Source organism: Suncus etruscus, chromosome 4 (genome assembly GCF_024139225.1).
Source record: "Suncus etruscus isolate mSunEtr1 chromosome 4, mSunEtr1.pri.cur, whole genome shotgun sequence".
NCBI lineage: Eukaryota > Metazoa > Chordata > Mammalia > Eulipotyphla > Soricidae > Suncus > Suncus etruscus.
Window position 1 is genome coordinate 76,721,082 of NC_064851.1, and position 143,481 is coordinate 76,864,562.

Here is a 143,481-nt window from a genome sequence, read left to right on the forward strand (position 1 = left end):
TGGGTCACACCCGGCAGTGCTCAGGGGTCACTCCTGACTCTATGTTCAGAAATCGCCCCTGGTAGGCTCAGGGGCCCATACGGGATGCCGGGATTCGAAACACTGACCTTCTGCATGAAAGGCAAACGCCTTACCTCCATGCTATCTCTCCGGCCCCACATATTTTTTTTGTTAATAAGTGAAAAAAATTAAATCTTGGATATAGTTCAGGGGTCAGTGTGCCAAACTGGAATGGCAAGGATTTGAGTCTGATCCCTAGTAATTCTTGACCTCCCTAGCACTTCTGGAGTAACTTTGATAAACCCAGTAACACTAGATCTGAGCAGCATTAATCACTGAGCCAACAGTCAAACAGTTGGTATGGTTGACCAACGTCATTGGGCATGGCCCCCAGATCCCTCTGAACACTGCTTAGAGCCATCTCATAATGTAACATATAAGTCAACCCAGTCCCTTTTCGTTTTTTTCTATTCATTGTTAGAACAATTTATCTAAAGGTTCTGAGTTATTATAAGATAAACACCTCAAAAGATATCCTAGAAATTATAAAATAGCATAGGAAGAGGTAAAAAGGGGGTGTTCATGAACATTTAGACAAGCTTGAATTCATAACTTGCACATAATTACACAAAATATAAAAAAGCTGCCCTCGGGCCCGGAGAGATAGCACAGCGGCATTAACCTTGCAAGCAGCCAATACAGGACCAAAGGTGTTTGGTTCGAATCCCGGTGTCCCATATGGTCCCCCGTGCCTGCCAGGAGCTATTTCTGAGCAGACAGCCAGGAGTAACCCCTGAGCATCGCTGGGTGTGGCCCAAAAACCAAAAAAAAAAAAAAAAAAAGCTGCCCTCGAGGATATTCCAAACCATGTTCTTCTGGACAAATGGCTCCTCTTCATTTTACTAGCATGTTATAATTTTGGTTTATCCTTCAGGCTGGAGTGAAGGAAAACTAAACAAACAAAAAAAAAAAAACACCATTTGAAAGAACTTCTATATCCCCCCAAATAATCTTTCATACTTAAGTACATATTTTAAAACCAAGACTATTTCTTTGTTTTTTGATATTTTGGGTCATTCACTTCATTACTCATTACAGGCATTATCTTATTACCTCTATTTCTTTAAGAGCCTATAATATGGAAACCAGAGAGATAGCACAGTGGTAGGGTATTTGCCTTGGAATGACCTGGGTTTGATTCCCAGCATCCCAAATGGTCCCCTGGGCCTGCCAGGAGCAATTTCTGAGCCAGGTGTGTCCCCAAAACAAAACAAACAAAAATAGAGCCTATAATTCATAACAATATGTGCCCATAAATTGGAGTCATAATTAATATAAATTATAGTCCCTTTTTTTTTTGTGGTTTTTGGGTCACACCCGGCAGTGCTCAGGGGTTACTCCTGGCTCCATGCTCAGAAATTGCTCCTGGCTCCATGCTCAGAAATTGCTCCTGGCAGGCACGGGGGACCATATGGGACGCCGGGATTTGAACCGATGACCTTCTGCATGAAAGGCAAACGCCTTACCTCCATGCTATCGCTCCGGCCCCAAATTATAGTCACTTTAATCTCAGTAAAAAGATTTGAGCAGTATCTTATAATTAGCATAGTGATCTATATTTAATAAATATCAACAGCCAGGCGGTGGCGCTAGAGGTAAGGTGCCTGCCTTGCCTGCGCTAGCCTTGGACAGACCCCGGTTCTATCCCCCGTGTCCCACATGGTCCCCCAAGCCAGGAGCAACTTCTGAGCACATAGTCAGGAGTGACCCCTGAGCGTTACCGGGTGTGGCCCAAAAACCAAAATAAATAAATATCAACAGAGACTGGAGCAATATCACACAGGTAGGGCGTTTGTCTTGCATGAAGCCTACCTGGGTTCAATCCCCGGCACCACATATGATCCATCAAGCCTGCCAGGAACAATTTCTGAGCACAGAGCCAGGTGTAACACCTGAGCACAGCCAGTGTGGTCAAATTCAAACAAAAAAAGAACACAAGATAAAAAAAAATAATAATAAGTATCAACAATTTTGGGCTAGAGTACAGCTAGTATTTGGATATAGCCTGGCCCTCTGATCTCTGAACTATATCCAAGTTCAAAAGAAAGGCATTTGTAGTGCATGCAGCCAACCCAAATTTGATCCTGAGCTGCATATACTTTTCCCAAACCCTGCCAGGGTGACCACTGAGCACCAAACCAGGAATAAGCCCTAAGCACTTTCTGCTGTGGTCCAAAGGCAAACAAAAAAAGTAGCCAACACATTTAGTATATTTACTAGATAGATAGATAGAGAGATAGATAGATGGATGGATGGATGGATAGATAGATAGATAGATAGATAGATAGATAGATAGATAGATAGATAGATAGATAGATAGATAGATAGATAGATAGATAGATAGATAGATAGATAGATAGATAGATAGATATAGAAATGAATCAGCAATTACAAATGTAATTCAAAGAATGAAATAGAAAGATAGTACAGTGGGTTGAGAATTTGCCTTGCATCCATGTGACCCATAGGGTTTGATACCTGGCACTACATATTCAATCGCTGAGCACTACCAAGAATGATCTGAGTGCAGAGATCCAGGAGTAAACCCTAAGCACCTGTGGGCGTAGCCCAAAAACACATTTAAAAAATATCAATATTGGGGCCGGGCGGTGGCGCTAAAGGTAAGGTGCCTGCCTTGCCTGCGCTAACCTTGGACGGACCGCGGTTCGATCCCCCGGTGTCCCATATGGTCCCCCAAGCCAGGAGCAACTTCTGAGCACATAGCCAGGAGTAACCCCTGAGCATTACTGGGTGTGGCCCAAAAACCAAAAAAAATATATATATATATCAATATTAAAAATATCTGTCATAACCAGTTGTTAATATCACCCCATGTGCCATATCTCCAATTCCAGGTGAACAAGTCAAAAGCAGAGTCACTGCACGAAATAATCCAGACCAAGCTGAGGGTGAAATACGTGTAGTCTAGCAATCTCCTACCTCGTATGGAGAGCTAGTTGCCTGCCAGAACAGTCATTTTTATGAATACAGAGACCATCCCGGTGAGGAAGTATGGACAGATATTTCAGGCTTTTAGCTAGTCCAGCCCAGTTTTACATGTTAAACAATCTCTATTTTGTTTTTTTTTGTTTTTTTTTTTTTTTTTTTTTTTTTTTGTTTTTCGGGCCACACCCGTTTGATGCTCAGGGGTTACTCCTGGCTAAGCACTCAGAAATTGCCCCTGGCTTAGGGGGACCATATGGGATGCCGGGGGATCGAACCGCGGTCCTTCCTTGGCTAGCGCTTGCAAGGCAGACACCTTACCTCTAGCGCCACCTCGCCGGCCCCAACAATCTCTATTTTGGTGTAAAACCAGATTGTAACCAAACAGACACAAGGGAAGCAGGGATGATTTTTGTTTTCAGTAAAATAAGGTATAATCTGGGGCCCGGAGAGATAGCACAGCGGTGTTTGCCTTGCAAGCAGCCGATCCAGGACCAAAGGTGGTTGGTTCGAATCCCGGTGTCTGATATGGTGCCCCGTGCCTGCCAGGAGCTATTTCTGAGCAGACAGCCAGGAGTAACCCCTGAGCACTGCCGGGTGTGGCCCAAAAACCAAAAAAAAAAAAGGTGTAATCTAACAGCCAGCAATCTGACTTGGTGAATCAATGATTGAGTAGGCATGCATGTGTGGCCCTAGGGTACAATCTATAGTACCACAAAATTTTTATTGGAGTGTGGGGACAGGTTAGGACATACCTTTGCTCTTGATTCTATACACAAGGATTATTCCTGGCAGGGCTCATGTATAGGTGCCAGGATAGGACCTTCCACTGAGTACTACAAGGCATCTCCCCTATAAAAAGAAGATAAGAAATTCATGTATTTATAAACACATCTTAATTAAATTTCTTTTTTTATACTGGTTTGCAGAATTGCTGATATTACAGTTATTTTTGGCATTCAATAGTTCGACAGCAATCCTACCACTAGTGTAACATTCATCTACCCTCGTCACCCCACTCCCCCAAAGCCTGCCCCTGAGCAGGTATAAATAATTTACCTAAAATTGTTTGGTACAGGGCTGGAGAGATAGCATGGAGGTAGGGAGTTTGCCTTGCATGCCAAAGGACTGTGGTTCAAATCCCCGCATCCTATATGGTTCCCCCGAGCCTGCCAGGAGTGATTTCTGAGCATAGGGCCAGGAGTGACCCCTGAGCACTGCTGGGTGTGACCCCCCCCCAAAAAAAAAGAAATTAAGTTGTTTGGTACAACTAAGTGATGATGGAATTATTTTTAAAAAGTAACCTCATTAAAAGAAAATTTATTGGGCCCGGAGAGATAGCACAGCGGCGTTTGCCTGGCAAGCAGCCGATCCAGGACCAAAGGTGGTTGGTTCGAATCCCGGTGTCCCATATGGTCCCCCGTGCCTGCCAGGAGCTATTTCTGAGCAGACAGCCAGGAGTAACCCCTGAGCATCGCTGGGTGTGGCCCAAAAACAAAAACAAAACAAAAACAAAACAAAAAAAAAAAAGAAAATTTATTGAGGGGCTGGAGTGACAGCACAGCAGGTAGTACATTTGCATGCAGCTGGACCAGGTTCAATCCCTGGCATTCTATATGATCCCCCAAGCCTGCCAGGAGTGATTTCTGAGCTTACATCCAGGAGTAGCCCCTGAGTGGCCTGGATGTGCCCCCCAAAAAAGAAAATTTCTGACAATTATCATATATCATAATATGGTCCTTATGTCATTGTCTAAAGGTTTACTAAGCTGTTTATTGCAGTTGAGCATTCTGTTGTTGGGTTTGTTGAGCTTGTGTGGATTTTATGATAATTTTGCATCTAATTTGGTGTATTCCTATTGAGAAATCAGTATTAAACTTATGGGGTTGTTGCATGGCCATGTAAGCAGCTGCACAGTTCAGGACTTGAGGATCTGTGGAACTGGGCTAATGAGCTCATATAGAGACAGTGGTGGTTCATGGGCATGTATGCTGGGACATCTGGAAGTATAGAGCAGGTTCCCCTGGCTCCAAACTATCCTTGGAGTTGTCAGCCACAAAAATGGCATACCTGGAGTTTTTGGAGGCTGAGTACTTCAGAGATGAATGGAAAAGCAGTGAAGCTGCGGCATTTACATGACAGCAGTTGTCTCTAAACATATTCTTATATTCTGGGCAGGAGAGATAGCATGGAACTAAAGCTTTTGCCTTGCATGCAGAAGGACAGTGGTTCAAATCCCAGCATCCCATATGGTCCCCTGAGCCTGCCAGGATCGATTCTGAGCATAAAGCCAGAAGGAACCCCTAAGTGCTGTGGGGTGTGACCCAAAAACCAACAAATAACACAAAAACAAAAGAAAAATATTCTTAAATTTTATAATTTTGTTTTGCAAACAAAAGTTATATGTATGTCAGAGTTGGGGCTGTGGAGATGGTTCAAAGGGCTGGAGATCATGTTTTTCAGAGACCTGAGTTCAATACCTGTCCTACATTGTTCCCTCATACCACCAAAAGTGTCCTCACAGCATGGACAGAAATCAAGCTCTGTTGATTGAAACGGGAATGTAACCTACTGGATAATCTAACAATCCTTGTGACAGGGGAAGGGAGTCTGAAAAAATTAAGTCATGTATGAATGTATTCATACATAAACCTTGTTAATCTCACAGCAGGTTATTTGGTGGGGGGGGGGGGCGCATATCCGTCAGTGCTCAAGGGTTAATTCTACACTTGATCTTAGCCAAAAGGCCAAGAAACAATCAGGGGTTACTCCTGACTCTTCAGAATTCGCTCCTGGCAGGCTCAGGGGACCATATGGGATGATAGGAATTGAACCTGGGTCTGTGGTGGGTCTGTTGCATGCAAAGCAAACACACTATTGCTCACAGCAGTTTTTTGTTTTTTTTGGGGGGGGGGTTTGGGTGGTTTTTGGGTCACACCCGGCAGTGCTCAGGGGTTTTTCCTGGCTCCGTGCTCAGAAGTTGCTCCTGGCAGGCACGGGGGACCATATGGCATGCTGGGATTCGAACCGATGACCTTCTGCATGAAAGGTAAACGCCTTACCTCTATGCTATCTCTCCAGCCCCTCACAGCAGTTTTTGTACTGATTAGAATTTTGTGTTTGAGGGGCCGGGCGGTGGCGCTGGAGGTAAGGTGCCTGCCTTGCCTGCGCTAGCCTAGGACGGACCGCGGTTCGATCCCCCGGCGTCCCATATGGTCCCCCAAGAAGCCAGGAGCAACTTCTGAGCGCATAGCCAGGAGTAACCCCTGAGCGTCACAGGGTGTGGCCCAAAAAAAAAAAAAAAAAAAAAAAAAGAATTTTGTGTTTGAGGGGCCGGGAAGGTGGCGCTAGAGGTAAGATGTCTGCCTTACAAGCGCTAGCCAAGGAACGAACCTCGGTTCGATCCCCCGGCGTCCCATATGGTCCCCCCAAGCCAGGGGCGATTTCTGAGCACATAGCCAGGAGTAACCCCTGAGTGTCAAACGGGTGTGGCCCAAAAACAAAACAAAAACAAAACAAAAAAAACAAAAAAGAATTTTATGTTTGAGGGCCGGAGAGATAGCATGGAGGTAAGGCATCTGCCTTGCATGCAGAAGGTCGGTGGTTCGAATCCCCGCATCCCATATGGTCCCACGTGCCTGCCAGGAGTAATTTCTGAGCGTAGAGCCAGGAGTAACCCCCGAGTGCTGCCAGGTGTGACCCTAAAACCAAAAAAAAAATATTTTGTGTTTGAAGAGATGTTTTCCAGCAGTACTATGGGATATGGGGAGATGTTCAATGCAGTGTGGGCAGATTTCACCTGGGACATACAACCCATATCCCCAGCCATCTGTTAATCTTTAAGTTACAAGTTAATTTGAGGGGCCCAAGAGATAGTACAGTACTTGCTTTGTATGCAGCCAACCAAGGTTCTATCTGCTAAATCCCCCTTAATCCCTGAAGCTCCACCAGTAATAATACCTGACTGCAGAGCCAGGAGAAATCCCTGAGCATTGTTGGGTGTGCCCCCAAAAACAAAACAAAAAAGAGAACCTTATACATCTAATGAGGTCATTTTCTTTTTTGGGGACCACACACAACAGCACTCAGGAGTTATTCCTGGTTCAGCACTCAGGAATCTTCCTGGCAGGCTGGAAAACCTAGGATGCTGAGGATTGAATTCAGGTCAGCTATGTACATGGCAAAGGCTATACTCTCCGCGCATTCAACCCACCTCTTTGATTTTTAGCATTTTTAGGACTTAACTCTTGAATCTGTGTTCTGGAATTACTCCTGGTGGTACTTAGAGGGGGACTATTTACGATATGAAGGATCCAACCCTGGTCTGCCATTTTGCAGACCTGCTTTCCTGCTGTGCTCTCTCTCCAGTTGTGACCAAGTATTTCTATGTAATCTATATCATTATATTTTCCCCATTCCATAACTAAATACTCAATTCCAATTTTGTTTTGTTTTGTTTTGTTTTGTTTTGGGTCAGACCCAGCAGCGCTCAGGGGTTACTTCTGACTATGCTCAGAAATCGCTCCTGGAAGTTTCGGGAGACCATATGGGATGCCGGGATTCAAACCAATCGTCCTTCTGCTTGCAAGGCAAACGCATACTATCTCTCCGGCCCCTACAATCATATATGTAATGAAGGTGTTTAAATGAAGATAAAAATAAAAGAAAATCGATGATAAACCAAAAAATTTTTTTAAAAAATGCTTTAAAATAGTGAGGGGCTGGAGCCGTAGCACAGTGGTAACCTGGGACAGACCCGGATTCAATCACTGGTATCCTATATGGTCCCTCGAGCTTGCCAGGAGCGATTTCTGAGTGCAGAGCCATGAGTAACCCCTGAGCACCGCAGGGTGTGCCCTCCCCCAAAAATAAAATAAAATAACATACTAAATGAAACTCTCCCTGTGTAAAATGTCAATAGTATAAGCTGACAGAATAGGTGAAATTGTATCATCTCTGCACTGTAAACAATTTGTAACTTTTCTTTTCATAATTTCACAGAAGCAATTGGGAAGCTATAAAAAATTAAAAATATGGGCCCGGAGAGATAGCACAGTGGCGTTTGCCTTGCAAGCAGCCAATCCAGGACCAAAGGTGGTTGGTTCGAATCCCGGTGTCCCATATGGTCCCCCGTGCCTGCCAGGAGCTATTTCTGAGCAGACAGCCAGGAGTAACCCCTGAGCACCGCCGGGTGTGGCCCAAAAACCAAAAAACAAAAACAAAAAAAAATTAAAAATATTTGGGAGATAGAGTTGATGTGAAGAGTGGGGAAAGGAAGCAGTTCCGGAAAACAACCAGAACTCGCCATTTCTAATTGAACAAAGCGTGTATTCCTTTGAGCATTATTGTTAACAGGTATATACTGATCTTCATGAAACAGGTTGTCCCTTTGAAGTTCTTCTTCTAATTGTTTCCCATAGAAAAAAAGACTTTCTAAAATGCTCATTTAAGCAATCCATTTATGTTTGGCTTTTTGTTGTAGGTGTGTGTTTTTCTACCAAATCACCTATGTCAACAAGACAGGTGTGTGTGTGTGTGTGTGTGTGTGTGTATACATATACATATATTTATTTATTGCTTGTAAATGTTCCCAGTTTACAACTGGGAAAAATCATCACAAGGCCTGGTGGCCCGGGAGAAGCCAATGTGCACTCGGGTTCGTCCCGTGGCGCCGACTTCCGGGTTCCGCTGCGACTCTGGGGGTCGCCCCTTAGGCCGCTTCGGTCCCCACGCAGTCCTCCAAGTCACAGAGTCCGGCAGGGGGCGCTGCGGCGCTGCCCGCTAGTCTGTGCCCTCACGTCCCGCTCTCGGTAGGCCGGCGTCCCGGAAGAGGCGGGGCGTAGTGGCCCGGCGGCGGCGGCGGCGGGAGGGCAGTAGGAGGCGCGGCCTCGACGTCCAGGTAATCGCACCCTCCTTCGCGGCGCCCCTCGGTTGCTTGGCGGGGCGCGTTTGGAGCTGGGGTTGGGGCAAGCCCTTGGGCGGTGCTCGGTCTCCCTGAGAGTCCTTGTGTATGGTCCCAACCTCGTTGACCTCGGGAGGACCCAGGGCCTCGGGGGCCGTGCCGCCCGCGCTCCGACTGCTTGCTCCGAGAGCCGGAGCCAGCACCCAGGTCGCCAGTTCCCACCCCTGACCTTGAGCTTGAGGATCCGGGCAATCGCGCCGCCCCTGGGCTGGGGAGGGATGACGGGAGCCGGACCCCAGCTTGGAAGACGTCAGAGAAGGGAAAGACTTGTTCCTGGGAATCCTTCGACTTGGCTGCTGATGACCCAGCAGGAGACAGTAGTGATAAGGTGATAAGCACCGGAGGGCAAGGACTGATGGCATTGGCCTCTGTACCCCAGAGTTGTTTTTCTTTTCTTTTTTTAATATTTAAATGGATATATTCAGTTCATTAACTTGAATTTATTTATTCTCTATTATTATCTTCTTCCAGGTCCCCTCTTAGAACCTGATTTCTCTTTCTAGGTTCTAAATCTTTCTGTTTTTTAATATCTTTATTTAAGCACCATGATTACAGACATGTTTGTAGTTGGGTTTCAGTTATTAAAAAAAAGAAAAGAAAGAAAGAACATTCCCCTTCACCAGTGCAGCCTGGTGAAGATGCCCCCCATCTCCCTCCTGCCCCATCCCCTGCCTGTGTTTGAGATAGGCATTTTATTTCATTCACTATAATTATCATGATAGTTGTCAGTGTAGTTATTTCTATAACTGCACGCACCACTCTTTGTGAATATTGTGGCTGGTCCTTCCAGCCCTCCTCCCTATGGTCTCTGTATTTTCCAAACTTGTTTTTCTTACCGCTGTCAGTTTAGAAATTGCACGTCTATCACCAAGACCTCTCCTGAAACGTCCTGCTCTCGAATCTCTTCCTGACCTTAGAGCTGTCTTAACTCAGATCCCTTACTCCCTGGGTCATATAAGTAGGAACGCGGATGGATGCACAAGGCTTTTCAAAGTTCTCTGCCAGGTGCTTGTCCATCCTGCCCAGCCGCATTTTTGAGTGCGGGTTCCTGCCCAACGCTCCAGTTCTCCTTCCATCTGTTTTCATTCCACTCTAGTTATTAAGGTTAGACCCTAACCCTCTTTATTCTAGCAGAAGGAAAGAAAACCTAATCAAGTAGATAATATGATAGATGATAAAAGTGTGGTGTGGGTGAGGAAGGTCTTAAGTAGTTGACATTTGAGTTGTGAGCTTAAGAAAATGCATTGTCCATGGAGATATAACTGTCTGAGAGTGTTTTACGTACAGATGGCAGGAAGCACCCTACTCAGAAACGATCACATTCTGGAAGATCAGTCTTGTGACTGAAGCTGGATACTTGAACAAAAGAAAGTCGCCAATGAGGTCAGAGAGGCAAGGTAGTTGGTGCTACTGTAAATACCTTTTCAGAAATGTCATTCTTCTCCGGAGAACAGATGCTAAGTTTTTGCAGCTCTGGTGCTAGGTAATGAGAATCTGAGTCTGTGGGAATCCTTGGGGAAGTCAAGTTTTAATCAAAAGCCAACACTTTCATGGAACAGTTGACACGGAGGTGAGGAAAAAGGCACATAGGTGCAATGGAATTGTTTTCCTTTCTCATGGAAGTTAGTGTTAACTGAGATGGGAAGATTCAGCAGTGTTAGGAGTAGAGATATAGCTGTTGTTTGGAAAATTTAAATTTGAGGTGGTACCTAATCTGGGCCCCAAGTGAAAGAGCTACTAGGTAGTTTGGTTTGGTTTTATGCCAAGATGCCAAGGATGGATAGTATAATGGTAAAGAACTTAGAGCTAGGGAGCCTGGGTTTGGATCAGCTCTCTCCTCTCTCTCTCTCTGTCTCTCTGTCTCTCTGTCTCTGTCTCTCTGTCTCTCTCTCTCTCTCTGTCTCTCTCTCTCTCTCTCTCTCTCTCTCTCTCTCTCTCTCCCTCTCCCTCTCCCTCTCCCTCTCCCTCTCCCTCCCTTTCCCTCTCCCTCTCCCTCTCCCTCTCCCTCTCCCTCTCCCTCTCCCTCTCCCTCTCCCTCTCCCTCTCCCTCTCCCTCTCTCTCTCTCACACACACACACACACACACACATTTTCATAATGGACAGTATAAGGATAAAGAACTTAGACCTAGAGAGCTAGGGAGCCTGGGTTTGGACCAGCTCTCTCACGTTCTCTCTCTCCCCATCTTTCCCCCTCTCCCCCCCCACATTTTCATATTTTGGGGAGTGTCCTCACCCATTGATGCTCAGGACTTAATGCTGGCTCACATGGGGTGCCAGAGTTTGAACCAGGGTCATTTGTAGATTCCCTACCTGTTGTATGTGTTATTGTTCTGGCTCCCCAACCCCCCCCCCCTTTTTTTTTTGGCCATACCCAGTGCGCTCAGAAATCACTCCTGGCAGGCTCAGGAGACCTTATGGGATGCTGGGGATTGAATCTGGGTGCACCCCGTGTCAGTAGCATGCAAGGCAGACTCCCTACTGCTGTGCTATCACTCTACTGCTGTGCTATCGCATGTGGAGGGGGGGATTCCGTGGAGCTATTCTCCTTTTTGTAAAGTAAATTAAGGTAGTGATACAACAGTTGCTAAGACAAAATGTCTTACTTTGCAGTATAAAAAGAAAAATTACCTTCCCTTGGGTAACTAAAAATTTTCAGATTAGAGAGAGAGCTCAACAGGCTGACCTACTTTATCCTACTTGGTCCCAGGACTGCATGTTCCCTAAGCACTAAATCAGGAGTAGCCCCTGAGCACCACCAGATGGCCCCAAAACTAAATTAAACATTTCTTTTATTGTAATGATCTATGAAATCTGAAATATAGGAACTGCTGATGACATTTTCTTCTTTCATCCCTTATTATATTCTTGGCGAAGCATTTATTTCATTGAGTTTTGTCACTGTGTCCCGCCACTGCCTTCTGGCCTTGAGTGTTTCTGGTGACAGGTCTGCTGTAAATTTCAAGGATGCTCCCTGGAATGTAATTTCCCTCTGTGATCTTGCTGCTTGCAGTATTCTATCTCTATCTGTGGGATTCATCATTGTGACTAGGATGTGTCTTGGGGTGTTTCTCCTGGGGTCTTTTTTAGCTGGTACTCTTCGGACATGCAGGATTTGGTCACATGTTTTCTTTAGCTCTGGTAGTTTCTCTGTGATGATGTTCTTGACTGTTGATTCTTCCTGGAGATTTTCTTCTTGGGTCTCTGGGATTCCAATGATTCTAAAGTTGTTTCTGTTGAGCTTATCGAAGACTTCTATTTTCATCTGCTCATATTCTTTGAGTAATTTTTCCATTGTCTGATCATTTGATTTAAGGCTTTTTTCCCATCTCTTCTGCTGTGTAAAGTTGTTATGCATCGCATCTTCCAGCACACTAATTCTATTCTCAGCTGCTTTTAACCTGTTGGAAAGCTCATCCATTATGTTCTTCAATTCGTCTGAGTTTTTCAGACCTGTTATTTGACCTGATATTTCAATTTGGAGTTTTCTGATTTCTATCTTCATGTTCTCTTGATTTTTACTAGTGTTCTGATCTATACTTTCTTTGAGTTCTGTGAGCATCCTCCATATTTCTTCTCTAAACTCCATTTCTGAAAGACTGCTTAGGTGGTTGGCCATTGTTGGGTCATCAGAGTTTCCATCTTCATTCTCTATGGCTGATGTTGGTCTGCATAGTTTCCCCATTGTCACGCTTCTGCTGTGAGTTTTTCTACGTGTTGTGGTGGTATTCATTGGCTAGGTGGAGTGCGAGGCAACGAAGCGAAGCATCCTCTGCTTCGACCCCTTATAGGTGGGCTTAAGGGGGCCAGCAGAGTCAGCTTTATCCGCAACAACGGCCTGGAAAGACTCACCTCAGCCAATGCAAGCCGACAGGGGATGAATGCCAGAGAAGATCAAAGTTCCCAGGTTGAAGCAAGCCAGGGGAAGCCCCAAAATGTCTGCCGAGCTTAAGGGGCCCAGCAGAGTCTGTCTTATCCACAACTCCAGCCCAGAAAAACCATCCCTTATTATATAAAATTAAAAATTCTTTTGTTGTTTTATATTTTGTGCCACGCCCAGTGGCGCTCAGGGTTTACTCCTGGCTCTGTGCTCAGAAATTGGTCCTGGCGGGCTCCAGGACCATATGGAATGCCAGGAATCAAACCCGGGTCCATCTCAAGTCAGCTGCATGCAAAGCAAGTGCCCTACCATTGTGCTATTGCTCAGGCCCCTATAATTAAAATTTTTTTTTTTTTTTTTTTTTTTTTTTGGTTTTTGGGCCATACCCGGCGGAACTCAGGGGTTACTCCTGGCTGTCTGCTCAGAAATAGCTCCTGGCAGGCACGGGGGACCATATGGGAAGCCGGGATTCGAACCAACCACCTCTGTTCCTGGGTCAGCTGCTTGCAAGGCAAACGCCACTGTGCTATCTCTCCGGCCCCAATTTAAATTTCTTAATATAAATGAGTATTCAGGGTGGGGGTTTTTGTTTGTTTGTTTGTTTTTCGGGCCACACCCGTTTGATGCTCAGGGGTTACTCCTGGCTAAGCGCTCAGAAATTGCCCCTGGCTTGGGGGACCATATGGGACGCCAGGGATTGAACCGTGGTCCTGATCCTTGGCTAGCACTTGCAAGGCAGACACCTTACCTCTAGCGCCACCTCACCGGCCCCCAGGGTGTTTTTTAATTATATAGGATATATATTAAATCATTTTTTGCAGTTTGGTGGGGGTGGCTCTTGGGCCACACCTGTTGGAGCTAGGAATTGAACTCAGAGTCTCACACAAACAAGTGCTTTATTTCTGAGCCACACATCCCCAGCCCTTGCAATATTTCTTTGAAGATGCTCCAGCTGTTTCTAGTAAGTTTTTCTCTTGTTGTTGTTGTTGTTGTTGTTGTTTTGGTTTTTTTTTTTTTTTTTTGGAGGGGGCACACCTGTTTGACACTCAGGAGTTACTCCTGGCTATGCGCTCAGAAACTGCCCCTGGCTAATGAGATGCAGGGGGTTCTAACCACAGTCCCTCCTAGGCTAGGGCTTGCAAGGCAGATGCCTTACCTCTAGTGCCACCTCTCCGGCCTCTGTTTCTAGTAAGTTTTATTTGTTGCTTATAGGTGAAGCCAGTCAGGTGCTCCACCATAGTTCTCCCTGAAGTCCACATGCACATGTGCTTGGACAGGGGGTAATTTTCATTCCTGCCTTGATGCTCACATAGCTTATTAGTTATGATTGCATAGAAATTGTTACAGTGTTAGGGATTACAGATAGAAGAGCAGGTAGGATCATTGCACATGGAGACATCACCAGGATTGAATTTGTGGCTTCACAAGGCACTTTGATTTTGTTTATCGGACCACACCTAGTAGTTCTTAGGGATTATTTCTCCTAAATAGGTACCTGCTGGCATTGTTAGAAGGCCCATGTAGTTCCAGGGGCTGAACCTAGCTAAGATCTTGTGCTCAGCCTGTTGAGCTCGCTCTCTCTCTCTCTCTCTCTCTCTCTCTCTCTCTCTCTCTCTCTCTCTCTCTCTCTCTCTCTCTCTCTCTCTCTCCCTCTCTCTCTCTCTCTCCCTCTCTCCCTCTCTCCCTCTCTCTCTCTCTCTCTCTCTCCCTCTCTCCCTCTCTCCCTCTCTCCCTCTCCCTCTCCCTCTCTCTCCCTCTCCCTCTCCCTCTCCTGTTGAGCTCTCTTATTTAACCCTGTGGACAGTCACTTTAGCCAGCAAGCTACGCTCTGGCTTCTTGTCACCATCTGAGTATTATATGAACGGTATAGCATCTAAATATTAGTTTAAATTGTAAATGTATTGAAAATCAGCCCTTAGGGCCTGGAGCAGGGGTCCTCAAACTTTTTAAACAGGGAGCCAGTTCACTGTCCTTTAGACTGTTGGAGGGCCAGATTATAGTAAAAACAAAAATTATGAACAAATTTCTATGCACACTGCATATATCTTATTTAGAAGTGAAGAAACAAAATGAGAATAAATATAATATGTGGCCTGCGAGCTGTAGTTTGAGGACCATTGACCTGGAGGAATAGCAATGTGGCTAAAGGGCCTACCTTAAAAACATGATAAAAAGCCCCAGTGTCCCTCTTGCCTTAAGCTTAATCCTGGCATTTCTGTGTCCTTGATTTTTGGCACCTCTGCAGTTTACAGCCACAATTGTGTATAAGCATTACAGAAAAGGGCAGAGTACATAACTTGTACGTGGAGGATCTGGGTTCAGTCCCTCGTGCAACACACACATGCAAAAGTACGTATACACACACACACACAGCACCAGAGAAAAGACACCTTTTGTGCCAACACAACTGAAAAGATCTAAGGGGCATTTTAGCCCTGCCACCTCAGCCACCAGTACAGACCCTGGTAAGCACTGTTGCAGTTGTATCTACAAAGCCTGATGTGCAGCCCAGGCAAACACCACAGCTAAAAAATAAGTGCAGACACCAATGTTCTTGGTCATTACAATGGAACAGGAATAGGAAGGAAAAGGCAAAGTAAAGAAAGTTAGCAAAGAAAAATGCAAGTAACCCTGTGTTTGTTTTGTTTGTTTGTCTGGGGCCTGCCAAGTACATTCAGTCCTGAGGGCCCCTCCTGGTCATTCTCAGCCCTCTAGGGCCTAAGGTTGTAGTGCAACTGGGACCTCATATTACCAGGGATTCCACAGGGGTCAGCCATAGCCAACGCCAGCACCTTGCTGTTTCTCTGCCTGTGTGTTTTTTAGGGGACTTTAGTAGAGATAATTGCTTCTGGCCAGGGATGTTCCCAGCAAGGAGTACCTTGTTTGTTCCTTCCTCAACACCAAAAGGAAAAAAAAAAAGATAATTGCTCTTGTCAGCTTTATAATGAATAAAAAGTAGGAAGAAGGAAAAATCATGAAAATTGTTATCAAACAAATCACTTCCTAAATATAACTTTGGCATGGAGTAAGTCATTCATAGACTTGAAGTACAAGTTGACTGACCATATGGCAGCCCTCTTGGATGACCAGATCCTGATAAACAAAGCCACTTTGAGCAGGCTCAGGGAGACAGCTCAGAAGGCTGGCGCTCATACTAGTATGTGAATCCCCAAGTCCACCCCTGATCCCTGCAACATTGGCATGTATGGCCCTAGTGGCTACTAGCACTGCTAGGACACCAGCACCAATATAGCTTCCAACCCCAACACTGCCTATCACCCCCTGAACACTGGCAGGTATGGCCCTTAAACAAAAATAAATGAGTAAAATAAACCATTGAGGGGCCGGAGAGATAGCATGGAGGTAAAGTGTTTGCCTTTCATGCAGAAGGACGGTGGTTCGAATCCCGGCATCCCATATGGTGCCCCGTGCCTGCCAGGGGCGATTTCTGAGCATAGAGCCAGGAATAACCCCTGAGCGTTGCCCGGTGTGACCCAAAAACCAAAAACAAAGAATAAACCATTGAGGGCTCTGGTGTGTTACAGTGGTAAGATATATACAAAGCTTGCAGGTAGAGGATCTGGGGTCAGTTCTTGGCTTTCAAAAAATCACTGATGGAGAAAGAAGATTATTCAAAGGGCTGCAGCACATGCTTCGCATTCCGGAGCCCTGGGTTCATTTCCCAGATCACATAGGCCTTCCTAAGTACCACACCAGGAATAGCTTTTGAACATCACTGAGTATGGCCCATAAAAAAAAAACCAACAAATAAAGTAAATCATTGGAGCTATTGGTAATTTTTTTCAGCAGCAGTTAGTTTCTAGATTTATTAGGGAAGAGAAGAAGTGGTGACTTGCACATCCAATTATCTAGTTCTACCTACCTTCATAGCCACTGTGACGGAAGCACTCAAATTTCATCTTACATAATCTTACCAAGAAGACTCACCAAACCACAGTTCTTTGCCCTTAATACAGGGAGGTAGATCTGGTCTTTTATAGGAAAGCATTGATATGGGTAAAGAACACCCTTTAAAACAGTGGTCTCAAACTCGCGGCAGCCTGCGGACCATTTGTGGCCCTCCAATACAACATTTTGTGGCCTGCGGCCGGCCTTCAAATATCGCAGTATTCGTGATTATTCGCTTACCGAATAATCGCAATAAAAATTGCATTAGTAAGAAAAAAATCACATTAAACATTCACATACCCTGAGCAGTTCCGTTCAGGGTATGTGAATGTTTAATGCGATTTTTTGCGATTTTTTTCTTACTAATGCGATTTTTTTTTTATTGCAAATAGTCGGTAAGTGAATAATCGTGAATACTTTGTGCCTAGCGCAGACATCATTTTCGCTGCTCCTGCCCGCTGTCCCTTGCATTATCAGAGGCCTAAGGGAGAGAAGTTTATTACAGAATTAGATTTTGTCATACCTTCATCATGACTTCATCAAAGCCTGCAGTGAAGAGAAAGATTGATGACAAGCACAGACAATTTCAGGAAAAGTGGGAGACGCAGTATTTCTTTGTTGAGCACAGGGGCATCCCCACATGTCTTATTTGCTCAGAGAAAGTTGCAGTGCACAAGGAATACAACTTGAAATGCCATTATTCAACTAAACATGCTAAGGAATGTACAAAATATCAAGGAAATGAGAGAGCCAAGCAGGTTGCCAGTCTTAAAGCATGTCTAATGAGGCAACAAGATTTCTCAGCCAAAGAGAATGTTGCATCAGTCGAAGCTAGTTACATGGTTAGTGAGATGATTGCTAAGGCAGAGAAACCATTCACAGAAGGAGAATTTGTTAAAAAAAAAAAATGCATGTTACAGATTGCAAGTATTATCTGTCCAGAACAGAAAGGTCAGTTTAGCAAAATCAGCCTTTCTGCCAACACCAACACTGGCAGAGCACATTTCTGACATGTCAAGTGACATTTATCATCAACTGTGTGAGAAAGCCAAATGTTTTGATGCATACTCAAGTTGCTCTTGATGAGGGCACAGATATAACAGACACTGTGCAGCTCAATTTATGTCCATGGTGTTGATTGCAATTTTGAATTGACAGAGGAGCTGCTCACAATAATTCCAATGCATGGCCAGATCACCGCTAATGAGATATTTCGGCATCTGTGTGATGCCATTGAGAATGCAGGTTTGCCATGGAAGAGGTTTGTTGGAATAATCACCGATGGAGTGCCATCGATGACAGGGAGGAAAAATGGACTGGTGGCACATGTTCAAAAAAAAACTTGAAGAGGAGGGTGTAGAGAAGGCCATTGCTTTTCACTGCATTATCCATCAGCAGGCCCTTTGCAGTAAATGCCTGCCGTGTGACAATATGATGTCTGTTGTTGTGAAATGAATCAACCAAATCAGATCCAGGGGCTTAAAGCACAGGAGGTTCCGTGCTTTTTTAGAGGAAATGGAGTCAGAATATGGAGATGTGCTCTATTTCACCGAGGTACGTTGGCTTAGCAGGAGAAATGTCCTGAAAAGATTTTTTGAGTTGAGAGAAGAAGTGAAAGCCTTCATGGAGAATGATGGGAATGCTGTTTCTGAGTTGAGTGATCACAAATGGCTCATGGATTTAACTTTTCTTGTTGACATCACAAATAAGCTGAATGTACTAAACAAGATGTTACAAGGCCTGGGGCAGCTTATCAGTGCTGCATATGACAACTGTAAGAGCATTCTCCACAAAACTTGTGTTATGGGCCCGGAGAGATAGCACAGCGGTATTTGCCTTGCAAGCAGCCCATCCAGGACCAAAGGTAGTTGGTTCGAATCCCGGTGTCCCATATGGTCCCCCGTGCCTGCCAGGAGCTATTTCTGAGCAGACAGCCAGGAGTAACTCCTGAGCACAGCCGGGTGTGACCCAAAAACCAAAAAAAAAAAAAAAAAAAAAAAAACTTGTGTTATGGAAATCCCAGTTCTCTCAGACAAACCTTTGCCATTTCCCAGCATGCAAGGAACTTGTGGATGCAGGCATACTATTCAGTGGTGAGAAATATGTTGATGCAATTTTTAAGCTAGAGAAGGAATTTGATCACAGATTTGCAGACTTCAAAAAGCACAGAGCCACTTTCCAAATTTTTTTGTTGTTTCTTTTGTTTGTTTGTTTGTTTGTTTGTTTTTGGGTCACACCCATTTGACGCTCAGGGGTTACTCCTGGCTATGTGCTCAGAAATCGCCCCTGGCTTGGGGGGACCATATGGGACGCTGGGGGATCGAACCGCAGTCCGTTCCTTGGGACCATATGGGACACCGGGATTCAAACCAACCACCTTAGGTCCTGGATCGGCTGCTTGCAAGGCAAACGCCGCTGTGCTATCTCTCCGGGCCCCACTTTCCAAATTTTTGTGGACCCCTTTTCCTTTGATGGGCAAGATGCCCCTCCTGTGCTTCAAATGAAGCTCATTGACCTGCAGTGCAACTCTGATCTCAAAGCCAAATTCAGGGAGATTAGTGGAAAAGCAGACATGCATGGGCAATTTTTGAGAGAATTGCCCCCCAGCTTTCCTGAGCTTTCCCGAATGTTCAAGCACACCATGTGTGCTTTTTGGGAGCACATATTTGTGTGAAAAGTTATTCTCCACATTGAACTTCAATAAATCAAAGTACAGGTCTAGACTTAATGATGATCATCTTCAAGCCATACTGAGGGTCTCACTGCTTCCTCTCTAAAGCCAAATGTGGTTCAGATTTGCGAGAAGAAGCGCTGCCAAATCTCTGGCAGCAAAAGATGCCATATTCAGAAGTGTTCATGATCTTCACTCAATGTTCTATTCATGTTCAGAAGAAATAATTAAAACTGTTAATAATGACGTTTGAGGACTTTTTTTGTGAAATTCCTTATGCGGCCCTACCTCAGCCCGACTTTGCCTCCTGCGGCCCCCATGTAAATTGAGTTTGAAACCCCTGCTTTTTTTTTTGTTTGTTTGTTTTTTGGTGCTCAGGGGTCACTCCTGGCTAAGCGCTCAGAAATTGCCCCTAGCTTGGGGGACCATATGGGACGCCGGGGGATCGAACTGTGGTCCTTCCTTGGCTAGCGCTTGCAAGGCAGACACCTTACCTCTAGTGCCACCTCGCCGGCCCCCTGAGACCCCTGCTTTAAAGTATGTTGAGCATCATATAATTTCATTACAGTGGGAACATAATCTTTTTTTGTGTTGTTATGGTTTCGTTTGGTTTGGTTTTGAGTCACACCCAGCAGTGCTCAGGGATTACTCCTGGCTCTACACTCAGAAATCACCCCTGGGGGACCATATGGGATGCCAGGGTTTGAACCACTGCCCTTCTACCTGGAAGGCAAACACCTTACCTCCATGCTATCTCACCGGCCCTGAGAACATAATATTGATTGTTCAAGGACCTGCTTTTTTTGTTGTCCCTTAAAGTTCTGTTTTCAAGAATATTCGCAAGGGCCTGAATGATAGCACAGCAGTAGGGCATTTGCCTTACACACGGACGACCTGGGACAGACCTGGGTTCAATCCCCAGCATCCCTGAGCTTGCCAGGAGCAATTTCTGAGCACAAAGCCAGGAGTAACCCCTGAACACTGCTGGTGTGTCCCAAAACAACAACAGTAACAAAAGAATATTCACAACATTTTGCTAAAACTTAACTGTCCTAGATAGGAAATGTGCCTGGCATGTGTAGGGTTTCTTTGCCTTTGTTTTGGGGACACACCCAATGGTGCTTAGGGGTTACTCCTGGCCCTGCGCTCAGAAATCACTCCTGGACTATATAAGATACTAGGGATCGAACCCAGATTGACTTCATGCAAGGCAAATGCCCTCCCATTCTACTATCGCTCTGGCCCCCTCCAGAGTGTATGGTTTAAGCTGCAAGGATTCTAGTTCTCTGAACTTGTGAAGTAAAACTAATTTCCTTTCTTACAGGTTGCAGGTGGCATGGCCATGCCTAGCGTCAGGCTGCCTGTGAGTGTTTTAAGAAAGCCAGATACCTGGCTCCGACTGTTTGCGACACCTTCCTCACATACGCTCCACACGCCCTGGAATCGATACTTATATTTCTCTAGTACCAAGTTAAGTGCAAATTACAAAACACTTTTGCATAATGTTTTCTCACTAAGACTCCCTGAACTTTTCATTTCTCCAGAAAATATTTTTCCATTATCCCTAAGACTCAAAAGCAGTATTAGCTCTAAAAAGTCCACTAAAAAAGCTCTGCAAAAAGTAGAAGATGAAGAGGACTCTGACGAAGACATTGATCATGAGCTGAGTGCTCAGGGAGAGGAATTGGAAGAGGACCCCAGTGTGCCCAAGGATTACAAGGACCTGGAAAAGACCGTGCAGTCTTTTCGGTATGATGTGATCATGAAGACAGGCCTGGATGTTGGAAGAAAGTAAGTATGATGTGGTCTTTGGTATAAAATCACTTGTTTGGGGGCTGGAGCTATAATATAATAGGTAGGGCACTTGCCTTTAATACCATGGTCCTTCAAACACCCCAAGAGTCATTTCTTAGTACAGAGCCAGGTGTTACCCCTGAGCATCACAGGGTGTGGTTCAAAAGCCAAAAATAAAATAAATGGGGCTGGAACAATGGTACACCTTGCACATGGCCAACTTGAGTTCAGTTCCCAGCATCTCATATGATCCAGTAACCATAGCCAGGTGCAACCCAAAAATAATTTGAGTTGTACCCTTATTTCATGTACTTGGGTATGCAGATAAAGTTCTTAGACAAATAGAGTTTGCTATTAAAGGTGTAAGAAGCCCTGCCTAAAAGTTCTTGAGGGGGGTGGAAAGATAGCATGGAGGTAAGGAGTTTGCCTTGCATGCAGAAGGATGGCAGTTCAAATCCTGGCATCCCATATGGTCCCCAAAGCCTGCCAGGAGCGATTTCTGAGTGTAGAGCCAGGAGTAACCCCTGAGCACTGCTGGGTGTATCCCCAAAACAAAAACAAACGAGTTCTTGAGGTTATAGCTTCAGAAGAGCGCTTGGGTTCTGAGCCTGGTGTAGCACATTTAGGAGCCAGGGACTTTCTGTTCCTGAATACTCACTGAAGATTTTAAGAAAAGGTTGTGCATTGTCCAAAGAAGCTTTTCTTTAGAATAAACATTAATGACGTTTTCCTCAAATTTGAATAATGGCTTTATTGAATATTTTTGCCTTTTTTTTTTTTTTTAAGCAAAGTGGAAGATGCTTTCTACAAAGGGGAACTCAGGCTCAATGGAGAAAAATTATGGAAGAAGAGCAGAACGGTGAGATGTTAACTCTGTACTGAGAGATACTGTGTGCTTTGTCCCCCCTCACACTCAGGTTCTGCACTTGCAGTTTCCCCTCACGGTGTGTGTGTATATGTGTGGAGAGTAGACAAAGTAAGAGAGGCTTCACAATCTTTTTTTTGGGCGGGGGAGGCTACACTTACAGTGTCAGGGCTTACTGTTGGCTCTGCATTCAAGGATCTGCATTCCTAGCTGGCCTAGGGAACCATATATGGTATCAGGAATTGAGTCCGGGTCAGCTGATTGCAAGACAAGTGCTTTACCTGCTTTGCTATCTCTCTGGCTCTAAACTCCCCCTTTTTCTTAAAACAAAAATTTGAGGGAGGGGCCGGAGAGAGAGTATGGAGGTAGAACGTTTGCCTTACATGCAGAAGGATGGTGGTTTGAATCCCGGCATCCCATATGGTCCCCAGAGCCTGCTGAGAGTGATTTCTGAGCATAGAGCCAGGAATAACCCCTGACTGAGCACTGCTGGATGTGACCCAAAAAACAAAAAAAAATTGGGGGAAAGATAAATTTGACCAGAAAGATAAGCTGGTTGGGAACTTGCCTTGCATGTGGCCAAAATGGTTCCCAAACCTGCCAGGACAGATCCTTGAGTACCACCATATTAGCCTCAAACAAAAACAAATATAAACATTTTTGGGGGTGGTTAGGGAATCTGCAATTCATACCCAGCATTGCTGCCATTTCAGTGGAGCCTTCTCCCAGCACCTGTTGCATGCACCATTCTGAGGGACAGCTATCAACATGTCACTTCCATAAGGTACTTTGGAACATACCCAGTGTGCTTAGGGTACCATGGTGCTGGGGATTGAACCCCAGGACTCCCTCCTACATATGCTCGGTTTTGAGCTATCTCTCCAGTCCAGCCTCTTTTTTCTGAGTTCCATGTTGCTACTGTTAAATGAAAGAAAAAAATCAGTATGGTATTGCCCAGTGTTATAATAAGTCATAATAAATTCTTGGTGGGACATGATGTAGCAGATGTGGGTCCATTCCCAGGATGTGAGAAAAGAATGCTAGTCATGGGTACTGGAGTGATAGCACAGGTAGGTGATAGAGATAGGGCAATTGCCTTGCTCAAGGCCAGCCAGGTTTGATCCCTGGCATCCCAAATGGTCCCTGGAGCACTGCCAGGAATAATTCCTGAGTGCAGAACTAGGAGTAAGATAGATGCACACTCATACGCATTAGACATTTATTTTAGGGGCTGGAGAGATAGTACAGAGGGTAAGGCACTTGTGTTGCATGTACCCAACCCAGATTCAGGCCTGTACCCCATATGGTCCCCTGAGCACATCCCAGAAATCTTTTGTTTTTGTTTTTGGGCCACACCCAGCAGTATTCAGGGATTATTCCTTTTTTGTTTGGTTTTTGGGTCACACATGGCAGTGCTCAGGAGTTACTCCTGACTCTACGCTCAGAAATCACTTCTGGCAGGCTCGGGGGACCATATGGGATGCCGGGATTTGAACCACTGTCCTACTGCATGCAAGGCAAACACCCGACCTCCATGCTATCTCTCCGGCCCCTCATGGGTTATTCCTGACTCAGAAATTACTCTTGATGGTGCTCAGGGAACCATATGGTATGCTGGAGATTGGACCTGGGTTGGCTGCATGTAAGGCAAACATCCTACCCACTATGCTATCACTCTAGCTCGTTTTGTTTTGTTTTGTTTTGGGACCCCACCTAGTGGTTCTCAGGACCCTGTGGGATGCAGAATGGTGCGGGAGGTCAAACCCAGATCAGCTGTATGCAAGGCAAACACGACACCCCCTGTCAGCTATGGTATTGCTCCAACTTAGGAGTAGTTCTTGCGTGCAGAGCCAGGAATAACCTCTGAGCATCACCAACACAACACACACACACACACACACACACACACACACACACACACACATATATATCCAAACATATATATCCAAACATATATACATATATAAGTATATACACATATACACACATATATATATTTTGTATATATATATATATATTAAACATATTGTCTTCATGCTTGTTATTTACTTTTGGGCTTGTGCTTAGGGTTTATAACTGTCTCAGGGATCACTCCTGGCAGGGATCAGAGAACCATATGGGATGCCAGGGATCAAACCTAGTCAGTCTTATGCAAGGCAAGCCCCTACCCACTATACTCCAGGCCCTATTTTATTTATGTATGTGATAGTGGAATCCAGGGTCTCAAACATGCAAAAAATTTTATTTAGGAATTTAGGTCTGACCTAAATTCCCCAGCTATTAATTACTGAAATATTTTTATGAGTGTATTATTTTCCTCATTGGAAAAGATCTAAAAATGGTAAGAACTAACATGACAATATAATAGTATAGGACAAGGGCTGGAAAGATAGTACAGTGAGTTCAGTATTTGCTTTACATATAGCTGACCTATGTTTGATCCCAACACCTCAGGAATACCAGGAATGAGCACAGAGCCAGGAGTTAACCCCTGGAGTATTGCTGGATGTAGTCCAAAACCAAGAAACAAATCCCCAAAAAGGTCTAAGACAAATGCCTTAAAAAGTCGGGGCCGGAGAGATAGCATGGAGGTAAGGTGTTTGCCTTTCATGCAGAAGGTCATCGGTTCGAATCCCGGCGTCCCATATCGGGAGCAATTTCTGAGCATGGAGCCAGGAGTGGCCACTGAGCACTGCCGGGTGTGACCCAAAAACCATAAAAAAAAAAAAAAAAAGTTGAAACGTGGGCCCGGAGAGATAGCACAGCGGCGTTTGCCTTGCAAGCAGCCAATCCAGGACCAAAGGTGATTGGTTCGAATCCTGGTGTCCCATATGGCCCCCACCCCCCACCCCCGTGCCTGCCAGGAGCTGTTTCTGAGCAGACAGTCAGGAGTAACTCCTGAGCACCGCCGGGTATGGCCCAAAAAACAACAACAAAAAAAAAAAGTTGAAACTGGGGCCCGGAGGGATAGCACAGCGGTGTTTGCCTTGCAAGCAGCCGATCCAGGACCAAAGGTGGTTGGTTCAAATCCCGGTGTCCCATATGGTCCCCCATGCCTGCCAGGAGCTATTTCTTTTTTTTTTTTTTTTTTTTTTTTGTGGTTTTTGGGTCACACCCGGCAGTGCTCAGGGGTTATTCCTGGCTCCAGGCTCAGAAATTGCTCCTGGCAGGCACGGGAGGACCATATATGGGACGCCGGGATTCGAACCGATGACCTCCTGCATGAGAGGCAAACGCCTTACCTCCATGCTATCTCTCCGGCCCCCCAGGAGCTATTTCTGAGCAGACAACCAGGAGTAACCCCTGAGCATCGCTGGGTGTGGCCCAAAAACCAAAAAAAAAAAAAAAGTTGAAACTGGAGTGATATAGCACAATGAGTAAGGCATTTGCTTTATATGTGGCTGGCCTGGGTTCTATCCCTAGCATTCCATATGGTCCTCTGAGCCCATCAGGAGTAATTCCTGAGTGCAGAACCAGGAATAAACTCTAAGTATCACCGAGTGTGGCCCAAGCCCCCTCTCCAAAAAAGTTTGGAAGATTCAGAAGGTATTGACAGACATAATTAACTCCTAAGGAAATTATCACAGTAGTTTGGATAAGATTATTTTGATATTTCAGAGCACTGCTAGGGGACCCATCATGTGATACAGTATTGAAGTTCATTCCAATCTGTATGACCCCTGATGGGGGTCAGAGAGATAGTACTGGGGATGCTTTGCCCAGGTTTGATCTCCAGCATCCCATCTTCCTAGGGCACCACTGAAAGGTAGAGCCCCTGAGCACTGCCTGGAGGAGCTGGGTAGTCTTCAGCACTGCAAGGCCCAAGCAGCTTCCCATCCATCCTTGCCCTTCCATTGAATTGCTGAGTAGGCCCTGTTAAGCCACGTATCTCAGGGATGGGTCCCAGAGCTTAAGTTTGTGGAAACCCCCCCACAAAAAATATAAACTAAAACTTGGTTTGGGGCCAGAAAGATAGTTCAACGGTTGAGTGTTTGCCTTGCACACAGACAATTCAGGAAAGACGATTGTTTGAATCCTGGCATCTCATATGATCCCTGCCAGGACTGCCAGGAGCAATTTCTGAGCACAGAACCAGGAGTAATCCCTGAGTGCTGTCGGGTATGACCCAAAAACCAAAAATAAAAACATAAAGGAACCAGAGCCATAGCACAGTGGTGGGCATTTGCCTTGCATGCAGCTGACCCAGGATGGACCTTGGTTCGATCTATGTCCCATATGGTCCCCCAAGCCAGGAGCGATTTCTGAGCGTATAACCAGGAGTAACCCCTGAGCATCACTGGGTGTGGCCCAAAAACAAAAATAATAAAATAAAACGGGTTGATTTGCACGTGTGTGTACATGCAAACACACAGATCCTCACAAAAGAAGTAAACTAAAATGGGTATATGTTGAGTAATTGTTGTAATATTGTTTTTGCCTGTCATCCCACCTGGATCTTCCAGGTGGGGGTGATTAAGGAATGAAATAAAAAGCTTGTTGGGGAGGCATAGGGGGCTCTTTTGCCAGAACTGACGGCTTGTTCGGTTTGCTTTTTGGAGCTGGCTGCAACTGACAAAAGACTTTCTTTGCTGAACCTTTGGTCCCCTAATCTTTTGCATCCGTTGATTATTCACGTCGGATATTAATATCAAAGTCTCCCTCAAAAAGGGGGACGGAAGAATGGGATTCAATTTATCATTCTGGGAGTCATTCTTAGACTTGGAGACCATCAACAAGGGGTTTGACCTCCCCCCACAGGTATACACACACACATCTTGTTGTTGGAGGTCCTGGATATATTAAATGAAACTTGGGTGTACACACAGACACATGCATACATATCTTGCAGTTGGAGGTTCTGGCCAAACCCTGAGGCAGGAGAGCTGTGCTGTCTACCTAGTTCCTAAGAGTCCTGACTCCCACATTCAAGCTGCTCCTTGCAACCTAAAAAGTATAAGAGTGTTCCAGAGCTGTGTCGGCTGCTTAGTCACAGACCCAGGTCCTCGGGACAAGTTCATTGGTCACCCAGGGAGTGCAGAGACAAGCAGGCCTCCTCTTCCCTTCTTTTCTGCATAGTTCCCCTCTCCACAGTGTTCCAATGACACATTCAATTAGGGAGGGTCACCTCTGCCAGGGCCTCATTTACAAATACTAGTGCCCATTTCTCTCTTCTGCTTTCAGATGCTGTTTACTGCAACCTCACTGTTGCAGCCTCCACCTGCCTCGGGTGTTCAGCTGTGGCTTCTAGATTTCTCCCAAAGAGGAGAGGGGGCTTGCAGGAACACTTGAGGCCCTGTTACTGGAGGTCTGGTCACCATAGTAACTTCAGCAGAAAGGGAGATTTGAAATGGAGATAATTAGAAGCACCCTTAATCCCAGCCAGTTTAGCTTTGTGTTTGGTGCTGTCCCCAGGAGAAACACAGGCCTTGTGGGAGAACAAAGCCCTTCTCCCCTTCCGTGGGGGCTATGTCTGGCTATGGGCCTGGGGGGAAGGGGGCAGGTGCCTGGCAGCTGCTGTACCTAAAAATCAACACAAAATTTGCAGTGGGGGGGAGGGGGCTGCCCAACCAGGACAGGCCATGACTGGACATGCTAGTTTTTAAGCATGGCCTCCCTGGAGCAGGTGTGGAGAGAGCCACTAAGGAATGGAGCCCTCCTAAATCTAAAGTCCAAAGGCTCTCTGGGAGAGAATGTTCCCTCCCTGCTTCTGGCCCAGAAGGAGGCCCAAAGGGACCCACTCTCCATCATACTGGCCTGCTCTGCTCTGCTTTTAGAAGGTTAACATCAGCATCTTCCAGTTAAGAGTTGTTTCTCTCTGAATGGCCATTGTACCTTTTCTTTTTTTTTTTTTTTTTTTTTTTGGTTTTTGGGCCACACCCGGCGGTGCTTAGGGGTTACTCCTGGCTGTCTGCTCAGAAATAGCTCCTGGCAGGCACGGGGGACCATATGGGACACCGGGATTCGAACCAACCACCTTAGGTCCTGGATCGGCTGCTTGCAAGGCAAACGCTGCTGTGCTATCTCTCTGGGCCCATTGTACCTTTTCATACTGTGTGTGTGTGTGTGTGTGTGTGTGTGTGTGTGTGTGTGTGTGTGTGTGTATATATATTAGTTTTTAAACTCTGCGTGTTAAAGAAATGTTATGCCAGTAAAGTTTAAGCAGAGTTACTTGAGCCTTGCATTTCTAGGCTTCAGTTTGCTTTTATATTTGGAGTTAGTCTTGAGTACAGGATCAGGAGTAAGATTATGTCCACCCATGGGGGAGGAAGACTGTCCTCGTCCTCCCTCCCTGGGCAGTATGAGATGTTCCCACTCCTGCTCCCGTCATCCCTGGCTTGTGCTCTAGCAGAAGTTCTATAGCTGGAATCACTTTACCTTCTTCCTAAGTAACTGGACAGGCACCTGGAATCCTGGGCTGCCTGAAGCACGTTCTCCAGAAGCTCATCCCAGAATTCCAGAGTGGATTTAACCTCAGCCCCTTGAGTCCACTGTAGCATGGTCCAGTTGGATCCTCTCTCAGTGACATTGCACTTTTCTTTTTTTTCTTTTTTTTTTTTTTTTTTTTTTTTTGGTTTTTCGGGCCACACCCGTTTTATGCTCAGGGGTTATTCCTGGCTATGCGCTCAGAAATTGCCCCTGGCTTGGGGGGACCATATGGGACGCCAGGGGATCGAACCATGGTCCTTCCTTGGCTAGCGCTTGCAAGGCAGACACCTTACCTCGCCGGCCCCAACATTGCACTTTCAAGCCCTCTTCTTGGTGGTGTCATTGTAAAATCACAGCTTTGTTTCTCAGAGGCCTGTTTGTCAGCATCTAAGATGTTGCATCTGCTAGTGTCTAACCAGCTACCCGTGTGTGATTTCCTAACTAGTGGATTGAAATCAATGAGAAATGCTTAACACTACAGTTGTCTTTAGAGTTCAGGGTAATGCTTGGGCATATGCCTTATGATCATGTCCCACTTTGTCTTTTACCAAAATAAGTCCCTTCATTAGAGACCTGAGCGATAGTAGTGTATAGGGAAGGTGCTTGCCTTGTATGCGACTGACCTTGGTTCAGTCCCAACATTCCATATGGTCCCCCACGTAGCAACAGTACAGAGCCTGGAGTAACCGCTGACCATCACCAATTGTGGCCCAAATTTTAAAAAAAGTGCTTCCAGGAGCTAGAGGGATAGCATAGTGGGTTGTCTGTTTGCCTTGCACTTAACTGACCCAGTTTCAATACTTAGCATCCCATAAGGCCACCAGACTGCCAGGAGTAATTCCTGAGCATAAAGTCAAGAGTAGCCCCTGAACATCACGGGGTGTCCCCCAAAAAAACAACAACAACAAAAAAGTGCCTTCATTCAAGTGTTTCTTTTTGTTTTGTTTTGGGGTCACACCCATCAGCACTCAGGGGTTACTCCTGGCTCTGTGCTCAGAAATCGCTCCTGCCAGGCTCAGAGGACCATATGGGATGCCGGGATTCAAACCACCATCCATCCTGTTTCTGATGCATGCAAGGCAAAAGCAAGGCTGTGCTATCTCTCTGGCCCCATCAAATGTTTAACTCACCCAGTCAATAAATACTGGAAACACAGCTCTGAGGCTGTGCACAGCAGCCACTCCTTTAAACTATTATTTCCCTGCTGGAACCCTAGTCTAGCATGTTCCAGTCTCATTGACCCCCTGGGAGAGGGTCCCCATTGGGAAACTGGGGACTGCACAGTGGCCTGCATTACCAACATGGTCAAGCCTTGGGCTGGCGAGGTAGAACATCGAATCTAGCATTTGCTGTGATCAACCTACTAGGAGTGATCAACGAGCAAAAGAGATCCAACCTCTGTGTGCTTTTTCTTCCCAGGTGAAAGTGGGAGATGCACTGGATCTTGTCCTGGAGGAGAATAAAGATGCAGAAACAGAGACTGTAATGCGGGTTCTCCTGAAAAAAGTGTTTGAGGAGAAGACGGAAAGTGACAAGTACCGAGTGGTGCTGCGCCGGTGGAAGAGGCTTCAGCTACCGAGGAAGAGGGCGGCTAAGTGAAAAAGGACAGTGCCCCTTGAGCTTCAGAAGAGGACTTTCCAATAAAATAAAATGCTCTTTTATCTGAGTCTGTTGGGCCATTTTGTGAAAATGGGGCTGCCATCTGTGAGAGACCCTTCCCCTGGCCTGCATTCCCCTCCCGGACATACTGAGCGCACTTATGCTGGATGAACTGAGCCCAGCAGGGCACCTCCAGCCCTTCTGTTTCCACGTGAACTGCCTCACTGTCACTGAAAGAAACGTGTGGGTGTTGCTTAGTGTTTGCATCTAGTCACTGTCAGCCATCTGCTTTCTGTTGAAGCTTAAGGTATAGGCCAGCAATCGAGCAGATTCCCCCCCAGACCTGGGTTCGATCCCTGGCACCCCATATAGTACCACACCAGGAGTAATTCATGAATTAGAGCCTAAAGTAACCCCCAAGCTTCTCCATGTGTGGCCCAAAAACAAAATAATAAAGTCAACTCGGAAAATAAATACACTATGCAGTGTAAACAAGAAAAAAGTTTTAATTTTACCACTTGTTCATTGGGCTCTACTGGGTGATCAGAAACCATAAAATGTTTTTTGGTGTTTTGTTTTTATTTTTTGTTTGTTTTTTTTTTGGGGGGGGGGTCACACTCGGCAGCACTCGGGTTACTCCTGACTATGCTCAGGAATCGCTCCTGGCAGACTCGGAACCATATGAGATGCTGGGATTCGAATCACTGACCTGCATGCAAGGCAAACGCCTTACCTCCATGTTATCTCTCCGGCCCCATAAAATGTTACTCCCAGGGAAATCAAAGCCAGCACCTTCCACTTGTAAGAGTGCACTCAGCTGAGCCACATCCCCACCCCAGCATGTTTCAGTAACTTGTGTATGACAATTGAGAGGATTATAGTGCCTGTTCTATTCTTCATTCTCTTTTTTTTTTGTTGTTTTTTTGGTTTTTGCTTTTTGGGCCACACCCGGCAGTGCTCAGGGGTTACTCCTGGCTAATATGCTCAGAAATAGCTCCTGGCAGGCACGGGGGACCATATGGGATGCCAGGATTTGAACCAACCACCTTGGGTCCTGGGTCGGCTCCTTGCAAGGCAAACACTGCTGTGCTATCTCTCCGGGCCCTTCTCTTATTTATTTTTTTTTTAATTTTTTTTTTTTTTTTGGTTTTTGGGCCACACCCGTTTGACCCTCAGGGGTTACTCCTGGCTATGTGCTCAGAAATCGCCCCTGGCTTGGGGGGACCATATGGGACGCCGGGGGATCGAACCGCGGTCCTTCCTTGGCTAGCGCTTGCAAGGCAGACACCTTACCTCCAGCGCCACCTACCCGGCCCCTGGGCCCTTCTCTTAACTCTAGAAAAGTTGAAGTCTTCAATAGTGGCGGGCTGTGTTCATTCTAACAAGATATGTTGCCTGGCTTTTTTTTTTTTTTTCTTCCCTGTTTGGGAGCCACATGTGGTGGTGCTTTGGACTAACTCCTGATTGCACTCAGGAATCATTTCTGGCAAGTGATTGGGGGATTATATGGGATGCTGGGGATCGAACCCAAGTGCAGTGCAAGGTAAGTGCCCTACCCACTGTATTATAGTTTCAGCCCCACCTGTTTTGTTTCCATTTTACTTTTCACCTCTCCAGATTTCAGCTTTCAGTTTCTCGCGGGGCAAATGGGAATCAGGGTACTACTTACGTTGTCAAGTCTCAGGCTGGAGGTAAGATGAGCTGAGTTACTAGGTCTGATGTGGGTGACATGCTCAACTGCACAAAGTGTTTGTCCTTGTTGCAGATTTATCTTTTTAAAAGTTAAACTAAGTCTATGGCCATACCACCCTGAACGCACCCGATCTCATCTGATCTTGGAAGCTAAGCAGGGTCGGGCCTGGTCAGTACTTGGATGGGAGACCGCCTGGGAATACCGGGTGCTGCAGGCTTAAAAAAAAAAAGTTAAACTAAGGGCCAGGTGATAGCATAGTGGGTAGGGTGTTTGTCTTGGTGATCCAGGCTCTATCCTCAGCATCTCATATGGTCCCCAGAACCTGCCAGGTGTGATTTCTGAGCACAGAACCAGGAGTGAGCCCTGTGCACCACTAGGCGTGGTCCACAAATAAAAAAAAGAATAAATTCGGGGCCGGAGAGATAGCATGGAAGTAAAGCATTTTGCCTTGCATGCAGAAGGATGATGGTTCGAATCCAGGCATCCCATAGGGTCCCCCGAGCCTGCCAGGAGCGATTTCTGAGCGTAGAGCCAGAACTAACCCCTGAGCACTGCCAAGTGTGACCCAAAAACCAAAACAAACAACAACAAAAAAAGAATAAATTAAAAAATAAAAGTCAAACCTCTATCTGCCTTGCAAGCATAAGACTAACTCCAACAGCTCCCCAAATGGTAAAACCAGTCTGAGACTACTGGCAGTGCAACTCAAGTGAGTTCTATGGCCAGTAGTGTGGCCCCTGGTGGCCCCAGACAAGCACTACAAGCTTACTGCATGCCATCAACCAAAAAATCCCTGATCCCTCAGACACATGTGCAAAGAAATTGCAAGCCCTAGACCAGCATTTTTCAACCACTGTGCTGCAGTACTCAAATATGCCGTGAGATATTGTCTGGTGTGATGTGGGAAACAATTCAGCTTTGTGTTCAGCCAAACAGGCCAGGTTTCGCACTGAGTAAGTGAACAGAAATATGAACAATTATAAAAATACTTTTTTTTTTTTTTTTTTGGTTTTTGGGTCATACCCGGTGACGCTCAGGGGTTACTCCTGGCTATGCGCTCAGAAGTCGCTCCTGGCTTGGGGGACCATATGGGACGCCGGGGGATCGAACCGCGGTCCGTCTCCTGGGCTAGCGCAGGTAAGGCAGGCACCTTACCTCGAGCGCCACCGCCCGGCCCCCTATAAAAATACTTTATAAAGTAATTATAAGATAATTTCTTTGTGGGGCCAGAAAGGTAACATGGAGGTAGGGCGTTTGCCTTGCATGCAGAAGAATGGTGCTTAGAATCCTGGCATCCCATATGGTTTCCAAGCCTGCCAGGAGCGAATTCTGAGCTAGAGCCAGGAATAACCCCTGAGCGCTGCCGGGTGTGAATAAATTGTTTTATTAAAAATCTTTAAAATTTTTTTTCTTTGTGTTTATTTGATTCCTACTCAAGAGAATTACTTTATATACAGTCAATATAGGCACAGAGTTAAATTTTTTAACATTTTCTAATGGTGGTGTGCCTCGTGGTTTTTTGTTTTTTCACGAAAAAAGTGTGCCTTTGTAAAAAAAAAAAAAAAAAAAAAAGGTCGAAAAGCACTGCCCTAGACAACAATAAGGGAAAAGAAGAAGGGAGTCATAAAATGAAAATGAAAAGAAAGACACAGCATGTCACACAGCACATGGCCAAAGCCCTTCTTATTCTTGACTACAGTGCAAGAGAATAAGGATGAAGTAAAACGTTTATAAAGACATAAAATTCTGTGAAGCCAAAATTCTTGCCTGTTTATAGGAATTTTTTGTTTGTTTTTGAGTTACACCAGGCGGCACTCAGAGGTTACTCTTGGCTCTGCACTCAGAAATCGCCCCTGGCAGGCACAGGGATCATATGGGATGCCGGGATTCGAACCACCGTCCATCTGCATTAAAGGCAAACACCTTACCTCCATGCTATCTCTCCAGCCCCTAAAGTTTTTTTTAATAAAGATATTATTTACATGGGGCTGGAGAGATAGCTGCCATGGGTGACCCAAAAACCAAAAAATAGATACTATTTACAGTCACGCAGAGGACGTGAAAAATGTTTTCTTTTTCTTAGAGGGCATGACAGAAAATAATTGAGAGGCACTGGTGTAAAGCAAATGCCCTACCACTGTGCTATCTCTCCTGCCCAGGATATTTTGTTTGTTTTGGGTGTTTTTTTGTTTGACAATGCTTAGGGGTTACTCCTGGGAACTGTACTTGGAAATTAGTCCTGGGACAAACCCAGGTCACCCACATGCAAGGAAAGTTCTGTATGGTTTAGCCCATTTGCAGTTAAGGGACACACAATTTGGTGGGGAGAGTGTAAGGGGGAAATACCTGATGATGCTCAGAGTTTACTACTGGCTCTGTGCTCAGGAATCACTCCTAGCAGTGCTCAGGTGACCATATGGGATGTGGAGTCCTAACCAAGTAGGCTGCATGCACGGCAAAGACTACCCACTGTTCCATTGATCTGGCCCCATTAAGTGACTAAGTGTAAATCTTTTTTGGTAAAAATCTATCCAGCTTTTACCAGTAATGATGATTTGGGGGGGTGGGGGGAGAATTAGGCCACACCCAGAAGTATCAGGGTTACTCCTGGCTTTGCACTCAGGAATTACTCCTGGAGTTGCTTGGGTGACCATATGGAATGCCAGGGATCAAACATGGGTTGGGGGCTGGAGCGATAGCAAGGGCAATTTGCCTTGCATGCAGCCAACCCGGGCTCGATACATAGCATCCCTTATGCTCTCTCAAGCCTGCTAGGAGTGATTTCTGAGTGCAGAGCCAGGAGAACCCCTGAGTGCCATGACAATAGTTTGCTTTTAGCATTTGGGGGAGAGAGGGGAAAAACATTTGGGGGGAAAGTTTTTGTTTCTTTGTTTTGGGCCACACCCAGCGGTGTGCCGGAATTCGAACCACCATTGGTCCTGGGCCAGCCCTTGCAAGGCAAACGCCCTCCCACTGAGCTATCTCTCTGGCCCTGGGGGAAAGTTCTTAAAATGATTAGTCAGTAATGATTTGGAAAACAGAGCATATCTTCCATTTTATAAGAAACTGAAAGGAACTCAGTTATATACAAAAAGTTATATACACTGCATGCAGCTTCTTCCTTTAGAAGAGGTCACATCTAGAGGTGGCCAGGAGCTCCTTCCAGCTTAGTGCTCAAGGATCATTACCAGTGATACAAAGGAGACCATGCAGTGCCAGGAATCAAACTCTCACTTATGCAAAGCAGCATGAACCTTTTTATGTTATTTTACTGAGCCCTTTAACCTCTGTACTACTATCTCTCAGACCCCTAGAAACCTTTGTTTTATTTGTTTTTGTTTATTTGGGGGGGGGGGTCACATCCAGTGACTCTCAGGGGTTACTCCTGGCTATGTTCTCAGAAATCGCCCTGGCAAAAACCAAAAAAATAAAAATATTTTTAAAAGTCTTCATTTTAGACACTGGAGTTTACAGAGTTGTTAATAATAGTTATTTCTGGTAGTCAATATTCCACTACAAATATAAAATTCCTTCCAACCTGGTCACAAGTTTCCCAACCTCCCCAAAGCCTGCCCCTGGGCAGGTAGGAATAAGTTGCTCAATATTTTTAGTTGCTTAACTTAATAAGTTAAGCATAGGTTAATAATAAAAGTTAATAATAATAAGTTGCTTAACTACTACTGGCAAATTAGGATTAAAAGTATGGGGTGTCCACAAATTTGAAGATCTGTAGTGCTGGGCTGATGAGCTCATATTATTGTCCTATTCTTTTTTTTTTTTTTTTTTTGGTTTTGGGCCACACCCAGTGATGATCAGAGGTTACTCCTGTCTATGTAATCAGAAATCGCTCATGGCTTGGGGGACCATATGGGTCACCGGGGGATTGAACCGCAGTCCGTCCTAGTCTTACCACTTAAGACACCACTCCAGCTCCTTATTTTCCTATTGTTTGTGGGGGTTTTTATTGTTTGTTTTTGGTTTTTGGTTTTTGGGTCACACCTGGCAGTGCTCAGGGGTTCGTCCTGGCTCTATGCTAGAAATTGCTTCTGGCACACTCAGGGGACTATATTGGATGTCGGGATTCGAACCACCGTCCCTCTGCACCTTACCACTGTGCTATCTCTTTGGCCCCTATTGTCCTATTCTTTCTGTGTGTGTGTGTGTGTGTGTGTGTGTGTGTGTGTGTGTGTGTGTGTGTGTGTATGTGTGTATGTGTGGTTTTTGGGTCAGACCCGGCAGTGCTCGGGGGTTACTCCTAGCTCCATGCTCAGAAATTGCTCCTGGCAGGCATGGGAGACGCCAGGATTCGAACCCATGACCTTCTGCATAAAAGGCAGCCTTACCTCCATGCTCTCTGGCCCCTATTGTCCTCTTCTTAATGTGTATTGTTAACTATGAAAACAAAAAAACTGTATACCTAAACCTACAGAAACCTAACCTTAGCCCTAACCATATTTCCTTTTTCCCTTTTTAACATTTTTTTTTTTTTTTTTTTTTTTTTGGTTTTTGGGTCACACCCGGCAGTGCTCAGGGGTTATTCCTGGCTCCAGGCTCAGAAATTGCTCCTGGCAGGCACAGGGGACCATATGGGACGCCGGGATTCGAACCGATGACCTCCTGCATGAAAGGCAAACGCCTTACCTCCATGCTATCTCTCCGGCCCCCTCCCTTTTTAACATTTTTTCTGGGTCACACTGGCACCGCTCAGGGGTTACTCCTGACTCTGCACTCAGATATCGCTCTTGATAGGCTCGAGGGACCATATGGGATGCCGGGATTCAAACCACTGTCAGTCCTGCATCAGCTGCGTGCAAGGCAAATGCCCTACCCTTGTGCTATCTCTCCACCCCCAACCATATTTCTTTTTTTTTTTTTTCTTTTTTCTTTTTGTTTTTGGGTTACACTTGGCAGTGCTCAGGGATTACTCCTGGCTCCACGCTCAGAAATCGCTCCTGGCAGGCTTGGGGGACCATGGGATACTGGGGACCATGGGATACCGGGATTCGAACCACTGTCCTGCATGCAAAACAAACGCCTCACCTCCATGCTATCTCTCTGGCCCTCTAACCACATTTTTAATCCTAACTTTACCCACATATTATCGCTGATCTAGTCTGTACCTAAAACTGCCAATTAGCCTGAATTTAACAATTGCCCTATACATTAATTTTAACTTAAATACAACCAAACCAAATGCAATCCAAACCCTAACAAGTCTATGATCAAAAACTACCAATAAGTCTAAATTTAACAAATACCCTACAATTAATTTCCCTTTTAACAATAAACATAGAAGAATCTGCCACCTATCTCCTGCAGAAATCTAACCCTAACTCTAGCCTTCAACCTCATCCTAATCAGGGGTGGCGAACAAGTTCGACACAAAGAGCCAAAATTTTAAACTGTGAGAGTCAGAGAGCCACACCATGCAGTGACCTGATAAAACAGACACTCACACAAAAGCATCTAATTTTAATAATAATATATTAGGGGCCAGAGAGATAGCATGGAGGTAAGGCGTTTGCCTTTCATGCAGGAGGTCATCGGTTTAAATCCTGGCGCCCCATATGGTCCCCTGTGCCTGCCAGGAGCAATTTCTGAGCCTGGAGCCAGAAATAACTCCTGAGCACAGCCAGGTGTGACCCAAAAACCAAAAAAAAAAAAAATAATAATAATAATAATATATTAAACACATATTGCATTTTGCCATTTTGAGTGAGGGTAAAAATTCTGTTCGTGGACCCAGAGAGATAGCACAGCAGTGTTTGCCTTGCAAGCAGCCGATCCAGGACCAAAGGTGGTTGGTTCGAATCCCAGTGTTCCATATGGTCCCCCGTGCCTGCCAGGAGCTATTTCTGAGCAGACAGCCAGGAGTAACCCCTGAGCAACGCCGGGTGTGACCCAAAAACCAAAAACCAAAAACCAAAAACCAAAAAAAAAAAAAAAAAACAAAAAACAAAGAAATTGCCCCTGGCAGGCTCCGGATATCATATGGGATACTGAGAATTGAACCGTCATCTCCTGGGTAGGCCACAAATCCCTACCGCTGTGCTATCTCTCTGGTCCCTACTATGCATTTTTTATTTAATATCTTGATGACTAATTGTACGTCACAAAGTGGCTAAAACATACCAGCTAAATTTTTATAATTTCCATGTTAAAATATAAATAATTAGCTGGGTTTTATTTTGTTTTGCTTTGTTTTGTTTTGGCCACAACCGGTGATGCTTAATGGTTACTCCTGGCTATGCAATCAGAAATCACTCCTGGCTTGGGGGACCATATGGGACACCAGGGGATCGAACCATGATCCGTCCTAGGCTAGCGCTTGTAAGGCAGATGCCTTATCTCTAGCACCACTGCTCTGGCCCCAATAATTAGCTGTTTTTAATCAAAAGCACATTTTTATAAATTATTTAATTGAAAATATTTAATTAAATCATCATGAGATAGAGTTACAAAATTGTTTATGATTGAATTTCAGTCATACGATGTATGACTTCTTCAATGCACATTTCCCACTACCAATTGTCCCCGGTTTGCCTCACGCTCTCCTCCCTTGCTCTCTCCTCTGCCTGCCTCAGTTGCATCTCTCTTTCTTTCCTCACATTTTTTCCTTTTAGACATTATGGCTTGCACAATTGCTAATGAAAGGGAACCATGCATATCTCTTTATCTTCTTTCAGCACCCATTTCTTGTCCAGGGTGAACATTTTCAACTATCATTGTCATAGCGGTCCCTTCTCTGCCTTAACTGTAATCTCCTGCTATTTGGAGATGGAACCCAGGTCAGCTGTGTGCAAGGCATACACCCTACCAGCTATTCTATGGCTCTAGCCTCCAAGCAAATTTTTGTTTTGTTTTGTTTTGTGGCCACACACCGTGGTGCTCAGGGATTACTCCCTAGCTCTGCACTCAGAAATCACTCCTGGCAGGCTTGAAAACCATATGGAATGCCAGGTTTCAAATCTGGGTCGGGGGCCGAAGAGATAGCATGGAGGTAGGGCGTTTTGGCCTTGCATGCAGAAGGATAGTGGTTTGAAGCCCGGCATTCCATATGATCCCTCAAGCCTGGCAGGAGTGATTTTTTTGTTTGTTTTTGGGACACACCCGGCATCCCTCAGGGGTTACTCCTGGCTCTATGTTCAGAAATCGCTCCTGGCAGGCTCGGGCACCATATGGGATATCGGGATTCGAACAAATGACCTTCTCATGAAAGGCAAACGCCTTACCCTCCATGCTATCTCTCCGGCCCCTAGGAGTGATTTTTGAGCGCAGAGCCAGTAGTAACCACTGAGCTCTGCTGGGAGTCACCCAAAAACAAAAAACATAAACAAAAACACAAAACAAAACAAAAACCTGGGTCGGCTGCATGCAAGGCAAACATCCTACCCACTGTGTTATCACTCTAGCCTCCAAGCACAGAGTTTTGTTTTTTTATGTTTTGTTTTGTTTTTTGTTTTTTTTTGTTTGTTTGTTTGTTTTTGGGCCACACCCGGCGGTGCTCAGGGATTACTCCTGGCTGTCTGCTCAGAAATAGCTCCTGGCAGGCACGGGGGACCATATGGGACACCGGGATTTGAACCAACCACCTTTGGTCCTAGATCGGCTGCTTGCAAGGCAAACGCCACTGTGCTATCTCTCTGGGCCCCACAGAGTTTTTTTTATATTTTATTTAAACACCTTGATTACATACATGATTGTGTTTGGGTTTCAGTCATGTAGAGAACACCACCCGTCACCAGTGCAACATTCCCATCACCAATGTCCCAAATCTCCCTCCTCCCCACCCAACCCCCGCCTGTACTCTAGACAGGCTTTCTATTTCCCTCATACATTCTCATTATTAGGATAGTTCAAAATGTAGTTATTTCTCTAATTAAACTCATCACTTTTTTTTTTTTTTGGATTTTGGGCCACACCCGGTGAAGTTCAGGAGTTACTCCTGGCTATGTGTTCAGAAATCACTCCTGGCTTGGGGGACCATATGGGACACCGGGGGGATTGAACCCTGGTATGTTCTAGGTCAGACGCATGTAAGGCAAATGCCTTATACTGTACCACTGCTCTGGCCCCAGATTTTTTTTTCCATGTCAGAAGGGTGATGTGCCGACGTCGTAACAAAGTTGAAAGGGAGGCACATATCACACAGGCGTGTGAAAACCTGATCCTCATGCTTATGAACCAGAAAAGGATCGAGTTTTGTTTTGTTTTTTTTTTTTTAATCAATTTACCACCACAGAGGTTCTGGATTTGCCACCTCTATGTCTTTGGTTAATCTTAATTCTGGAAGCACACCTGCCTGTAATTTGAGGGACAAAAATATTTCCCTCTTTGAGATCGGAGAGAACCCAGTGATCTGGAGCATGCACTGTATGTGAGAGGCCTAGTTTAGATCAGTGGCACCATACAGTCTCCTTGGCATCAAAAGGAGTGAATCTTAACACTAAATCAGAGGAAGCTCAACACGGCCAGGTGTGGCCCAAAAGCAAAAAAAAAATAAAATAAAAATAAAATCAACCTCACTTTCTCAGATTTTATGAAACAATGTCACTTACCTGGTTGGTTCTGACTCATTTCAAGTTCTCACAATCCAGGGTCTTTTTAGGAACGACAGATTCTCTGTAATCTAGGTTTAAGATTACTCACACCCAGCTGTCACAGCATGTGCTTCTGAAAGGAGGGTCTGTAGCATTACACATGCTCAAACTCTGTCAAGACAGTCATCTAGGGCCGGAGAGATAGCATGGAGATAAGGTGTTTGCCTTGCATGCAGGACGATGGTTTGAATCCTGGCATCCCATATGGTTCCCCGAGCCTGTCGGAGATGATTTCTGAGTGTAGAGCCAGGAGTAGCCCCTGAGCGCTGCCGGGTGTGACCCCCACCTCCCCCCCCCCCAAAAAAAAGACAGTCATCTAGGATAATAATAAGTCCTAACCCTTTAAAATAGAATCAATTTGGGTTGGAGACAGAGTACAGAGGTTAAGGGGCTTGCCTAGTGTTGTGTATGTAAACATTTCCATGGGATTATTATGTTACTGATCCTACCCTGATCGATGATTGTGCCCTACCTCCCACCCTAGGGTGGTACCTGATTCTGATGTATAAAAGCAATGGTCTGTGGAAGGCAGGGGCTTTTTTTGAGGGCTGATTCTGGGGTTTTTGGCTTCAGCCATGTCCATTGAATAAAGCTGGTATCTTCTGTTTTTCTTTTCTTTTTTTTTTCTTTTTTTGTGGTTTTTGGGTCACACCAGGCAGTGCTCAGGAGAAACTCCTGACTCCATGCTCAGAAATTGCTCCTGGCAGGCACGGGGGACCATATGGGAAGCCAGATTCGAACTGATGCCTTCTGCATGAAAGGCAAATGCCTTACCTCCATGCTATCTCTCCGGCCCCAGCTGATATCTTCTGAAGCCTGACTGCCTGTTGGCTTTCTACCCACCGCATTCACCTCAGAAACGCTGGCTGAATGGGGTGACAGACGCATGCTCTGAGCTGGAGGAGAGACCTCATCCTCCATCCCTCCATCAGTCAGCTCCATCAAGGGCTGATTTGCAACACCTAGCAGTCAGTTGAGCAGTTTGGTCTCCGGCATCATAAAATTTCTCTACTACCAGAAGTAGCCCCAGAATTGGTGAGTGAGACCTAAAAATGCCAACAATAACAAATGAAGAAAGAAATCAAAGGGCCAGAGAAAGAACAGCAGGTAGGACACTTGTCTTGCACGTGACTGACTTGAGTTCTACCTCCTGGCACTGCATATGGTCCCCCCAAGTCCAAAGCTCAACCAGGAGTAATCCCTGAGCACAGACAGAAGTCCTTCGCATTGCTGGTGTGGCCCAAAAATAAAACAAACAAGCAGAATTTGATAAGCAAGACTCCCTCCTACCAAAATATTTAGGCAGAGCCACCACCTGGGCCCTCTATCCACAAAACCTTATCCTGAATCTCTTATAAGCCTGCTTCTTCCATTGACCTAAAAGTGAACATTTTGCTCACCACAATGAGAACTCAACAGGAAACCACCTATTCAGATCAGCACCTGATGAGCAAAATGTCAGCCCTTGCTAAACATGGAGGATGTGTGGTCACTGGAAATTAAGCTAGTCATGCAAAATTGGTAGAAGTCACCCAGATCCACTGAATCAGCCCTGGGGCAGGGATCCCAGACCAGCTGGGACTTGCTCATTGAGGAATAGGCTGGAGAAATGGGCTGCTGGAAGGAAGGGTCTGATCTTCATCCCAGAATTCGTCTTTCTCTTGCAGATCTTAATGACTTTGTGTCAACTGGAACTAATTCTACACAACACACAGTATGGGGTTTCCCAGAGGGTAGGAATGAAGGTAAATTGCTGTGTAAGCCAAGAGCCCTTTCTGCAGCACCTCACATGGAGAACACACTCTATCTCAATCCAAAAAATCTTAATGCCATTGCAGTAATTGCTTTCATAATCATCAGCTTTGGTCCTCACCAGAACACTTGGCACAGTGATTTCAGTGACAGCAGCTCTAAACCTGACACAGCTATGGCTAATCTCAGATGACTGGAGCTGAGAGGATGTGGATGAGAGGAAGACCCCATCTTGCACTTGAATCTTCATGTGGTGGCTGAGGGGGGGGGGGCTTTTGGCTTCTTCTGAGACTTGTGGTGTGATGGAGACAAGTAGGTTCTAATCTTAACACAGTAAGTTGTTCATTGAATAAATTTGGACAAGTAATGTGCTTTTGCTTCCTTACCCCAAGACACAGTGTAGGTATAGTATCTTAAGACCCCAGATTTTTGTGAGAATTAAGCAAGGCAGCATACCTGCCAGAGCAGGCCTCCATTTGCTTCAATTTGGAATAATCATAGAGACTTTTGAGAGGCAAACAAGAGATCATCCAGAATAGCACTGAGCAGTAGGCCAGGCACTGTCTATCATTACAGGCAGAAACAAGCTTAATGCTTCTCCACCAGTCTGGGAAGTCAAGGGTTTATTGTGAAGGTTCCATAAAGAATTCATTGCTTTGCACCGTTCCAAGCCAATTATGAAGATTCATCTGGTGTGAGATTCTTATTTGTGGCTACTAGATTTTACAAGCAAGCACAAACATACTGAATTTTGCTGTGTACCTCATTTTGGTAGATACTTAAAGCCAGATAGGCTTAAAGCACTCAGCCTCCATTCAAGTTTTGCTTAAACTTGCTTGTGGATTTAGTGGTTGGAACTCTAGCCTCTAACCAGCCCTAACCTGATGAGGAAGCTTCAGCATAAATGTGTCAGGCCTCCCACCCAAATAAACATTCATTGCAGGAAAAGGGTGCTATCAGCAGCCACAACTGTGTTTCTTGTGACCCCCTGGGTCACAGAGGTTTCTCTGACATCCTATTTTTCTATCAGGTACATAAAATATTGACTGAGGTAGGGGGGTGACTCAAAGGGCTGAGTGCATGCTTGGCATATGGCAGGCCAGAACAGGCACCACAGGCATGCTCCAAAACTAAACTCAAGCAAAACAGTTGTAAGAAACTAAATGCTGGGCCGGAGAGATAGCATGGAGGTAAGGCATTTGCCTTTCATGCAGAAGGTCATTGGTTCAAATCCCAGCATCCCATATGGTCCCCCGGGCATGCCAGGGGCTATTTCTGAGCAGAGCAGATAGTCAGGAGTAACCCCTGAGCACCTCCAGGTGTGGCCCAAAAACCAAAACCAAAACCAAAAAAAAAAAAAAAAAGAAACTAAATGCTAAGCACAAAAGACCTGGTTAGGACTGACTGGGCAGTAAGGCTGTCCTGGCACTGACCAAAATGTGAGGCAAAGTCAAATGTGCTCCCGTGGCCATGGGGTCAAGAGGAATTAGTATGAGAAATGGGCAAAAATGTATTTGAAGGGGGCCCAAGCGATACCACAGCAGTAGGGCATTTGCCTTGCATGCAATCAACCTGGGGCAGACTGAGTTTGACCCCAGGCATCCCATTTGGTCCCCTGAGCCTGCCAGGGGCAATTTCTGAGTGCAGAGCCAGGAATAACCTCTGAGTGTCACTGGATTTAACTCACCCCCCCCCCAAGAAAAGTTCACAATTGTGAGCAAAATGAAAACTGATATCCTAACTTGGGATCGCCACCCCAAGAAAATAGCCAAGTTCCCCTCCATGTTCACACCTTACTTTGCACTGAAAGATAGACCCATTCTGAGAAATCAAATATGATGCCTGGAGCAATGAGAGTACAGCTTGTAGGGAGCTTGCCTTGTTTGTGACCGACCTGGGCTTAATCCCCAACACCACCTATGATCCCCAGAAACACCAGGAGTAAGCCCAGACTCTGAATGTAGTCTAAAAGCAAATCGGGGGGGAAAAAAGACGCTGACAAAGTCTTTTTTCTATTTTTATACATTTTATATAACTCATAAAACAGTGCTTGTATAAAAATTCACACAAAGTTACTAGAGAGCATACAATTTCCAAAAATGTCCTGGGTTTGCTTTCTTTTGTTGTTTTGTTACATTCAGTTTTCTAAGGATGCACTCCAATCAATGGTAAAATGCAGAAATTATGTGACATTTCATTATCTTTGGTAAAACTATGCTCATTATTTTGTCTCCTCACAGTATTAACTCTGATATCCACTTTGTGCAGGATCTGCTATCACTAGGATGTCAGAAAAATATTAAGGCTGGATCTACATGAGGCAAGTACTTCCAAATGGCAGTCAGTTTTTCAGCCCTCACCCCCACTGCATTTGCATTGTCTGTCCATCCAGCCAGGCAGGGTAATCAGTTGGTGACCTGCCATCAGGGGCATTGAGAACACCTCTCAGCAGGCATGGAGCCCACATGGGAGGTGGAAGAGGTGAAAATTAAGGCCATCCATCTCCACAGGAAATCAAGTGGCCTTGGTGGGCCTCGGATGGCCACTGCCACAGCTCGTCCACGTGCCACAAAGTAGATCCTATTGGTGGATTGATTGCTGCTGTTGTGATGGGACCCCTCCCCCAACTTAAAAAGGGCAATTGGGGCGGACACCGAGGGGAGAGGGCACACACCCATGACACAAGATAGTATTTATTCCCTGTCAAATGTTGGTTGTCATGTAGACACAGCCCAAGTGAACTGAAGCAGGATTCGAACACTGAGTACATTCATGACTATCTTCATACATTCGTTTAAAAGGTTCCTAACAGAAAATGAGGCTTGCTACCACCTATTGTGACTGGCTATTTTACTCATAACAGAAGGTGTGCCAATTCTTCAGTCCTCCCATACAAGGTCAAAACAAACAACAACAACAGGTAAAACAAAAAACAGGTAAAAATTAAAGGCTTTAGAGTGGGAGGGGAAGGAAGTGGGAGTATGTCAAGAGACTTTGAAATTTTTAACATTATGTTTTAGGGGAAAGTGAATATTCTGTAGTTTTATTGCTTTATGTGACCAGCCCCTGCAGTCCACCTGGATGGTTGGGAGGGGGCCTGAGGGCCTGCAGGTGCATCCTAGAGGGACACCAAAGAGACGGGAAAGGCTCCAAAGCATGTCAATCTCTCTTACAGAACAAGAGCAGAACTCTAAGATTTGGGAAAAGGTATTAAGGAAACCACCAAAACAGTATCCACAAACTGAACATATTTTGTTCAGAGGCATATTTTACTCCTATCACAAGGAACCAGCTGACTCTCAAAAATGCTCTAAATACTGGGGTTGGAACCCAGGGAGCTGGTTACAAGGCAAGTGCCCTACCCACTGTACTATAGCTCTGGCTCTAGATATTAATCTTCAAGACATGATTGTGCTTCTGAAGCTACAGGGTGACTTTCCACCCTCTAGAAAGCAGGACAATTTTCACATGGCTTGAAATCCTCTTGGACACTTGCAAGAGACCAGAACAAATTACACGGCCTGTTCCAGTCAGCAGGGCTGTGTGCGAGAGTCCGACACCATCTTTGGGTAGGGCATCATGCGTGTGAGCACTAGTGGGGAGAAACTAAGGCAAAGAGAAAGGCCCAAGTGAGGGGCAAAGGTGAGTCTCCCTGCGCTGGTCCCTTCTTTCTAGGCACAAAGAGGGTGAACTTATGATGGAGGTCCCTTGTTTTCACTCAAGCTTTCTAGGTAAGAAACGTGTTGCCGGTGTGAGCTGGAGGGGCTGTGTGGACCGCTCAGTCCCTGCTTATTTCTAAATTCCAATCACTTAGGCTTCAGTTTCAACAAAAGTCTTACAAAATGACACTAAAAAAGTAAGTGTACTAAAGTTAGGTTGGCAATCTTCCATCACTGAATGCTGTGCCATTCAGATATTACCTACCCTTCCCCACAAAAAAAAAAAAAAAATCACAGACAATCCTGTGACATTCACATATTACCTACAAAAAAAAAAAAAGTTCCCTGGGTGCAGGCAGGCAAAATGATGCCAGACAGTAACTGGAACTGAAGTCTCCTAATTCACACTGTTTCTATTATCTCTACATTTTTAGACTATGCCATTAGATTATTAAATCTGCAACATTCTACATGGGTTTTATGACTTCCCTGTGTGATTGAACTAATTATCTAGGTATCTGGTAAGACACATTCAGTCTGGGTTGAATTGTTTTCTTTTTCCCTTGGCATCTGAACCCCAAAGACAGGTAGGTGGCTGGATCATTTTTAAGGACTCCTGGTGAGAAGGCCACTGGCTAGGAGCAGCCTGCAATTGCTAATGCATGAGGAGAGATATCTGTGCCAGAGGATAAGTGACCAACCAGATGCAGGATAACAGACCTTCTCGGGTGCTCAAAGCAAAAGCACTGAGGGAACCCCAGGATGCGGCTCTGGAGCCCCACTTGAGGTGGCCTGTGTCCTTGCAAAGCCAGGTATCCACAAAAGGGATTGCAGCCTGGCTTGCCCTGAGGACTACAATTGTGCAGACAGGGTGTACTGACCCAGGGCTGGTGAGGCACCTGCCATCGGTCTCTCAGAAAGCACACCCGGGGCAAGTAAACAGTTTTTGGTGGGTCCCAAGGGGCCCGTTGTGAAACCTAACCAGAAGCTCCCCACAACAGTTTCCCAGGAAATGTACGTAATCTTCACTCAGCATCGTCATGCCAAGAGGGAGGAGGCATGGGAGGGCAGAGCTCAGATGAAGACGGTGCACGTGCCTGCACGTCTGTCTACATTCATAGCATCATAGCATCATCCAGTGTTCTCATGAGAGCGTGATCCCACAGTACCCGCCCAGCAATACCTGGTCCAGCCATGCCTGGCCCCTTCCATGCACTGCACAGGAAGGGGGACTATCGTGGGAGGGACCACCCTGCTCTCCCTGCCCTCCTCCGCAGCATCCACAGGGCAGCAGGAGCTTCCAAGATCAGAAGTAAAAAGCAAAGGTCAGTGAGGTGGGTCACCGGAAGCCATGCCCGTGCCAACATACCCTGACATGGCACTTCTGACAATGTCGTACATCAGAAACCATCTTAACAAAAATAGAGCCCAGCAATAGAAATCCTCTTACAGTACTTCATCCCAAATAACTAATATTCTTTTCTAAAACGGCCTTCAAAGAGACCAGTGATTTGAAAAAAAAAAAGGGGGGGATGGGATTCTTTTTAATTAAAAAAAAAAAGGGGGGGTGACAAAAAATGGAAGATGTGAAATGTTGGAAGAAAAACAAAAGAGCTGCTGGATTGGTAATTCAAACGATGAAGGGAATGGTGGACACAGCCAAGAAGAGAGGTCCCCCTAACTCCCAGCCTCTCTGCTCTTACATCTGGGCCCTCCACCACCTCTGGCCACAGCACCTGGGAAGAGAGGACAGAAGTAGGAAGGACAAGAGACCAAACACGAGGCTCGTTTCTGGTGGCCGGGTGGCTGTTTACGTGTGCAAATGGAGAATGCCACTCCCCACGACATTAAGGTGCGTGCTTGTGGACGCTGTACACGTGCTCGGGAGGCACTCGGACCCCCAGGGGTGGTGGGTGGGGGGGGGCTGCCCCTCACTTCACTTCTCCACCTTCTTGGCTTTCTTTAAAATGTCGCATTTCTTCCGGTTGGGGCGCCGGCAGCGCTCGTCGATGCTGGGGATGCATTCGTAGTGCCACACCTCCTCCATCTTCTCCACCGGGTACACGGCCTCCACGTAGTGGCGGATGAGCCGCAGGCGCGTGGGGTCCAGCTGCTTCTTGTTGCACGCCCCGGAGTGGTTGTACTGCAGCCGGAGGTTCTCGGCCGTGAAGAGTTCGGGGAAGAGGCGGACCAGGAGGCGGGCTGCGAAGTTGCCCACCGAGAGGCTCTGCTGCACGATCTCGCGGACCTCCTTGTCGGACAGCAGGTAGAGCGGGGGCACCGGGAAGTCCGGGGTGGGCACCACCAGCTCGTCCAAGGGGATCTTGCAGAAGTCCTTGCTGCTCCTCTCGGGAGGCAGCGGGGGCCCCTCGAATTCCTCCCGGAACCTCTCGGGGTTGAGGGCGAAGCCGGCCAGGTCCCGGCACTCGGGGCTGGGCGCGTGCACCTTGCGCTGCTGCTGGTAGGAGCGCCTCTGCTCCGTGTCCCGGCGGCGGCAGCGCTCGTCCAGCTTGCCCACGAACTCCAGGGTCCACACGCGGTCGTTCTTGGCCCGCGGGTAGAGCAGCTGCACGTAGTGGCGGATGAGCTTGATGCGCGCCGGGTCCAGCTGCTTCTTGCCCAGCGAGCCGCTGCAGTTGTACTGCTTGCGCAGGTTCTCGGGGGTGAAGAGCTCGGGGAAGAGGTGCACCAGCAGGCGCGAGGCGAAGTTGCCGATGGACAGGCTGCTCTCGTAGATGCTGCGCAGCTGCTCCTTGCTCAGCAGGCAGTCGGCGGCGCCCGGCACCTCGAAGTCCGGCGGGGGCACCTCCAGCTTCTCGAAGTCGATGGGCACCAGCCAGATCTTCTTGGAGCGCCGGCCGGGCCGCTCGCCGTCCAGGCTGTCCTCCACCTTGACCACCGACACGTCGTCGGGCAGGCTGGCGGAGTCGTAGCAGTCGTCGCGCGCCGGCTCGCCCTCGCTGCCGCCGCCGTCGGGCCCCAGGCTGTCGAGCTCCTCGTTGAGCCGCTGGATGCACTGCTGCAGCCACGCCTCGTCCTCCTGCATGTCGGGGAAGTAGATCTCCGTGTAGTTGCGGATGATGCGCAGCCGCTGCGGGTCCAGCGGCCGCTTGCCCACGTCCCCGTAGCAGCTATAGAGCGCCGGCTCTCCGGGCTTCGGGGCGCTGAAGATCTCGGGGAAGAGCCGATGGAGCAGGTAGACGGCGAACTCGCCGGGCGTGGACGCCTCGTCCAGGAACTCGGTGAGGTCCTGGATGTCCACCACGTAGTCCGAGGCGATGGTGCTGCTGCGGTCCAGGGACAGGACCTCCTCCTGCTCCTTGGAGTCCAGGAAGTGGCCGGGGTCCACCGGCTCGGCTTCGAAGAAGCTGGGGGGGACCTGGGCGCCCGGCTGGCTGTCCTCCATCTCGCGCTGGGCCCAGAAGCGACTGAAGAAGTCGTTGAGCTGCGGCAAGCACTCGGCCTGCCACACGGCCGTGTCCTTCACCGACGGGTAGTACACCTCCACGTAGTTGCGGATCAGCTGCAGGTGCAGCGACTCCAGCTTGCGCTTGGAGGCGAACCCGCAGGCGCTGCAGCCCCGGGAGAAGTCCAGGTCGTTGAAGAGCTCGGGGAAGAGCTGCACCAGCAGACGGCAGGCCAGGTCGCCCCCCGACATGCTCTGCTCCACCAGCTGCTTGAGCTCGGCGGCCGTGAGTTGGTACTCGGGGGGCGGCTGGAACTTGGCCACCTGCTCGGCGGGGCTCACCTGCTTCTTGATGCGGCTGACCTCCAGCGAGAGGAGGTCCACCTTGCTGTGCAGCTGAGACATGTTGGAGGACAGGGTGTTGAGCATGTAGAACATCTTCTGCAGCAGGAAATAGAGGTTGGGGTCCCCTTCGGCAGGCGTGGTGGGCCCACCTCCACCATCCCGCTTCTGGGATTCATTGAGGAGCCGCAGAGGGGAGGGGCTGTTGCTGGCGTTGGCCTCGTAGGTGCCCAGCACCTCGCCCCCCGAGGGTGGGTTCTTCTTCTCCATGATCTTGTGAGAGATGCCATACAGGGGCTTCTTGTAGGAAGGGGTGGACCCGTCGTTGCAGGTTTCCTCCTCCCCTGGCCACACAGAGCCCGAGTTCCTGCCTCTGCCTGCTGGCTCCCCATTGCCTGGACAGGGTGAGCTGTTCTCCCGGTTCCTCATGCCAGCCAGGAGTGCCTAGAAAACAGACAGTGCGTGAGGAGCCACTCTGACTCAGCGGCCCACACAGCTCTGATGGCCGCTGCAGCCTACAGGCACGCTTCCCTGCCCCTGGGCCCAGGCAGGTGTGCAAATCCGAACACAAACCTTCTGCCTCGCCTCTTCCTTCCTCCAAATCCCTGCTGCACCTCATCACCCAGCTCCCAGTCTGACAAGTCTAAGACGCAGGTGCCCAGGGCAGTTCCAAGAGGCATGGGAGCAGCCACCACCGAGGAGGCTGGCAGCCCTGAAGCAGGGGCTTGGGAAATAGCAGGCCCTGTCTCCTCACTGGCCTTGTATGAAACTGACCCAGTTTCAATTCCAGGTATCCCATATGGGTCCCCAACCCCACTAGGCGTAATTCCCAAATACAGAGTCAGTAGTAAGCCCTGACTACCATCATGTGTAGCCCAAAACAAAAACAAACAAACAAGAAAGAATAGAATCTACTGATTACTAAAAGCGTAAAAAAAAAAAAAGCCCAGACTAAAAGAAAATATTGGTGAATCACTTCTCCGACAGAGGTCTTGAATTCAATATATTTTGGGGTCCTCAAATTTAATAATGCCATAATCCAATTAATGATCTCACAACCACTTCAGAGAAAATATCTAATTGTCAGTTAAGCTCATTAGTCACATGCACATGAAAACCTATAGTGGGCTGTCAACATCGGCTCCAGCATAAATGGGGTACAGTACAAGACAAAATGTCGGGACCATACAAGAAAATTAAAAAGTGGAACATCCAATTTGGAAAACGGTTTTTTGTTTTTGTTTTTGGGCCACACCTGGTGGTGCTCACGGGTTACTCCTGGCTGTCTGCTCAGAAATAGCTCCTGGCAGGCACGGGGGACCATATGGGACACTGGGATTCGAACCAACCACCTTTGGTCCTGGATCGGCTGCTTGCAAGGCAAACACCGCTGTGCTATCTCTCCGGGCCCTGGAAAACGGTTTTTAAGAAAAACTACATGGACCCTATGGCCCAGGTATTTAATTCCTAAATATTAATATTCTCTCTCTCTGTTTCTCTCTGTCTCTCTGTCTCTCTGTCTGTCTGTCTGTCTGTCTGTCTGTCTCTCTCTCTCTCTCTCACACACATACCCAGATGATATGTACCCAGATGTCCACAGCCATTCTATCTGATTGTTTTGTTTTGTTTGGACCACATTCAACTGTGCTCAAGGGTCACTCTGTAGGCGATGGCACATTCTGTGTGGAAGGCAAACTTTACATACCCGCTGTACTACAGGCCCTTTGTCTCCTTATTTAAAAGTGGCCCTACAAATTTTTATTAAATGTATTAAAAAGAAAACTATTACAGTCACAAACAGAACAGTATTAAGTAATAAAAATAATGCATGTAAACAGAGTCAGGAGTAACCCCTCAGCATTGACAGGAGTGGCCCCAAAACAAAACAAACAACAAGAAAAGGAAATAACACATGTGGATGAGAGACAATGCAGAGGTTAAACCTCCTGTTGTGCATGTGGTTGGCTGACCCCAGTTCTAGCCCTAGTACCACATATGCTCTTAGCACCATCAGTAAAGACCCCTGACCACAATGTTGGCTCCACCCTACCCCTAATAAAGAAATAACATATGATACATTTCTAAAATGATTATGGGAACCTTGGGGGACAGTTCAGTGGTCGAGTGCTTACACGCATGAGGCCATGGATCTGAACCTTGGCTCCACTCACACGACAGATCTTGAAGTTCTACTCTTTTGGATCCCCATCCCCCAACCAAAATAATGCAACCAAATGAATGCAAATTGCAGTCTGCATAGCAGATCAGCAATGATCACCAAGGGAGGGGGGAAGTGATTGAATAATCATGGAGTAAAAGAAAGCAGACCAGTAATTGCTCTTATACATTTCCATTCTCATAAAATTTTAGAGAATGTAAACCACTCTGCAGTGGCAAAGAGGAGATTAATGATTGGTTACTAATGTGAGAAGAAGCAACAAAGAAGTGGTGGTGGTGTGTGGGGAGGAGATGTTGCCTACCTAGAATGGAATAGCTTCACTGGTCTACACAATACCGTCCATTGTGTTTCTGTCAGAAATAACGATTTCCTTGAACTTGTCTGAAAACAAATGTTGAACTTAATCCCCAAACTTACTGAAATATGTGTATTTGTTTTCAGGGCCATATCCAGCTGTATTCAAGGCTTAGTCCTGGCTCTGTAATCAGAGGTCACGCCAGAAATACTTGGGAAACCATATGGGGTGCTGAGGATGGAGCCTGGGTTGGCCAATTGAAAGGCAAGTGCCTGCCCACTGTGCTCTCTCTAATCCCCTGCTGAAATATATTATTGATGGTTTGGTTAAGTAAAAGAGGTGATGGAGCCACCGAGATAGCATGGAGGTAAGGCGTTTGCCTTCCATGAAGGACAGTGGCTCGAATCCCAACATCCCATATGGTCCCCCGTGACTGTCAGGGGCAATTTCTGAGCAGATAGACAGGAATAACCCCTGAGCGCCGCCGGGTGTGGCACAAAAACAAAAACAAAAAGACAAACACAGGTGGCTAGTACAGAATTTCTTAACTCCATGGACACACGTAGTGGTGGAGGAAGGGAAATGAGACATGAACTACTGTTGGCTTCATCTAGCCAATGCAATGCTTTGAGCCATATCTGGCAGTGCTCAGAGAGCTATGGAGTGTGGAAGATGGAACTGGGCTCCATCGTGCAAATTATGTGCTCTAGCCTTTCTGGTCCCCAATCCAGTGCTTTTCTCTCTTTAATTCTAACATCCTTTTGTTGTTGCTTGCTGCTTTTTTGTTGGTTTGGTTGTTTGTTGTTAGGTCACACCTAGCAATGCTCAGCAATGCTTCTGGCTCTGCACCCAGGAATCAATCCCGGTAGTACTCAGTGCTTGGGAGTGTATGTGGGATGTCAGGGGTCAAAACCAGGTCAGTCACATGAAAGGCAAAACCGCCTTACCCTCTGTACTATCTCTTCAGCCCAGTTGGTTTTTTCAATCCTGGGCTCAGCTCTAGCATTCTAGCATACAAAGACTCACCTAAAGTCTTATGAGAATAGGCATTTCTCAAAACTGACTGCATTTCTAAAAACCTACCTACTGAGTAACAAGAGTCTGAAAGATAATGTCTGACCTAAGTTTATCTCTTCCATGCAGAACCAGTGTTTCTCCTAAGCTTTCAGATAACTACTGTCAGTAAAAAAAACAAAAAACAAAAAACCCAGTAAATTAAGTGTTCGCTTGCAGTCTGAAAAGTGTTGGAAAAAACGTGAAAAATACAAGTACTTCAAGAAGTTCATTTATTGGGGCAGGCAAGCAGTGAGATGGCAGGCACAGGTAGGACCAGTTTAGAAACAATCAGCAAGGTCACAGGAACACAGAAACCTTCCCTCCTTCTAAACTGTCCATGTTATATTTCACTTAAATTGCTTTCATTCAATTTTATTTATCTCTCGTACCAAAGACTGAATCCAGGGCCAAATATATGGGAAGCATGTGCTCTTTTTTTATTTTTTTAATTTTTTTTGGTTTTTGGGCCACACCCATTTGATGCTCAGGGGTTACTTCTGGTTATGCGCTCAGAAATCGCCCCTGTCGGTCCTATGCTAGTGCTTGCAAGGCAGACACCTTACCTCTAGCGCCACCTTCCTAGCCTCAAAGCATGTGCTCTTATCACTAGGTTTCTTGCTCTACCCCTAGACATCCTCTTTTATTTCCTTTCCCTTTCTTTGCTTTCCATTTTTAGGACCAGACCAGGTAATACTTAGGGGCTATTCCCAATTCAGTGCTCGGAGGTTGCTTCTAGCAGCTTTGTGGGTCACAACGGTGCCAGGGGTCAAACCTGAGCCCTCCCACATGTCCACACTCAGCCCTTTGATCTCTCCACAGCCCAACCTTCTCTTATAGAAAACAAAATTCTCTGACTCAAATTAGGGAAAGGTTAGTATTTTTTTTCCTCCTCTGCTGGTGACAAACATTGCAAAAAAAAAAAAAAAAAAAAAAAGCTGCTTAACTATTAGGAACCTTATGATAAAACCATTCTTGGAGCTGAAGAAATAGCACAGGGCTAAAAAAATTCCTTGCAGGGGGCCAGAGTGATAGTACAGGAGTAGGGGTGTTTGCCCTGCACATGGCCAACCTGGATTGATCCTCAGCATCTCACACAGTCCCCTGAGCCTACAAGAAATAATTCCTGAGCACAATCAGGAGCAAACCCTGTGCACCATCAGGTGCCCCAACTCCCCAAAAACCCAAATAACCCAAAATAATAAATAAAATGGAGCCCATGTCTGTATCATAATGACCACATAAGAAATATTACCGGGGCCAGAGAGATAGCGTGGAGGTAAGGCGTTTGCCTTTCATGCAGAAGGTCAGTGGTTCGAATCCCGGCGTCCCATATGGTCCCCCGTGCCTGCCAGGAGCGATTTCTGAGCGTAGAGCCAGGAGTAATCCCTGAGCACTGCTGGGTGTGACCCAAAAACAAAAAAAAAAAAAAAAAGAAATATTACCGGGGCAGGAGAGATAGCCTGGAGGTAAGGCATCTCACGCTGCCAGGTGTGGCCCAAAAACCAAAAAAAAAAAAAAAAAAAAAAAGGGGCGGTGGCCGAAGAGATAGCATAGCAGTTGGACATTTGCCATGCATGCTGAAGGACGGTGGTTCGAATCCCCAGCATCCTATATGGTCCCCCAACCCTGCCGGGGGGGCAATTTCTGAACACAGAGCTAGGAGTAGCCCTGAGCACTGCCAGGTGTGGCCCAAAAAAACAAACAAACAAAAAAGAAATATTACCATATGGTTCTATTATCTAACTCTGGGCATCTTTATTCTAAACCAGAACAGAAAGTCGTGACTTTCTACAAGAAACAGTCACTCACAGGGTATTGCTGCTCCTAAAGGCTGAAGGCAGGGGAGGAATTCAATACAACTATTGCTTCAAAGGATATTCAAATTGTTTACAGTTCTGTTGATTTATTCTAAGTTAAAAAGTACAGTAGGAGGGGCCGGTGAGGTGGCGCTAGAGGTAAGGTGTCTGCCTTGCAAGCGCTAGCCAAGGAAGGACCACGGTTTGATCCCCCAGCATCCCATATGGTCCCCCCAAGCCAGGGGCAATTTCTGAGCGCTTAGCCAGGAGTAACCCCTAAGCATCAAACAGGTGTGGCCCGAAAAACCAAAAAAAAAAAAAAAAAAAAAAAAAGTACAGTAGGAGAGAAAGGGTAGTTAAAGAGTACACAGTTAAAAAATCTTAATTCCTGGAGCCAGAGATATAGCACAGCAATAGGGCATTTGCCTCCAAGCAGCTGATAAAGAACAGATGGTGATTCAAATCTCAGTGTTCCATATGGTCCCCTGTACCTGCCAGGAGCAATTTCTGAGTGCAGGGCCAGGAGTAAGCCCTGAGTGCTACTGGGTGTGACCCCGCCCCCCCCCCCCAATCTTGAAAATCACTTTGATCCCTATGTTTGGGACTGTGGTTTAAAAATCTAAAGATGAAGTTATATGATAAATGATGGCCAGCACAAGGAGGGATATGCTCACTCCTGCAGCACATATACCAAGGAGTAAAGGAAATACAACTGGTAAAAAAAAAAAAAAAAAGCCAACCCAGAGAGATAGTGCAGGACATAAGGGTAGACTATGATTTATTCATGCACCATTTGAGTGAGGAGACACATAACCTGAGCACCTCTGGATGTGTCCCATAAAACAAACAACTAAATAAAAATATCCTAAGGCTAGAGAGACAGTATAGCAGATAAGGCAATTTCTAACAGAGTATATAACCTGAACACCACCTGTAGTACCCTGAGCACAACCCAAAACCTTCTTGCCCCCCAAAAATACAAAGAAAACCTCTGCCCAGGGGCCAGAGCAGTGGCACAAGCCTTGCCTGCGCTAGCCTAGGACAGACCACAGTTCGATCCCCTGGCGTCCCATATAGTCGCCCAAGCCAGGAGCAATATCTGAGTGCAAAGCCAGGAGTAACCCCTGAGCATCTCCCAGGGGTGGCCCAAAATCCAAAAATCGAAAGAAAAAAAAAAAGAAAAAAGAAAACCTTTGCCCACCAAAAATAGATCAGACTAGGAGTGATTTTAGAAAAGGAGTCTTACTGGACGAGACCCAACCTGCTCCCTGCTCCCTGATAAGCTAATTAACTCATTTTAAAAATGAAAATGGAGCCTGAAGTGATAGTCCAACAGGAAGGCACTTGCCTTCAGTCAGTCACTTGTGGCTGACCTGGATTAGATTCCAGCATCAGATGTTTGCCCCACTAGGAGTAATTCCTGAGTACAGAGCCAAAAGTAACTCCTGACCATTGGCCCCCTCAAAATAATAATAATAATAATAATAATAATAATAATAATAATAATAATAATAAAGGAAAAAAGAAATTATTCCACTAATTTCTTTAAAATAAGATTCTGGACTTGATATAGTTCAATGGACTGAGTACATGAGTCCCTGGTTCTATTACTAATATCAAATAGTCCCCCCAGCAGTGCAGGGAGCTTGAGAACAGAGCTGGAAGCGAACACTGAGCACCTCTGAACAGAAAACAAAGCAAGACAAAACAAAAACATAAAATCACCAACAGCAACAGAGGGACAGAGATAGTTCAGCGGGCAGGGCACATGCCTTGTATGCAGCTGACCAGGTTCTATCCCTGGCATCAAATAAAATCCCCTGAGTACTATCATGAATGAATCCTGAGTGCAAAAAGCCAGGTAACTCCTGGGTGTGGCCTAAGAACAAAAACAAAAAGCCACCACTACAACAACAATGAAAATAAATAAAGAAGATTACAGGCAGAGACCACTGGGAACTCAAATGTCACATATATGGGACCCAGAGTGGAAAATAAGCATAAGGAAAGGTTTCTGAATGAACAGTCAAACTGACAACCAGAAATTGTCCCTCTGTAGGCCAGAGCATAAGAGAACTGGAAATCCTCTCTCTAATTCTCAACACTCAGCCTCATTAATAAGAACACTTCCATTCTACCATGCAGGTTAGAAACACTTCATCAATAGAAACATTTTTGGCTGACACACTTGTATGAAAAATTCAGTGAGAGTCCCAGTAGAGGGCAACATTCCTCCCTTCCAGAGTCTGGGATGCATCAATCAATAGCACACACAGCACAGGTCCCAAGGAGAAGCTTCTTAGTTACCCAGAGGGGTGTCCTATCCTCTTAGGCCTCCCATTAATCCCACAAATGCTGTCAAGGCAGCATGGAGATGCTGGGACTGATGGGCTGCATTTACTGATGCTGATAAGATCTCTGCTCACCCATTAAGGAATCTTTAATTCTGTCCTACTTGGCACAATGTGTTTGGCTGACACCATTCCCAATGCTCTGAGGATCGTCTTCTAACTATATGTGAACTTGACCACGGTGCTGGACTGTGCAATGCCTCCTCAAGCCAGAATAGAATCAGAGCACTGCACTCATCCACTATTGCTTGGCTTAAGCAGAAAGGCTTCCATATCTCACTGGAAGACAGACACTGAGTAAGCAATGGAACTGGCCCATCAGGGAGTGGAAAGCAGACTATAAGGGAGGAAATTCCAGACACAGCTGGCTAATATCCCAGAGACTGGATCACTGTGAGCATGCACATGAAACATCCTCCTGAGACTCTGAATTAATCTAAGAGGAATCACTAAATTTAGTGTCATAGATGATGAGTGGCTGACAGTACTGGAGAGCAGGAGCACCTCACACTCAGCACACATTTAGCATAGCAGAGAGTAGGGAATTCACTAGATTTGAGGGCAGGATGACTGAGATGGCTTCTAAGAAGCCAGGATCATACGCCAACCCCTCCCAAATAATGGAGGTGAGGATAGTGCCTAACCTCCTAACCTATTCACTGCTTTTCATTCATTCATTTTTTTTTTTTTGGATTTTCTTCTTTTGGGCGAAGGCTACAACTGGTGATGTTCACAGCTCAATCCTGACTCTCCTAAAGGCACTTTTGGTGGCACTGGGAATAGGGGCTGTCTGAGGATCACTCTCACGATGGAGTGCCAAGGTCCAGCAGTGAAGCATGGGGAAGGAAGAATGAATGGGGTACCAAGACTTGGACTCAAGACTCACACATCATGCACGTACTCTGCTACTTTGAGGCATATCCACAGGCACTCATTACAACTTTTGACTTCATTATCTACAGACCAGCTTAATTGCCCAGAGAGGTAGTATAGCTTTGCATGTGGCTGTTTCAGTCACAACCACTGTTCAATTCCAAGCACCACATCTCTGTGTATATGATTCCTCCAAGCACCACTAGGAGTGACCTCTGAGTACAGCACCAATAATAATCAAGCTCTGAATTACTATTGAGTGTAGCTTCCCCAACCCCCCACAAAAAGAGAAGATGACCAGCTGTAGGCCTAAAGAGAAAGATTGAGAGATAGCTCAGGGGGCCAGAGTAATGGCACAGCAGGTAAGGCATTTATTTGCCTTGCACACAGCTGACCAGGGTTCGATCTCCGGCATCCCACATGGCCACTGAGTGCCCGGAGTGATTTTTTTGTTGTTGTTGTTGGTTGGTTGGTTTTTTTTTTATTGTCCTGTGAGGCTGCTAGACTTCAATGACCTTTAAGATTGTTCCAACTTGGGGCCGGAGCTGTGGCTCAGCGGTAAGGGCATTTGCCTTGCATGCAGTTTTGTTTTGTTTTGTTTGGTTTGGTTTATGGGTCACACCCGGCAGTGCTCAGGGGTTACTCCTGGCTGTCTGCTCAGAAATAGCTCCTGGCAGGCACGGGGGACCATATGGGGCACCGGGATTTGAACCAACCACCTTTGGTGCTGGATCGGCTGCTTGCAAGGCAAACGCAGCTGTGCTATCTCTCCAGGCCCCCGGAGTGATTTTTGAGCACAGAGCTAAGAGTAACCCCTGAGAGCTGCCAGAGGTGTGTGTGTGTGTGTGTGTGTGTGTGTGTGTGTATAGAAAGAGAGACAGAGAGAGACAGAGAGAGGTGAGAGGAGAAAGGAGAGGAGAGTAAAGAGAAGAAAGGAAGGAAGGAGAGAGAGAGAGAGAGAGAGAGAGAGAGAGAGAGAGAGAGAGAGAGAGAGAGAGAGAGAACGCTCAATGGCTTAGTTTGATCCCTGGCACAACTCTGTCTCCCTACCCTACTATGTACCACCAAAAACAACCACAAGCATCATGTCAAGAGTACTCCCTGAACACTCCCCTAAAAAGCTTAACAGATATAAGACTGGAGATAGAACAGTGGATAGTGCATGCTTTACACATGACAGACCCAGGTTTAAATCCCCAGCACCCCATAGGGTCCTTTGAGCTAGTAAACAAGTATTTCTGGAGCATCTGATAGTCTCTGCATATGGCCCGGGAGGCACAGGGAAATCATTTGATGGAGTAACTGTCCTAGGCTTTGACTCTCTAGGTCACGCCTATACCATGTCAGTGTGCAGTAGGATAAGAATATACTATCATGACTGCAGGATAAGACCCCAAAGCACCTGGAGTGAGAAAGAAAGAGAAGGACCTGGGAGATGGAGCATTATCAGAGCAGTACATAATCCATGGCTCTACTCAACCTCTTGCAATGTCCCTTAGGGCCACCAGTTGAGTTCCAGGTCCAGTCCGGTACTGAACTAACACCTTCAGTTAAAATAGGAATGGCCACATTACATATTTGTTTATTGGGGCCGGCGAGGTGGCGCTAGAGGTAAGGTGTCTGCCTTGCAAGCGCTAGCCAAGGAAAGGACCACGGTTCGATCCCCCGGCGTCCCATATGGTCCCCCCAAGCCAGGGGCAATTTCTGAGCGCGTAGCCAGGAGTAACCCCTGAGCATCTAACGGGTGTGGCCCGAAAAACAAAACAAAAAAAAAAACATATTTGTTTATTGTGAAAATTATTGTAGAAATCTCAAGCTATATCCCAATAACTGATGCCTGGGAGATATTCAGTGTGTTTGCAACAATACAAACAAAATGAGATGATATTTCTGTCCTCCAAATAAAAACAGCATGGCGGGGGTGGGGGGGTGGGGAGGGAGCTAGAGAGATAGCACTGCAGTAGGGAGTTTCCCTTGCACAAAGCCAACCCAAGATGGATCCGGATTCAATTCCCGGCATCCCATTGGTTTTCTGAGCATGCCAGGAGCATGTAAGTAAGTAAGTAAGTAAGAGTAGTAGTTGTTAGGAGTAAGAGTAAGGGTGCAGGAGCCAGGGCCCGGAGAGATAGCACAGCGGTATTTGCCTTGCAAGCAGCCGATCCAGGACCAAAAGTAGTTGGTTCGAATCCCGGTGTTCCATATGGTCCCCCATGCCTGCCAGGAGCTATTTCTGAGCAGACAGCCAGGAATAACCCCTGAGCACCGCCGGGTGTGGTCCAAAAAACCAAAAAAAAAAAAAAAAAAAAAGAGTGCAGGAGCCAGCAGAGCCATGAGTGCTGCTGGGTGTGCCCCCCACCCCCCAAAAAAACAACACAGCACAGGGTCAGGAGCAACGTACAGCAAGTAGGACATTTCCCTTGCATGCATCTGACTGGGATTCAATCTCTATCACCAGTTATGGTCTCCTGAGACCTGCAAGGAGGAATCCCTAAGCACAGAGCCAGGAGTATCACCAGGTGTGACCCAAATTTAAAAAAATAAAATAAGGGCCCGGAGAGATAGCACAGCGGTGTTTGCCTTGCAAGCAGCCGATCCAGGACCAAAGGTGGTTGGTTCGAATCCCGGTGTCCCATATGGTCCCCCGTGCCTGCCAGGAGCTATTTCTGAGCAGACAGCCAGGAATAGCCCCTGAGCACTGCCGGGTGTGACCCAAAAAATAAATAAATAAACAAACAAACAAACAAACAAACAAGTAAATAAATAAATGTTTAAAAAAGGTCTATGGGGGGCCAGAGCGATAGCACAGTGGTAGGACATTTGCCTTGCATGCAGCTGATCCAGGATAGACCTTGGTTCGATCCCCAGCGTCCCATATGGTTCCCCAAGCCAGGAGCAATTTCTGGGTGCATGGCCATGAGTAACTCCTGAGTGTCACCGGGTGTGGCCCAAAAAGGAAAAAAAAAAAAAAAAAAAGAAGTCCATGTAAGAATCAGAGAATATCTAGGAGGAAAATATATAGGTTTTAGGTTTTGGTTCTGAGGCCATATCTAGTTGTACTCCTGGCTAATTCTTGACTCTGTGCTCAAAGATCTCTTCTGGTGGGTCCCAAGGAAACAAATGGACTGTCAGGAATCAAATGTGTCAGTCTGGGCCAGCCTGTGCAAGGCAAGTGTCCTACCACTGTACTATCTCTCTGTCCGGAGAAGGATAAAGGAAGGATATTCCCTACGAGTCAGGATTGGTACTATTTTGAAAAATCATTCAAAAAAAGGGGGTGCTGGAGAGATAGCATGGAGGTAAGGCATTTGCCTTGCATGCAGAAGGTCGGTGGTTCGAATCTCAGCATCCCATATGGTCCCCTGTGCTTGCCAGGGGCGATTTCTGAGCATAGAGCCAGGAGTAACCCCTGAGCACTGCCAGGTGTGACCCAAAACAAAAACAAAAGCAAAAAAAAAAAAAAGAAAGAAAGAAAAATCATCATATACTATAATTTCATAAAATTGCTAAATTGCTTTAATGTCTATTGATTAACTAATGCATTAAATTTCAAAGAAAATCGTGCCTTGAATTCACCCAATGCCTTCCTACAGGAGCTTACAAATTCTGAAAGGGAGTTGGGTTATAGTAAAGGGTAGAAATCTTACTTGCATACAACTGACCAGAGTTCAATCCACAGCATCCCATAGACCCACCGTTTGTCCTGGCTAGCGCCAGCAAGGCAAATACCTTACCACTCTGTGCCACCACTCCAGTCCCTAAACCTGCTAACTCTTAACCTTTTTAAGAATCTATGTAATGTTCTGGTTTCTCTTCAGATCGCATAAATCTTTCGCCTTTTTTTTTTTTTTTTTTTTTTTTAGTTTTTTGGCCACACCCATTTGACGCTCAGGGGTTACTCCTGGCTACGCGCTCAGAAATCACCCCTGGCTTGGGGGACCATATGGGACACCGGGGGATCGAACCGCGGTCCATCCGCTTGCAAGGCAGACACCTAACCTGTAGCGCCACCTTCCCGGTCCCCAATCTTTCGCCTTTTACTAAAGATTTCCGTGGAGAGGAACAATTCTGAGTCGTAACCAATTTTTTGAGGCCTTGCTTCGGTAAGGCTAGTTAAAAAAAAAAAAAAAGGAATCTATGTAAAAGCTTGTACTGTATGAAACATGGTAGCCTTGCCATTAACACATCCTAGGGAGCAAAGCAGCACAATGTCCAAACTTTACAGTAAGCCCAAATATGTACAAGAATTTCAGGTACAGAGAGGCCTTCTTGAAACTTCAGCGGAAGAGCCTTTTGTGAAAGGATTCTCATGGCTGATGGTTTAGCAGCTGCCTGTGACCACAGGAGAGAATGAGCACTGAATTAAAGTGCTGGAGCTCACAGAGCCTGCAGAAAGGCTGGTGCTTACCTCGGGAATCAGCCGCCGCCTCTTCACACTGGGAATAGATTCTGGCTGGCTGTCGCTGCTCAGCTGCTTTCTCTTGCTGGATTCCTGGAGGGCAGTGAAGACAGTGTCCAGAGGATGCTTCTCCAAAGACCTGGAATTCACTGAGCAGTCCAGGGCAGCATCTTCAGCCTCTGTCTCCACTTTCACAGTGTTAATTTTTAGAACTGGCAGAGAAGAAATAGGGCTCAGTGAGAAGACCAATGGGCTCAAAGGATCAGAGCAGTAGGGTAGCTGTAGACACACCCTTACACACAGTGACAATCAAACTCCTCTTTCCAGGCTGACATGATAGTACACTTGCCTTTACAGTCAACTTGGGTTCGATCTCCAACATCCCATATGGTCCTCTGAGCAATGCCAGGAGTGGTCCTGGAGCTCAGACCCAGCACTAGTCTCTGAGCATCACTAAGTGGATCCAACAACAACAACAACAACAACAACAACAACAACAACAAAATACTCCTCTCTCCAACCCAGCCATCTCTATCATCCCACAAGATGGGACTCTTATGATAAAATCCTGCTTCAGGGGCTGGAGAGATAACATGGACGTAGGGTGTTTGCCTAGCATGCAGAAGGACGGTGGTTCGAATCCCGGCATCCCATATGGTCCCCTGAACCTGCCAGGAGCGATTTCTGAGCATAAAGCCAGGAGGAACCCCTGAGCGCTGCCGAGTGTGACCCAACCCCTCCCCCCAAAAAAACCCCAAAAAAGCCCTGCTTCTAACACATTTATTCAAAACTGATTTTTAAAGTTATTTGAGAGGGGAGGGAGTGATAGTACAGTGGGTAGGCTCACTTGCCTTACAGGAGGCCGACCCAGGTTCAATCCGTGGGATTCCATATGGTCTCCAAGTACTGCCAGGAGTAATCCTGAGCACAAAGCCAGAAGCACTGCTGGGAGTGACCCAACCCCTCCCCCTCAAAGTCATTTGAAGGAGTTGGAGAGAAAATCCAGAGCATAAGGTGCTTGCCTTGCACTCTGCTGACCCAAGTTTGATTCTAGGCATTGCATATGGTCCCCTGCACCTTGCCAGGCATGTCCCAAAATTTAAGAAACAAATGTCTTTGGAGGGAGGAGAAATGAAACGAGAAAAACAAATGCAATCTCAGCTTTGAGGAGAAGGTGCTAGGCAAACACTCTCCTCCTGAGCTACATCTCTGGACCCAAAGAGACCTTTTTTTCGTTTTTGGGTCACACCCGGCAATGCTCAGGGGTTACTCCTGGCTGAGCTCAGAAATCACCCCTGGTAGGCTAAGGGAACCATATGGGTTGCTGGGAATTGAACCAGGGTCCATCGAGATTGACCGCATGCAAGACAAATGCCATACCTCTGTGTTATGGCTCCAGTTCCATTATTACAGAGACAATTTCGTTTTGTTTTGTTTTGTTTTTGGGTCACACCCGGCAGCGCTCAGGGGTTATTCTTGGCTCTACGCTCAGAAATCGCTCCTGTCAGGCTCAGGGGACCATGTGGGATACCGGGATTTGAACCACTGTCCTTCTGCATGCAAGGCAAACACCCTATCTCCATGCTATCTCACCGGCCCCTACAGAGACAATTTTTTTTGTGTTGTTTTGTTTTGGGCCACACCCGGTGACGCTCAGGGGTTACTCCTGGCTATGCGCTCAGAAGTCGCTTCTGGCTTGGGGGACCATATGGGATGCCGGGGGATCGAACCACGGTCGGTCCAAGGCTAGCACAGGCAAGGCAGGCACCTTCATGCTCAGAAATCGCTCCTGGCAGGCTCGGGGGACCATATGGGACTCCGGGATTCGAACTGATGACCTTCTGCATGAAAGGCAAACACCTTACCCTCCATGCTATCTCTCCGGCCCCAACATTTTAATTTTGTTTTGTTTTTGTTTTTTTGGGCCACACCCATTTTGTTGTTGTTGTTATTTTTTTGGGGGGGCCACACCCGGAGGTGCTCAGGGGTTACTCCTGGCTGTCTGCTCAGAAATAGCTCCTGGCAGGCACGGGGGACCATATGGGACACCGGGATTCGAACCAACCACCTTTGGTTCTGGATCGGCTGCTTGCAAGGCAAACGCCGCTGTGCTATCTCTCCGGGCCCTCCAACAATTTTTAATAAATAGCTAATACATAGGATACTTACAAAAGGTTTATGGCTAGAAAAGAGATGAAAATTAGAAGTAAAATATATTTTTATTCTTGAAAATGTGAATGTATGATCTAATAAAAAGATCAAATTAACATATTTATTTATCGATTGATCGATTTTTTTGACGTCTTTATATTAGTGTTGAGATTGAAGTTGACGTCTCCAATATTATTTTATTTTATTTTATCTTATCTTTCTCTTTCTTTTTGCACTCCAGCATAAGCTGATTTCAGAACTGAGTCCGTTGTGTGGTGCTCATCTTTATTGCTGTGGTGCTCACAGGGTACTTAATTTGATATTTCTTTTCTGTATTGTGGTGGTGTTTCAATTGCCTTTATCACATCCTCTCTCAAACTGAGGTTGAAATCCTCTGGAAGGACTCCGCCTATTTTCAGCATATTTGACTATTTTTTTCTCTTATTTTGTACCCAAATCTATTGCTTTTCTTTCCTTCAAACAAAGCCACATAACTCGATTTATGTAGCTCCGCTTCTTAAATAGAGGGGAAACAGGGGAGGATACCAGGTCCAAACAGATATATGATCACTAATAGTGAGCTGGATAAAGTGGGGACCACCTACTCTAGCAGTTCGGGGAGTGATGGTGGGGTATATGGGTTGCAGAAGGGGAATTGGGAAGGGGAGAAGACAAATTTGGTGATGGGTATTCCCCCCTGATTCAATGTTGATATGTACCTAAAATACTACTGTGAAAGATATGTAAGTCGTTATGATCAAAATAAAAATTAAAAAAAATCAAATTAGAATATACTTTCCCTTTTTTGAAGTGTTTTTTTTTTTTTTTTTTTTTTTTTTAGCCACACCCGGTGACACTCAGGGGTTACTCCTAGCTATGTGCTCAGAAATGTCTCCTGGCTTGGGGGACCATATAGAAAGCTGGGGATCGAACTCAGGTCCGTCCTGGGTCTGTCAGCAAGGCAAACACCCTACCACTGTGCTATCGCTCCGGCCCCAATATACTTTTCTTTTATAACTCAGAAAAGATTTTATGGGGGCCGGAGAGACAGCAAGTGGCCAACGAGGACCAATGGTGGTTCGAATCCTAGCATCCCATATGGTCCCCCGTGCCTGCCAGGAGTGATTTCTGAGCAGGGTCAGGAGTAACCCCTGAGCGCAGCTAGGTGTGGCCCAAAAAACAAAACAAATAAAAAAAAGAAGCGAAAAATAAAATAATATTTTATGTTAGGGAAGAAGGGCTGGAGCAATAGTGCAGTAGGTAAAGTCCTTGCCTTACATGTGCCTGACACTCCCAGTTCAATCTTAGCGTCCCATATGATTCCCGAGCTTCATCAGGGGCTTCTTGAATGCAGAGCCAGGAATAAGCCCTGAGTATTACTGGGAGTATCCCAAAAACAGAGAGTGGGGGTGGGGGGGAGAAAAGCAAAGAAGCCTCCTATGGGTAGGGCACATCCTAAGCCGTATTCCAAGAAAGGTGGAAACTCTTTTCCTATGCTTTCTTCAGTAGGCTGAGTGACAAGTGGCATTGGGCTCTCTGCTGGTGGTGAGGAAGCTTTGATCTGAGAAGGATATAGGGTCCCTGGGTGGTTTCTGTGCAGTGGGGAGAAGAGTGGTGTGGCTTCCACTGCTGTCCTCTCTACCCACTTGGGAACTATAGATGGATGAGTCTGCTATGAACCCTGGCCAACTACAGACCTCAAGTCTCACTAGCCCACGAGGTGGCCATCAAATTGCACTTGGGTTCCACTGGTTCTGCCCGCTGTGGAAAGTGAGTTCACACCCAATTTCTTGGGGGAAACCAGGATGAAGAGAGGACTAGTACTTTGCAGGGGGAAAAAAATTGATAATGGGCCAGAGTGATAACACAGTGGGTAGGGCGTTTGCCTTACACATGCCCAACCCAGGTTCAATCCCTGCCATCCTATATAGTCCTCAAGTCTGCCAGGAGTGATTTTTGAGCATAAAGCAAGGAGTAACAGCTGAATGCCACCAAGTGTGGCCCAAAACCAAAAACCAAAAAATAACAAACAAAAATTTCAGAAGGACATTAAAATAATGCAAGTTTATGAGAGAGAGTGAGTGAGTGAGTGAGCGAGAGAGAGAGAGATCGATCCACATCGCAGACAGGGATGTGGGCAAAAGCAGCATAAGACAAGAACATTTATATTCCAGGCAGCAGATGTGGACCACAGAGGTCACAAGGTAAGAGAAGGAAAATATTCACATCAAAGGGGAGGGAGATAGGAGCAAATGAGCTACACTTTTTTCACTTGCTTTACGGTTTTTTTTGTTTTTGTTTTTGTTTTGGTTTTTGGGCACCACCTGACAGCACTCCTGGCTCTGTGCTCAGAAATCGCTCCTGGCAGACATGGGGGACCATATGGGATGCTGGGATTCGAACCACCGTCTTACTGCATGCAAGGCAAATGCGCCCTACCTCCATACTATCTCTCCAGCCAAGTATTTTTATTTAGGAAATGTGAAAAAGGACAGGGAGAGAAATGTGAAAAAGGACAGGGAGAGAAAGATGCCCCTGAAGAAAAAGGAAAATGATCATCACACACACACACACACACACACACACATCCCCACAAGCAACTCCAGACATACACACACACACACACACACACACACACACACACACACACACACACACACACACACACACACACACACACACACACACACACACACACACACACCCATCCCCACAAGCAACTCCAGAAAGGACTGGGCTGAGAATTATTTTTTTTTACCTTCTTCTACATCTTCACTGAAATCAGGTGAGTTCATCTTCTATTCCACTACATGAAAAAACAAAGACAAAGGCTTGATTTATTGTCTGATTTCTTGAGTGCTGCTACCCACAAACACCCTCCCCCACATCCACCTTCCTCCTGGCTCAGTAAAGCTGTGTGGCTTCAAGGAGAACTAAACTCTCTAGTTCTTTTTTCACTGCTTGGGACCCACCAGGAGCTGTCTCCAGGATGGTGTGGACATAGTAGGTCTCAGCCTCAACTGAGTGCCTCTGTCAGAGCAAGAATTTACTTTACTTGAGAAAGCCAAGGCCTGCCAAAACCCCAGACGGGATGCTCTCTGCTTAGTTAGTCCTTCCACATTTTAGCCACAAAATGAAAGGACCGACTCACGATGGAGCCTGTGGATTCCAAGGGCCCCAGATGAGGCTTTAGGATTCCCGAGGTCTCAACAGATGTGTGTTGTCCGTGGTAGCAGCCACTAGCCACATGAGGCTGAGGGTGAAGTGCTCACTGAGTTTCAAAGACAAAGCATAGCGACAGAATGTCAAGTAGCTCATTAATGTTCTTGGTGGTACTCGGGGATCATCTCCTATGGTGCCAGGGATTGAACCCAGATATCCTGCATGCAAAGCATGTGCTCCAGCCCCTTGAGCCATTTCTTCAGCCATCATGATCACATTTAAAAAAATATGGCTACTAGAAAATGTAGATTTATAAGAGCCCTTTGAGTTATTTTGTGTATTTTTTGCCACATGTGTATGTTTGTGGTGGGGTGAGGGTTTAAAGGTCTCAGATTCCATTATGGGCTTTTTTTCTTTTAGTTTTTGGGTCACACTCTGCGGCGTTCCGGGGTTACTCCTGGCTTTATGCTCAGAAAACACTCCTGGCAGGTTCAAGGGTCCATATGACGTGCTGGGAATCGAACTCTGTTCTGTCCCAGGTCAGCAGCATGCAAGGCAAATGCCCTACCGCTAGGCTCTCACTTCGGCCCCATCCATCATAAGTTTTGGTACAGAGCTAGCCCCTGACTACAACTGCCCCAGCAAATAAAGCTGACACTATGTCCTGCTGAGAGTCTATAAGGTACAAATGTAAGAGCAACATTTGGAAGAACACTCATGACACCCTTCTCTATGGGTAGTTGGCAGGTGAGGCCCACAAACGACAAAGCTGACTTCCCACTAGTTAAGGATAAGATGAGGAGAAGTACCAGTATCTTTGAAGATATAGCTCTAAATATTTTTGTAGAGATTTTGTAAGATGCCACCTACAAACTTTTGTCTATATTTTAGAACATGTCACTGAGTAGTGGCCAGAAAGATAGCACAGGGGCCGGGTAGGTGGCGCTGGAGGTAAGGTGTCTGCCTTGCAAGCGCTAGCCAAGGATCAGGACCGCGGTTCGATCCCCCGGCGTCCCATATGGTCCCCCCAAGCCAGGGGCGATTTCTGAGCACATAGCCAGGAGTAACCCCTGAGCGTCGAACGGGTGTGGCCCAAAAAAACCCAAAAAAAAAAAAAAAAAAAAAAGAAAGATAGCACAGCGGTAAGGCATTTGCGTTGCACACAGCCGATCCAGGGCAAATGGTGGTTCGAATCCCAGCATCCCACATGGTCCTCTGGCCTGCCAGGAGTGATTTCTGAGCGCAGAGGGGTATGACAACCCCTCACCCCCCTCCCCCAAAATAGATGTCACTGAGTTGTGTGGGCTGGTGTGTTTCACAGTTCTGCTTGTGTTTGGGTCACACCCATCAGTGCTTAGAGGTTCCTCCTGAAAGATCACTTGATCAAATTTAAGTCTCCTGCAAAAAAAGCACGCACACTAGGCCTTTGCCCCATTTCAATTTCCAACTGTGGGGGGCCAAAGAGATAACACTGCGGTAGGGAGTACTGCTTGGATCTGCCTTGCATGCAGATCCAGGACAGACAATGGTTCGAACCCCAGCATCCCATATTGTTCCCCGTGCCTGCCAGGAGTAACCCATGAACGCTGATAGGTGTGACCCAATAAAAACAAAAACAGAAAACAAACAAAAAAAAAAAAGGAGCTTGCCTTGCTTTGCTGTGATCCTGTTGATACAATATACAACATAAAATACCCTGAACACCACCAGGAGTAATCCCAATCTTTGCCAAGTATGGGCTCAAAAGCCAATCACAAAACAAATATAACGGCAACAAGGAATATAATGCTATGCATTTTTCTCAAAGCATCACAGTAACTTTGATTACTAAATTTCAATGGAGTATGCAATTTTATGTTTTATTTAAAACTGAAATCAAGGGGCCGGAGTGACAGCACAGCTGTAAGGCATTTACCTTGCATGAAGCCAATCTGGAATGGACCCTGGTTCTATCTTTGGCATCCCATATACCCCAAGCCTGCCAGGAGCAATTTCTGAGTGCAGAGCTAGAAGTAACCCCTGAGCGCCATCAGGTGTGGCCCAAAAACAAAACAAAACAAACAAACAGGGGGCCGGGAAGGTGGCGCTAGAGGTAAGGTGTCTGCCTTGCAAGCGCTAGCGTAGGTTGGACAGCAGTTCGATCCCCCGGCGTCCCATACGGTCCCCCTAAGCCAGGGGCGATTTCTGAGCACATAGCCAGGAGTAACCCCTGAGCGTCAAACGGGTGTGGCCAAAAAAACAAACAAAAAAAAAAAACAAAACAAACAAACCAAAAAAAACTCAAATCATGCTATAAATAATTCTGGTTTTTTTCCCCTTGGCTTTTGGGTCACACCTGGTGGTGCTCAGGTTACTCCTGGCTCTGCGCTCAGAAACTGCCCCGAGGGCCAGAGTGGTAGTACAGAGGTAGGATGTTTGCCTTAGCATGTGGCTGACCAAGGATGGATGTACATACGATCTCCTGCATCTCATATGGTATCCTGAGCCAGGATCGATTTCTGAGCGCAGAGCCAGGAGTAAACCCTGGGCACTGCTGGGTGTAACCCAAAAACAAAACAAAACAAAAAGAATGTTTACAGGCTGTGTATATCCAATAAGAAAACAGGAGCTGCGGCTGGAGAGATAGCACAGTGGTAAGGCATTTGCCTTAGACGCAGAAGGACGGTGGTTCGAATCCTGGCATCCCATATGGTCCCCCGAGCATGCCAGGGGCGATTTCTGAGCGTAGAGCCAGGAGTAACCCCTGAGCGCTGCCGGTTATGACCCAAAAACCAAAAACCACAAAAAAAAAAGAAAGAGAGAGAGAGAAAAAGAAAAGAAAACAGGAGCTGATAAGAGGACAACAGGGGCAGAAACACAGCAGTCAGGCATGAGGATGGACCATCACCTGCACCTGCACTGTGTCCCTTTCTCACTGCCTAAGATGCATCGTCAGTCAGGAGGCAGCCACTGCTGAGGAATGTGGAATGGTGTGGGACTCAGTAAAGGTACAGAAAGAAGATTCCCTGAGCCCCAGCCCAATGCCATTGCAGCTGGCAGCTTATCACCTAAATCCAAGTCCCACTGTGACTCTTTGATCAGAAAGTGAAAAGGGGGGCCCGGAGAGATAGCACAGCAGCGTTTGCCTTGCAAGCAGCCAATCCAGGACCAAAGGTGGTTGGTTCGAATCCCGGTGTCCCATATGGTCCCCCGTGCCTGCCAGGAGCTATTTCTGAGCAGACAGCCAGGAGTAACCCCTGAGCATCGCCGGTGTGGCCCAAAAACCACAAAAAAAAAAAAGAAAAAAAGAAAAAAAAATGAAAAGGGGAGACCACTTCCCTGCTTGCCCCAAACCCCCAGCTGGATGGAAAGGCAGAGGGGCCACTGGAAAGACTCATACAAGGGAAAATGACATTCAAGATATGGAGCACAGCAGCTCTAGAAAGCATTTGCAAGTTCATGTATAGACTAGGGACATGCAAGGTTAGCAGGAAAAGGAACTGGGGCACAGGGGCAGGCAGAGGCCAATCTAGAGCTCTGCTGACTGGGAAGCTGGTAGTTTCCCAGTGTACAGGACCTATAACCCCAACTTGTGTGGAGATGAGTGGCATTAAGGTCTCCAGGGACACATGCAGTCCCCCATACTGCATGCCAGGCATTGGGCTGACCCTGACAAAAGCTTCTCTCACCCAAGATTTTGTTTGGCTTTGAGGGGGCCACATACAATCAGCTGGGGTCTCACTCCCTCCAATCCAAGATCATGCAGTAGAAAGCAGGGAATGAGCTTCTAGTATGCAGAGCATGCATTCAGCCTGCTGAGTTCTCTCCAGCCTCCAGGCTACTTTCGTCCCAGTTTACCAATAAAGGAAGTCAGGACAGACACTGAGTTACATGCAATTTTTCATTTGTCAAACCTCAGTGAAGCTGGAAAAATGGTTTTTATAACATTTTGGCTAGAGATTTCAACAGGATAAGTGCATGCATCACGTGTGGGAGCCCAGTGTTCAATCCTGTCAGGTTCAAGCTCTGGTACCACATCCCTAAACATCCCCAGGATTAGCCGTTTCCAACATGGCTGAGCGTAGCCCCAAAAAGAAATAAAACAAACAAACAAAACAAAGATTTTGATAGTTAAAATCAACAATAGGAAGAAGGGGAGAAGGGGCAACCAGGTCAGGTAACTTTTCTATCCGTCACATTGAAACTTGGGTTCAAACCAAATCTCCCTCAGGAGAGCAAAACCACAGAATCCTCATTCTTCTCATGGCAATGAAGCCAATTTTTCAAGCTGTGCTCCCACTGCCCAGCACCAAAGCACCCCAATCATCTCTGCGTCTTCACATCTCCTGCAGCAATCAGGAAAACTTGTCTGTTTCATGCTACAATCCAACTCCACCCCAGAGTACCATTTTCTGTACAGGAGGGAAGTGGACACCACTGCCAACATCCCCTAATTAACACTATGCCTGCTGCAGTGCAATTGGTTAGAGAGCAGCTGGGTCTCTGCTGTCATATTGCAGTTCCTGCTCTCTGTCCAGCTGCAGGAAGGTCACCAAGCACCACACAAACTCCAGGCGCCACAGGCACCCTTGCAAATACTCAGCTCCCCACCTTCACCTTCTCCACGTGGTCAGGACCAGGATCTGCAATTGCCTATGATTGTTGACAAAAATTCTCATAAATATTCACCCTTTCTCAAGACCTCATCACCAGCACATCTCAAAAGGTCAGAGCAGGGGCCGGAGTGATAGCACAGCAGTTAAGGTGTTTGCCATGCACATAACTGACCTGGGTTTGATCCCTGGCATGCCATATGGTCCCCCAAGCCTGCCAGGAGTGATTTCTGAGTGCAGAGCCAGGAGTAACCCCTGAATGCTGCTGAATGTGGCCCCAAAACCAAAATAAATAAATAATAAAGTCGGAACAGCTGATTTTATCTAAATATGCCCTCCCTGAGATCAGTTTTATCCCACAGGCGTGGCTGTTCACACATTCTTCAGAGAGCACTAACTCAGCCAAAAGGAAGATTTAAAGGAATGAAGTCAAGGGTGCCAACAAGGTTCACGTAGTACATGGCTGCCTCCAGTAAAAATAACAGATTCTACAACTGATGGCATATCAGAAAATAACTCTCAACACAGACCAATATCCAGTATGGTAAGAGAAAAGGTACTTTTCCTTTCTTTTCTCTTCTAACCAAATAGCCTAGGAGGCCTCAGGCAAAGTCATTGTTACTGGTACAAAGGTTTTGCAATGCTGCAGAGCTTGTCGGAGTACATATTAATTTTATTTAAATGACTACCAGTCTGTCCTGCATCAAGTGAGAGGGCAACTTCCATGTTTCCTGCAGGGCACAAAGTTGTCATCCCGTTGACGGAAAGCACAGAAAGGAGTATCAAGGCAAACTCCCCGTAAAGAACGAGATGTTTTAGCCACTCAGATGTGTCCTGTTACACAATGTCACACTGGGCAGGCCAGGGGGAAGGCGGTATTGCTTAAATGGGCTACATAAAGACAATTAAGTAGCAGGGGGCTTGGAGCAACTCAGTGCACTATGCTGAGATAAACCAAAACTGATTCTGGGACTTCAGTGAAGACCTTGCCAGATAGGAAGGGATATAAAGGAGGGAAAAAAGTGAGAAGGAAGACAAGGGAGAACCGTTCATTGGCATTTAGCACTAACTTTAGGGCCAGTGGTAGAGCATATCTCAGCATAAGTGAGGCCTAGGCTGAGCCTTCCCACACAAGTATGGCTCTGTTGGCCCCTAAGGCTATTTGGTGTGCTTCTCCCACTGAGAGAAAAATAATTTTTGTTTGTGTTTTTTTTTTTGTTTTGATTTTTTGGGCCACACCCGCTGATGCTCAAGAGTTACCGTATTTTCCAGTGTATAAGATGACTTTTGGGGCCGGGAAGGTGGCGCTAGAGGTAAGGTGTCTGCCTTGCAAGCGCTAGCGTAGGATGGACCGCGGTTCGATCCCCCGGCGTCCAATATGGTCCCCCCAAGCCAGGGGCGATTTCTGAACACACAGTAACCCCTGAGCACAGGAGTAACCCCTGAGCATCAAACGAGTGTGCCCAAAAACCAAAAAAAAAAAAAAAAAAAAAATGACTTTTGAAACAAAAAAAAGTCAATCGAAAATCTGGGGTTGTCTTATAAGCTGATTATATCGTTTCAATATGCCGCTAAACGAAAATTATCTGAATATTGCCACGAAACGAATTTTCCAACTCGATCCTGCACCAATCACTGCAAGGCTGCTCGGACCCGCCTTTCTAACTCAGCCAATCCAAGCAGGCTTTTGATGCATGCAAATTAGACAATGTTCTGTACCGAATCTACACTGTCAAAAGCCTGCTCAGATTGGCCAGAGTCAGAGAGGAAGTCTATGACAGTAGAACCTTTGAACCTTTGCTTGTTGTGATGGGCTCACTGTGGTACATGCAGTTGCAGCACAGGAACGTTCTGTCTGATACAGCGAATATAGGCCTAAACCTATGTTTTAACTGCAAAATTAGGGGGTCGTCTTATACGCCGGAAAATACGGTACTCCTGGCTGGGGGGACCATATGGGACACCGGAGATTGAACCCAGGTCCGTCCTGCGTTAGCCACATGCAAGGCAAACACCCTACCACTGTGCTATGGCTCAGATCCCAAGAAAAAATAATTTTAAGAAATGCCACAAAGAAATGGGAGGAGAGATGGCGCCCAGGTTAGGAGCACAGGAAGCCAGGGTTAGGGTTCCATCTCCAGCACCACAAAGCCCCTAACAGGAGCAATGCCTGAGGACAGAGTCAGCAAGGGCTCCAGAGCACCGCTGGATGTCTGTGTGTGCCCTCTCTCCCCATATATACAAAGGTTTTTTTTTTCCCTCTTTCTTTTGACTCGGTAACACTGTGTACATGAAACAAAAGTCAAGGGCCAAGGAGACAGCTTAATGGGCTCAGCACATGCTCTCCATACAGGGGACACAGATTTGATCCCCAACACCCATATGATCCCGAGTCCTTGCAGGATGACTCCAAAAACAAGCCAGGGATCACCCCCTGCACACTCACAAGACACAATTAAAAAAAGAAAAATTCAAAAGGTGTAAAGCAGAGTGAGTGGGCCAGAGATATACTGAATAGGACAGAAATAAGCTGGATGCCTGCATTTAGTCTCTGTTATATTAGGTCCCCTGAACCCTTCCAGGAGTAATCCCTGAGTTCAAAGGCAGCAGTGTTCCTATCAGGTGTGGCCTTAAAACCTAAAGAAAAAAAATAGTAAATTAGGGTTATGGCTTGAATATGTGAAGTCCTAGATTACACCCTGCATCTGGGCATGCATACTCATGCATCTATTTTTGTGTGTTTGTGTGTTTGGGTCACACCTGCAGCGCTCAGCGGTTACTCCTGGCTCTACTCTCAGAAATCACTCCTGGCAGGCATGGGGGACCATATGGGATGCCGGGATTCGAACCACCGACCTTCTGCATGCAAGGCAAATGCATTACCTCCATGCTATCTCTCCGGCCCCACACTCATGCATTTATTTAAGGGCTAGAGTGATAGCACAGTAAGCAGGTAGGTGCTTACCTTGCACATAGGTTCAATTCTCAGCACCCCAAATGATCCTCCAAACACCACCATTCCTGAGAGCAGAGATGTGTTGAGTTACCCCTGAGCACTACCAAAGAATGCCCACCCCCCACTAAAAGTCTATTTAGTTAAAATTTTTGTTGTCCAGACTCTAGTCCTCTGTTCTTGTGACATCTTGTGTGTCCTTTTTTTTTTTTTTTTTTTTGGTTTTTGGGCCACACCCGGTAACGCTCAGGGGTTACTCCTAGCTATGCGCTCAGAAGTCGCTCCTGGCTTGGGGGACCATATGGGACGCCGGGGGATCGAACCGCGGTCCGTCCAAGGCTAGCGCAGGCAAGGCAGGCACCTTACCTCTTCGCCACCACCCGGCCCCTTGTGTGTCCTTTAAGTGGTGGGAATGTTGCACTGGTGAGGGGGGGTGTTCTATTTATGACTGAAACCCAACTACAATCATGCTTGTAATCATGGTGCTTAAATAAAGATTAAAAAAAAGTCTGTCACTGGTTGTGAAACTCATCTTCTGCAGTTCTTCGAATAGACTCCCTAGCTCTAGAATGGTTGTTACGTTGATAACATAAAATTGGCTAAGGAAGAAGTATTTGAACCATGAAAGGGCACACTTGTACAAACTGTGCGTCTTTCTCTGGTAAATTGGCTATTTTATTAGAATCTAAGACACTGTGTTGTGTTTAGGGAAGCAGGGACTGTTGATGAGATCAAAACTATGTTCAAGAGCTATCACCGTTACTGCTATTTCTCTCTCACAGGTGTGCTGGAGTTTGCCAGAGGGTACATCACATATAACAGCCTCAAAGACTGAATACAGAGGCAAAAAAAAAATTCATCTTCGATAGTCATAAGTTAAAGAGAACTGCAAAAATATAAGCCATACCACTTTTTCACTAAGATTATGGGGGGAAGGACTGTTTTCCAAAAGTGCTATTGATGGGGCCAGAGTGTTAGTACAGTGGTTGCCTTGTACATGACTGACCCAGGACAGACCTGAGTTCAATCCCTGGCATCCCATGTAGTCTCCCAAGACTGCCAGGAGCAGTTTCTGAGCTCAGAGCCAGGCATAACCCCTGAGCGCTGCCGAATAGCCCCCCAAAATAACCCCACAAAAGTGCTATTGAGGGACCAGAGCAATAGTACAAATGGGTCGATTGCTTGCCTTGTACACACATGACCGACCCAGGTTCAATCCCCAAGCATGCCATATTGTCCCCCAAGCCTCACCAGGAATGATCTCTGGGCACAGAACTAGGCATAAGCCCCAAGCACTGCCAGGTATGCCCAAAATTCAGGGGTAAAAATCCTGTTTCTTAGGCTAGAGAGATATTACAGAAGTTAAGGTACTTAACTCACCATCATCTAATACCTGCCACTACATATGGTCCCGGGAGCACAAATGGTTGAACCCTGAGTACAAAACTAAAAGGAGCAAGTTTTGATTGACAACTGGTGTGATTCAAAATACTAAAAACAAACAACAAATTTCTGTTTCTGTAGCTGGAGAAATAGTACAGTAAGGTGGCTTGTTTTACAGACCACTGACCCTGGTTCAATCCCCAGCCTCCCATATGGTCCCCTGAGCACTGAATTCCCACAATAGCCTATCATGAAACTTTTGTACAAGGGAGAGTCCCAGGCTCCAGGCAGTGCTATGGTTCAAGCTAGATCTTGCAGGACAGAGGTTCCACAGAGTCAGTGTGTGCAGCTTCTGGGGAGCTACAGTATCCTCATCTAATCCCTAACACTGCCCAGACAAGGCTCACACACGATGCTACCCGCTTACTGGGGGGACTCTGCCAGCTGCTCCAGACCCTTAGTACTATACCCTGAGCCAGAGACACTGTCTTCTCATTTCACAAGTAAGCAGTTGAGGCACAGACTTAGAATCAATAGAGCTCTCAGAGATATTTCATAGGTGTGGGCTAGAGGTTCAGGAAAAGAAACAGGCTCCAATCTTCCAGGCAGAGAGGCAGCCTTGTCTTCCACCCTCAGGCAGTCAGGCATGGTTGGAAAAGCTGGGAGGGTTGAGATCAGCTGACAGGAGAACCTTTCTACAGGGCTCACATCGCACCAGGCAGGGAGCACAGGACAAGCATGAAGATGGAACCTGGGCCCTTTAATTGGAGAGGAGTTTGGGTAAAAACCAGAAGATAAAAGCACCAGGAAGGAAGGAGCAGTCAGACCCCAGGGCTAGAAGATACTAGGGTTTCTATAACAACTATATCAACATCTAAAACAGAGGCCAAATGCCACTGCTGTGGAGATGGGCGCTAATGGTTAGAAATTTGTGATCTTGGGGCTGGAGCGGTGGCACAGGGTGTAAGTTGTCTGCTTTGCTCAAACTCGCCTAGGACGGATCGCAGTTTGATTCCCCCACCATCCCATATGGTCCCCCAAGTCAGGAGGGATTTCTGAGCGCAGAGCCAAGAGTAACCTCTGAGCATCACCAGGTGTGGCCCCCCAAAAACAAAACAAAACAAAAAAAAAAGAAAAAGAAAAGAAATTTGTGATCTGGTGGGGCCAGAGTGATAGTACAGCAAATATAGCATTGCATGTGGCCAAGGGGAGTTTGATCCCTGGTATCCCATATGGTCCCTCAAGCACCACCAGGTTCCTGAGCACAGAGTCAGGAGTAAGCAGTAAGCACTGCCAGATGTGGCCCAAACTGCCCCTACTACCGCCCCCAATTAAATTCGTGATCTGAAAACTAGTGAGTTATGTTTTTTTTGTTTGTTTACTTGTTTTAAGAGAGATTGGCTAGGAAGAGCTCTGAGGAGCACAAACCACCCAAGGGGATCACAGTCTCCAGCATGCAAATAATTCATTCCCCTCAGGTCTATCTCCACCTCTACTTTCAGCTTTGAAAGATTTAAATTAAATCTTTTCAGCCTCTTGCAAAGCCACATACAGCTAAAAATCATAACGAATAGTCATAGCAAAGATCAGAAGGGCAGGGAACCCAGGTCAGATGTTTCACCTGGCAGCTGGTTTTAGATTTAGCACAACCAGGAATTAACTTAGGTTCAGGTGGAAAAAGAAATTCTGGGAAGAAGACTATCTGCAGAGTAAATGCCAGAGACAGTCAATTGAGTAGGATCACTTCTGGCTACTATATGATTCCTCCTAGAGAAAGTTAAGGATCCAAGTCCTAAATATCTTCTTTCTTTTTGTTCTGCTCTGAGGCCAGTGGTACTACCAGTGGTAGTGCTGAGGGCCTACTCCTAGCTCTCAGCTCAGCGACCACAGCGGTGCCTTACCTGCTGTGTTATCTCTCTGAGCCCTCTGAATATTTTTTTAACATAAATGTATGATTTCAAGACCTGTGGACAAAAATAGCTAAGCAGTAATTTACATGTAAAGATTCAGAATCAATTGTTTACTGCAGAGCTAACCAGTTAATAATAACATACTTCAAAATCCATTGGGGATATCACAACTATGTAATTAAAAAATGCTATAAAGCAGTTAGAAGGAAATATGCCAAATTGTTAATTACTTCCAATTAGGATTTAGATGATCTTCCCTTCACAGCGCTCTCTACTTCCCAAACACTCTACAGGGAGCAAGTTGTTGATAAAGAAAAACTCTAAAAGCGTCATCTGTATGGCCCAATAAGGTTATATTCTAAACTTGATGCACGCCTAGTAACAAGCTCTGAGAATATACAGATACTCCTCGCTTAACGACCGAGTTCCATTTCAACCACTTGGTCATTAAGTGAGGAACTACATGTACAGTATACAGTAGTACAGTATATGCATAGTACTTGACAATACAGTATTCTGAATCAGTAAAATAACAAGAAAGATCAAGCTGAACACTTCCACTTGTTTTAATTTGCATAGGTTGTGTAATTTACACACAGTACTGCAATATATTACAGAACATAAAGTTAATAAAGTAGGTACATTAAAGCACCAGAAACCACAGTACTGTACTGTAGAGTGTACAAGATGGAAAAAGGATATTTAAAATAAAATTACGGGGGGCCGGAGAGATAGCATGGAGGTAAGGCGTTTGCCTCTCATGCAGAAGAAGGTCATCGGTTCGAATCCCGGCATCCCATATGGTCCCCCATGCTTGCCAGGAGCGACTTCTGAGCCTGGAGCCAGGAGTAACCCCTGAGCACTGCCGGGTGAGACCCAAAAACAAAAATAAATAAATAAATAAATAAATAAAATAAAATAAAATAAAATTACGGTGAAGAGATGGTCGTAAGTGCGAGCGGTCGCTATACAGGTAGGTAGTTAAGCAAGGAGTTTAATCAAATTACATAATGTTTTAGTACTTAAAATAGCCCAACTATGGGCCCGGAGAGATAGCACAGCGGCGTTTGCCTTGCAAGCAGCCGATCCAGGACCAAAGGTGGTTGGTTCAAATCCCGGTGTCCCATATGGTCCCCCGTGCCTGCCAGGAGCTATTTCTGAGCAGACAGCCAGGAGTAACCCCTGAGCACTGCCGGGTGTGGCCCAAAAACCAAAAAAACAAAAAAAACAAACAAACAAAAAAAAATAGCCCAACTACAACCACGTTTGTAATCATGGTGCCTAAATCTATTATTTTAAAAAAAATAATAAAATAATATTTAAAAAAATCCAAATATTTAAAATATTGGTACTTTTGGGGCTGGAGCAATAGCATAGCAGTAGTAGGTTGCCTTGCACACAACCAGCCCAGGTTCAATCCCTGGTATCCCATTTAGTCCCGAGACTGCCATGATTGATTTCTGAGTGCAGAGCCAGGAGTAACCCGAGTGCCAATGGATGTGGGCCCCAAAAATAAACAACAATATTGATACTTTAAAAAAAACAAAGTAAGGGGGCCGGGCGGTGGCGCAAAGAGGTAAGGTGCCTGCCTTGCCTGCGCTAGCCTTGGACGGACCGCGGTTCGATCCCCCGGCATCCCATATGGTCCCCCAAGCCAGGAGCGACTTCTGAGCGCATAGCCAGGAGTAACCCCTGAGCGTTACCGGGTGTGGCCCAAAAACCAAAAAAAAAAAAAAAAAAACAAAGTAACGGGCTGGAGAGATAGCATGGAGGTAAGGCATTTGTCTTGCATGCAGAAGGTCAGTAGTTCGTATCTAGGCATTCTATATGGTCCCAGAGCCTGCCAGGAGCGATTTCTGAGTGTAATGCCAGGAATAACCCCTGAGAGCTGCTGGGTGTGACCCAAAAACAAACAAACAAAAAAAACAACAATGTAACGACACATCATTGAGGCCTTTGTAGTTCATTTATGCTCCTAAAGTACTCCTGTATGTCATTTAATGAATTACTCCTATACTTCATGAATGCTCCGGAAGAAGGTACTTAGCCGATGGACAAAGCTCAAAGAACTGAAGTGCTATATGTAAGAGGCCAGGGTTCAATCCCTAACACTGCAAGCTTCCACCCTCTGCTCAGAACCTGGTGATGGTGCTACCATCACTGCACACACACCACACACACCAAGCACACACAAGGAGTTAGAGAAACAGCACCAGGGTAAGGTGCTTGCCTTGTACCTGACGAGCCCTGGGGTTCCATCCCTGGCACCAATATGGTGGTGTCCTGAGCGCTTATCAGGGGTTGGCCAAAGATAAAATGACATTTCCTGATGGGCTTAAAGACTCCCTCAGTGTATTTGTCTGATTTCATTTTGCCAAAATAAATCGAATTTCATGGAAGAGAGAAAATCTACATCAAACTTTCTGATCAATGATGCAAGCTGAAGGACCGTTGAAAGCAGCATTTCTCAGTCCTGGGATCTTTGGTACTCAGTGGGGTCCAGGATATTCTAAGGGAGCCATTGGTGAAAATCGAGTGATGAGGGTCCAGGGCAGTTACCATATTTCCTCCCTAGGAAGGAAGTAACTTGGAAGGCAGTTAAGGTGTTAATTGAGTAGGCTGATAAACCCAAGAATCTGCACTGGCTGGGGATAGGGGGGCGGGGGAGGGGGGGCATTCTGTGTCCCAAGACACACTGAGCAGAGGGCTGGAAGGGGCCCTTTCCTGCTTCCCCTAAACTCAAGCCCTTCTCAAGGTTGACCAGCTGCAGAGTGAAGCAGCAGGAGTGCAGGTTAAAGGCCAGTAAGAAGGCTGGGTAGCTGCAGGGAAGAGCAGGCAGGGGAAGAGGTTGTGGGGGCGGGGTCACTACAACAGTAGCCAGAGGTTTCATACAAGGATCTGAGAAAGTCTGTGTTCTGTTTTGTTTTATCTGTTTTGGGCCACACCCTCCGACGCTCAGGAATCATTCCTGGCCAACTCAGAGGGCCATATGGGATGCTGGGAATTGAATCCAGGTTGGCCGTGTGCAAGGCAAATGCCCTACCCATCCAGGTGCTATTGCTCCAGCCCTAGTCTCTGTGTTCTGTGTCAGAGCCAGATGTAAGACAAAACAGCATCTGCCCAGGGCTGCTGTCTGTGACCCTTGGAGATTTCGGATAGATAGTGGCAGTGGCAGAAATAGGAAGTTTTCAGGCTTCCTGAAACCTCAAGGCTCAAATTCCCACAAAACAAAAAATGGACCAAAGGGCTCTGGCACTTGTTCAGTAAGTCCTGCCCCAGCCCCTGCGGGGATGAGCCCAAAAGTCTAGGGAGGTCTGTGGGATCTTCTGGAGAATGGGAGCCCCACAGCTGCCACCCACAAAGAACAAGTTCAAGCCTTCTGAAGGCAGAGCCACCAAGACAAAAGGATTTCAGAAATTTACTCAACCTTACTGTGATGTCACAGCTGCCTCCCCAGGGTAAGATATTAGGCCTGACTTCAACAGGTCACATCAACTTGATTGAGTGGTAAAGGCGCTTTCCAAGCAGTCTTTAAGGAGTTTCCAAACCACCCATTCAGGTAGTTGTTCAATTTCTGGCCCAATGGTACCAGAAACCACTGGAATCAATCCCAGCAGCCCCAAGGGAGTGGGTTTACAGGCAAAGTGATGCTAGGAATCTAACTGCAAAGCAGCATGTGTCCCTGATCGCTGTGCTCTCCCCAGCCCCAAGCCATGCTGATATTTAAAATATGTGACCCAAAACCTAAAACAAAATGATCAGTAGCTTTCATTCTCATGGCACAATCTACTTCTCCCATGTTAACCCACACAAGCCTCATAGCCCTCTTATTCTGAAGGCAGAGAGCCATGGTGTCCTGTAATCTGTGCCTGACAGGATTGAAGGGAGTGGTGCTGAGAGCCAGATGAAGAAAAAGAGTGAACAGGAGCACCAGCCTTATTCCAACATTTCCAGAAGAGCAGAAAATGAGGGCCAGAGAGATAGCTCAGCAAGTTTACATTGCATATGGTGGGCCCAGGTTCAATCCCCAGCATGCCTCCTCAACACTGCCAGGAGTAAATACAAAGTGCAGAGTCAGGAGTAATGAACATTGTTCAGTATGCCCAAAAATCGAAAAACAAAATAAAGAATTAAAAAAAAAAAAAAAAAAGAGGGGCTGGAGAGATGGCATGGAGGTAAGGCACTTGCCTTGTGTGCAGAAGGTTGGCAATTTGAATTCCGGCATCCCATACGGTCCCCTGAGCCTGCCAGGAGCGATTTCTGAGCATAGAGTCAGGAGGAACCCCTGAGCACTGCCAGGTGTGACCCAAAAATCAAAAAAGAAAAAAAAAAGGAGAGCTGGAACTGAAATGCCCAAGGGATTGGCCAAGGCTGACCCAGCTGGCCATCATCATATCTCCCCTCTGCTACCATACATCCACAGTTTACCAGGCTCCAAAGCACAAGCAAGTCACCTAGGCTAGATTGATAGGCTCTAAATCCAGATTTTCCATAGTTTTGTTTTGGGGTTACACCCAGTAATGTTCAGGGGTTACCCTGGCTCTACTCTCAGGAATCCTGGTGAAGTGCAGACCATGTGGGGTTCTGATGATCAAACCCAAGTTGGCTGTGTGCAAATCAAGCATTCTGCCACTATACTATCTCTCTGATCCCTAGCCCCCGTGTTTTTTTGGTTAATTTTGGGGTCATACCCGGCAGCACTAAGGGGTTTTCCTGGCTCTGTGCTCAGAAATCACTCCAGGCACAGGTCCCCAGGCACAGGGACCATATGGGATGCCGAGATTCAAACCAATGTAGGTCCTGGGTCTGCAGCTTGCAAGCAAACACCCTACCGCTGTGCTCTCTCTCTGGCCCCTCCCTAGCCCAGCTTCTTAAACTGGGTGACTAAGTGCTAACTGAAAGTGAGGGTAGCTAAAAAAAAAACCTTACTGATTTGTTTTAAGGGCCAGGGATATAGCTCAGTGATAAAGCACGTGTCTTGAACAAGACCCTGAGCAATATCCATGGTACCATATGTAATGGTATCATGTACGTTTACATGGATGAAATGGAGTGTGTTGTGCTGAACAAAATGTCAGAGGGAGAGAGATAGATACAAAATCTGCATTCTTGGGGATGGATAGATAGCATGGAGGTATGCCTTTCATGCAGAAGGACGGTGGTTTGAATCTGGTATCCCATATGGTCCCCTGAACCTGCCAGGAGCGATTCTGAGCGTAAAGCCAGGAGTAACCCCTGAGCGCTGCCGGGTGTAAACCAAAAAGCCAAAAAGAAATTTTTGCATTCATTTGTGGAATATTAAAAAAAAAATAGTATGGTCATAATATCCAAAGAAAATTGAGACAAGGGCCAGGAAGGACCAGTCCCTGGTAATAAGCTCACCACATATAGTGGGGGAAGAGCACTGAGGGCAGAGAAGGGACCACTATGACGATGATAGATGGAAATGATCACTTTGGACAAAAACTAGGCCTGAAAGGAGATAAAATGATATGCAGGATACTCCTTCACTAACAATATTGCAAACCAGTGTCTAAAATGGAAAAAAAAAAAAAAAAAAAGAGTGAGAAAAGAAAAATGTCTGTTACAGAGGTAGGCAGGAGAGGACAGGGATGAGAGTGGGAAATGTGCGATGGTGAAGGGTGTTGTCATTGTATGGCATTGAAGCTACATCATAAACACCTCTGTAAGTGAAAAACGAAACAACCCAACTGTATTCTAAACAACCTTGTAACCACGTTGTTTAAATAAAATTTAAAAAAAAGATCCCTAGTACCAGAAAAAAATTGTTTTAAATTTTTGTTTGCTTTGGGACACTCCTGGCTTGGTGCTCTATGATCAGTCCTGGAAGTGCTCAGTGGACCATGCTTGAGTAACAGGAATTGAATGATAAGCCCCAACATGCAGAGCATGTGCTTAGTATAATGAATTCTCCATCCAGCCCATTTTAAATTCCTATAAAATGTATTATGAGCAGAGCCAGAAAGACAGCACAGTGGCTAAGATGCTTGTCTTAAGCATGCGGCTGGCCTGGGTTTGATGCCCACATCGAAGATGGTCCCCCAACTACCACCAGAGTGATACCTGAGTGCAGAGCTATACGGAGTAGCCCTTGACCATCACTGGGTGTGGGCCAAAACCCCAACCCCCTGAAAAGCTTATTATGAGCAATATTTAATTTGTATATCTATTTTCTTTTCTTTTCTTTTTTTGTTTGTTTTTGGGCCACACCCAGTGATGCTCAGAGGTTACTCCTGGCTATGTGCTCAGAAATTGCTCCTGGCTTGGGGGACCATATGGGACATGGAGGGGATAGAATCGCGGTCCATCCTAGGTTAGCACGGGCAAGGCAGAAGCCTTACCCCTTGCACCACCACTCCAACCTCTCTGTATATCTATTTTCTAAGGCTCTATACACAGAGGTCACATAAACATTTCTCAAGCAAAAAGGTGTCACAAGGGGCTGGAGAAATAGTATAGCAGGTAAGATACTTGCCAGACGCATGGCTTATACATGTTCCACCCCCAATATCCAAAACCCACCAGAAGTGATCCCTGAGTACAGAGCCTGAGTCCTTAGCACTGCTGAGTGACACACACACACACACACACACACACACACACGGAGCAGGGGCCTGTAGAGATAGCACAATGGTAGGGTGTTTGCCTTATACGAAGCCGATCCAGGATGGACGATAATCACGGCATGCCATATGGTCCCCTGAGCCTGCCAGGAGCGATTTCTGAGCGCAGAGCCAGGAGTAACCCCTAAGCACTGCTGGATGTGACCAAAAAAAGGGGAGGAGGGCACGCTGGTGGAGGGGGATTAAGGAGGTCTCCCTGTAGACTTCAGAGGCAGAGTCCAGGAAGGCCAGGAAAAGCCCTGCTCCAAGTGCATTCTCCTATGCATGGGCAAGTTGCTTCCCCTTCTGATTCTTTCTTTTGTAAAAGGGAGCTGAAAATACTACTCTGCTTCAAGAACTGGTGAAAACGATGGAGAAGAATATGCCGGGCACACAGCACTCAGTATGTTACCTATTATACAGGCAGAGAAAAAACATGCTTAAAGCACTTTTTTTAATTAAAAAAATGCAAAATTAAATAGAATAACCAAAAGCTTGAGAAGCTTAGGAACTTCCCTTCCAGTGTAGAAAACAAAAGAAGTGGAAAGGGACATGAGTGGCATTCCCCCAGGATGGAAGAATGTTCACATGCCAGCCTCTCAGAGGGCCGTGCTCAGCTCCTGAGCCTGGGGGCTCTCAGAAGCCAGCCCTCTTGGCAATAGCACCCTGCCCATGGGACTCTGATGGGCATGTTTGCAATTTGTTTTTATTTTTAGACACATCTGTAAATGCAGTTTGGAAAATAGCAGTTCTCAATAAACCAGGGCAATTTTCTCCCAAGTTTTTCTAAAGCTGTAATTGTCACTGCCTGTCTTATTTGGTCAGAGCACAACCACTGGCTATTCAGGGGGCATCATGACACTGCAGGCAGGCTAGGAGACGACAGACCAGGAATGCAACAGATCCAACCCTCCCAACCCTTCTGGAGGGGCCTTTGTAAATAGGACCAAGGGAAGAATGTCCCCACTGAAGGACTCTGCGCCTGAGTTCTACTCTGTTTTCTGTAGCAAGGCCCAGCAGACCACATGAAGTCTGACCTTGGCAGCCAGACACTCCCTGGATGAAGGGAAGAAAGGAAGGAGAATGGGAAGAAGGAAATTTGGAAGGAGGTAAGGAGGAAAGGGGGGGAAAGGAAAGGGAGAAGGAAGTTGGCAGTGCCCAGTAGCTGCCCCCATGTGACTGCCTGCCTAGGTTTATTGACTAATTTCCCTGGGAGGTATAAGCTGACACTTCCCTGAACTTCCCACTTTTTCAAGTGTAGTCTGGCAGCCACAGGAGTGCATTACAACTGAGCACCCATCCTTTGCTTTATTCACTCCAAGCTCAAACCAGCAGACCAACACAGTAAAAGACCAATGAGTGACTTATTCAATCACACAATCAATGCCCTATGTGTGCTGATAGAAACTTACTGATCAGTGTTGGCTGAAAATTACATGAGGAATTGCTACTAGGTTTTAAATTAAGAGACAACCCCTAGGGGCTGGAGAGATAGCATGGAGGTAAGGCGTTGGCCTTGCAAGCAGAAGGTTGGTGATTCAAATCCCAGCATCCCATATGGTCCCCTGAGCCTTCCAGGAGTAACCCCTGAGTGCTGCGACGTGTGACCCCCCCCAAAAAAACAAAACAAAACAAAAAAAAAGACACCCCCCCAAGCAGCACTAAAGTGGCTGAGGTGCTTCTGGACACCACAGGGCCCTCATAGCACAGCATCTTCAAGCACCAAGGGTGTAGATAACCAAGAATCATAAAGAAAATTTGAGATGGAGCTGGAGAGATAGTACAGATAGTAAGGAGCTTGCCATACACTACAATGACCCAGATTTGATGCCTGGCACTACAACATGAACCACCTGGGGTCACCCCTAAGCACAGAGCAAAGAACATCCCCCAGCACTGTTAGATGGGACTCAATAACCCCACACCTTCATAAAGAAAACAAGAAACAATCAGAAGATAGGTTCACTTACAGAGACAAATAGCCTTCCTTTCTCAGGATTAAGAAGCTAAAGTGAGGGGCCAGAGAGATAGCATGGAGGTAAAGTGTTTGCCTTGCATGCAGTAGGATGGTGGTTCGAATCCTGGCATTCCCACATGGTCCCCCGAGCCTGCCAGGAGCAATTTCTGAGCAGAGAGCCAGGAGTAACCCCTGAGCACTGCCGGGTGTGACCCAAAAACCAAAGAACCAGAGCACCATTCCATGTTAGGAAGCTTGCCACAAATGGCAGAAGAGTGCAGTTAAGGCAGACAATGATGGTTGGTGATGATCACTCTGAACAAGAATGAGTGCTGAAAAGGGATAAAGAGATATGCACGATACCCTTTCATAGTAATATAGTAAGCCAGTGTCTAAAAGAAAAAAAAAAGGAAGCGAGTGAGAAGAAAAAATGTCTGTCAGAGGCAGGTAGGGGGATGACAGAAGGAAAACTGGGGACATTGGTGCCAGGAAATACGCACTGGTGAAGGGATGGGTATTGGACACTGAATGACTTAAACTCCTATTTTGTACTTTGTAACTGTATTTCACAGTGATTCAATAAAATAATTAATTTTAATTAATTAAAATGTAAACATAAAAAGCTTAAAGTAAATCTTATTTGAAAGTAAACAAAGAGTCAGATAGGGGCCAGAGAGATAGCACAGCGGTAGGTCGTTTGCCTTGCACGCAGTTGACCAGGGATGGACCCAGGTTCGATCCCTGGCATCCCATGTGTTCCCCCAAGCCTGCCAGGAGTGATTTCTGAGCACAGAACCAGGAGTAACCCCAGAGCACAGCCGGATGTGGCTCCCCAAAAAAAAACCAAAAAAATAAAGAGCCAGATAGAGAGCACAAGAGCTAAGACAAATACTTGTCTTGCTTGCTTGCTTAAAATGATCCCATTTCAACTCTAACACAACATATAATCAATCTTCCAGCACCCTGAGCAGTCTCTGGAGTAAGCCCAGAGCACTGCCTGTTATGGCCCAAAAGTTAAAAAGGGGCCAGAGGGGCTGGAGCGGTGGCGCCATGGTAGGGCATTTGCCTTACACGCGGCTGACCTAGGATGAACCATGGTTCGATCCCCTGGCATTCCATATGGTCTCCCAAGCCAGGAGCAATTCCTGAGCACGTAGCCAGGAATAACCCCTGAGCATCACTGGGTTTAACAAAAGGGGGGGGGGGCAGCTAGGGTTTTTGCCTTGCACGTGGCCAACCCAGGTTTGATCCCTGGAATCCCATGTGGTCCCTCGAGCACTGCAGGAATGACCCTTAGCTTAGCGCCAAGAGTAACTCTTGAGCACCACCAGGTATGGCCCCAAAACCAAATTAAAAAAGTAAATATAGGGCCGGGCGGTGGCGCTGGAGGTAAGGTGCCTGCCTTGCCTGCGCTAGCCTAGGACGGACCGCGGTTCGATCCCCCGGCGTCCCATATGGTCCCCCAAGAAGCCAGGAGCAACTTCTGAGCACATAGCCAGGAGTAACCCCTGAGCGTCACAGGGTGTGGCCCAAAAACCAAAAAAAAAAAAAAAAGTAAATATATAAATAAGCTTTTCTCTGAAACTCTGATGAGTACAGTAAGTCCTGTACACATGGTAAGGGTATAGTTAGACCCACTAAAAACCTACAGTACTGCACACCACAAGTGTGCCTCACATGCAGGCTCATCCACACATGTGTACACACACACACAGAGTGAGTGGTTTGGGAAAACCTGGCCACTCTATGACTGACCAAGCAGAGGTGAATCACCTCTCCTGTGCTACACCGACAGACTGATGCTTTCGCAGAGCACTCACAATTGGCAGGATCAAGTCACATGCGGCAGGCAGGCAGTCCCAGAAACCATGAGAGCTCTGGGCTGAAATAATGATCTGCAGGAAACAGTGAAGCACCAGGAGGCGGAGAAGCACAGTAGTCCAAGCCAGAGAGGGAAAGAAACAGCAAGAGAGCCAGGTGATGCTCAGAGCACAGGCTTTCCACTCTGGGGATGGGAATTTGGAATGACTAAATTGTATATTTCTTTTTTTTTTTTTTTTTTGGTTTTTGGGCCACACCCGGTGACACTCAGGGGTTACTCCTGGCTATGTGCTCAGAAGTTGCTCCTGGTTTGGGGGACCATATGGGACACCGGGGGATCGAACCGCGGTCCGTCCAAGGCTAGCGCAGGCAAGGCAGGCACCTTACCTTTAGCGCCACCGCCCGGCCCCTAAATTGTATATTTCACTACACAAAATTTAAAATGTGCTCTCTGGGAGGTGGGGTATGCAGTTCAAATACCTATTTCATGGGTGGTTACAACCTTCCCTGTAACCACCATGAAAAAGATACAGGGCCAGGGAGATTCACAAAGTTGACCCCGAACTCGGCCCCAGATGTCCCTACTGCCTAGCACTGCCTAGGTGCTAACCCCCTGAAGCATTCTATCCCTGAGCCATAGCACACAGATCAGTCAGGTGCATGCAGCATAGGGCAGGCCCCTTTTCTAGAGCTCTGCCTGGGAGTCACCCACAAAACACAGGAAAATATGCAAATATCCCTCACCCCAAAGATTGATTCTACAGGAATTTACTTTTCCTAAAAGCATATCCTCCATCAGCGGCACAAATACTCTAACAACTATGGCTCACCTATCCCAAAAGTGCACGCCGAAACAAAACGCTACACCCCAGCCTCCTAAACTCTAACACCACATTATTTTTGTTGGTTAGCCTGCAACCCTATTGATTCCCTTAAATATCATGAGTATCTTAAAGTTTTTCATCACAGGATCAGCATAATTCATACAGTAGGTTTGGGTCATGGTCTGGAATGAGAACAAGGGTTCGGGTACTTGGCTTGAATTGCTACCAAACCTGGTTAAATTCTTCCCTGGCACCGCAAATGTCTCCCCAAAACTTCCTAGAGTGACACTGAGCTCAAAGCCTTTGAATACCAACAGATGTGGTTCTAACATGCCTGTCCCTCAAAAGAAACATAGAGTGGCAAGATAGAGCAAGGTTAATCAGAACATTGCCAAACAGTGTGGTATTGATGCTTTGAATCCAGTAACACATCTAGTCCCCTACCCCACCCTCAGCCCAATGTGAATTCAAGTTCTGGCAGGTGCTGTCACTGAGCAATTGGAGCAAGTCCTTTCCACCACACAAAAGCAAAAACAAGTTTTTTTTGTGTGTGTGTGTGTTTTGTTTTTGTTTTTTCAAAAACAAGTTTTAAAGAAATTTTAAAGTGTTTCCCTTGTTTCAGAAGCTTGCCATCCTTCTCTAAGTTATTCCACGACATCCACACATTAAAAAAAAAAAAAAAAATTAGGGCCGGGAAGATAGCATGGAGGGAAGGAAGGTGGTTCGAATCCCGGCATCCCATATGGCCCCCCCCCCAGCCTGCCAGGAGCTATTTTTGAGCGTAGAGTCAGGAGTAACCCCTGAGTGCAGCCGGGTGTGACCCAAAAAACCAAAAAAAAAAAAAAAAGTAAATAAAAAATATATATATTAAAAAGTTTCTGGAAGAAATGGATTACACTGGAGCAAATTTTTGCATACAGGAGGCTGAAGCAAGGACAGGTTAAATCCAGATATTGCCAATGAACATAGTGTGGTCTCCATTCAAAAAATAAAATATGAGGCCGGAGAGATAGCACAGCAGTAGGGCGTTGCATTGCACGTGGCTGACCCAGGACTGACATCCAAGCATCCCATATGGGCCCTGAGCCTGCCAAAGCAATTGATTTCTGAGCGCAGATCTCGGAGTAACCCCTGAGCGCTGCCCTGGGGTGGTGACCCAAACACCAAAAATAATAATAAATAAAATTAATTCCATGGGCCGGAGCGATAGCACAGTGGTAAGGTGTCTCATCTTGCACACGGCCAACACAGGATGGACCGGGATCGAATCCCGGCAATCCCATATGGTCCCCCGAGCCTGCCAGGAGTGACTTCTGAGCAACAGAACCAGGAGTAACCCCTTGAAAGCGCCAGATGTGATAAAATAAAATAAAATAAAATAAATTCCAGCAGGGAGTTAGGTTTCACTAAAAGCAAGCCCCAGAGCTGGATTTTTCTCTTCCCAGTTTAGTAGACACTGCTTGCTCATGTAGTGGATGTATAGGAACCAAGTACTGATCCAAAGGGTGAGTAACAAGAAAACATTGTCCTTGAACCAGTTTTAACCGGGACGTGGACCTGTGTGTATATGTTCTAACAGGCTGAGTAAGTGCTTTATGGTTGGTGAGGAGTGGAGAGTATCACGACCTGAAGATGAAGGATTTTAGTTTTGTTAAATACTTTAAGGAGGCACCCTCTCCCACATACCTACATCCAAGGGTAAAAATGTCTTCAAAGGTGCTGGTGTCAGTGCAGCATTTCTGGTCAAGAGCCCTGCATACACCAAAAGCCCTGCCACTCCTGGGAAAGGGCTAGCTGCTAGAATCGAGGAGGCTCTACATTCAAGTAAGAAGGATTTACTGAGCACCTACTAAATTAATTATCAGACGCTGAAGGCCCTAAGGATCTAAACTTAGGTGTGCAAAACCTCAGAGCTGAGGCTTAAAGAGAGCCAAAAGAATCCTGCCAAGGGGGCCAGAAACAGCGATGGGAAACCGGAAACTAGGGGTGGCCGGTTTCGAGAAACAAACGAAACCCAGGAGGTGGGGTTGGGGTCTGCATCACAAAAGAATCTCCTCAGGGCCTTCCTTTATCTCTGGGGATCAGCGGACAGCTCACTTCCGAGAGCCTCAGTTTCCTGCACTTCTGGCTCATTGGCCTTTCAGCGCGGGTCGGGCAGCACCTTAGAACTTAAGGGACTTCGTCGAAGAATGCCGAAAACGTTGAGGAGCTGGGGATGGGAGAGGGTGCTTAAATGAAGGCGCTCAGGGCCCGCCCCGGGTTCGAATCCTGGGAATGCATAAAGGTCCCCCAGAGCAGCACCGTGCGTGATCTTTCGCACAGATGTAGATAGGAGTCAGCCCTAAGTCAACCTGTGGAACCCCTTCTCCCAACATGCCCCCAAAAAAAGTCAAGTAGGACTCCCCAATCCCTAACTCTTCGGCCCTTTTCCACGCAGCATGTCTGTTTGGCCTCGGCGTGTTTTCAACCACTTTTAGGCGAGTCCACCTGAGCAGTGGGACTCGATGACCCTCTGCACAAATACATACACCACACCACACCTTGGGAAGGGAAATTCTTCGCGGCACGCAAAGGGGCCCTCGTCGATCGGATGAGAGCAAAAAAACCAAACAAAAAGAAAAAACCAATTTGCCGTGGGAAGAAGTCCCACGTTGACGAGAGGGGAGGCGGGGGAACGGTCACGAGGGGAGCCGGGCACCCAGGTCGCAGCTGCACTTGCAAGCTCGGGGACCCGGCCGGCAAGGCAAGGCAAGGCAAGGCAAGGCCAGGCCCCTCGGCGCCCGGAGCTGCGCTGAGCACAAGCAGCCCCACCCCCGAAGCGCGGGGCCCGCCTCCAGCTCCTGGGCAGCGGGAACCGCGGAACCACGCCGTGGACAGCCGGGCGGTGGGGAGGGCACGCGGCGTCCCCTGGCGGCGGGGCTCGTCCCTGCGCGGAGGCTCCGGGCTGCCGGCCTCGCTCGCTCCTTCTCCCTCCGGGGGCGACGTCCCCTGCGCGCGGCCCTTCGTGCCTCCGGCCTCCGGCTAGCGCCCCAAGCGCCCCGAGCCCCTTTTCGGCGGGCGGGCGGGCGGCTCTGGGGACCCGCCGCGCTCGGCCGAGTCGAGCACCGCGGGTTCCGTGGAGCTTTCCAGCCGCGCCATCGCGGCGCCCGGCACGGGGGTGGCGCGCGCGGCTCGAGTGGTGCGTTGCGCTCCACGCGCTCCCCTTCGGCCCGGCCCCGCGCGGCGCGGCACGGCAAGGCGCGGCGCGCGTGCTCCTGCCCCGGAACGCCATGGGGCGGCCGCGTTCCGAGCGGGCACAAAGGAGCGCGCGGCACAATGGGGGCGGCGAGGCGAGGCGAGGCGCGGCGAGCCCGTGGGTCGGGTCGGGTCGGGTCGGATCCGGTCGGGGAGGCGAGCGCTCGGAGCAGCCTCTCTCGGCGTGGCGTCTCGTGGCACCGCGTCCCCTTCCCACCCGGCACGGATGTGTCCCGCAGCCACTCTTGGGTCCGGCCGGCCCGCCCCGAGCCGCTCCGCGCGCGCTTACCTGGGACGCGGGGTCGTTCGTGCACTTGGCCGAGCGGGCCCGAGCCGAGCCGGGGCGCCACGTGGGGCCGGGGAGCGACTGCGCGGGGGGCCGGGCCGGCCCGGGGAGGTGCTGGGGGCGCCGTGTCTGTGTCTGTGTCTGTGTCTCGCCCTCGCGCTCTCGGCCCCGCTTTGTGTGTGTGTGTGTGTCCGTCCGTGCGCTGCGCTCTCGCGTGACGTGACGGGACTCCGAGTGTGTCATTTCCGCACAAGGACACCGAGAGCCCCCGCGGCAGTGGCACGCGCCCCCCCCGCCCCCACCCCGCCACCCGCCCCGCCCCCGACGAGCCCCGAGCCCGCACCACGCGGGACCCGAAGCGCCGCCGCCAAGATCCGGAGGGCACGTTCGGGCCGCGGCCGGGAGCTTTGGGGCGCGCAGAGCGCTCTAGCGCCGGGGCCGCCGCCTGGCCGCGCGGCTCCACGTGGGCCCGGGCTGGGTTGCGGGGTGGCCGCCACGCACCCCACGGGCGCCGCCGAACATTGTCCCCCGCCCGCGCCACGCGTCGCATCGCTCCCCGTGCGCAACGGGTTCGGGACCCGACTAGTCGCGCCCAAAGCTGCTCCGGACGCTACTTTTTGGTGCTTGCTTTGCTGCTGGTGCTGCTGCTTTCCGCGGGACGGCTGGTTGGCGCGCGTGCGGGGCGCTCCCCTCCCCTCGACTCGCAGCTCCCCCCCCCCAAAAAAAAAAAAAGCATTGGGGGCCAGCCCAGAGCGCACCCGTCCTCCCCACCCCGGAGGGTTTCCCCGCGCCGCCCCTCGGCACAAAAGCCTCCGCAGAGCCCGGCGCCGGGTGGCTCTCTCCGGCCCCGGCATGGAGAACTGCCCCCCAGTACTGGAAAGCGCCGCCGCTGGCCACTCCCCCGGGCCTGGTGGCCGCCCTGCGTGTGTGTGTGTGTGTGTGTGTGTGTGTGTGTGTGTGTGTGTGTGTGTGTGTGTGTGTGTGTGTGTGTGTGTGTGTGTGTGTGTCTGGAGGCTCCAACTCCGTCCGAGTCCGCCGTCCTCCGACTCCCAGCTCAGTTTTTCTGGCCCAGCTCGGAGCTCCGAAGCGCGCGCGCCCTCGCCCCGACCACGCCGGCCAGCCACCACGCCAGAGCCGCCACGGCTCCGGCTCCGGCTCCGGCTCCGGCTCCGCTGCTTTGCTTTGCTTTTTCTTAAGTCCCGATGTCAAAAGTGAGAACTCGGAAATTATTATTATCCCACGAGCTTTTTTTTTTTTCTTTTTTTCCTTCCTCTGAAAACTTCAAGGGGTGTGGTTTGGGAAGGTCAGGGGAGCCCCACCCATCAGGGCCACCCCTCGACTACTTCTTTGTAAAAAAATAAATCCATCAATAAAGTCAAGAAGAGAGGGAGAAAGAAAAAGTTTAATTCCGTTCATTTGCCAATCGCAGAAAGTCTTAAAAAAATAAACAAGGAGAATTGCAAATGCTCCATCTGCTCACAACCGACTTGGCTGCCATGTGGCCCGGGCCCCGCTCGGCCAGAGACTGGGACTAGGTAGGAGAGATTTTTCAAAGGCAGATGCAGCCTGCGCGCAGGCCGGGCGCGGGGAAGGGTTTGAATCAACGTCTAGTGGACGATTACCGTGTCGTGCAGATCACGCCGAGGGGGAATTTCGTCATGCTGCAGGTTCCTCCCCCTTTGGGGCTGGGAACTCAGAAAGACTCCCGAGACCTTGAAGGAACCTTCTGGAAATGCATCTGGAGAGACGGATCTTCAGACTTGATTGCTATGCAAAATGAGCCTTGTGGCCCAGAGAACCCAGCCATACGTGGGGGTGGGGGAGTCTTTTTTTTTTTTTTTTTTTATAAAAGAATACATACGTGCTCGATGTCATTCAAAACAGGATGATGAAAAGAATGGAGCCGAGATAGAAGCCCTTCAAATTCAAAAGACTTGAGGAGCTCTATCTACATTTAAAATAGGGCGTTGAGAGGAAGGGAGGAGAATGGCTCCCGGGGGCTGGGGGGGGGGGGTTGGGGGCGGGAATGGTTCATTTATACATTCCCTGCCAAGAGAATGGAAGCTCTTGGCTTTCTATTAAGAACTTGACATGTCCTTAGGTCACACACTTAAGTTTGAGTCTTACCTTGGATCTAATGAATGTGACCGTTTTAATGTCTAAATTCCATCTATCAGAATTTCCCAGCAGAAGTTAGGAATAATAACAATTCAGCTTTACATTTAAAAAATAAAATACCACACTTATCTGAAGTGGCTAAAACGTGTTAAGTGATCAGTGAGGGTGTTTTTGTTTTGTTTTGTTTTTTTGTTTTGTTTTGTTTTGTTTTTATGAATAGTGGACTAGATGCAAAGTATAAAACAGGTGGCTGTTTAGCCAGTCGAACACAGTATCAACTCAGGGAAAAATTAAATACAAGTGAAATAACAGTAGTAAATCTTTTTTTTTTTTAATTTTAGATACTGTGATTTACAACCAGGAGTCAACATTTCTGCGTTCATTTTGTTTGAAATCAAAATTTTGTCAAACAATTTTATGCATAAGTAAGCACCCCAGGGCCGGGCGGTGGCGCTGGAGGTAAGGTGCCTGCCTTACCTGCGCTAGCCTAGGACAGACCGTGGTTCGATCCCCCGGCTCCCATATGGTCCCCCAAGAAGCCAGGAGCAACTTCTGAGCGCATAGCCAGGAGTAACCCCTGAGCGTCACAGGGTGTGACCCAAAAACCAAAAAAAAAAAAAAAAAAAAAAAAAAAAAAAAAAAAAGTAAGCACCCCAGGCAAGCTGTGTGCTTAACTGACAGAATTTGACTTTTCAAAATATGTCTCAAGAAACTGCAAGCTTTCCTTGAGTGGAACAGTAAATTTTGCGTCTGGATTTGCCCGATTGGTCAATCTACTAGCAAAATAAGATGTTCCAAATATAAGTTATCAGATACAAATGAAAGTCAATGCTGTCTAGGAAAGGAAACTACCTACCTTCAAAGGGTTTTTGAATGTATGTACAAGGTAAGCCTGTAGAAATGATTACCTAAGAATGTGTCAAGATCTGAATTAAACACCTGAGGTCTATTTGGAAATTGTTGTTCTGGGGTCACTACTGTGCTCAGGGCTTAGTCCTTGCTTGATGTTCCAGCAGTGTTCAGGAGATCAGAAGGTGCCAGACAGGGAAGCCCAGACCTCATACTGTTGAGTCTGGAAAAGAGGTGACTTGATATTGGGGTCCAAGCCAGCTTTGGTCAACTTTAACAATAAATACATGCAAGACAAGTGTGTGGAACCACATCCTAATTCCAAATTTCCTGTTTGTTTGTTTTAACATGTAATTTATTTTCTTTTTTGGAGTGGGAAAGCCATGTCTGTTTCAGGGATCACTCTTGGTAGTGCTTGAGAGACTAGATCATGTAATCAGAGTCAACTCTCTCTCTCTTTCTCTCTCTTTTTCTCTCTCTCTCTTATTTTGGGCCACACCGAGAGTTGTTACTCCTGGATCTGCACTCAGAAATTACTCTTAACAGTGTTGGGGATTGAACCCGGGATCGCTGCATGCAAGCCTAGCACCCTACCACTATTCTATCTCTCCAGACTCCAAATTTCTTTTTTTTTTTTCTTTCTTTTTTTGGTGCACCATTCCTGGAAGTACTGCAATACCAGGTCGGTGAGTGGGATAGACGGAGCAAGCTCCTATTCCATTTCCTAGTGCCAAAAATCTATTTAATTTTTGTCTACAGATAAATGACGTATCAGATGTTAAACTGATAAGATCAGATACTACAAAAAAAAATAAATAAAAGAACAGATACTACACTTGATCCTAGCCAAAAGGCTGAGAAGTGATCCGAACTTCTTAATTAAAAGTGCAAGTTTTCAGGGGCCGGAGAGATGGAATGGAGTTAGGGCGTTTGCCTTGCATGCTGAAGGACAGTGGTTCGAATCACAGCATCCCATGTGGTCCCTGAGCCTGCCAGGAGCAGTTTCTGAGCGTAGAGCCAGGAGGAACCCCTGAGCACTGCTGGGTGTGACCCAAAATCCAAAAAAAAAAGTGCAAGTTTTCAAGATTTCAAATTATAGTAGGTGTGCAGGAATCCCATAAAAATCCTAACTATGGGGCCGGGCGGTGGCGCTCGAGGTAAGGTGCCTGCCTTACCTGCGCTAGCCTAGGAGACGGACCGCGGTTCGATCCCCCGGCGTCCCATATGGTCCCCCAAGCCAGGAGCGACTTCTGAGCGCATAGCCAGGAGTAACCCCTGAGCGTCACCGGGTGTGGCCCAAAAACAAAACAAACAAAAAAAAAAATCCTAACTATACTCAAATGGAAAATTACATAGCCATTACTGATCATGATATATCTGAATATTAAATATTCATATATTTAATATCTAAAAATTAGATTTAAAGGCTACTGTTTATTTATTTACTTGGGAGGTGTGCCATACCTGGAGGTGCATAAGGTGCTTCTGTGCTCAGAAGTGACCCCCCCCCAGGGGCTGGAGCAGTGGCACTAGAGGTAAGGCGTCTGCCTTGTAAGTGCTAGCCTAGGACAGACCGCGGTTTGATCCCCCAGCATCCCATATGGTCCCCCCAAGCCAGGAGCGATTTCTGAGCACATAGCCAGGAGTAACCCCTGAGCATCAATAAGTGTGGTGTGGCCCAAAAGCAAAACAAAAAAAAAAAGAAGTGACCCCCAGTGTGCTCAGGTGGCCGTATGTGGGGTTTGAATCACGGTCCCAAATAGTGTGGCTGGATGCAAGACAAGTTCCTTTCCTCTAGCCCACTTTTAAAGTTTTAGTATTTTTGTTTGTTTTTGGGAGACATTGACAATGCTCATGAATTACTCCTGGCAGTCTCAGGGACCATATGGGATGCCAGGGATTGTTCAGGTCAGTAGCCTGCAAAGCAAGCACCTTACCAGCTGTACTACCACTCTGGTATCCAGGGTTTGGTTTGTTTTTTTTTTTTTAATCATAGATAGCTAAAATATATTTATAGTAATCAAGACAATATTTAAGTAGTATCATTTTCCTCAAGTAGTTAAGTCTTAAAATACAACAGATTTCAATGTTACTTGTGAGACATTTCCTCTTTATTTCTTGGCTGCTGGTTGTATAATTTTGCCAAGTTTTCAAATCCAAACAGAAGTAGATGGCAGTTCTAGATGCCATGAATACTCACAACAGAAAAAGGGGGAAAGAGGAGGGCAGTATAGCATGTATTAACTTTATTAAATAGAACTCTCAGAGAAATACATAAACCTTACTAACTACCTTGCAAAACAGCATTTGGTTGGAAAGTTGAATTCTAGGAGTTTAGTTTTAACCCTCGTATATAGGATCTAGGGGATGGGGATGTGAGGACCCGGAGCAGGTAAATGCCGAACACAAGTCAATTGAGGGGCAATGAGGTTCAACATGAAAAACTGCTGAGCCTTTCTGTGGGAAGTTTTTCTTATGTGTAGAAGAACTCATTTAGAGCCGCTTAAGTATCCATTAAGACCTGATTTTATCTGCAGATCTGGCTTGCACAAGAAAATTCTGCAATAAGAAATATTCAGGAGGGAGCTTACAAACTGTTGCAATCCCACTCTCAATTTCCAGTTTTTTACAAAACAAATGCTAAACCAGAGCTCATTCTTGAGTCCCAAGTGCTGGCTGGAGGCACTGTAGCCACCAGGGCCCCCATGCCCAGAGGGGTGCCCTCAGGCCAGTACTCAGGAATCCTTATTGGGCTCAGAACCATAGTGACAGGCAGGAAGCCAAGAGCAAGGGGAAGCTGAGAGAATAGCCTATCAGAGTCCAATGAAGAGAAAAAATAAGAGACATACACTGCTTAAGTAAATGAGCCACAAATTTTAAAACATTATGTATTTACTTAATTTGTCTGTTTGGGGGCAAATGTGACAATGCTTGGGAATTACTCCTGGCTGGCTCTACACTCAGGAATTATTCTTGGCAGTACTTGGAGGATTATATGGAGTGCTGGGGATTGAATTTGGGTTGGCCATGTGGAAGGCAAGTGCCTTACTCACTTTACTTTATCTCCAGGCTCATTTAAAATGTCTTTCAACACTGCCAGGAATGATTACTAAGTGCAGAGCCAGGAATAACTCCTGCGCATCACACCTTGAAGACCACTAGTTTGCCCAAAAAACAAACCAAAAAGAAGCTGTGAATCCAAAAATCTCTATGGGGCCAGGGCGATAGTACAGCATTTGCCTTGCACAAGACCAACCCAGGATGGATACAGGTTTGATTTCCTGGCATCCATCCCATATGGTGGTCCCCTGATTTCACCAGGAGTAATTTCTGAGTGCAGAGCCAGGAGTAACACCTGAGTGCCACTGGGTGTGTGTGGTCCAAAAAACAAAACCAAACAAACAAAAAAACCACATCCTCTAAAGGGCTAGAGCCATAGCACTGAGGGTAGGGTGTTTGCCTTGCATGTGGCTGACCTGAGTTCAATCCAATATGGTCCCCCAAGCCTGCCAGGAGTCATTTTTGAGCACATAGCTAAGAATAACCCCTGAACACCACTAGGTGTGGCCAAAACCAAATAAACAAACAAACAAAAAAAACTTGCCTGGAAAAAAGTTTGATTACCTGAAATCTCTTAATTTTCTCCCATATATTTATTCACCCAAAACTATTACCATTTATCAAAATGGTTCATGACAGTAAAAGAAATTGGAAGAATTTGGAAATAGCTAAATGAATAATATACTATGAAATACTATAGAGGCTTTAGAAAGGAGGAAGATGTGAGGGACTGTGGGTCAATGCTAAGAAGTCTTACCCTAAAATGCCTGAGATCTGAATTTGGTCCCAGGCAACACACACACACACACACACACACACACACACACACACACACACACACACACACTCATCACCATCTAATAGAAGGACCAGAAAGAATTCAATGGGTAGGAGCACATTCTTTGTAGGAAGGAGACCTGAGTTCAATCAAAAACATACCACATGGCCAGCTCCTAGCACTGGCTAAGGTACAGCCAGACTGCTGCCATGCCATGGGTGGCCCCTAAAACCAAAACTAAGTAAAATTGAAGTGTTAGTGGGTATCCTCAGATTCTAGCAGTAAAAACAATGGAAGATACTCTATATAGATACAAAAGAAAGTCTGTGGCAGGATCAAGCAAGATAGCATTACAGATCTGATACACTATAAACCATTTTTACTATTAAATTTATGTATATATACATATGTATATATTACATATATGTTTATATATGCTGGAAAAGTAGTACAGCAGAAAGGGAGCTTGCCTTGCAGACAGTAAACATATGTTTGATCTCTGACACCACATATGGTTCCCCAAATTCCACCAGGAGTGATTTCTGAGCACATCTGGGTGTGGCCAAAGACAGCAACAAAGTGTATGTCAACCTGGATATGAATAGAATAGGTCTGGAAAATGCAGTGGTAAAAGTAGTTACCCCTAAAATATAAGATGTTTTAGGGGCCAGAGAGATAGCATGGAGGTAGGGCATTTGACTTGCATGCAGAAGGACAGTGGTTTAAATCCCGGCATCCCATATGGTCCCCTGAGCCTGCCAGGAGTGATTTCTGAGTGTAGAGCCAGGAGTAATCCTTGAGCGCCACCGGGTGTGACCCAAAAAAAAAAAAAAAAAAAAAAAAAAAAAGATGTGTATCAAAATTTACCACTCCGAAATGCAATACTATTACTAAGGGCCAGAGCAATAGCACAGCAGTTACGGCGTTTTCCTTGACTGCAGCCAACCTGGGTTCAATCCCGGGCATTCTATATGATCCTCCAGAACCCTTAGTAATGATCGCTGAGCGCAGAGCCAAGAGTAACAGCTGAACACTGCTATGTGTTACCCCAAAACAAAACAAAAAATTATTACTAAGAAAAATCATCTTTGGGGTCTGGAGCAATAGCACAATGGATAGGGTGTTTGCTTTGCATGTGGCAATCCAGGTTATATTCCTGGCATCCCATATGGTCCCACAAGCCTGCCAGGAGTCATTTCTGAGCACAGAGCCAGGAGTTACCCCTGAGCACCACCAGGTGTTTCAAAAAAAAAAAAAAAAAAAGGAAAAAATAATAAAAGAAAAATCATCCAAGCATCATCCCCATTGTCCCCAGATTTGATGGCTATCAGTGGTATCTATTAGCAGGATATTAGTAGGAACTAGAAAGATTGCTTAAAATGGTTAGCATGTGCTTTGCATGCAGAAGGCCTGGGTTTGATTGCCAACACCACATGTTTCCCCAAATTTTGTTAAATAGAGACAGGTATGGCCTGTAAGGGCCTTGGAGGTAAGGGCCCTTACCTCCCCTCATCGTTTACCTCTCAACTACCGCAACAACAACTAAAACTGTTAAAGGCCAGGAAGAGACTATACTTGCTTTGCTTATCGTTGACCTCAGTTTAATCACTGCACCACATATGGTCCCGTACACCTCTAAGAATCACTCCTGAGACTTAGTCCTTGAGCACTACTAGACGTGACTCATAAGCAAATAAAAACAGATGGGTGCATGTGTGCTGCCTGTGCTCCAGGACATGTTGTTGCAGCTTCCATTTTGAGATGTGTATTTTCAGGCTTTCATACTTTCACACTGAGTTGTGTATTGCTGCTCTCTCTGCCTTGGAGAATCCCGTGTTCTCTTGAGCGTGTTACTGCCTATCTATTATGCTCTCCCTCTCCTTCCTTAGAACCTCAAAATAAACTCTATTTTTACTTCAAAACAATTATCAGAGGTCTGGGAGGGAGCTTCGAGGGCTGCATACACACAGGGTCCCAGGTTTGATTCCCTGAAACTACAAAGGTATCACCTTTGTATCACCACCAGGTCCCACTTAGCACCGCAGGGGAGCTTTCCAAACATAAGCAAATAAGTAAATAAAAACTTGTTTGCGGGCCCGGAGAGATAGCACAGTGGCGTTTGCCTTGCAAGCAGCCTATCCAGGACCTAAGGTGGTTGGTTCGAATCCCGGTGTCCCATATGGTCCCCCGTGCCTGCCAGGAGCTATTTCTGAGCAGACAGCCAGGAGTAACCCCTGAGCACTGCCGGGTGTGACCCAAAAACCAAAAAAAAAAAAAAAAAAAAAAAAAAAAAAAAAACAACTTGTTTGCGTACTGGGGCCAGAGAGATAGAACAATGGGTAGGGCATTGGCCTAGCATGTGGCCCACTCAGGTTCAATTCCTGGGCCCCATATGGTTTCCCTGAGCCTTGCCAGGAGTGATCCCTGAATGAGCCAGGAGTAAACTCTGATGCTGGGATTCGAACCACCATCCTTCTGCATGCAAGGCAAATGCCCTACCTCCATGCTATCTCTCCGGCTCTGCAACACCGATTCTAATATTGGCACCCACATATGTTCCTCAAGCACTTCCTCCAAGTGATCCCTGAGTGCAGAGCCAGGAGTAAGCCTTGAGAACTGCCAGGCATGACCATCCTCCAAAAATAAATCCAAACAAAAATTTAAGCATCTCTTTTTTGTCCTTGGTCCAGTATCTGACCACCTGATCTTTTCCTTCACTGTCCACTCGCCTCCAGCATACGAGGACCAGATCCTGTTTTTTGCTGCCCTTGATCTATGCACAGCTTTCAAATCTAATGTTTGAAAGGAGATCATGGAACCTGGGTTCCCTAATGGGACCTGCTGCTCTGTCACTAGGACAGACATGGGCTCTGGCCAAGGCCCCATAGCTCAGGGGCTCCCTGTCCCTTCTACTTTTCTGAGTTCATTTTTCTCTTTTTGGTTTATGGTCCACTGGCAGCACTCAGGGGTTACTCCTGGCAAACTCAGTGGGTCACATGGGATGCTGGGGATGGAACCCAGGTTGGCCGCGTGTAAGGCAAATGCCCAACCTGCTGTGCTCTTGCTCCAGCCCCAACTTTCCTGTGTTCTCAGGCCATATGCTTAAAGGGTGAAAGAAGGTGATTTCCTCTTGTCTGTTCAAGGCACTAAAGAAGTGCCTTATGGGGCCCGGAGAGATAGCACAGCGGCGTTTGCCTTGCAAACAGCCGATCCTGGACCAAAGGTGGTTGGTTCGAATCCCGGTGTCCCATATGGTCCCCCGTGCCTGCCAGGAGCTATTTCTGAGCAGACAGCCAGGAGTAACCCCTGAGCACCGCCGGGTGTGGCCCAAAAACAAAAAAAAAAAAAAAAAAAAAAAAAAAAAAAAAAAAAAGAAGTGCCTTATGTAGCTCACTACTTCCCTCCACAGCCTGTTTTATGATCTATTTTGACTAGTTCCACTTCTGCAGTAAAAATTAAAAGGATTTTTTTTAAATTAACTAGTTTACCTGGTACCCCTCTCCATAGTCCCTCTCCCCTAACACTTACTACCAAAGAAATCTTCCATAACAGAACAAGGTAGACCTGGAAAAGTTGAAGTGTTGCTGGTACAATGGGTAGGGAGTTTGTCTTGCATGTGGCTGACCTGGCTTTAATAATCCCTGGCGGGCCCGGAGAGATAGCACAGCGGCGTTTGCCTTGCAAGCAGCCGATCCAGGACCAAAGGTGGTTGGTTCGAATCCCGGTGTCCCATATGGTCCCCCGTGCCTGCCAGGAGCTATTCTGAGCAGACAGCCAGGAGTGACACCTGAGCACCGCCGGGTGTGACCCAAAAACCAAAAAATAAATAAATAAATAAATAAATAAATAAATAAATAAATAATAATCCCTGGCATCCATATAGTCCCCAAAACACTGTCAAGCATAATTCCTGAGTGCAGAGCCAGGAGTAATCCCCAATAATTGCTGGTATGGCCCAAAATTAAGAAGAAAAAAGAGGAGCCGGAGAGATAGCATGGAGGTAAGGCGTTTGCCTTTCATACAAGACGTCATCGGTTAGAATCCCGGAGTCCCATATGGTCCCCCGTGCCTGCCAGGAGCAATTTCTGAGCCTGGAGCCAGGAATAACCCCTGAGCACTGCCGGGTGTGACCCAAAAAAAAACACAAAAAAAAAAAAAAAAAAAGAAGCAGAAGAAGAAAAAAGAAAGAAAAGAAAAAGAAAAGTAAAGAAAAGATGGAGTGGATACTAGACAGGCTATGCTTCAGCTTCAATCATTTAGCAACAGGTCCAAGAATAGTACAGGAGTACTTGGGTTGTATGGGGCTGACCTTGGTTCAAATCCCAGCATCACATATGGTATCTAGAACAGCACTTCTGAACACAGAACCAGGACTAAATCTTAAGCACTTCTATGTGTGGTCCCAAAACCAAAAGCAAACCACAAAATTTGGCACAAAGAGGTATGTTGCAGAGCAAAGCTGCAACCTTGAAGACCTCAGCTGCTCCTGTGGCTCCAAGAGCTGAAATAGTCAATATTTTACGTTTTTCCTTTTGAAACTGGTCCAAAGAAATTGGGAACCACCAAATCCTAGATACCTTGTCTCATCCTTCCCTTCTGTCAAAAGCCTTGCCATTTACCTAGTTTAGGTTTGTGGACAAAATTTGTTGCACCTCGGGACCAGCCCAGGGCATTTTATTATACATTCTGGCATCCACTGCTCTGCAGTTCATTTGTTCTTCCCTCATGAGAACCCCTTTAACTCTTTTTTTTTTCTTTTTTGGTGAGGCATGATAGTTTTTATTAAAACTTATTTAGAAAGCTGTGAGGAAAGAGAAAAAGAAGTATGATTCAAGAGAGAACAAAGGCTTCCCTGTCGAGGGGAATCAGAGACATAAAGCAAGTACATGAGATACATGTTCAAGGGAGAGCGCGGGCTTGCAGAGCTGAAAATCCATACTTGTGATCATAAAGACATAATGTCGTGTCTCAAGACATGAGTAGGCCATCTTCCAATCTGCAAACGTGTGGCCAATAAAGCTCTTTCTCTTCACCCATTGCTGTGTGTCTAATGGAATTGGCCCTTAAATGTAAGTGGAAACAAGTCTTCACAGTTAAACCTTTAACTTTCTCTGTGTCCAAAGAACTTGATATGGTGACCTCTTTGGTCTCCACCAATTGGAAGAAGCATTTACCAAGACTTCCTAAAGTAGCCAAAGACTGAGGAGCTGGGTGGGAGCACAAAGGGATGGAACATATTATTTAGATATGAGAAGTTCCAAATTTCTTACTTATAACTGCATAGTCTCCTGAACATCAGTGACAGTGCCTCAAGTACTGTTCCAGGAGTAGCTATCAGATACCATGAAGTATGGTCCCCCAAGCCCTCAAATTTGATTGGAGTCTGAATCCCTTTTGTCTTTCCTTTTTGTGTCAGTTCTCTGAGCAGTTGTTTTATTGCAGGAAGAGGGTAGTGAAAGGGGCTAGCCACACTTGTGCTCAGGCTTTTACTCTTGACTCTGTGCTCAGGGATAACTCCCAGCAATTCTCAGGTAGTATATGTGGATGACACATAGATTGAAACATAATTGGCTCCACAAAATAAGTACCTTAACGCCTGTACTATGTCTCCAATCACATTTTTAGTTTGTTTTCATTGTTGCTATTGTTGTTGTTTTTGTTTTTGTTTTTTGGCCACACCCAACTTTGCTCAAGGGTTGCTCCTAGCTCTGCACTCAGAAATCACTCCTGGGGGCTGGAGCAGTGATGCAAGCGGTAGGGCCTTGCATGCACTAACCTAGAATGGATTGCGGTTCGATCCCCAGGCATCCCATATAGTGCCCCCAAGCCAGAAGCGATATCTGAGTACATAGCCAGGAGTGACCCCTGAGTATCCCAGGCCAGTCCCAGGTCAGCTGTGTGCAAGGCAAATGCCCTACCACTGTGCTATCACTCTGGCCTCTCCAGTCCCAGTTTTTACTGTCTTGGGCTTTCTAATTTTATAGCCAAGTTTTCTGGACTCTGAGCCAAAGGGTGTATGTATGTATCCACAGAGTGCATGTTCTTGATTCTTAGGGACTCAAGAATAATGTAACCATTCTAGTTGTTGTAGGGGATTTGTGTGAAGTAGGGAGAAGGAGGTAGTAGGCTTGATGGGGGAGTCTACTCTTTCTTCTCTAGCTATCTCGGTTGCCAAGATGGGTCAGGTTTGAGAAAGTCTGCCATAAGCACCCATGTAATGTGGATGCTTAGGTCCCATCAACTCCATTTGGCAATCTTCAAATTCCCCTTGAGTTCCACTTGATCTACACGATGTGGGAGCTAAACTCTGCCACCTGAAAGCTATGGAGCTGGTGCAAGAATTGGTCTTTGCAGGAAATGGGAAATAAGCCCTAATACCTGCCCAGATTCTCTACAAGGTTATTTCCCTTAAAGAAAACAATTTTAGGGGCCGGGAAGGTGGTGCTACAGGTTAGTGGCCTTGCAAGTGGATGGAAGGTTGGATGCTTGGTTAGGTGTCTGCCTTGCAAGTGGATGGACCACGGTTCGAGCCCCATGTCCCATATGGTCCCCCCAAGCCAGGGGTGATTTCTGAGCGCATAGCCAGGAGTAACCCCTGAGCGTCAAAAGGGTGTGGCCCAAAAACAAACAAAAAAAAAAAAAAAAAGAAAAAGAAAACAATTTTAGGGGGCCGGAGAGATAGCATGGAGGTAAGGTGTTTACCTTTCATGCAGAAGGTCATCGGTTCGAATCCCGGCGTCCCATATGGTCCCCCGTGCCTGCCAGGAGCAATTTCTGAGCACGGAGCCAGGAAAAACCCCTGAGCACTGCCGGGTGTGACCCAAAAACCACAAAAAAAAAAAAAAAAAAAAAAAGAAAACAATTTTAGGAGACAACTAAAAAAGTAAAACTTTTTAACTTAGAGTTTATTTCAAGGAAAAAAAGAGAATAGCAGATCCAGAACAATAGCACAGCAGGTAGGGCATTTGCCTTGCACACATCCAACCCGAGTTCAATCCCTGGATTCCCATATGATTCCCCAAGCCCTCCAGGAGTAATTTCTGAGAGCAGAGTCAAGAGTAACCCTTGAGGGCCACTAGGTGTGGCTCAAAGACAAAAGGGAAAAAAAAAGGGAAAAGATTAACACAATCAAGAGAGAAAGAAGAGGGGCAGGAGAAATAGCATGGAGGTAGGGTGTTTGCCTTGCATGCAGAAGGATGGTGCATGTTCAAATCCTGGCATCCCATATGGTCCCCTGAGCCTGCCAGGAGTGGTTTCTGAGCGTAGAGCCAGGAGTAGCCCCTAAGCGCTGCCGGGTGTGACCCCTCCCCCAAAAAAAAGAGAGAAAGAAGAATTCAAAAAACCAGAGAGAAACCAGAATTCAAAGAGCTAAGGTTACTCTATAAAGTAAAAGAAAGGAGTTACAAGGATAGGATGATAGCCACAGGGTTACAAGTGCTTGTAGTTGGGTTGGAACATAGCACAGCAGGCAGAAAGTTTGTCTTGCATACAGTTAACCCTGGGTCTATCCCCAGCATTTCATATGCTCCCCTGAGTCTGCCAGGAGTGAGTTCTGAGTGCAGTCAGGAGTAACACCTGAGTGTCTAGGACAGGAGTCTCAAATTCATTTTACCTGGGGGCCACAGGAGGCAAAGTCGGGTTGAGGCAGGGCCACATAAGGGATTTCACAAAAAAAAAAAAGTCATCAAACGTCATTATTAACAGTTTTAATTATTTCTTCTGAACATGAATAGAACATTGAGTGAAGATCATAAACAGTTCTTCTGAACATGGCATCTTTTACCTATTCCTTGCTGCCGGAGACTTGACAGCGTTTCTTCTCACAAATCTGAACCACATTTGGCTTTAGAGAGGAAGCAGTTGAGACCCTCAGTATGGCTTGAAGATGATCATCATTAAGTCTAGACCTGTACTTTGACTTATTGAAGTTCAATGTGGAGAATAACTTTTCACACAAATATGTGTTCCCAAAAAGGCACATAGTGCGCTTGAACATTCGGGAAAGCTCAGGGAAGCTGGGGGGTAATTCTCTCAAAATTTGCCCATGCATGTCTGCTTTTCCACTAATCGCCATGAACTTGGCTTTGAGATCAGAGTTGCATTGCAGGTCAATGAGCTCCATTTGAAGCACAGGAGGGGTATCTTGCCCATCAAAGGAAAAGGGGTCCACAAAAATTTGGAAAGTGGCTCTGTGCTTTTTGAAGTCTGCAAATCTGTGATCAAATTCCTTCTCTAGCTTAAAAATAGCATCAACATATTTCTCACCACTGAATGGTATGCCTGCATCCACAAGTTCCTTGCATGCTGGGAAATGGCAAAGGTTTGTCTGAGAGAGCTGGGGTTTCCATAACACAAGTTTTGTGGGGAATGCTCTCACGTTGTCATAGGCAGCACTGATAAGCTGCCCCAGGCATCTTGTTTAGTACATTCAACTTATTTGTGATGTCAACAAGAAAAGCTAAGTCCATGAGCCATTTGTGATCACTCAACTCAGAAACAGCATTCCCATCATTCTCCATGAAGGCTTTCACTTCTTCTCTCAACTCAAAAAATCTTTTCAGGACATTTCCCCTGCTGAATCAACTACCTCGGTGAAATAGAGCACATCTCCATATTTTGACTCCATTTCCTCTAAAAAAGCATGGAACCTCCTGTGCTGTAAGCCCCTGGATCTGATTTGGTTGATGCATTTCACAAACAACAGACATCACATTGTCACACGGCAGGCATTTACTGCAAAGGGCCTGCTGATGGATAATGCAGTGAAGAGCAACGGCCTTCTCTACACCCTCCTCTTTAAGTTTTTTTTGAACAAGTGCCACCAGTCCATTTTTCCTCCCTATCATCAATGGCGCTCCACTGGTTATTATTCCAACAAACCTCTTCCATGGCAAACCTGCATTCTCAATGGCATCACACAGATGCCGAAATATGTCATTAGCGGTGGTCTGGCCATGCATTGGAATTATTGTGAGCAGCTCCTCTGTCAATTCAAAATTGCAATCAACACCACGGACATAAATTGAGCTGCTCAGTGTCTGTTATATCTGTGCCCTCGCCAAGAGCAACTTGAGTATGCATCAAAACATTTGGCTTTCTCACACAGTTGATGATAAATGTCACTTGACATGTCAGAAATGCGCTCTGCCGGGGCTGGAGAGATAGCATGGAGGTAAGTCGTTTGCCTTTCATGCAGGAGGTATTCGGTTCGAATCCCAGCATCTCATATGGTCCCCCATGCCTGCCAGGAGCAATTTCTGAGCCTGGAGCCAGGAATAACCCCTGAGAACTGCTGGGTGTGACCCAAAAACCATAAAAAAAAAAAAAAAAGAACTTAAATGACTCATAAATGTTATTCTTCCCCTGAAATAACATTATAAATAAATGTATATAATCATAGAATATAATCTTTAAAAAAAAAAAAAGAAATGCGCTCTGCCACAGTGTTGGCAGAAAGGCTGATTTTGCTAAACTGACCTTTCTTTTCTGGACAGATAATACTTGCAGTCTGTAACATGCATTATTTAACAAACTCTCCTTCTGTGAATGGTTTCCCTGCCTTAGCAATCATCTCACTAACCATGTAACTAGCTTTGACTGATGCAACATTCTCTTTGGTTGCTTTCTTGAAGAAATCTTGTTGTCTCATTAGACATGCTTTAAGACTGGCAACCTGCTTGGCTCTCTCATTTCCTTGATATTTTGCACATTCCTCAGCATGTTTAGTTGAATAATGGCGTTTCAAGTTGTATTCCTTGTGCACTGCAACTTTCTCTGAGCAAATAAAGACATGTGGGGATGCCCCGGTGCTCAACAAAGAAATACTGCGTCTCCCACTTTTCCTGAAATTGTCTGTGCTCGTCATCAATCTTTCTCTTCACTGCAGGCTTTGATGAGGTCATGATGAAGGTATGACAAAATCTAATTCTGTAATAAACTTCTTTCCCTTCTCTCCCTTCTCTTCCTTTGGTCTCCTATAATGCAAGGGACAGTGGGCAGGAGCATCGGAAATGACGTCTGTGCTAGGCACAAAGTATTCGTCATTATTTGCTTACCGAATATTGGCAATAAAAAATCGCATTAGTAAGAAAAAAATCGCATTAAACATTTGCATAAGGGCCCGGAGAGATAGCACAGCGGCGTTTGCCTTGCAAGCAGCCAATCCATAACCTAAGGTGATTGGTTCGAATCCCGGTGTCCCATATGGTCCCCTGTGCCTGCCAGGAGCGATTTCTGAGCAGATAGCCAGGAGTGACCCCTCAGCATCGCCAGGAGTAGCCCAGCCCCCCCCCCCAAAAAAAACATTGCATACCCCGATGGAACTGCTTGGGGTATGCGAATGTTTAATGCGATTTTTTCTTATTAATGCGATTTTTATTGCAATTATTCTGTAAGCAAATAATCGTGAATACTGTGATATTTGAAGGCCGGTCGTGGGCCACAAAATGTTGTATGGAGGGCCGCAAGCGGGCCGCAAGTTTGAGACCGCTGGTCTAGGATATGGCCCCAAAACAAAGTACAAACTGGGGCCGGAGAAATAGCATGGACTTAAGATATTTGCCTTGCATGCAGAAGGACAGTGGTTCGAATCCCCGCATCACATATGGTCCCCGTGCCTTCCAGGAGCGATTTCTGAGCATAGAGCCAGGAGTAACCCCTGAGCGTCGCCGGGTGTGACCCAAAAACCAAACAAAAACAAAACCAAAAACACAATATTTTAAAATAAGAAAATAATAATAATTAAGACTGTTACTTTACCTCCAGTCTCCCCCACCCCACCCCCCAGCTCATCCCTGGGAACCAAGAAGGGTGGAAAAGCTAAAGTTGACTGGCCTGAGGCTTGTAACTGGAGAGTGGGACACCCTCCCTGGAGAAGCCACCCTGTGACATTCTTTTGGCTCTGATTGGACAAAGACAGAAGCTAAAGAATATTTTTCAACTGATAAGGACCAAAAACCCCAGACCTCTGTCACCTTTCTCTTTGTTACCAACTGAATCCTCTCCCCAAGTCCTGAGGAAAGCTCAAAGGACTGAACAGAAGCTTCCATGTTGGAGCCCCAGTCTTGAGGTGCATCCCTGGTACCTCATGATCTCTGAGCTTTGTGCAAGGAGTGAATCCCAAAGCACCACTATGTGAAAAACAAAAAAAAAAACCCTTTTTTTTTTGTTTGCTTGTTTTTTTGTGCCACACCCATTTGACGCTCAAGGGTTACTCCTGCCTATGTGCTCAGAAATCGCTCCTGGCTTGGGGGAGCATATGGGACGCTGGACGATCAAACCTCGGTCTGTCCTAGGCTAGCTCTTGCAAGGTAGACAGACACCTTACCTCTAGTGCCACCACTCCGGGCCCACAAAAAAGTTTTGTTTTTGTTTTTGTTTGGCTTTTGGGTCACACCTGGCAGTGCTCAGGGGTTACTCCTGGCTCTGTACTCAGAAATCACTCCATGCAGGCTTGAGGAACCATATGGGATGTAGGAATTTGAACCACCATCCTTCTGCATGCAAGGCAAATAAAATGCTCTACCTCCCTGCTATCTCTTCGGCTCTACAAAAAACATTTTTAACTTAATAATTAAAAATTTAATAAAACGGGGCCGGAGAGATAGTGTGGAGGTAAGGTGTTTTCCTTGCATGTGGAAGGTCGTTGGTTCGAATCCTGGCATCCCATATGGTCCCCAGTGCCTGCCAGGAGCGATTTCTGAGCGTAGAGCCAGGAGTAACCCCTGAGCGCTGCCGGGTATGACCCAAAAACAAAAAAAGAAAAAACTTTAATGAAATAAGACTAAGTTTACTTAAGTAATTAAAGACTTGATAATAAAAGTACCATGAAGTACATTCAGGTTTTTGTTGTTCTTTTGTTTTGGGGCCACACCCAGTGATGGTCTTGGCTCTGTGCTCTAGAATTACTCCTGGCAGACTTGGGGTACCATATGGGATGGTAGGGATCAAACTGAGACCGGCCACATTTAAGGTAAATATATATCCTACTGGCAGGTACTATCATGGTCTGGCCAAATACATTCAGATTTTTTTATTTTGGGGGCCACACCTGACTTTGTGCTCAAGAATTATTTTGGTGGTGCTAGAGGACCATGTGCATTGCTGGGAATTAAACTGGGGTCAGCTGTGTACAAGGAAGCACCTTAACACCTTCACTACCTCTCCAGCTTCATTAAAATTGTGGGGGGGGGGGGCGGCGGCAGAGTGGTAGCACAGTGGTAGGGCGTCTGCCTGGCATGCAGCTGACCCAGAACAAATGCCAGTTTGATCCCTGGCATCCCATATTGGCTCCCGTACCAGGAGCGATTTCTTTTCTTTTTTTTTTTTTTGATTTTTGGGCCACACCCGGCGTGCTCAAGGGTTACTCCTGGCTGTCTGCTCAGAAATAGCTCCTGGCAGGCACAGGGGACCATATGGGACTCCGGGATTCGAACCAACCACCTTTGGTCCTGGATCGGCTGCTTGCAAGGCAAACGCCGTTGTGCTATCTCTCCGGGCCCACCAGGAGCGATTTCTGATCACAGAGCCAGGAGTAACCCGAGTACTGCCGGGTCTGGCCAAAACGCCCCCTTCAAAAAAGTTTTTTTTTTTATTTGGCCATACCCGGTGGCACTCACGGGTTACTTTTGGCTCTTCACTTAGAAATCGCTCCTGATGGGGCCGGGCGGTGGCGCTAGGGGTAAGGTGCCTGCCTTGCCTGCGCTAGCCTAGGACGGACCGCGGTTCGATCCCCCGGCTCCCCCGGCGTCCCATATGGTCCCCCAAGAAGCCAGGAGCAACTTCTGAGCTCATAGCCAGGAGTAACCCCTGAGTGTCACAGGGTGTGGCCCAAAAACCAAAAAAAAAAAAAAAAAAAAGAAATCGCTCCTGATAGGCTCGGGGGATCATATAGGATCCCAGGAATTGAACCCAGGTCTGTCCCAGGTTGGCCACATGCAAGGCATATGTCCTACCGCTGTGCTATATCACTTTGGCCCCTTCATTAAGTTATTTTTGATATTAAGTATTAAATTCAACTCCTATTTTTGGGGCAACATCTAGAATCACTCACAAGCTTCTCCTAGCAGTACTGTGAGCCCTGTGGTGCCAGAGGCTATCCCTAGGGGTCCTACCTGTGAAGCATGCGTTCAGCCCTGTTGAGCAGTCTGTTCTTTCCAGCCCCGAATTTAATCTCTATTTATTTATTTTGTGTTTTTTTTTTTTCGGCCACACCTGGGTGTGGTGCCCAGGAGTTACTCCTGGCTCTTCACTCAGAAATCAGTCTTGAGGGGCGGTGGCCCTAGCGCTAGCGGTAAGGCATCTGTCTTGCAAGTGCTAACCTAGAACGGACCACGGTTCGATCCCCGGGCATCCCATATGGTCCCCCAAGCCAAAGAGCCATTTCTGAGCGCATAGCCAGGAGTAACCCCTGAGCATCACCGGATATGGCTGAAAAAAAAAAAAAGGAAAAGATAAAAAAAAGAAAAGAAAAGAAATAAATCAGTCTTGCCAGGCTTGGGGATCATATGGGATGCCGAGGAACAAACCCCGCCGCCCTACCTGCTATGTGCTATTGCTCCAGCCCCTAATCAATCTCTATTTATGGGGCTCACACCCCCACAGTGTTCAGGGCTTGTTCCTGGCTCAGAACTCAAGAATTACTCCTGGCAATACTCAGGGGATCATATGGAATGCTGGTGATAAAACCCCAGTTGGCTATGGGCAAGACAAGAATCCTACCCTCTGGACTATGGAGTCAGTCCCCTGAATCCAAGAATCTAATCCTCTGCTCCCTCTTTCTTTTCTGGGTTGTGATGATGGATGTGTAGATATGGCTGTAGTGCTTGTGTAGGTTTAGGTGTGTTGTGTGTCAGGGGTCACATGTTGGGTTACTATGCTTTTTTTTTTTTTTTTTTGGGGGGGTCATATCCGGCGTTGCTCAGGGGTTACTCCTGGCTGTCTGCTCAGAAATAGCTCCTGGCAGGCACGGGGGACCATATGGGACACCGGGATTCGAACCAACCGCCTTTGGTCCTGGATTGGCTACTTGCAAGGCAAACACCGCTGTGCTATCTCTCCGGGCCCGGGTTACTATTCTTGCATGTTGTATGTTGTCTGTGCTGCTCTTTGAGGTTTGCCCTTCTTTAGCCACAGAGCTCATATGTGCTCCCCAACCTGCAGGCTTAGACCACACACACACACACACACACACACACACACACACACACACACACACACACACACACTATGGTTCTCGGTATTGTGCTTCCTGACTGTTGTGTTTGCACATCTTTTTAGCTGTGTTATATATCAAGAGCTCTTACTCCCTTTTAACAGAATCCTTATATTCTGGGTACTCTTACTTACTGAACTCTTCCTTATTTCTGGCTCAGGGGAGGAGCAATTGTACAGCAGGTAGGGCATTTGTCTTGCATGCAGTGGACTCAGGTTTGATTCTCAGCACTCACTGAGCACTACCAGGAGTGATCCCTGAGCTCTGCCAGGTGTGGCCAAAAGAGGAAACAAAACAAAATCCTCATAACTATTTATTTAAAAAAATTTTTTTTTAGTTTTTGGGCTACACCTGATGGCACTTAGGGTTTACTCCTGGCTCTGTGCTCAGAAATTGACCCTGGTAGTCTTGAGAACCATGTGGGATGCTGGGAATCAAACCCAGGGTAATTGCATGCAAGGCAAATGCCCTACCACTACCATTGCACTATCGCTCTGGCTCCTTTTGTACCCATTTTTTTAAAAAATAATTTTTATTTTTATCAAAATAGATTACAAATCTTTCACAGTAATATTTTAGGTGCATAGTGACATTGAATCAGGGGCATTCCCACCACCAATGTTGTCCTCCCTCCACCCCTGTTCCCAGTATGCATCCCATATTCCCCTCCTTAGTCCCCTGGGCTGCTAGTATAAGTGGTCCCCTCTGTGTCTAGCTTGTTGTATATTGGGTATCGATTCTGTTGTCATTGGCTTTGGATTTGGTATTTAAGTATGATCATTTTTTATTTCTACTCAATGTTTATACGACTGTTTGGTCTTGGTACCCTCCTTTATTTTCCCCTCAATTTATGAGGCAGAACAAGATGGTTCAAATTTTGTGGTTCTGTTTGAAGGAAAGAAAATAAAATAAAAGGGGGGGATCAAGTAAGCAAAAAATGGGAGGAGTCCTTCTAGAGGCTATAAATACCAATTTAAGAGAAGAAAGGGAAAAAGGAAGAAAAACATAAGAACAATACAAAAAAAAAAAAGAAATGAAAAGCGCCACAGCAATAAAGACAACAACCAAACAATAACCATGGTCCCAAAATAAAAACAAAACAAAGCAAAAAATACCAGAAAAAACAACAACAATAACAAAACAATTTAATTTGTACTTCTCGAATTTTTTTTGTTTTTTGTTTTGTTTTGTTTTGTTTTTGCATAGGCACAGTAAATATTGGGGAGATTAGAAAGGGAATTCCCTTGGCCTAAGAGATACAAGGCATCTCCATCCTTGAAGTATACTGTTATGGGAATAACTACAGGCTCTGTACATGCTCTTTTATTCTCCCCTAGTTCCTTTTGTGGTGTCTGGAAACTTTCCACTCAGTCGTGGATGATAAAATCAGGCCTCTGTAACTAGAGATCTTGGTATTTGCACGGGTTATAAGATGAAGCTTAGGGTGGAGTCTTTCTTTACGGCTCTAGAAGTTCTGTTCCATCACTGTTGCTTTAATCAGTCTTCTGTAGTTGGTGGTCTTGGTTTTTGAACCGATCCTAGGATGAAACCTAGGATAGAATCTTTCGTTATGTTTCCAGAAGTTCTGCTCAGTTGCAGTTGTCTCAGTTAGACCTCTGGAATTAGAGATCTTGGTTGTTGTACAGATCGTAAGCCAAACCTAGACTAGGGTCTTTTTTATTGGTCCCAGGATAAGTTCTTCCCAGTCATGGTTGTCACAGTCAGTCTTCTGTAGTTAGCAATCTTGGCTTTTGCACAAATCAAAGGATGACATGTCCTCTGATTTCATCTTGTTAGGTGGTGAGATAGGACAACCTGCTCTTAGATCAAGTTGTTGCCATTTCCTCATAGTCAGGATGTCAAATCAAAACTGGCGCATGTTGGTGTCAAAGCAGTATTTCTTATTTTTTTAATTAATTAATTTTTTTTTTGGTCATACCCGGTGACGTTCAGGGGTTACTCCTGTCTATGTGCTCAGAAATCGCTCAACAGATTTTATTTGGAAGTACGGAAGAAGGGGAATGGACCTCTCCCTAAGCAAGAGAGTATACACACCCTAGTGTGTTGGCTTCTCCAACACTGGAGAGAGTACTGGAGAGAGCCTCAGTACACAACCAAGCATGAAAACATGAAAGTCGGGGCCGGGCGGTGGCGCTGGAGGTAGGGTGCCTTGCCTTGCCTGCGCTAGCCTAGGATGGACCGCGGTTCGATCCCCGGCGTCCCATATGGTCCCCCAAGCCAGGAGCGACTTCTGAGCGCATAGCCAGGAGTAACCCCTGAGCGTCAAATGGGTGTGGCCCAAAAACCAAAAAAAAAAAGAAAAGAAAAGAAAAAAGAAAACATGAAAGTCCACACCTCAAGAGGAGAATTATAGGCAACATGTGCTCAGGCGCTCAGAAATCGCTCAACAGATTTTATTTGGAGGTACGGAAGAAGGGGAATGGACCTCTCCCTAAGAAAGAGAATAACACACTCAACTGTGTTGGCTTCTCCAACACTGGAGAGAGTACTGGAGAGAGCCTCAGTATACAACCAAGCATGAAAACATGAAAGTCCACACCTCAAGAGGAGAATTATAGGCAACTTGTGCTCAGGCACCATGAATCCAGGCAACACACGTTCTTCAGGAATTAACTCTTGGCGGTGCTTGGAGGACCAGATGGGGATTGAACTCTTGGCCACATGCAAAGTAACCATTGTATTATGGCTCTGGTCCCTTCTATTCATTTTTTGTTTGTTTGTTTGCTTTTGTTTTGGGGCCACACATAGCAGTGCTCAGGGGTTACTCTTGTCTCTGCCCTCAGAAATTACTCCTGGTAGTACTTGAGGGGACTATATGGGATGCTGGGGATAGAATCTAGGTTGGCTGTATGCAAAACAAACACTCTCCTTTCTATACTATCTCTCTGGTCCCACATATCCTTTTTTTTTTTTCTTTTTTTTTAAATTTTTGGACCATACCTGGTGATGCTCAGAGGTTTGGCTATGAGCTCAGAAATTGCTCCTGGCTTCAGGGACTATATGGGATGCTGGGGGATCAAACTGTGGTCCCCCTAGGCTAGCACACACAAGACAGACACCTTACTGCTTGCGCTACCGCTCTGGCCCCTAAAATAAATATCTTTTTTGTTTTTGTTTTTGGATTTTGGGTCACACTCAACAGTACTCAGGGGTTACTCCTGGCTCTATGCTTAGAAATTGCTTCTGGGGCCCGGAGAGATAGCACAGCAGTGTTTGCCTTGCAAGGCAATCCAGCCGATCCAGGACCAAAGGTGGTTGGTTCGAATCCCGGTGTCCCATATGTTCCCCCGTGCCTGCCCGGAACTATTTCTGAGCAGACAGTCAGGAGTAACCCCTGAGAACCACCGGGTGTGGCCCAAAAACCAAAAAAAAAAAAAAAAAAAAAAAAAAAAATTGCTTCTGGCAGGCTCAGGGAACCATATGGGATGCCAGGATTAGAACTACTGTCCTTCTGCATCCAAAGCAAATGCTTTGCCTCCATGCTATCTTTCTGGCCCAAAATAAATATCTTTTTTTGGTGGTTTTTTTTTGGGGGCCACACTCAGAAGCCCTCCTGGTCTGTGCTCAGAAATCACTCTGGCAAACGTGGAGACCATATGGGATGCCAGGGATCAAACTCAAGTCAGCCATGTGAAAGACCAACATCATACCTGCTGTGCAATTGCTCCTGCCTTTAAAATAAATATTTTTTATACATTTATTGTGGTGCTCCGAACCAAACCTGGGTCTCAAATGCAGGGTATGTGCTGGACTGCTAGGCTATATCTTTGTTCCTTACCTCCCTTTTGGGCCTGCATACACACACCTGCCTGTGGTACTGCCAGAAATCACTTGCCATACTGGGAATCTCAACGGAGCTGCCCAAATCATGAGCAGTACCTATGGGAGGCCAGGATTTAAACTTAGTTTTCAGGGCAGGCAACTATAAGCCACCAAACTATTCCTAAGCCCTCTAAATCCACCCAGCAAATTATTTGGTTTATTTTATTTTTTATTTTGGGGCCACATCCAGCAGCGCTCACAGGTTACTCCTATGCCTGTGCTCATTCCTGGGGGCTCAAGGAATCATATGGGATGCTGGGATCAAACCCAGGTCGGCTGTGTACAAGGTAACTTTTGCAAGGTACTGTTTTGCTATCACTCAGGCACAGATCTTCATTTTTTCCTTTTTAGTAACAAAATGTAATTGAGATTTAATGACAATTTATGTCAAAGGAGCCAAGTACATACAACGAGGAAAAAAGTCTCTTCAAAAAATTTTTGAGGTGGGGCCGGGCGGTGGCGCTAAAGGAAAGGTGCCTGCCTTGCCTGTGCTAGCCTTGGACGGACCGTGGTTCGATCCCCCGGTGTCCCATATGGTCCCCCAAGCCAGGAGCAACTTCTGAGCACATAGCCAGGAGTAACCCCTGAGCGTTACCGGGTGTGGCCCAAAAACCAAAAAAAAAAAAAAAAAAAAAAAAAAAAAAAAATTTTTGAGGGCCCGGAGAGATAGCACAGTGGCGTTTGCCTTGCAAGCAGCCGATCCAGGACCAAAGGTGGTTGGTTCGAATCCCGGTGTCCCATATGTTCCCCCGTGCCTGCCCGGAACTATTTCTGAGCAGACAGTCAGGAGTAACCCCTGAGAACCACCGGGTGTGGCCCAAAAACCAAAAAAAAAAAAAAAAAAAAAAAAAAATTGCTTCTGGCAGGCTCAGGGAACCATATGGGATGCCAGGATTAGAACTACTGTCCTTCTGCATCCAAAGCAAATGCTTTGCCTCCATGCTATCTTTCTGGCCCAAAATAAATATCTTTTTTTGGTGGTTTTTTTTTGGGGGCCACACTCAGAAGCCCTCCTGGTCTGTGCTCAGAAATCACTCTGGCAAACGTGGAGACCATATGGGATGCCAGGGATCAAACTCAAGTCAGCCATGTGAAAGACCAACATCATACCTGCTGTGCAATTGCTCCTGCCTTTAAAATAAATATTTTTTATACATTTATTGTGGTGCTCCGAACCAAACCTGGGTCTCAAATGCAGGGTATGTGCTGGACTGCTAGGCTATATCTTTGTTCCTTACCTCCCTTTTGGGCCTGCATACACACACCTGCCTGTGGTACTGCCAGAAATCACTTGCCATACTGGGAATCTCAACGGAGCTGCCCAAATCATGAGCAGTACCTATGGGAGGCCAGGATTTAAACTTAGTTTTCAGGGCAGGCAACTATAAGCCACCAAACTATTCCTAAGCCCTCTAAATCCACCCAGCAAATTATTTGGTTTATTTTATTTTTTATTTTGGGGCCACATCCAGCAGCGCTCACAGGTTACTCCTATGCCTGTGCTCATTCCTGGGGGGCTCAAGGAATCATATGGGATGCTGGGATCAAACCCAGGTCGGCTGTGTACAAGGTAACTTTTGCAAGGTACTGTTTTGCTATCACTCAGGCACAGATCTTCATTTTTTCCTTTTTAGTAACAAAATGTAATTGAGATTTAATGACAATTTATGTCAAAGGAGCCAAGTACATACAACGAGGAAAAAAGTCTCTTCAAAAAATTTTTGAGGGCCCGGAGAGATAGCACAGTGGCGTTTGCCTTGCAAGCAGCCGATCCAGGACCAAAGGTGGTTGGTTCGAATCCCGGTGTCCCATATGGTCCCCCGTGCTGCCAGGAGCTATTTCTGAGCAGACAGCCAGGAGTGACCCCTGAGCACCGCTGGGTGTGGCCCAAAAACCAAAAAAAAAAAAATTTTTTTTTGATGGGGCCACAGAGATAGCATGGAGGTAAGGCATTTGCCTTGCATGCAGAAGGTCGGTGGTTCGAATCCCAGCATCCCATATCGTCCTCTGTGCCTGCCAGGGGCGATTTCTGAGCATAGAGCCAGGAGAAACCCCTGGGCACTGCCGGGTGTGACCCAAACCCCCCCCCAAAAAAACAATATATATATATATATATATATATATATATACATTTATTTTTGAGAAAATTATACATCATATCTTTATTTTCTAAGCAGCCACTCAAGTAATTTATAGTCTGAAACTATGGCTATGATTTAGTACCACTCACTCAAAAACATAGTAATGGGCCATCTGCAAGGTCACAATATTGGTTTCTGGGCCTGAGCAATAGTACAGGTAAGGTACTTTCCTTGCACGCAGCCAACCTGAGTTAGATCTCCGACACCACACTCCCAAGTTGTGTAAGGACTGGCCCTGGAACACAGAGCCAGGAGTAAGCCCCTAGCATCTCTGGGTGTGGCTCCAAAACAAGCAAACAAAAGAGCTTATTAATTTCTTTATTTTTTATTTTTTCGGGGGTAGGGAGGAGGCATACCCAGTAACAATCAGTGATTATTCCTGGCTCAGAAATTATTCCTGGTGGAGTTTGGTAGACCATAGGGATGTCAGAGATTGAACCCAGATCACCTGTGTGCAAAGCAAATTCCCTATCTGCTGCACTATTGCTCAGGTTCCAAGAGTGGAGTTTTTTTGTTTTTGTTTTTTTTGGCCACACCCAGCAGTGCTCAAGAGTTTTTCCTGGCTCTGTACTCATCTCTCCAACCCAAGAGTGGATTTCCTTCCTCTTCCTCCCTCCCTCCCTCCCTCCCTCCCTCCTCCCTCCCTCCCTCCCTCCCTCCCTCCCTCCCTCCCTCCCTCCCTTCCCTCCCTTCCTCCCTTCCTCCCTTCCTCCCTTCCTCCCTTCCTTCCTTCCTTCCTTCCTTCCTTCCTTCCTTCCTTCCTTCCTTCCTTCCTTCCTTCCTTCCTTCCTTCCTTCCTTCCTTCCTTCCGTGTTGTGCCTGGTAGTAATCAGGTGTACTATCTCTCTAACCCCCAACACAAACATTTAGAAAACTCAAGAGAATACTTAGTGGCCACTAAAACTTAAAAGACATGACTGGCATCACTACAAAAGGCCAGAATTCATGACAGAACTTTAAAAGAAAAAAACATCTAATCCCATCAAAAAATGGGAAGAAGAAATGGACAGACACTTTGACAAAGAAGAAATACAAATGGCCAAAAGACACATGAAAAAATGCTCCACATCACTAATCATCAGGGAGATGCAAATCAAAACAACTATGAGGTACCACCTCACACCCCAGAGATTGGCACACATCACAAAGAATGAGAACAAGCAGTGTTGGCAGGGATGTGGAGAGAAAGGAACTCTTATCCACTGCTGGTGGAAATGCCGTCTAGTTCAACCTTTATGGAAAGCAATATGGAGATTCCCCCCAAAACTGGAAATCTAGCTCCCATACGACCAGCTATACCACTCCTAGGAATATACCCTAGGAACATAAAAATACAATACAACAATCCCTTCCTTACACCTATATTCATTGCAGCACTATTTACCATAGCAAGACTCTGGAAACAGCCAAGATACCCTTCAACAGATGAATGGCTAAAGACACTGTGGTACATATACACAATGGAATATTATGCAGCTGTCAGGAGAGATGAAGTCATGAAATTTTCCTATACATGGATGTACATGGACTCTATTACGTTGAGTGAAATAAGTCAGAGAGAGAGACACACACAGAATGGTCTCACTCATCTATGGGTTTTAAGAAAAATGAAAGACATACTTGCAATAATAATTTTTCGAGACAAAAGAGAGCAGGGCTGGAAGTTACAGCTCACCTTATGAAGCTCACCACAAAGAGGGATGAGTTTAGTTAGAGAAATAATTACATTGTGAACTATCCTAACAATGAGAATGTATGAGGGGAATAGAACGCCTGTCTAGTGTACAGGCGGGGGGTTGGGTGGGGAGGAGGGAGATTTGGGACATTGGTGATGGGAATGTTGCACTGGTGATGGGTGGTGTTCTTTACATGACTGAAACCCAAACATAATCATGTATGTAATCAAGGTGTTTAAATAAAATATATTAAAAAAAAAAACCTAAAAAAAAAAAAAGGCCAGAATTTTTGACAAGGTATTTTTTTGTTTGTTTGTTTTTGTTTTTGTTTTTGGGCCATACCCGGCGGTGCTCAGGGGTTACTCCTGGCTGTCTGCTCAGAAATAGCTCCTGGCAGGCACGGGGGACCATATGGGACACCGGGATTCGAACCAACCACCTTTGGTCCTGGATCGGCCGCTTGCAAGGCAAACGCCGCTGTGCCATCTTTCCGGGCCCTGACAAGGTATTTTTAAGTCTTCAAAAAATTTACTAAACATGATTTTAGGTTTGAAAAAAATTTAGTGATATTTGAAAATTACTTCTTTACTCTCTGCTTTTTAAAAATATCTACTTAGGAACCGGAGCAATAGCACAGTGGCAAGGTGTTAGCCTTCCACGCAGTCAACCCCAGACGAACCCCAGTTAGATTCCCAGTGTCCCATATGGTCCCCAGAGCCTGCCAAAGTGATTTCTGATCGCAGAGCCAGGAGTAACCCTTATGCGCTAGCAGGTATGACCCAAAAAAACAAAAATAAAATAAAATAATCTACTTACAGGGCCAGAGTAATAATACAGTAGTTGAGGCTTTTGCATGCAGAGGATCCAAGTTCAATTCCAGGCATCCCATATGGTGTCGAGTACTTACTAATGGTGCTTCCTGAGTGCAAAGCCAAGAGTTACCCCTGAACACTGCCAGGTGTGACCCAAAAACAAAAAACAAAAGTGAAACAAAAAAAAAATTATCTACTTAATCTTTTCCCAATGAGAAATTTAGATGGAGATCTCTCTAAACTTTGTATAGACACAACAGGGCCGGAGAGATAGCATAGAGGTAGGACATTTGCCTTGCATGCAGAAGGATGGTGGTTTGAATCCCAGTATCCCATATGGTCCCCCGAGCCTGCCAGGAGCGATTTCTTTTCTTTTCTTTTCTTTTCTTTTTCTTTCTTTTTTTTTTTTTTTTTTTGTGGTTTTTGGGTCACACCTGGCAGTGCTCAGGGGTTCCTCCTGGCTTTATGCTCAGAAATCGCTCCCGGCAGGCACGGGGGACCATATGGGATGCCGGGATTTGAACCACGGACCTTCTGCATGAAAGGCAAATGCCTTACCTCCATGCTATCTCTCCGGCCCCACCAGGAGCGATTTCTGAGCGTAGAGTCAGGAGTAACCCCTGAGTGCTTCCAGGTGTGACCCCCCCCCCAAAAAAAAAGATTATATTGAACTATGAAAAATATCTTTCTTTCTGTTTTTGTTTTTACACACCCAGCAGCACTCAGGGGTTTACTCCAGTGCTCAGAAGTCGCTTCTGGCAGGCTTGGGGGCCATATGGAATGCCAGGAATCAAACATGACCTATGGAAAGACCAGAGTCCATTGGTGCCCATTCTAAATATGCCCCCCTAGCAATTGCCACAACTGGAATGTGCCAGCATTGATACAAAGTGTATACAGTCCCACTCAGCACAGCATAACTAAGGGAAAGGAATGAGGAAATTGAAAAGAAGAAATGGTTTGAATGGTTTTCATCAATTTTCTTTCGTTTCTTCTTTTAAAAAAATGTACCCCTAGGGCCAAAGCTATTGTACAGAGAGGAGAGCAGTTGCCTTGCATGTGGCTCACCTGGAGATGGATTCCATCCCATATGATCCCCAGGTCACCAGGAGTAATTCCTGAGTGGCAGAGACAGGATTATCACTCTGAGCACCACTAGATTTGTCCCCCAATACCTATTCTCCCTATTCATTTAAGGATTGACTACATAGTAGTTAATAATAGAGTTGAAGACTTATTGTTTGTTTTGCTTGGAGACCACACCCAGTGATACTCAGGGGTAACTCCTGGCTCCAAACTCAGGAATCCCTCCTGGTGGTGCTCAGGGGACCATATGGCATGCAAGGTTATGCCCTACCAGTTGTGCTATCTTTACAGCCCTAAGGCATTCATTGTTTCAATTCCAGTCTCATTACTGGTGTCCCTCCACCAGTGATCCCAGCTTTTCTATTTTGCTTTTTTGGGCTATACCTTGCTCCTAGCCATTGCTTAGGGATTACTCCTGATGGGGCTTGAAGGATTCATATGAAGTGCCAGGGATAGAACCAGGTATCGAAAGCAAGCACCTGGGGCCGGGCGGTGGCGCAAGAGGTAAGGTGCCTGCCTTGCCTGCACTAGCCTTGGACGGACCGCGGTTCGATCCCCCGGTGTCCCATATGGTCCCCCAAGCCAGGAGCGACTTCTGAGCGCATAGCCAGGAGTAACCCCTGAGCGTTACCGGGTGTGGCCTAAAAACCAAAAACCAAAAAAAAAAAAAAAAAAAAAAAAAAAGAAAGCAAGCACCTGAGTCCCTGTAGTATTTCTCTGGCCTTCCCCCATCCCCAGCACAGGGAAAATCCAGGACCTCCCACATGCAAGGCAAGTGCTTCACTTGAGCTATCTCCAGCTTTATACAGTTTTTGTTGTTGTTGTTTGTTTATTTGGGGGAGACTGGTGTTGTTTATGGTATTGAGACCATACTCAGGTGTGTTCAAGGCTTACTACTAACTTTGTGTTCAGGAGTTACTCTCAACGGTGCTCCTTGAACTGTAAGTGGTGTCAGGAATTGAACCCCAGGGTCAACTGTATTATCTCTTCGCCCTTTTGCGCCCTTTTTAAATGTTACTTCTGGGAACTGGATCAATAGCATAGTGGTAGGGCTTTTGCCTTGCATGCAGCCAACCCTGTTTTGATCCCCGACATCCCATATTGTCCCCGAGCCTGACAGGGGTAATTTCTGAGTGCAGAGGCAGGAGTAACCCCTGATCGACACAAGTTTGGCCCAAACAAACAAACAAACAAACAAATTACTACTTAAACTTTGAAGCTTTAATGCTTATGCCTCTTTGTTTCTATCCTACTTGGGACTCCAAGATAGGAGAGTATATTGAAGGAAATGCACTTGAATAGTTTGGGCAGGTCAAACTAAAATTTTTATTTTTTATTTTTTATTTATTTTTTTGGGGTCACACCTGGCAGCGCTCAGGGGTTACTCTTGGCTCTATGCTCAGAAATTGCTCCTGGCAGGCTCAAGGGACCATATGGGATGCTGGGATTTGAACCACCAACCTTCTGCATACAAGGCAAATGCCTTACCTCCATGCTATCTCTCCAGCCCCCCAAATTTTTATTTTTGTTGAGACATTGTGGAACCAACCAACAAAACTCTAAAAGTGTTTAAAGTCTACCAATCTCTTTTTTTCTCTTTGGGTTTTGGGTCACACCAGATGATACTCAGGTGCTACTCCTAGGTTGGTGTTTGGGAGATGTTCAGAGGACCACATGGTGCCAGGATGGGACTCGGACCTCTTTTATGCAAGCCTGCACTCAGCCCTTTTAAGAAGCCAGATTACAGAACCACTTTTCTTCCCCAATCTTCTTTTTTTTTTTTTTTTGTTTTGTTTTGTTTTTGTTTTTGAGTCACACCCGGCGGTGCTCAGGGGTTACTCCTGGCTGTCTGCTCAGAAATAGCTCCTGGCAGGCACGGGGGACCATATGGGACACCGGGATTTGAACCAACCACCTTTGGTCCTGAATCGGCTGCTTGCAAGGCAAATGCCACTGTGCTATCTCTCCGGGTCCCCACCCCCCCCAATCTTCTTTAACACTCAAAAGAAGGGCTGGAGAGATAGCACAGTGGTAGGGTGTTTGCCTTGCATGTGGCTGACCCAGGAGAGACCCGATTTGATTACTGGCATCTCATATGGTCCCCCAGCCTGCCAGGGGCGATTTCTGAGTGCAGAGCCAGGAGTGAGTGTGGCTCAAAAACCAAAATCAAAATAATAATACATATAACTAGTTATTGTCAAACTCACAAAATGTAGAATACAAAGAGAATCCTAATATAAACAGTAGAATTTGAGTGAGAAAAATGAGACAATGAAGGTTTAACAAATTAGTACTGTAGCACAGAGGCAGAGACATTGGAGTAAATGATAAATAGGTGAGAACTCTAATTTTTTTAAATTTCCTGAGAAGGGGCCAGACACATAGTACTGCAGTATGACATTTGCAGCCAACTCAGGACAAACAGTGGTTCAAATCTGGCATCCTATATAGTCCCCCAAGCCTGCCAGGAGTGATTTCTGAGCACAGAGCCAGGAGTAACCCCTGAGTTTTGGGTGTGACCCCCAAAAATTTTCTGAGAAACTTAAAATTATTTTTATCTATTTTAATATTTGGGGGTGCACCCTCAGTGGTGCTCTCTTACTAAGTAAGGGCTTATTAAGTAAGCCCTCTTACTCCTGGTGGGTGTGGAGGACCATATTAGCCACATGCAAAGCAAATGCCCTACACGCTGTACTATTACTAAACTCCTAAATTTATTTTTACAGACAAACATCTAAGTGTCAGAGAGAAAGCACAGTGGGTTACTCCTGGCAGTGCTCCAATACCTGAGTCAGGAATAGTGCCCAAATACCTCAGGGTGTGGCCCAAAACCAAAATATATATAGAGAGAATTACATTCTTCTCATATTATGCTTCCTCAAAAAAGTTCTTATTAAAAAAAAAGTTCTTTTTTTTATTATATAATTTTTATTTAAACACTGTAATTACAAACATAATTGTACTTGAGATTCAGTCATAACAAGAACACCCCCTTCACCCTCCAACCTTCCCATCACCAATGACCCCATCTCTTCCCTCTGACACACCTGCCTGTATTTGAGACAGGCTTACTACATCTCTCACTCACTGACATTGCTATGGTAGTCATTAGTATAGTTATTTATCTAACTGCACTCACCACTCTTTGTGGTGAGCTTCATATCTTTTAAAAAAAAAGTTCTTATTGCTTTCATAATTTAAACATACCATTTTTTTTGGGCCACACCCATTTGACACTCAGGGGTTACTCCTGGCTATGTGCTCAGAAATCACCCCTGGCTTGGGGGGACCATATGGAACGCCGGGGGATCGAACCGCGGTCTGTTCCTTGGCTAGTGCTTGCAAGGCAGACATCTTACCTCTAGCGCCACCTTTCCGGCCCCTCTTTTTTGTTTGTTTGTTTGTTTGTTTGTTTGTTTTTGGTCACACCCGGCAGTGCTCAGGGGTCACTCCTGGCTTGATGCTTAGAAATCGCTCCTGGCAGGCATGGGGGACCATATGGGATGCTGGGATTCGAACCACCATCCTTCTGCATGAAAGGCCTTACCTTCATGCTATCTCTCCGGCCCCTAAACATACCATTTCAAGAAAAATGCCTACCCACTGTACATTGGCTCTGGCCTCAACAAATCATTTCATAAGTAAGTAAAGAATTTGCCAAATCAAGTTCTTTAAAAAAAAATTATGCTGGATGGGGCCGGAGAGATAGCATGGAAATAAAACGTTTGCCTTGCAAGCAGAAGGACAGTGGTTCGAATCCTGGCATCCCATGTAATCCCCCGAGCCTGCCAGGAGCAATTTCTGAGCGTAGAGCCAGGAGTAAGCAATGAGCGCTGCTGGGTGTGACCCCCAAAACCAAAAATAAATAAATAAGTAAATAAATGTTGTTATAAAATAAATAAATTACGGTGGAATAATCAAACATATAAATATCAAGGAACTAGATATTGGAATTGGAGGGAATGAGATGCAAGTGAATGAGGGATTGGTGGTGGGATTGGAGGTGGAACTATCATACTTAAGACATTTAAAAGAGGGGCCGACGAAGTGGTGCTAGAGGTAAGGTGTCTGCCTTGCAAGCGCTAGCCAAGGAAGGACCTCGGTTCGATCCCCCAGCATCCCATATGATCCCCAAGCCAGGGGCAGTTTCTGAGCGCTTAACCAGGAGTAACCCCTGAGCATCAAAATGGGTGTGGCCTGAAAAACCAAAAAAAAAAAAAAAAAAAAAGACATTTAAAAGAATTTAAAAAATATCCAGAGAGATGGAGCTGGAGTGGAAGTACAGAGGGTAAGGCACTTGCTTTGAAATAGACCTGTGTTTGATCCACAGCACCTACTATCGTCCCTCAAGCTGGCAGGAGAGATCCCAGAGCACAGTCAGAAGTAATCCCAGAGCACTGCCAGTTGTAGTCCAAAACAATAAAGGGCCAGAGAGATAATACAATGGGTAAAGTACTTGCCTTGTACATAGCCAACTCAAGTTTGATCCCCAGGATATGGCCTCCTGAACACTGTCAGGAGTGATCCCTGAGCACAGAACTAGGAGTAAGTCCTGAGCAGAGCTGAGTGTGGTTCCAAAATCTAAATGAAAATAAATTAAAACAACTTTTAAAAATGGGGGCTAGAGTGATGGGGACAGTGGTGGGGAGTTTGTCTTGCATTCAGCTGACCCGGGATGGACCCGGGTTTGATCCCTGGCATCCCATATGGCACCAGAGCCTGCCAGGAGCAATGAGCACAGAGTCAGGAATAACCCCTGAGTGCCATTGGGTGTTGCCCCAAAACGAAACAAAACAAAACAAAAGACAAAATTTTAAAATGGGGATGGAGAGAATACCTGGCATTCTATATGGTCCCCCGAGCCTGCCAGGAGTGATTCCTGAGCTCAAAGCCAGGAGTAACCCCTGAATACCCAAAAACCAAAAACCAATTTAAAAAAAACCTTCTGGTATTTCATTAAAACAGGTTGCAACTATTACGCAGTGGCACAATTAATCAATTGATTAATAGGATGATTGATGAAACACAGGATATGTTTCTCCTCATTTTGCCTTATCATTGTGTTTCTTTTTTTTTTTTTTTTTTTTTTTTTTGGTTTTTTTGGGCCACACCCGGTGACGCTCAGGGGTTACTCCTGGCTATGCGCTCAGAAGTCGCTCCTGGCTTGGGGGACCATATGGGACGCCGGGGGATCGAACCGCGGTCCGTCTCCTAGGCTAGCGCAGGTAAGGCAGGCACCTTACCTCGAGCGCCACCGCCCGGCCCCATCATTGTGTTTCTTTGTTTTGTGTTTGTTTTGCTCTTGGCTACAGCAAGCTAGTCCAGGTTCTTTGTTGGGCAGAGCTTTATTTATTTATTTATTTTTTGGTAATACTGCAGAAACTATGCAGTGCTGAGGATTAAATCCAATCTGCCCACATGCACAGCACATTAACTCTCTCCAACCCATATTGGATGGAATTCCTAAAATAAGATTTCATTTAATGATATTTTGATAAGCATTTATATGTTCTTTCTTTCTTTCTTTCTTTCTTTCTTTCTTTTTCTTTCTTTCTTTCTTTCTTTCTTTCTTTCTTTCTTCTTTCTTTTCTTTCTTTCTTTCTTTCTTTCTTTTCTTCTTTTCTTTCTTTCTTTCTTTTTTTTTTTTTTGTTTTTGTTTTTTGGTTTTTGAGTCACACCTGGCAGTGCTCAGGGGTCACTCCTGGCTCTACGCTCAGAAATTGCTCCTGGGGCCCGGAGAGATAGCACAGCGGTGTTTGCCTTGCAAGCAGCCGATCCAGGACCAAAGGTGGTTGGTTCGAATCCCGGTGTCCCATATGGTCCCCCGTGCCTGCCAGGAAAGGCTTAAACCAGTCTGTTAGGTGTGAAGTTACCCTGAGCAAAGGTACCTCTTATTTTAAATTTAATTTTAAGGGGCCAAAGAGATAGCACAGCAGTAAGACGTTTGCCTTATATGTGGCCAACCTGGGACAGACCTAACAATTCCTGACATCCATATGGTCCCCTGAGCCTGCCAGAAATGATTTCTGAATGCAGAACTAGGAGTAACCCCCCCCCCCAGCGCTGCTGGGTATGGCCCAAAAACCAAAAACAGGGTCCAGCGAGATAGCATGAAGGTAGGGCGTTTGCCTTGCATGCAGAAGGACGGTGGTTTGAATCCCGGCATCCCATATGGTCCCCTGAGCCTGCCAGGAGCAATTTATGAGTGTAGAGCCAGGAGTAACCCCTGAGGGTGCTGGATGTGACTCAAAAAATAAAAAAACAACAACAAAAATAAACCAGAAACAAACCAAAAATATTATTTTTACTGCTATTTATTTACTTTAATTACTTTATTGGGGGGGTGTTGTCATACCTGGTGGTACTCGGGGACTACTTTTTTTTTTTTTGGTTTTTCGGGCCACACCGTTTGATGCTCAGGGGTTACTCCTGGCTAAGCGCTCAGAAATCGCCCCTGGCTTGGGAGGACCATATGGGACGCTGGGAGATGGAACCGAGATCCTTCCTTGGTCCTTCCCTGCCTAGAACTTGCAAGGCAGATACCTTACTTCTAGCGCCACCTTGCCGGACCCATCAGGGACTACTTCTAACTTCTAGGCTCAGGGGACCTGGCTCATGGGACCATATATGGTGTGAAGGATCTAACTTGAGCACCTTCCTTCACTTCTGAACTCTCTCTGGTCCTTCTATAGATTCTCTTTAACAGTTGTTTTTTTTATATTTTAAGTTAAATTAAATTAAAATGATTTCATTTAGTTTTTGGGTCACACACAGTGGCATTCAGGGGTTACTACTAGCTCTGTCTCAGAAACCACCATATGGGATGCCGGGATTCTAACTACTGTTTGTCCTGAATCGACTGCATGCAAGACAAACGCCCTGCTGCTGGGCTATCTCTTTGGCCCAACGTTTATTTTCTAAATCTCTTTTGGTAACCTATACCCTGAAATTTTTGCTAGGTGAGAACTAACTCTGATGCTAGAACATGTCCAGGGTCCAGAGCGGATGTCTGGAGCATAAAGTTCCTCTTGCACTGCCAGGCTACTTGGGGCCTAAAGAATAAAGTATTAGTTCTGCACCAGTGGGCTAAGCATTGCCTGGAGTGACCTTCAACCCAGCATTGTTGAGAAATATTGTTAGAATAAAAGATGTTAGTTAGATGTTAGTAAGTGGTGTTAGCTAGAGTATATTAAATGAGAGCAAATGATGACAATTCATTGAATATGTAGGCTGGTTTGGGGCTCATAGATAAAACTCTTGCTTTGCCTGCATTAAAATCGTTTAAATATATAGATTGCTATAAAATAACAATTACTTTTGGGCTCTTGTTACAGAGAAACTAAGGCTATTGGAGGAAACTTCGCTTCTGATTCATTGGAAAAATGTACTTTTTTTGGGGGGGGCCACGTTGGTGGCACTCAGGGGTTCTCTTGGCTCAGTGCTCAGAAATCACTCCTGGTAGGCTCAGAGGGCCATATGGGATGCTGGGGATCAAACTTGGGTGTGTCCCAGGTTGGCTTCATGCAAGACAGAAAGCCTTTCCGCTGTGCTATCACTCCAGCTCCTGAAAATGTACTATTAGGAAAATTATATTTTTAGAATTTATGGAGTCTGCCAATCCACACAGTGCTATATAACTGACAGTTCTAATTGCTTAGATCCTAGTTCTCACTTGAAATTAAGGTTTCTAAGGGTTAAGAATTCTAATTAACATGTGTGATTAGAACTACTGAAAATAATAAAAGAAACACCTTTCTTTTGTGTGTGTGTGTGTGTGTGTCTGTGTGTGTGTATGTTTTGTGTCACACCCGGCAGTGCTCAGGGGTTACTCCTGACTCCATGCTCAGAAATTGCCCCTGGCAGGCACAGGGGACCATGTGGGACACTGGGATATGAACCGATGACCTCCTGCATAAAAGGCAAATGCCTTACCTCCATACTATCTCTCCGACCCCAGAAACACCTTTCTATACCAGGAAAGTATAATGTGCTTTTTTTTTTTTTTTTTTTTTTTTGCCACATCAACTTCGCTCGGGGGTTACTCTTGGCTCTGTGTTCAGAAATCAACCCTGGCAGGCTCAAGGGATCATATGGGATGCCTGGGATCAAACCTGGGTCAGTTGTGTAGCAAGGCAAAAGCCCTACCCACTGTGCTATGGTTCTGGTCTCTAGAAAGTGCTTTTGACTAAAGGGTTTTGACTAAAGAAGGTGTGCTTCTGTTAAGGGGGGAAAAGGCAAATGTTAAGGGCTGGAATGATATAATAGTGGGTGAATAAGGTTGTCTAGTATGTGGCTGACCTGGGTTTGATACCTGGCACTGGGTTCAACACCTGAGCCCTGCAGGAGTGATCCTGAATGCAGAGCCAGAAAGAAGCCCTGAGCATCATTGAATTTAGACCAAGAAAAAATTTTTTTATCCTTTTATTTAATATTTTAGCCACTCTCAGCAATGGGGAGTAAAGAAGGTTGGTCTGTGCTTGGGGACTATGCTGTATTGGTGTAAAGATCAAATCCTGATACTCCTCATGTTAGCCCTGTACTAAGCTTGCTGAGTTGTCTCCCAGGCCCTGAAAATTGAGTCTTCATGTAAAATTGCTCTAAGCTATAGTAAGGGACTCTTCCACAGTTGGTAGATGGAAAAGAGGGCCTTTTACTTTTCATGAGCTAATTTTTTCTAATGTTCAGTTTTGTTTTCCTTTATTTAGTGAGTTATTTGTTTGTTTATTCATTTATTCTTCACAACAAGCACCTCTTGCTTTTAGTCCTCACCCTAGCAAAGCTAAGTTAGAGTGTGGATTCATTGCTTTACCCACATAGGTTGGGGCTTTAACAGAAGAAAGGGTAAAAAAATCCAGTGATAAGGCTCTCTAAATATGGCAGCTGATGACAATCTGCCAACAGTTCTCCTTCCTTGAATCTCTGAAGGGTCATTACTGAAAATGGTGTGACTGATGATTTCACTAGCAATGCCAGGGGCAACTGACTACCTGATGCTGCCCATAGCAAAACCCAAACAGCAAAGAAAGCTGTTCTTATATGAGGCATCTGAGCCTATGGAAAAATGTTTGAATTATTCTGTCTTGATTATTACTACCAAAGGTCGAATAAGTTTAAAAAATATTAGAGGGGGCCTGAACAATAGCACAATGGGTAGAGCACTTGTGTTCTATGCGAATGACCCAGGTTCAGCAGCACCACACATGGTCCCCTGAACTCTGCCGGGAGTGACTGATACCTGAGTGAGAGCTAGGAGTAAACTCTGAGCACTGCTCAAACGAAAATCAACAAAAGAAAATATCAGAGTTAAGACAGGAGTAATAGTAAGCAGAGAGGGAATTTGCTTTGTTGTGTGACTGACCTGGGTTTGATCCCTGGTACCTCATAGTGTCCTGTGAGGGCCATAAATGATCCCTAAACTCAGAGCCAGGAGTCAGCCCTTAGCACAACTAGTCTGCTGCCTCCTCCCCCTAACCAAACCAAAGCAAACCACTCAGAAATTCAATGTCTTCTCTCTGCACCTGCACGTTTTAGCACTTGGCCACTGTCCTGGTATCCCAGTTGCACCTGGGCCCTACATGAAGCTTCACTGACAAAACTGTTTGGTTGCAGAGTTGGGGGGTTAACCCAGAGCCTCATACATGCAAGACAAATACTCAACCTTTGAGTTACATCTGCACCTCCAATAATTTTGCGGATTTTTGCCAAAATGAACCACTGCAAGAAATCAGCCTTTACTTGCTCTGTGAAGATGCCTCATTTAATTTGGGTTATTGAATAAGCACCAGTTATTCATCCTCCTGTTTCCATCCCTCCAGCCCTAGCAGATGTGGATTCATGCTGGTGTACTGGCTGGCAGCAGTGCTTACAAAGTCAGAGCTAGATTTGATCTGAGCCCCAACATTGACTAAGTGGGCATTTAGGAAGCTGCTGAAGCTCAGCCTCTATTTCCTTATTTACAATACAGGGCCACTCTATCCCACAGGGCAGTCATGAATAAGGCAGTGAGGTGTAGCACTGGGACAGTGGCCAACAAAGGTTTGTTCCTGAAAGGAGAGTTGTTATTCGTATTGGTTACAAACTAGATGAGCGAAAAGGTTGAACAGGGCTTTGAAAAACCCTTTTTAGTTTAGTTGCAAAACCACGAAGAACTAGTCTTTTTTTTTTTTTTTTTTTGGTTTTGGGGCCACACCCAGCAATGCTCAGGGGTTACTCCTGGCTGTCTGCTCAGAAATAGCTCCTGGCAGGCACGGGGGACCATATGGGACACCAGGATTCGAACCAACCACCTTAGGTCCTGAATTGGCTGCTTGCAAGGCAAACACCACTGTGCTATTTCTCCAAGCCCGAAGGACCAGTCTTAATTCTGTTTGGGAGACACCAAGAATATCACTTAAAAATTCCCCACAGGTGGTCCTGGAATGATAGCACAGCAGGTAGGGGCATTTGCTTTGAATGCGGCTGACCCAGGTTTGATCCCATATGGTTCCCTGGGTCTGCCAGGAGTCATTTCTTTTTTGTTTGTTTGTTTGTTTGTTTTTTTGGGCCACACCCGGCGGTGCTCAGGGGTTACTCCTGGCTATCTGCTCAGAAATAGCTCCTGGCAGACACGGGGGACCACCAGGATTCAAACCAACCACCTTAGGTCCTGGATCAGCTGCTTGCAAGGCAAACACCGCTGTGCAATCTCTCCGGGCCCAGGAGTCATTTCTTAGCACAGAGCCAGGAGTAACCCCTGCTGGATGTGCCCCCCCCCCCCAAAAAAAAATGTCCTCCCTAGGTCCAAGGATATGGTTCAAAAGGCTGAGCCCATGCTTTGCATGTAGGAACGCCTGCTTTTTTTTCTTGTTTGTTTTTGAGCCACACTTGATGGTGGTCAGGAGTTGGTTACACCTGGTTCTGCACTTAAGGATTATTCTTTTTTTTTTTTTTTTTGTTTTTTTTTGAGCCACACCCGGCGTTGCTCAGGGGTTACTCCTGGCTGTCTGCTCAGAAATAGCTCCTGGCAGGCACGGGGGACCATATGGGACACCGGGATTCGAACCAACCACCTTTGGTCCTGGATCGGCTGCTTGCAAGGCAAACGTCGCTGTGCTATCTCTCCGGGCCCTAAGGATTATTCTTGGCTAGCTTGGGGATCATTGGATGCTGGGATCAAATCTAGGTTGGTGTCATGCAAGGCAAGTGGCCTATCGCTCTGGCTCCAGGAGCTCCTAATTTAGTCTTGGCACCTCATGGTCTCCTGAACTACTACAGAGAATGTCTCCTGAACTTCTCCAGCACCATCAGGTGGGGCTCAAAACCCAGCCCCCAATCAAACCACAACAGTTTCTCTTAGAAGGCTGGGCAGATCCTCCCACATGTCTCAATGTTAGAGCACATGACCCACATCTGCAAAGCCCTGAGCTTGACCCTGACACCGTGTGTCCTTGAGGTCAAGTATCACTAGGTCTGGTCCAATGAAAAACAACACAAAATCAAACCAAAATGAGACAGGAAAGATGGCTGTTACTTTACATGCAGAAGGTTGATTCCTGCTACTGTATGATCACCCCAAGTCCTCCTGAAGTAATACCCAACTAACCCCAGGAGCCTGCCAGGAGTAGCCTTGGGCACCTCTCTGGGTGTGACACCAAAACAACAATAAAAATTCTTGGGGCCAGGAATGTGACCTGGTGTTGCATGATTGAGATAGATTTGATTCCCAGCACACACACACACACACACACACACACACACACACACACACACACACAGTCCTCCCAGAAAGGAAAACAAAAGCATCATCACAGATTTCAAAGTCTATTTCCAGCATGATATAACAGTGGGTAAAATACTTGTCTTGCACCTGGCTGGCCAAAGTTCAATCCTTGACACCCCATATGGCCTCCCCAAGCCCCAGCAGTAGTGATGCCTGAGCACAGAGCCAGGAGTAAGACCTGAGTATTACTGGGTGTGACCCAAAAATCAAACTAAACTAAACACTAAATCCTTTGATGCTTGTATTGCATAGCTTTAATGCTTTTTTTTTTTTTTTTTGGTTTTTGGGCCACACCTGGCGGTGCTCAGGGGTTACTCCTGGCTGTCTGCTCAGAAATAGCTCCTGGCAGGCACGGGGGACCATATGGGACATCGGGATTCGAACCAACTACCTTTGGTCCTGGATCGGCTGCTTGCAAGGCAAACGCCACTGTGCTATCTCTCCGGGCCCAGCTTTAATGCTTTCAAGGGAACAGAGTTCTGATCTCTATCTCTGTCTTTGTCTCTCTCTCTGTCTCTGTCTCTCTCTTTCTCTCTCTGTCTCTCTCTGTCTCTCTGTCTCTGTCTCTCTCTGTCTCTCTCTGTCTCTCTCTGTCTCTCTCTCTCTCTGTCTCTCTCTGTCTCTCTCTCTCTCTGTCTCTCTCTCTTTGTCTCTCTCTCTGTCTCTCTCTGTCTCTCTGTCTCTGTCTCTGTCTCTGTCTCTGTCTCTCTCTCTCTCTCTCTCTCTCACCTTGCTCAGTTCCATAGCTGCATCCTGTATGCCTATTGGTGCCACCAAACCTCACAATGAACTTGTAAGGCTACAAGAGAGCAGTCACAGAAAGACGTCTTTCAATGCTCAAATGTAGAGCATTCAGGCCTGACTTTCTATTTTGAGCCCCAACCTTGTAGAGACTTACCCATACTTAGTGGACTTCCAGAGTCATCTGCCTTTGAGGCATCCGCACTCCTGAGTTTCTGTCCACCTGTCCATCATTCTGCTTGCTGTGCCCTGCAGGCAGTAGCTCTGCCATGTCCGACCAGGAACAAGGCCATCCTTTTGCAAGGCTGCCTTAGAACAGGGGTACAGGGTGCAAATGTCCACGGGGAGGAGAGGAGAGCTCATGAGTGACAGGCAGCTGCTGATAGGAACACTCCTCACTTCTGCAAAGAACTTCACTAGTACCTTGATTTTGTGTGTATGTGTGTGTGTGTGTGTTTAATTAAAAACTTCTTTTTTGATGGAGGGGTCCCAACCAGTGATGCTAGGTGAGTGATTACTCCCAGGAGTGCTTGGAGGACAATGCAGTGCCAGGTATGGAAATTAAAGCCCCACATGCGGGGCCGGAGAGATAGCATGGAGGTAGGGCGTTTGCCTTTCATGCAGGAGGTCATCGGTTCGAATCCTGGCGCCCCATGTGGTCCCCTGTACCTGTCAGGAGCAATTTCTGAGCCTGGAGCCAGGAATAACCCCTGAGCACTGCCGGGTGTGACCCAAAAACCACAAAAAAAAAAAAAAAAAAAGCCCCACATGCAAAACTTGCACCCCTGCTGTTTGAGCATGATCTCGCACCTCCTGTTTCAGAGCCACTGTCAGTTTAACTATTTCTTCTCCATTTGTGAAAAAGAAAACAAACAAGGAAACAAAAATAAATAAAAAACAAAAAACCTGGGAGTCGGGATGAGGTGGTGGTGGGGTAAAAACAAAAAAAAACAAAAAAACAAAAAACTCAACAACGTTAGGAAACTTTTTTTTTTTTTTTGTCATCCTTGTGCAGGGGCCATGCTAATCTCCGTATCGTTCCAATTTTATATATGTGCTGCTGAAGCGAGCACAGGAAAACTTTTTTTTTTCCCCTAAGAAAAACTCTAAGAATCACCCAACTCTGTGTAAGATTCAACAGTGCCAGTATAATGATGAGCAGAGAGGCCAGACAGGTAGGGCACTTCCCTTGCAAGATGCTGACTGAGGTTTGATCTCTAGCATCCAATATGGGTGCACCACCAGGAGTAATTGCTGAGCAGAGAGCTGGAAGTAATCCCTAAAATCACTAAATATAAGAGGAAGAGGAGGAAGAGTAGGAGGAGGAAGAAGAGGAGGAAGAGGAGGAAGAAGAAGAAGAAGAAGGAAGAAGAAGAAGAAGAAGAAGAAGGAAGAAGAAGAAGAAGAAGAAGAAGAAGAAGAAGAAGAAGAAGAAGAAGAAGAAGAAGAAGAAGAAGAAGAAGAAGAAGAAGAAGAGAAGAAAAGATAAGCAGCAATGAACCCATGACCTCATTGTTGGGACCAAACAAGCTCATTTCCCCACTGGTTATTGCTGAGATGAGGGGCTGGAGCTACTGCAGCTTCAGATGCAACAGGAAAGGGCATTTTGTGTTAGTTTGCTCAGAAAAGATAGTTTTGTTTTGTTTTGTTTAGTTTTTGCTTTGGTTGTAGTGCTCACTAGTAGGGAAGCCTGTGATTTCTTCTACCTCCACCCATTTAGCTGCACTGTCTGGTCATAGTACCCATCAGGGGAGCTGTGAAGCTCACACCCACATTGGGGATCCTGCTTCTGGCCATAGTGCTCACACATCATTTAGTTGTTCACGATTCTCATGCTCACACATAGTGTGAGCTCATACAGTCTGTGGAGACCCTGGGGGTTTTCAGATGATAGAGCTAGTGGGACTGTGCTTAGCACATGTGGGCCCCAATGGGGACTGAACTCAGGACCTTGAGCTTTCAAAACAGGTACTTTTAGTTACTGAGCACCCCAAAGTCATCTTTAAATATATATGATAGGATATGATATAATTTATCATCATCATTATTATATTATATTATGCTATAGATTACATGATATGTTACATTATATATTATATTATAATATCATTATTATAGTCTATATGTATATTATAGGGGCACAGAGCAATCGCACAACAGAGAGGGTGTTTTCTTTGCATGAAGCTAATCCAGGTTGAATCCAGCATCCCATATGGTTCCCCTAGTCTTCCAGGCTTGATTTCTGAGAGCAGAACCAGGAGTAACCCCTGAGTACCGCTGGGACCAGCAGTACTTAAGGATCCCAGGGCTATACTTGGTGCCATGTAATATATGTATGTAATGTGTGTAATATATGCAGTGTATGTGTATCCATCTAATGCTGGGGTCAAATCAGGACCTTCTTGAACAAACAAAGCTCCATCACTGAGCCACTTCCCCAGCCTGGAGCCTTCATTTCTTTTGTTTGTTTTTGTGTCACATCTGGCAATGCTCTGGTTACTCCTGACTCTATGCTTAGAAATTACTCCTGGTGATTTCTGAGCATAGAGCCAGGAGTAACCCCTGAGCGCTGCCAGGGAGTGACCCAAAAACCAAAAAAAAAAAAAAAAAAAAAAAAAAGAAAAGAAAAGAAAAGAAAAGAAATTACTCCTGGCAAGCTTGGGGGACCATATGGGATGCCAAGGATCCAATTCAAGTGCAAAGTAAATGCCCTGTCTGCTATGCGATTGCTCTGGATCCTTCAATCATCTAAGGCAGCAGCTGTTTGGGACCACAATAGACAGATCTCAATATAGTCAAAATTGTCAGTTACCATGAGGAAGACCAAATTAGATTTCTATGTGAAATTGCTTATGATTTTAATGCTGAACGATTGCTATTCACGTAGCCAAGCATGGTCAGATCTGCCCCCTAGGTGTTGCATTTATGGCCACAGCTGACAGCTCTGTCTTCTCAGGGACCAGCCTGCCTCCCAGCCATGTCCTAGAAAATCCACATAGCAACCATACTCATGTCCAGTATCCTGTCTAGGGACTTTCCCCTACTGTCAAAAACATTTTGCTTCTGGATCAAGTTTTCTTACTGGGCCTTAAGCATTTAGAAACACAGATTGAGGGTGATGTTAGCTTTCTGCTCTCTCTGCTCTATCCATCCTTTCACTACACCAAAAATCCTAGATGGAAGTTACTGTTACTCAGAGTCAAGGAGGAAAAGGGGGTAAAACCAGGAAAATAAAATAATAAATTTGAGGGCAAAGAAATAGTAAAGGGGTTCAGTCACTTGCCTTATATGCAGCTTATGTGTGACCCCCCCCCAAATACAGATTAATATTTCTTTCTTTCTTTTTTTTGTTTTTTTTTTTTTGTTTGTTTGTTTGTTTGGGCCACACCTGTTTGATGCTCAGGGGTTACTCCTAGCTAAGTACTCAGAAATTGCCCCTGGCTTGGGGGGACCATATGGGACGCCAGGGGATTGAACCGTGGTCCTTCCCTGCCTAGCGCTTGCAAGGCAGACACCTTACCTCTAGCACCACCTCACTGTCCCCTTTTTCTTCTTTTTTCTTTAAGATTAATATTTTTAAAAACATTTATTGTCATTCACACATACCAAATACACCGAATGTGTATTAATTTGTATCTTAATGTGGACACATTAAAATAGTTTTAGAATGTCTCTATGCTGCCTTTCCCCCCTTTTTTCTTTTGGTTCACACCCGGTGTTGCTCAGGCCTTTTATCTGGCTTGTACTCAGGATCACTTTTGGACTCCTGGCAGAACTTGGAGAACTATATGCATTGTTGGGGATTAAACCTGGTTGGCTTGGTCCAAGTGCCCTACCAGCTGTTCTACCAGCTCTCCCTTCCTTCCTCCCTCCCTTCCTTCCTCCCTCCCTTCCTTTCTCCCTCCCTTCCTCTTTCCCTCCCTCCTTCCCTCCCTCCTTCCTTCCTTCCTCCCTTTCTCCCTCCCTCACTCCTTTCTCCCTCCCTCCTTCCCTCCCTCCTTCCTTCCTCCCTCCCTCCCTCCTTCTCTCCCTCTCTCCCTCTCTCCCTTCCTCCTTCCCTCCCTCCTTCCCTCCCTCCTTCCCTCCCTCCTTCCAGTCTTCCCTCCCTCCCTCTCTCCCCTCCCTCCCTCCTTTCCTTCCTCCCTCCCTCTCCCTCCCTTCCATCCTCCCTCCCTCCCTCTCTCCTTCCTTCGTTCCTCCCTCCCTCTCTCCCTTCCTCCCTCTCTCCTTCTTCCCTCCCTCCCTCTCTCCCTCCTTCCCTCTTTCCTTCCTTCCTTCTTCCTTCCTTCCTTCCTTCCTTCCTTCCTTCCTTCCTTCCTTCCTTCCTTCCTTCCTTCCTTCCTTCCTTCCTTCCTTCCTTCCTTCCTTCCTTCCTTCCTTTTTGTTTTTGGGTCACACCCAGCAGTACTCAGGGGTTACTCCTGGCTCTATGCTCAGAAATCGCTCCTGGCAGGCTCGGGTACCATATGGTATGCCAGGATTCAAACCACCGTCCTTCTGCATGCAAGGCAAACACCTTACCTCCATGCCATCTCTCTCGCCCAGATCTTGAAGATTTAGCTAGTCATTCAGTTAATAGTAAACATGATACTAGTTATTATAGAGCCATCATTAGCCTCATTACTGAGTCATTATTTCTTTAAAGGCCTAAAGCGATACACGTCTCTGTGCTCTAGGAAAATGATAAATTTAGGAGTGAAAAGTTCAGTCTCAAATTACCTCTGTGCATTTTCTCTGCTGGTGGGAGAGAGGCTGGGCTCCGTGAAATACTGATTGGAGTGGTCAGGAGTGGGGCAAGAATATTAGAAACAAACCAGATGAAAATTCTTCAAATAAATGACCTTATTACCCTGCTGACCTAGATAATCAGCCAGAGCAGAGAGAAATGATTGCCCTTTGTACAGGCCTTGTAAGTCTGAGGGGAAAGGGTCCTGAGGAGTTCACAGTTCACTGTGACTGCTTCTTCCCTTGGAATATGTTACAGTAGAAAATCTTTGGGTGACTTTTCTCAAATAACATTTAAAAATTTTATTCTGCAGGGCTGTGGATCAAACCTAAAACTTCATGCATATAAACATACACTATCACTGAGCCACTTAGGTCCACATACACATATTTTTTAATTTTCTTTTTTTTTTTTTTTTTTTTTTTTGGTTTTTTGGGTCACACCCGGCGGTGCTCAGGGGTTACTCCTGGCTGTCTGCTCAGAAATAGCTCCTGGCAGGCTCAGGGGACCATATGGGACACCGGGATTCGAACCAAGCACCTTTGGTCCTGGATCGGCTGCTTGCAAGGCAAACACCGCTGTGCTATCTCTCCGGGCCCACATATTTTTTAATTTTCAATGAACTTTGGAGACTATGTAAAATAAGATATAGTGCATTCAAGTGTTTGAATTGAATAAGTAGAAAATTAAGACACAAAATATACATTTTAGAAATTTAAATTTCTAAATTAGCCTCAGATAAAATGGATAAATCTTGAAGTGATTATTCTGAATAAAATAAGAGGGAAAGTAAAAATAAAAGACAATGACTAATTCATTTATTGTCTATAAACAACCAAAGCAAATGAACTGGAAAAAAAATGCAACAGATTTGGGCACCTAGAAGAAAAAAGCGCAGAGGTTTAGATCCCCTGTCTTACAAGCCTATGGTCTTGAGTTCAATCCTGGTTATCTCATACTCTCTGTTGTCTGAACCTGATTCCTTGCTTTTTTGGGTCCTCAATGCTTCAAATGAATGAAGAAGCGACAGGAGTGTAATTACTATAAAGAGACATAGACCTCCCCACCCCCAAGTACTTAACTAAAAAGATATGAGTGATGAGTGCCAGAGTTGTAAGTGCAAATCCTGGCAAGTACATATATGAGTGCTCCACTAACCCCCTTGAGCTCCATACCCAAAATGTGCACTCCCCAATTGAAGAGTGTGACCCTACAAGGACACATGCCAGAGGCACAGGAATGTGGTTCTCGGTTAGCACCACAACCTCTGCTCACTGCAACACATCAACAACTAAAGAAAGGAGTAAAAGGGAAGGAATGGGGGGGGGGGGAATCTCCTTCAACACTAAGGTGTAAAGGATGATGGTTACCAGAAGGATGGGGGAGTACAAGAGGGAAGAATGAGAAGAACCCCTTTTGGTGGCTGGATAGGCTCTGGATCTTCAGAGGGTATATAAACAGAGGCGCTATATCTCTGACATTCCATAATAATTTGTAAACCAATGATTAACACACCTTCCCTCCGCCACCCCCCCCCCAAAAAAAAAGGGTAGAGTTTCTGTGACCATATGAATTCTTCCAGCCCAGGGCTGACTGGCTACAATCCTGGCTTTCCATAAGTAAACTTTGTACATGGGGGAAACGGCATTTATTTGGCCTTGACATTCTGTAAGTCAATTATTTTCATGCTAACGGGGCCTCTGGAGCAAAGGAAATGTGATTTTCTCAACGTCCACATTCCCAAGGAATATATTTGTAAGCACAGAATTGGGCTCACATCATTATAGAGGAGGAGGGATCATTTAGGACCCAATTGGAGACCAAAACACTGACAGGAGGTGAGCTAGCTTTGGGTGGTGGCCTGACAGATTTTTGGTTTGTTTTGTGCTTCTGCTTTTGTGGCCACACCTGGGGCTGCTACTCTGGGGTGTATGTGCTCATGGGGAGTGAGGGTGGAGAAGTAAACTCGGGATTGCTCCTGGCAGTGCTCACCGGACCAGGTTTGTAGGGGCTCAACCTAAGTCTTGCACTGTTAAGGGGTCCGAGAAATAGTACAGTGGATAAGACGCTTGCCTAACACTCTGTCGACCATGGTTAGATCCTTGTCATACCATCCATAGGGAACCCTGAAATCCATCTGGAACGACCCCTGAGCTGGCACTTACAGTAAGTTTAAATGTCTCTCATTTCATTAATAGTACTTCTAAGCTCTGCTGAGCCTTCTCCCTGCCCAGGGCCAGTTTGAATGTGACCAAAGCTTTCAGAATTAAATCAATATT

General features: G+C 46.1%; 2 protein-coding genes, 3 non-coding genes and 2 pseudogenes across 5 annotated transcripts; 3 read left to right on the forward strand and 4 right to left on the reverse strand.

The window, feature by feature from the left end:
* The first annotated feature begins 8,867 nt into the window (after window positions 1-8,867).
* Window positions 8,868-30,175, forward strand: MTRES1 (mitochondrial transcription rescue factor 1). Its single transcript, XM_049771223.1, has 4 exons — window positions 8,868-8,902; window positions 20,749-21,215; window positions 22,005-22,077; window positions 29,929-30,175. Exons 2-4 carry the CDS (start codon window positions 20,761-20,763, stop codon window positions 30,106-30,108), a joined length of 708 nt encoding a protein of 235 aa, XP_049627180.1. The 5' UTR covers window positions 8,868-8,902; window positions 20,749-20,760; the 3' UTR covers window positions 30,109-30,175.
* A 1,724-nt stretch (window positions 30,176-31,899) lies between these two features.
* LOC126008124 (5S ribosomal RNA) lies at window positions 31,900-32,018 on the forward strand. Its single transcript, XR_007495516.1, has one exon. It is a non-coding gene; the product is annotated as a 5S ribosomal RNA (ribosomal RNA).
* A 7,874-nt stretch (window positions 32,019-39,892) lies between these two features.
* Window positions 39,893-39,997, reverse strand: LOC126008068 (small nucleolar RNA U13). Its single transcript, XR_007495485.1, has one exon. It is a non-coding gene; the product is annotated as a small nucleolar RNA U13 (small nucleolar RNA).
* A 7,393-nt stretch (window positions 39,998-47,390) lies between these two features.
* On the reverse strand, window positions 47,391-67,452 carry BEND3 (BEN domain containing 3). The gene is made up of 3 exons (XM_049771171.1): window positions 67,416-67,452; window positions 62,516-62,718; window positions 47,391-50,004 (listed from the first exon to the last, which is right to left on the reverse strand). The coding sequence occupies exons 1-3, from the start codon at window positions 67,450-67,452 to the stop codon at window positions 47,749-47,751; spliced, it is 2,496 nt and encodes an 831-aa protein (XP_049627128.1). The 3' UTR covers window positions 47,391-47,748.
* On the forward strand, window positions 62,110-62,218 carry LOC126008231 (uncharacterized; annotated as a pseudogene).
* Window positions 67,453-97,014: 29,562 nt separating the features above from the next.
* On the reverse strand, window positions 97,015-97,235 carry LOC126008159 (uncharacterized; annotated as a pseudogene).
* A 40,210-nt stretch (window positions 97,236-137,445) lies between these two features.
* LOC126007537 (U6 spliceosomal RNA) lies at window positions 137,446-137,549 on the reverse strand. The gene has a single exon (XR_007495092.1). It is a non-coding gene; the product is annotated as a U6 spliceosomal RNA (small nuclear RNA).
* Between the last annotated feature and the right edge of the window lie 5,932 nt (window positions 137,550-143,481).

Excerpts from the sequence above, each read along its gene's own strand:
- MTRES1 (XM_049771223.1), top strand. The coding sequence starts at position 20,761 with ATGGCCATGCCTAGCGTCAGGCTGCCTGTGAGTGTTTTAAGAAAGCCA. Across the intron at positions 21,216-22,004 it reads GGCCTGGATGTTGGAAGAAA|CAAAGTGGAAGATGCTTTCT; the intron begins GTAAGTATGATG and ends TTTTTTTTTAAG. Across the intron at positions 22,078-29,928 it reads TATGGAAGAAGAGCAGAACG|GTGAAAGTGGGAGATGCACT; the intron begins GTGAGATGTTAA and ends TTTTCTTCCCAG.
- BEND3 (XM_049771171.1), bottom strand. The coding sequence starts at position 67,452 with ATGAACTCACCTGATTTCAGTGAAGATGTAGAAGAAG. Across the intron at positions 62,719-67,415 it reads CAGTGAAGATGTAGAAGAAG|TTCTAAAAATTAACACTGTG; the intron begins GTAAAAAAAAAT and ends CTTCTCTGCCAG. Across the intron at positions 50,005-62,515 it reads GGCGGCGGCTGATTCCCGAG|GCACTCCTGGCTGGCATGAG; the intron begins GTAAGCACCAGC and ends TCTGTTTTCTAG.